General features: G+C 43.8%; 1 protein-coding gene across 5 annotated transcripts; it reads left to right on the forward strand.

The window, feature by feature from the left end:
* The first annotated feature begins 2,439 nt into the window (after window positions 1-2,439).
* On the forward strand, window positions 2,440-91,873 carry ANO5 (anoctamin 5). Of its 5 annotated transcripts, XR_010794890.1 has the most exons (23): window positions 2,440-2,587; window positions 21,245-21,315; window positions 35,948-35,992; window positions 38,517-38,630; window positions 50,401-50,469; window positions 52,645-52,929; window positions 54,340-54,453; window positions 56,707-56,822; window positions 58,396-58,530; window positions 58,886-58,991; window positions 59,086-59,146; window positions 60,166-60,317; window positions 63,990-64,067; window positions 64,584-64,658; window positions 66,507-66,726; window positions 67,793-67,962; window positions 70,086-70,183; window positions 71,576-71,706; window positions 75,293-75,498; window positions 78,230-78,411; window positions 79,566-79,671; window positions 82,578-87,497; window positions 87,565-90,759. XR_010794890.1 is itself a non-coding variant. In XM_066637132.1 (22 exons), exons 1-22 carry the CDS (start codon window positions 2,527-2,529, stop codon window positions 91,752-91,754), a joined length of 2,613 nt encoding a protein of 870 aa, XP_066493229.1. In that variant the 5' UTR covers window positions 2,440-2,526; the 3' UTR covers window positions 91,755-91,873. The 5 variants fall into 5 exon arrangements, 4 of the variants coding, with proteins under 4 accessions (XP_066493229.1, XP_066493198.1, XP_066493220.1 ...); XM_066637132.1 differs by lacking the exons at window positions 82,578-87,497; window positions 87,565-90,759 and adding an exon at window positions 91,737-91,873; XM_066637101.1 differs by having other exon boundaries at window positions 82,578-90,759.
* The last annotated feature ends 29,907 nt before the right edge of the window (window positions 91,874-121,780 follow it).

Raw genomic sequence — 121,780 nt, forward strand, 5'->3', positions numbered from 1 at the left:
ATCTCCCCTGTTCTTTTCTTGAACTTGTGGTTTGTTCTCTAGTTCTGTTCATGTACTCGGTTAGGATCAGTAGAGAGGAAAAGGGTTACACAGCTCCACCACAGCTGATAGTTACGAGTGCAAAGTTATAAATTATATCTTTGGGTTTTGTATGACACTTATAAAGACCGTTTTATTATCTCACTTGATAAATAACATTTTGCTAGAACAGTCATATAATTCAACGGAAGGTGAAACCCATGTGGTGGTGTGTGACTTTGCATTTGTTCCAAGCAGTTATGTTTGATATGTTGATTTAGGAAATGTAAACAAGATCTTGCTTACCACAATGCCTGGCTGACCTATTTAGAAAAGAGCCTCCTAATTGACCTTAATGCTAGATTTATTCTTAACGTTTCTTGCCAAGGGAGTACCAGGTAGACTACTACCTCATATGAGTAGCAATATATCTGTCTAGTGACAGGGCTTTTGTTTGTTTTTCTTTTGTTCCTCATTATCTGAAGAGGGACCCAAGATAATGTAGGCTTAATCTTAAATGTGCTCCAAGTGCTTAACTTGTTTGTTGTTCCTCAGGGAAAACTTGTTTCATGGGCACAATTATTTCAAATCCCAGGATGGCAGTAGCATAAGCTGCTATTATTTCAGTTGTAGAGTCAATTCAGATGTGAACAGTTTTGAAATGTCAATTGCCTTTGTAACAGTGAAAAAACCACAAGCAGGTGCATTCCTATTACATTAAACAGACCCATCACGAAATTTCATTTTTTATTTCTATTTTTTTTAAAAAACATTGATACATAAGCAAAATTTATATTATTGAGCATGAATGTTATACACCAATCTGTATGCCATATGTGACAAATCTACATGAATGTAACTTGTAGTTGTTCTGTGCATACATGTGCTGAGCGGTCAGTATTGGCTGTGGGCTCTTGGTGCATATATGGTACTACTTGTTGGTTTCTTGAGTAGCAACTTATCTCTCAGCCAAAGTTCATCACATATAACAGCCTGTAAATATCAAACACACTATAGCAGTGGTTCCCAAACTGTGTGATCCAATTTTGGGTGGGTTGTGAAAGTATCAAGCTAACAGGTGACAAAGAAAATGTATTGAGCCCTATGGAAACTGAACAGAGGCGCATGTGCATGTTTTCTCATGAGTAGGTAAACGTGCCTAGATCCACTTTGAAGGGCAGTTCTAGGGGAATGCAACACCACCAGAATGGTCTCGATTCAATGGACACAGGCCCCAAGAAACTCTTGAGAAGGAAGATTCCCCCCACAAGTTCACAAGGAAAATGTACTGAGGCCTATGGAAAGTGAAACTGAGTCACACATGTGCATTTACTCATGAGTAGGTGACCATGGCTTGGATCTTACTGAAGGTCAGGCAAAGGGGAATACGCCATTGCTTTGTTTTGGTGGACTAGCTAGCCATTTCTGTCACAAAATAAAGTATCTTCAAAATGTGAGCCAAAGTGGATGGGAAAATCGGTTAAGCTTTTCTTGAGGTTGACCATGGTGGCCTCTACCCACTGTGTCCAAAATCCACTTCTACCTTCCTGGATTCAAAAAAGAATGGAAGAGTGTAGCTGTACAGGAAAGGAGACACTCTAGCCTACCACTCTCCTTGCCCCAGCACTTTTTCCACTCCATCCCCTTCTTTCTTTCCAATCCAGAAAGTCCGAAGATTGGCTGGTCTGGCACCAAGTGAGGAGAGTGACATTTGGTGGTGCACAGCCTCAAGCACCAGAAGGTCTTGGCCTGGCCTGAATAGAAAAAACCTGATCTCAGTTGTGAGAAGTCCCCAGACTGGCAAGGGTGTGTTCAATAGGTTTCATGCATTAAGAATTGGTCACTTGTGTTTAATACAGTGGCCCAAGTTAAAGCCAAGTGCAGTCTGGTGTCATCTTTGAGGGGTGCGAGGGTGAGTAGAATGCCAGATGCAGGGGAGTGGTAACGAGATGCAAGTCTCTTGTGGTCTTGTGTGCTCCCTGAGGCATCTGGTGGGCCTCTATGAAGTACAGGAAACTTGGGACTAGGCCCTTGGCTCTTCTTATGTTCTTATGATGTGATAGTGCTCAAATTATGGGGTGTGTGGGGCCTGGGCTGCTGCAGCACGTGGGCGTGAGCCAGACCAGGCAGACGCAGCCAGCCAGGCTGGAAGCAGCAGCAGCAGCAGCAGCGGCCTGCGCGGGCCCTGACATCAGCACCAGGCTGCGCTCCACAGGAAAAGGGAGGGCGCACCGCCCTCGCCCGCCCAAGCCGCGACGTCAGCCGCCCAGAAACCCGATCCCAGGGCTGGCAGCGCGCGCAGACCCTGACTCACCCCCTCGGGCCCCCTCCTGGGCCGAGCGCGAAGGAGGAGCCGCTCCGCAGCCCCCCCGCCCGCGCGCTCTCGGGCTGCGCGCAAAAGCCCTTCGCCTGGAGGGGGAGACAGAGGCGGAGGCGGCGCAGCTTCTCCCGAGCGTGGCTCTCGCCCGCTGCCTGCCCAGGCTCCCCGCCCGCCTCTCCGCGGAGACCATGACCCGGGTGGGGAGGAGAGACGATGAGACCCTCATCGAGATGGGTCCCGCCGCGGAGGGTGAGTGGGGAGCGGGTCAGGAGGGCGCGGTCCTCCAAGAGGCGAGGCGCTGCGCCCTGCTCGGGCATGGCTGCTCTTACGCGCGCCCGGGGACCCCGGGGTGGCCCCTGCTCCGCTCGCCAGCCCTCTCCCGGTGCTGAAGGCTGCCCGGCGGTGACCCACAGCCCCCCCCCCGCCCCGGCACGGACATAACGGTGCCGCCGGGGGGTGGGCAGGGCGCGGCTGCGAGGCGTCGCAGGCCAGGCTACTGGGCTCACTTTTTCCAAGGGAGAAGGAAGGGTGGTCGGCGAGGCTCGCCAAGCCGGCAGGTAATGCCCAGCCTGCGAGGGAAGGAAGGCGGGTAGGCCTCCAGTATGGCTGGCACATAGCTGGCCAAGCCATTCCGCTTCAGCACGAGGGAGGCCCATTCACACGTTACGGGTAGGAAGGCGCAAATGCGTGTGAGAGCTGTTCAGGGAGAATCCTGCGTGCGTGGAAATCACTTCTGTGTAGTTAATGTGCGTGGGCACAATCCTGTCCACATTTTTCTGGAGGTAAGCCCCATTGTCTACAATGGGACTTACTTCTGAGTAGACTTGTATAGGATTGTGCCCTGTGGCATACATTCACTTCTAAACAAAAGCGCTTTCCTCTCCAGCAGGGACGTGTGGTGGGTGTGGAGGGAGCCCGGCTGCCTCACTTTCCCCTCTGGTGCAATCAGTTGCAACTCCACGTCGTCTCATCCTTCATGGCTGAGGCCTGTGGTTTGAAAGAATTTCTAGAATTAAGGTGCTTCAAATCAAGCCCTGGTTGTAAAGTACTTCGTTATAGCCCCCAAATGGGTATGAATTCGGGGTATTTCAAAAAGTAGCGCCGCTGCTGTGTGAGGTGTGCAAGCACTCACAACCCTTGCGCTTCTGCACATGGGTTGTGAATGCTTGTGTGCCTCACACGACAGCGGCCCTGCTGCTTTTTGAAGGATTCTGGTGGGGAGGCTCTGCCTCACCTGCCTCCCCACCCACTGCACATCCCTATTGTACAGTGAAACAGCCCTAAAAATTGTCATGGCCATGTCATTGGCCATGACAGTGCACTGGAGTGTGGTCACAGTGTTAGGAAGCATAGTTCACATTAAGGAAGGATGGATCCCACTCAGGAGTGCCCAAAATTCATGCCCATTTGGGAGCTATAGTGAAGTACTTTATAACCAGGGCTTGGTTTGAAGCACCTTAGTCTAGAAGAGCCATTTTCAACCACTGTGCCATGGCACACTGGTGTGCTGCGAATGGTCTGCAGGTGTGCCGCAGGAGGTTGGGGAAGGGTCTTTAATTAGTAGGGCCATTAAGGGATGTGAGCCCCCTACCAACAGCATGATGGCCCTTGACAATTTTAGTACCTTGTCAGTGAGATGGAAAAGGTTGAAAATCGCTGGTCTAGAAACTCTTTCAAAGCATAGGCCTTAGCCATGAATGATGAGACAGTGTGGAGTTGTAGCTGGTTGTGCCAGAGGGAAAAGTGAGGCAACCAGGCTCCCTTCCATCTATCTGGCTGGGTCTGCCTTGGGGCTCCTCACCTTGTAGAACTGCCTCCATCAGCACCTGGCTGCATCAGAGGGAGAGGTGAGAGAGTGAGGCCTTCTCCCTTGGTTCAGTGGGAACTAATTGCCACTTAGCTCTTCTGCTCCCAGAACTATCTCATGCTGTCCGTATTCCATCTACATTACATAACCATGTTGTAATCTTATGTGAGGATGGGCACCTGATCGGGCTACTGTTGTTTTTTCTCCTCATCCCTTTTGTATTATGCCTGCCAGATTGTAAGTCATTATTTTACTTTATTAACCACCTTGAGTGTGCTGACTAAAAGGCGGTATATAAATGAAGCAAATAAAAAAACAAAGCCTAGCCATTAGATATGTATAAATTCTTGCTAGTGAGGAACTATAGCCAGCCCTCAGACATACTCATATGGGAGTAAAATAAAGAGAAAGTAACATCCTGGAGGGCATGAGCCCTGCTACCTTTTTTTTTTGAATATTTTCCCCAAAAGTTTTCAACACTTATCTTTTAAGCACTATCATATCAGTAAAGTTGTCCATATCTGGTCCAGTATGCTCCCATGTTGGCTGGTATTTTGTTGGCTCTTGATTTTAGAGGCAGGCTGCCTCTGATTGCCAGATGCAGGGGAGGGCACCAGGACACACGTTGCGCATGTTGTCTTGTGTGCTCCCTGGGGCATTTGGTGGGCCACTGTGAGATATAGGAAGCTGGACTAGATGGGCCTTTGGCCTGATCCAGCGGGGCTTATGTTCATTCTTCTCCAGAATTTCAGGCAAAGATGATTTGTAGCTTAGCTGCCTGAGATCCTAGTTTACAGAGATATATCAGTGATTCAATCTGGAGCCTTTTCCATGCAAAGCACAAAGGTATCTACACTGTGCCTTCATCTGTTCCTGATCCATTGACAAGGAATTCATGCCTCAATGTGACCTCGCTTAACTCTCAAATTTTCTCATATTAAGCATTTTTTTTTTTTTTGAGAAATCAAAACCTCTGATGCTTCCTTCCTTTCTAGCACTTCCTTATTTGGGGCACTCTACTACAGTATCAGGGGTGACATCAATGTAATATCTGAAATTCATTGAAACATTTTTAAGAGGATCTCATCAGTGTATGCATGTGGGAGATGTTATGTTGGGTTATCCAGGTAGTATTTCTCGTTCAGTAGTGTAAGGATTCATTTTTCCTGACTTGAGAAGTGCTTAAAGTGAATATGGGAACAGATATCTTTTGAGAAACTAACAATTAGTTTCTTAGTTTTTACACAAAATAAACTCAGCTGAGCCACATAGGCTGTTGATGTGGGCTGGATAAGACATTCCAATTAATATGGCCTACATTGTGTAAAGAAGTGTCACAGTATTATGCAATTTTTTTTGCTTAATCCTAATAGAGCAGCCAGGAACCATGTAGAAACTTTCCAGATAGTTGCAACTGATGCCCTATATTTGCTCATTTATTTTCTGACATCCAAGTATCTTCTCTGAAGGAAGTACTTCTGTTTCAGGAAGAGTACATTTTCCCAGTGTACTAACTGTCATTTATATTTGCTAGGAAAATACAACCCTAGATTGTGGGTTCCTTGTGATTTGCTCTGCAGAAACAGATGGGTATCTGTGCTACGTGAATAAGAATAAGAGTTTCATGAATGAATACTGTTTATTCAATAGTTGTTCATGAGTGAATTGATGAAATAAAGAAAGATGTTTGCCCCAGTAGTCACACCATGTAGTGACGCTACCATAGTGCTTGGCTTACGAAGAGTGGACTTGCTCAAGAGATGAAGTCTCAAGATAAAGTGCATTTTCACACATGAGACTAGAAACACTTTTAAGCCTCTCGGTCACATGTTAACATTGGTTAAAAAGCAAAAGACAGCTAATGTGAGTTTTGTATTTATATTATAGCTGTAGGAAATGGAAAGGGAAAAAGCTGCGTCATGTGTGAAAGACTTTGCTTGAATTTAAGTAGGCCGCACACTTTTATTCATTTATTTCATTATTTGTATACCACCTTTCTCAAAGACCTGTAGACTTGACTCAGGCAGAATCAAGGCAGTTTACATAGGCAGGCATTTTTTTAAAAATGAAGTTTTTGCATTATTCTGTGAGAGAAACTCCCAGCATCTTCCTTTTCTCTAGATCAGTGATTTTCAGTTGTTGTTTTTTTCATCTCATGGCACACTGCCAAATTGTCAAGGCACACCATCAGTTTTTTGACAAGGCATACCATGCTGTTGGTGGGGAGCCAATGGCCCTAGTAATAGAGCCTCCCCCAATCTCCTGCGGTACACCTACAGACCATTTGCTGCACACCAGTGTGGCATAGCACAGTGGTTAAAAATGGCTGCCCTAGATGTTTGCCATCATGGTCTTCATCCTGGCTAACTTTGCATTGAGACTAGTCAGATTCATCTCTGTATTTCTCAGTCTAGTAGACTGTATATCAACCACCCTTCTTGGAAGAAGGAGGAAGATGGCGGGAAATAGCAGCATAGCTGGTTTTGCCTTCCACTTACTGCTAGTTTATTTCTTTTGCAATTCTTACTCTACATTATGTATAGAGATTAGTGACTAAAATGCAATTGGTAATGTTTATTGACTCCTCAGGGTAAGCTAGTAGTAAGCAGTGACTAAGGGATAGAGAAAGCCAGAATGATTAGAGTAGGTGCTTCTGAGTGGCAACTGGAGAAGGTATGCATGATGTAAATACTATAACACAAAAGTCCTATTCAGGGCTTATGTTGTCCACCAAGAGTCATAGCATGAGTGGGAAAATGGAAGTATGCCATCTAGCCATGCCCCTTGTATCAACATGTTTGCTAGCCATGCCCCCAACCCTTGCATGGAAAAACCTTGTCCTCACTCAATGTGGCACTCTTCATGCTGAGTGTATGAAGAAATCTGGGATAGCTAGTGCTCTTTCATTTCCCTTGTTATTCATTGGCTTTTTAACAAAGAACATAATTCTTGAATGGAACTAATGAGGGACCTGAGAAATGTGCAACTTGTGGTTGACTAATGGCCCAATCTTATCTGTTGCTGGATTGAATGTGTCCACTGCATCCAATGAGCCAGCTGGGGAGGTAAGTCTTTTAGGCATAAATCTGTTAGGGAGAAGGGGGTGTTTCAGGCTTGGAATGAGGGCATAGGATCCAGCAGATGTCACTGTCGCTGAGATCCATCCCTGACCCACCCCTGGTGCAGCCTGATCACCATCCCAGTCTGCTCCTGATATTCTCTCACCCCCCAATCTACCTGTACAAACAGCCAGTCTGCAGCCCGCTACTGTGGTGGTGGGGCTTACCAGGTGGTGGTGGGGGCTTGCCATTGGCGTGGTTGCAGCAGTGGCAGCCCACTTGGTACAATGGCAGACTGTGAGATCCGCCTTCATGTCATGTAGATAGGATTGGGCTATAAGACTGCAATCCTGTAGCACTTATCTGAGATTAAGCCCCATTTAATATAATGGAACTTCTGAGTAGATATGAATTGGATTATTCTATAAATCAGTGATTTAGGGCCCAATTGTGTCTAAATGTCCCCCATCAATGCAGGCATGCCAGAGGAGTACAAGCTGCATCTTGTGGTGGTGGGACCACCATTGCAGACTGATTCTAATAGTAAGAAGCTTTCAGTCCCTTACCCTGGGCAAACCTCCTCTGCCCAAATGGTTTTTGGATCTGTGCCAATTTTTTTGCTGGTGCAGAATTGAGGAGAGTAAAAGGGAATGAAGAGGAGAGGGAATTGTATAGGATCTTGGTGCACATCTGTGCCAACAGGATGCACCCCTTCCTCCCCATTCCATCTCTTTCCTGGCCCCCTCCTCACCCAGACACTTCCATGATACTCTCCCTCCTCTCCCTGTTAGTTCTATTGCCTGCTCCCTACCTACATTCCCATGGGTAGAATGCAGTAGCAGAGGGTCTTGTTTACAACAGTGGAGAATCTGCCCAGTCTAAATGTTCGGGTTACATTCTGGCCTGCTTTGACCTGCCCAAGGCTCTCTCTAACTGTGATCCCAGCGCTATCTGCATAAGCCCACCAAATACAACAATAACAACAGAACTTTGAATTCCATGGTGAATTCATGTATTGAGACAAATGCAAAACACTTCTTAGTGAATGCACATGCATGGGGGAAAGTGAGGCTACCCACTTCAGGGGGTAAGAAAACGATCAATGAATGAAGCCAAGTATTGTTATTGTTTGAAGATAGCTATGGAGGGAGGTGACAGTATATACAAATAGGGGTTTTAAGTCTGCATTTCTGTTTTTGGTATGTGCCAAAATTGGTAGAAAAGCCTAACAGCCCAATCCTGGGCTGCCCGGGGTGCCCCCACTTGGCGGCACCACGAGGGCTGCCGCCGAATCCACGAGGGCTACCGCGGGAGGCACCCCCCGGGTAAGGGAGACAGCCCCGCAATGGGGCTACTCTCTTTAGTGGTGCCCAAAGGGCACCGCTAAAGTAAAGGCGCTCGTGTAAGGCACGCAGCCTCCACGAACGCCTAGGATCCTGCAGAGCAGAGCTCCACGGATCTTCCTCCCGCCCGCCCCCAGGCATGCCTCTGGAATGCCCCCCTCCCTGCCTCACGCCGGCCTCCCTGCCCCTCCCCCTCCCCGGAACATCCCCGTCCCCACCCTATTTGCTGTTCTGCAGCCCGCCGAGCGGGCGCCCGCCAGGCGGTGGCTCAGCACCGGTTGGAGTTGAGCCACCTCTGATAGGAGCCCGGTGGTAAGCCCCACAAATGCGCCTTACGGCACGTTTGCAACTGTGGTCCGCACCGTGGAGGTGCGGCGCAGACCACAGGATTGGGCACTAAGGTGAAAGAAGCTCCCCATCGCTTATTACAAATCCTTTGCTGTTAGACTCTTGTATAAGCTGATTCAGTAGAGCCTGAAAATCAGAGTGTTTTGTTATCATATACATGGAAAACATGAGTGGACCATTTCACTTTTTAAAATACTGACGACACTGACTTACTAAGTTTCTTCATAACATCTTCCTTTTAAGAATTTTTTTTTTTCCTGTAGGAGTCTGAGATGGAATTATTCCTATGTCTAGAGGAAAGGCTAATATTTACATAGGGCATAGCTGATACCATTTCCAAAGCAGTTACGAAGCCACTGCTGTAAAAAAAACAAAAACATAATCTATTGATTTGTTTTTGTCTTGCATCACCTATCTATTTTTCTGTAGTGCAAACAAGAACTGCAGTAATAATCACTGATCCCTCCCTTCCACTGCACAAATCCTTATACCCTTGATTGTGCAGATCCTTATACCCTGAGAGATTGTTCTCAGACTTTTGTAGCATTCCATAACATCACCATTTCTCATCCAGTCATTGGGTGGTACCATATTTGAATAAAGTGAAGTCAGAGTTCTGGCAGCTCTGATCTCTTGGCTTCTGATATTTTGGAGTCAATACATTTTAGGCACTTTAGACACATTAACTGAGGATGATGGCCTAGGAACCATATTTCATCATGGTCTGTGTGCTGTGTCTCAAATGCACACATGTTCTCTTACTGCCCAATCCTATTCTCCCTATTTGTACTGATGCGGTTGCACTGATGGAGTGTGCGCTGCATCCTGTGGTGGGGTGATCGGACAGCCAGCAGAGACAAGTAAAATATTACCACCACCACCCCCCCGGTAGACTGCCGGATCGCTTATGGGACTCCTTGGACCTGTGACAGCCATTTTGCTGGTGTACATCGGAGGAGAGAAAAAGAGCAAGGCAGCATGAGAAAGAAGAGATAAGATCTGGTGCACGCAGGTACTGCTGAGATCCTACCTCCTCTTCCCCACTCCCGTCCTTCACTGATCTGCTTCAAAACATCCCCTGCCAGCATCCCCTGTTCCACATTTAATGTCTTCTGGATTACTCACCTGTTACTTCTTCCCTGGCCTGGAAAGGGCTCTGGAATGTTGTTGTTCCTGCTCTTCCTATCTGTAATTATGATAGCATTTTTCCTGGCCATAAATTTCCTGGCCTTTTGCAACTTGTAAAAGTGTAAGGGCCCAATCCTATCCAGATTTCCAGCACTGGTGTAGCCACAATGCATTCCTGAGGTAAGCATATCTTGAGGAGACCTCTGTGACTGCCCCACCACCACAGGATGCAGCACATGCCTCATTGGCACAGCTACACCAGCACTGGAAAATCAAATAGGATTGGGCCCTAAAGCTACAATCCTATGCATACTTGCCTGGGAGTAAGCCCCATAGACTATAAGGATTTCTGAGTAGACGTGCATAGGATTGGGCTCTAAGAAAGCCAACTACTGCAGCATGCTGGCACTCTTACAGCCCAATCAACCGTAACTCTCTGTGCAGTGATGCAGTGGTGCTAATGTGATCAAGTCTTGGAAGGGGGCTTGAGTTCAGTAGACACCAAAGCCACTGAACCTGCCCCCTTCCAGGTCTCAGTCTGCCTTCCTCTCTGCTTTGTTGCTGCTCTGTTCCATCCACCCTCTGCCACTTTCTTCTCACCCCTGCCCTGCCTTCCTCCCACCCCCTACACGTTCTTACTTGTGGGTACCCGAAATCTGCTGCAGCATGGGGCCAGCTATTTGCTGCTTCTGGCAGTGGCTAGCCTTTGCTCTCCAGCACGTTGCGCTTAGGAACTGCTGGAAAGTGCCTAGTGAGGCCAGAACGCTCACTCTGGTCGCACTAGCCGTGATTAGGAATGGGCCATTCATGACACATCCCAGGTGTGCCTTCCATTCCTTCAAGGTTGGTAAATATAATTTGCCAAGTTCTAAAGAAATCATAGTCCATGTCAGAGCACCATGAATGACACTCCCCTCCCTGCCAGGATAAGCACACAGTCAGAAAAGGAACCTTTGTGGTCTTTTGGGCCTGTTGAATGGGCACCTTGCTGTTGTCAAGGCTGACTGTGCTACCTCTTTGGGGCAGGAAAAGTATTGTAGATAGCTCTGATAGCACCACATTGATCTGAACTAAAAATGTCATTTTAGTAATCTGAAGGTAATGCTACCCTTCATCTATGCACCCTGAGGCAATTGCTCTTCACAGGTGAGCTGACACAAAAGGCTAATTGCAGGTCTCCTGTTAAGCAAGTGGCAAAGATGCAGATTGGTGGAAGACCTCCCAGTCTTCTAGGTATGCTTCTTCCCTGCCCCCTAGGGTGCTGGAATGGGGCAGGAATGCACACGTTGTACACGTTAAGTCTGAGTATACAAAATACAATTAGAAACTACAGTACCTGCTTGATAAAAAATTATGCTAACTTTGTGATGGGAGACTAGAAGCAGATATTGTTCTCATTGCTCTTCACTATAGTTTTACGGCCATTTCGTCTTTGCCAAATTATTGTTTTTCCTTATATTACATTATTGGAAACATCACAAGTACAGGACTGCCAAATGTGTCTTTCACGGAATAACATACATATTCATTCTCTTTGCATAGGGAAATTAATATGGAGAGATATACCAGCTGTCTATAATGCTCTTGCATGAAATGCAAATTAAACAAACACACACACACAAATTTCTTTCTATTTTCATCAGGTGTTTTCTTTTTTACTGCTCTTTGTATGCTGCAGAACTCCCTGATAAAAATGTATCTCATCAATTATTGTTTCACTGGAGCACAGTTGTAAATGGACCTCATAATAAAGGAGGGGTCTCATTTCTGAAACTGGCTTAATTTGCACATTATAGTTTGTTGGGAGGCACAAGCCAGCATCACGTTTGTGTTAGGCCAGGTAGGCAAATTATAAAAGCTTCATTACTTTTGTGACACGTGTAGGTATTTTCATCCATTAGTCTTCAACAAATCAGAGGACTTCCTTTAATAATGAGCATCCCTATATGTTAATCCAGAGGTATTGGATAGCCGAGCTGGCTTGCAAGTCACGTGCTTTATGGCACGTTTGTGACACTGAGCTGGTGCGGGGACAGTTGCACGGCTCAAGCGTAAGTTAGGATTGTACTGCTTGTTACAGATTTATTAAAACTTAAGTTGTTGTATGCAAAATGTATTTGACTGTAGTAAATTTTTGAGTTTTAGAGATTCATTGAAGGCAGAGACAAAAGTATGATATTCTATCAGAAAATATGTTGGGAACCATATGTGCATCAGTCAAGTAGAAACAACTTTGTGGCATTGGCTGTTACGTATTTTGAACTTTATCTTGCTGGGTGTGAGTGCGAACACTTAACAATTAGAGTCCATGAAGTCAAAGACTGTGCTAAAGTAAAATCATTTGCTCTGTATCTACTAGACACAAACCAGAAGCAACTTCCTACAGGGAAAGGGGAGGGAGACCATTTATGGCGAATTCTGACCAAATATAGCCTTGTGTGGAGCTGAGTCATGCCAAGAAGTGCAGTACTCTCATTCAGTTATAATAAAAAGTAACCTGCATCCTTTAAAAATGAATTTAGAGAGCAAAACTTTTTTTTTGTCTTGATTTTCAGCTGCTATGAATTAGAATTTGTTAGGGACGTCTCCACAACTGGATGTCTTGAACTGGTACGGTACTGTGTATGTGTATGGTGATACTGTAGGAACCTTGAATCAGTGCAGATAATATCGCTCTTTGCTCTTGAAATATTTGCGTTTGTGTGTGTAAGACTTGCACAAGGAGAATGGGTTCACCCCTGCCCCAGGGTGTCATCAAGAGTTGGCCAGATTAGGCACTGATCAAGGGTCTATGCCAGCGGTTCTCAAACACTCCAAGAGTTTGAGCCCCACTGTAAGTTCTTGTAGGGGGAGGGGGGAATGGAGCAAAGTGTTTGCCTGGATCACGGCGCTTTTGGGGGGTGCAGGGGCTTTCCTGCACTCACCAGAGGCTGCAGCAGGCTCTAAGGAGTCCAGGGAGCCCTGCACAAGCCTCTGTCGAGTCACACGAAGCACGTAAACAGTCAAATTAATGATCGCGACCCACTTTTGGTTTTGCAGTGTTTTGCAGTGCATTATTTTGAGTGTCTGCGCATGTGGGGGGGCCCTGTGAAGGCTTGCACGGGGCTCCCCACACCCCTGGGAGCCTGCTACAGCCTCTGGTGAGTGTAGGAAAGCCCTTGCTACCCTCAAAAGCAGTGCAATCCAGGCAATTGCTTTGCTCCCTTCCCCCTCCTCACCCCTTAAGGTGGCATAGGCCAGGGCCCTCAAGCTGGTCTATGCCCTTTAGAACCACTGGTCTATGCCCTTTAGAGAGTCCACTTGGATGACCTGACCTTTGAAGCCTCAGTATTAGTGAACCCCAGACATCTGGTACCGGCACTGCCTTCTCCCTCTTGGCATGATCTCATTCTGGCTTGGAGTCCCTATGGCTGCTTTTTGTTAGAGAAGAGGTGTTTTCTGGCTTTAAGCGAACCTAGTGATTTTTTCCATAACATGTAGTTTGGCTCTCAAACAGGGCCTGATTAGGCTAAGAGAGATGGCAGGAGTGTTAGCATGTAGCATGTCGTTAGCTGCCCAGCAATCCTGCTAATAACACTAAGAGATAGGTTAGGATGCTATTCCCTGGCTGGTGCTTAGGAAAATGTATTTTAAGTTTGCTGAACATCTTTCCTGGAATAGTGAGCCTTCTCTTGGGATGGTGACTAAGCAAAGATAACTTTGTTTTCTCATACATTATGAAGTCTCGAGCTCACAGCAGCAAGCTCTACGAGTACACACTGCGGATGAGTGTGAGAGGTACTGTTTCCCTTAAACATGACTCAGTAAATGGAATGATGTGATATCCATCTCATTAGCCATTGCATACTGTATTTTTCTTTGTAACGATGTCACATTATGTAAAGAAGAAATGGATAGGCAGTCCCCTTTTGTGGTAATTAATACAAGATTGGATGAGGCATGAAGGATATTTCAGGATTTTGAAAATACTAGGGTGGTTTGTGGGTTTTTTGGCTGTTCCACTTGTTGTGATGTGCAGCTTTTTTAACAGTTTCTCTACAACGTGTAACAGCTGATTAAACATGTGTGACAAGCATTGTTAAAATATGTTTGGCAGTGTTTATATGGGCGGGTGCATATCCATGGATCCCGTATCTGTGGAATCACATATCCACGGATCAGGTATGCGGGGCTCCCCACACCACCTGCGCACCCCCTCTAGAGGTGCACCTCCGTAGGGTCTTTTGAGCCCAACAGAGGCCGCACACGTCTATCCGTGACCCCTGCATGGCTCAAACTGACTCTTAGAGTCAAAAACACATGACTTCTGGGGTTTTTTCCCCCCGAAAAACCAGAAGTGATGTTTTTAATGCCTTGTAAGGTATTAATGCCTTATGAGGCATTTGAAAAGTCACTTCTGGTTTAAAAAAACAAACAAACCCGGAAGTCACATGTTTTTGACTCTAAGAATCAGTCTGAACCTGGCAGAGGCTGCGGACGGATGTGTGCGGCCTCTGCTGGGCTCAGAAGACCCTATGGAGGTGAGGGGAGCAGGGCTCCCTTTGACTCTGGAGTGTGGGAGGGCATTCACCTGCATCCACGGTTTCACTTAACCGCAAGGGATTCCAGAACGGAACCCCCGTAAATACGGGGGGTACCCTGTACTAGGAAAATTTACCTTTTATGACTGTAGATGTCAGCAACAGACATATGAAGGATTGTACAATCAATGCTTATTCTAGATAGTGTTGCTTAGGATAGAGCCATGTATGTTAAATACATGGCTCTATCCCAAGCAACACTATCTAGAATAAGCATTGATTGTACAATCCTTCAGAGTCATCAAAGCATTTTACACCCATTATCTCAGTAACCTTTACAACATCTTTGTCAGGTAGGTCAGTATTATTCCCCCATTTGAGATGGAGGAATGAGGCTGAGAGAGAGTGGCATAGTAAAGGCTACCTAGTCAGTTCATAGCAGAGAGGAGATTTGAACTGTTCACAGCCCAGCTTCTTAGCCACAATGCTAGGAGGCGTGGGCAGTGATTATTCTAGTTTGGTTCCATATTTTCGCAATAATTTACAGCACTTTTGTGATAGTGCACAGCGGCAGAACGTGTGGTTAGGATTGGGCCATAATTTAGTAGCTAAAAACACCAACAGCTGAAGGAACTGATTCCCAAGAATATAATAGTTGTCATGTTTGTTGCTAAAAGAGGTAAGGGTGAATTTGAAAACAGACATTTAAAGGAACAGTTTCAAACCAAAACCATGTTTTCAGATGTTCTGTTAGGGCCAGTGTTTTCTCCTTGGTATCTGTTGCTGATAAAAGAATTCCAGAGAGCACACTCTTAAGAAGCAAGCCGTCATATCTTTAGGTGTGGTACAGTTTTATAATAGTGGCCTTCCAAGTGGCCTTTCTCAACAGGGTTATTTTGATAGCTGGGCAATTTGAGAAATATCAGGAATGTGGCAAGTTGGCAGGAGACTCTGAGCCATGAAAGTTGTTGGCGGGACACATGCAGGCAGGGAACTAAATTTAACTTTTTTCAGACCTTTAATCTTCCTATAGTTGGCCTTTGAAATTACGCAGGGGCCTGTGGTTTGTTGTTCAAAGAGGGTCTCCTAACTAGAAATTAGAAGATCCAAAAGACTGGAGTTAGCAAATACGGAACAAGTCTGACATGTGTTGTCAACTATAAGATGGACAAACAGCTACTTAGGGAAGGAAGATCTTTTGTAGGGCCTTAGGGGAAATCAGTCACCAGAGCTTACTTTGGTGCGGGTGCAACCCACAACTATTATGGTCATCCCATGGGAGTTTTAACATTGGCTTCAGGGGGCATGCTGAAGGATTTAGGAAAACTTTTCCCTTTCTCCTCCAAAGCGTCCTGATAGGCCCCTCCAGTGTCGAATGCAACACAGCCTGTTTTGGCTTGGCTGCATACTATGGTGGGGGAAACTATAGGTTTGGGCTGTTAACTTCTGAGTTAACATGCATCAGGTTACTTTGCTTGTGGATTTTACAAAGAGAGTATGTTAGAGGTATGCTCTGAAACAGGCAGCTGAAAATTCCATAAGGAAGCGGAACAAAGTTCAGCCTGCAGAGCTGCAGATCCCCAAAGGACAGCCCAGTCCTAACTAACTCCCTCATACGGTGATGCAGTTGCTGCTTGAGGGGTCTTTGAGGACTATGAGGATAAACAGTCTGGCTTCCTTAGACCATCTAATGTTCTGCAGCAATGCAGGGCTTCTGATTTAAAAGCTTTTACTGTACTCTGTATTTGGAAGAAAGAATTTGTTCTCTCATGTCTTCCTTGGCAGAGGAAAATGCAATGCCGAGTACAGATGCGACTGTCATTTACTGCTGGTCGAACAATGAAGACAATGTCTGTGTAAGAATGCAATGAAGGCAACAAATGCAGGATGTTTGTAAGAGACATCCTTATAAAAGCATGTGGTTTGGTGAAATCTTTGTCTTGTATTTTTATACTTTGCTTGTGGGTTTTTTTTGGTGTAGTTTTGTCTGTGACTGTGTTTGAAAACTCTTTAAAAAGTGGATGTTTCTTTGAAGCTTTGGTCTAAAAACTAGTTCTGTTTTCTTCTCTCTTCAAGGTGATTGTTAGCCGGGATGGTGTAGTGGTTCGGGAGTTGGATTTAAACCTGGAAGATCTAGGTTAAAATCCCCACCCAGCCATGAAGCTTCCTGGGTGAGCTTGGGCCAGTTACGCTCTCTCTCTCTCTCTCTCTCTCTCTCTCTCTCTCTCTCTCTCTCTCTCAGCCTCACCCACCTCATTGGTCTGTTGTGAGGACAGAAGTTGGTGAGGTATGACACCACCCTGAGCCCCTTGAAGGAACGGTGGTATAAAAATGTGAAAAAAATAATATACTCATCAACTTAAAGACTTCATCAGGAATTGTAACTGAGCAGAAATGTTCTCTCTCTCTCTCTCTCTCTCTCTCGTGTGTGTATGTGTGTGTGTGTGTGTGTGTGTGAAACTAAAAAGTGTGTTACCACTTTTTAGTTTATCATCCTGTTGAGGTTTGTTGGAAGGCTGGATTTTGTTCATAACTAAGTTAGATTGTAGGATTGTGAGAGACGTGGTAAAAGGTATATAGGTTCCTGTACCTTGACTGGAAGAAATGTGAACTGAGATCCAAAGGGTTGTGTATAATTCCTTTTATTAGTTCGGCTCAGGGACCAGAAAACTTCGACTTACTGTAGTGTTGCTTATAAAGACAAATTTCCACCCATAAGATATAATGGAATACGAGAGAGATAGTAGCTCTGTCCAACTGCATGCTGTTCTAAGAGAGAACAGCATGCTATTTTGTCCACATATAGACCAGTACGCCCCCCACAGGGCAGCCCATCTATTAAGTGTTGAAATATTGTAACAAGTGGTGATTTGGGGGAAGTAGCTGGTAGATGGGCTTACCCTGTGTCCTTCTGTCACCTCCCCCAGTCTGCTGTCTTCATGGAATTGAGACCTGCTCTATCTTCTTCTTGTGTGAGAGAATGATGAGAGCGCTTACTATCTCTCAGTGTCCATTGCCACTTTCACAACTTTCTCCTCCTCTTCCTCCCTCCCTTCTCCACTAATGCTAAGAGCCCCGCATTCCCTCTGGCCATTAGAAGAAGGGGTAGAAATTGTATCACTGGATATCACTGGAAATTGTATCACTTGGTATCACTGGATACCAAGGGACAGAGATGTGAAACAGGCAGGAATCTGGGTTCTTTATCTCTGTCCTTCTAATTAATGGCAACAACAATGCCAGAATTGACAGTACTATAATAAATGATGGTTTCCCTTTAAGAGCTCACAGAATGGGGGAAGAGAACGAAGAGCATTCCATTGAGGCAGGGGTGCCCAAACCCCGGGTCAAGGACTCCCAATGCGGCCCTCAGGGAGCCCCCAGTCTCCAATGAGCCTCTGGAGATTTGTTGGAGCCTGCACTGGCCCGACACAACTGCTTTCAGTGTGAGGGCAACTGTTTGACCTCTCACCTGAGCTGTGGGATGAGGGCTCCCTCCACTGCTTGCTGTTTCACGTCTGTGATGCGGTAGCGGCAGTGAAGGAAAGGCCGGCCTTGCTTTGTACAAGGCCTTTTATAGGCCTTGAGCTATTGCAAGACCTTCATTCATTCATATAAGTTCATCTTTAATATATTCATTTATGTAAACTTATGTAAATGTATTCAAATTTTAAATGTAAATTAATTCTTTTTTCCCCCTGGCCCCCGATACAGTGTCAGAGAGATGATGTGGCCCTCCTGCCAAAAACTTTGGACACCCCTGCGTTGAGGGACAGCAAAATCTAAATATCAAAGATTTCCCTTTAAGAACTCAAGGGAAGAAAAAAGAGTATGCAGGCACAGATATGGTTGTAGAAGACTTAAAGTTTGTCAAAAAGTTGAGGACATAAATGCAGGGAAGATACAAGGGAAGACTTTTATTTAAGCAATAGGAAATGTTTGTATCTGACAGTACAAATTGTTCAGCATTGGAACAGTCTGCCTTGGAAGGTGTTAGGCCCTACAGAGTTGAAGGTCTTTAAGCAGAGGCTTGATAGCCATTTGTTGGGAATGTTATAATTGTGGACAACTTGCATTGGTAAGGGACTGGATTTTATACTCCTGTAAGTACTGGTTGGGCATCCTTATCCATAGTTCTTGGGACCAGAAGCATTTTGTTTATAGGATTTTTCCATATTTTGGAATACTTTCATAATGCCTTTAAGAAGGGATTGGACAAATTTCTGGAGGAAAAGTTCATTACAGGTTACAAGTCATAGTGGGTATGTGCAAGCTCTTGGTTTTAGAGACAGGCTGCCTCTGGTTGCCAGATGCAGGGGAGGGCACCGGGATGCAGGTTGTGTCTGTTGTCTTGTGTGCTCCCTGGGGCATTTGGTGGGCCACTGTGAGATACAGGAAGCTGGACTAGATGGGCCATCTTCTTATGTTCTTATGAGAGATCTTGGGGATGAGACCCAAGTCTAAGCAAAAAATTCATGCAGGTTTCATATATCCTTATACACATAGCCTGAAGGTAATTTTATACATTTTAAAAATAATTTTATGTGTGAAACAAAGTTTGTGCATGTTAACACAATTTGTGATTTTATTTCTTTAGGCAAAGAAGTTTTTTAAAAAGTCATGTGACACTCAAAAATTTCCATATTTTTTAATATTCTGTATTTCAAAATTCTGGATAAGAGGTACTCAACCTGTTTAAACTCTTTCACCTCTGTGATTTTGTGACGTACCAGGGAAACCCCTTGTACATTTATTGCTGCATTTACACTAGGATATTTTCAGCTCTTTTACTGCAGCAGTTTACCCTTTAAACCCTCCCCATAGCCAACCTTCTAGAGCCATGTGTGATACAGAGGCAGGTTGCAGCTATTTTTTTTTTAAACCCACTGGGATGTTTCTGGAAATATGTTCAGCTCACACATGGCCTTATTTTGATCCCAACTGTAGAATTCCTTGATTGGAACATTATCCTGTTGAAATGCTGAGTACTAATGAGGATAGGTGATAATTAGATATGTGGACTAATCCAGAGTTGTCAACTCTGACTGCAATATTCCTGGAGATCCCTTCATCAAAGCACCCATGACGACCAAGTTAGTGAATTTTCAATATGTTTCAGAAGTACTAACATTTAGGCAAACTTCTGTGAGTTGCTTTGAGCCCACAAAATTGAAGTGGAATATCTAATAAAATGAACTTGGGGAATTTTGGGGAGCTTAATGGTAGAATACATCTTAGCATGTAGAATGTTCCTGGTTCAGTACCTGGCTTCTCCAGGGAGGTTTGGGAAAAACCTGTCTCCCTGGAGACACATTGCTACCTGGTACAGACAATATTGAGCTAGATTGACCAGTGATTTGATTCATGGAAGGCAACTTCCTATATTCCTATGAGGGTACTACCAGCCATAGCACCTCTGATATGGTTGTTTCTTTGTTGTTGGCTGACAATTAAGATGAAAAGGCACTAGGTGTGTAAAAAATTCTTATGACTATGCCTTGCACAGGAAATATATTCATCATTTGATATTAGCACCATCAAAGTCAGTGTGTCATTGTATTTTAGCAAATCATTAGCCTGTATCAAGTTAAGGGGATCTGTGAAAAGGGAAGAGGGAAGTTTCTGTATTAAATTTCCAGTTATTCCAGTGTATGTTCATTTGTGGCTTTCTTCAAATACTGTATTAATACATATGTGTTGTTCAGATACTTGCTGAGCACCATAATTTTGAGGTTCAGAACTGCAAACAATGCCACAAATATCAGAACGATCGGACTGTGGAGCGCATTTTTGATTGAAGGATGGTACATCTTACAATAAGTAATAAGAAATTACCCATTGCACAAGAAAAATTATAATAGGACATCTGCAATTATATGAGACCAGTTGCATTTTCAAAGCAACTGGAGCAAAAAGGACAATAGATTTCCAAAGTCCTTGTCCTCTTGTATCTGGTGAACACTATTTTTCCCCTTCTGCACTTCTGTCTCTTTTAAATACTGCCTTTGGGATTTTCTTGGTCCTTCGGGGTGCTAAAATGGGAAATTCTCCTCCCTAAAGTACAGCAGAATTAGTATGCTGGATAAATTTATAAGAAATCATGTATGCTGCACCAATAATTTATCCTAATGTGTAGTTCCTGATGAGATGGCCCTATCAGAACTTGTGTAGAAGAATGAAGGGTGTAGAAGAATTGAGAAACACAATTTCTAAAGGATTCAGCTGTAACAACAGAATCTGTTTCATGGTCTTTCAGGCTAGAACCAGCAAGTGGAACTAATGCCAAAAAGTGCATTATAGCCCAATTCTGTGCATGTCTACTTGGAAGTGAGTCTCACAATGGGACTTACTCCCAGGTAAGTATGCATAGGATTGCAGCCTTATTTAGTGATAATGCTTTGAAAATGTGTGGTACTTTTTTTTCCCAAGGTGCTGGATTAGAATTGCACTAATTATCCATCCACTCTTCTGATGCTAATTACCTTGAACTTTTCCAAACAAAGTTGCATGATGACAATTCACTCTAGTGGGGGGGGGCAGGACATTGGTCAAGAACTAATATAATGTGTACCTGGATATAAAGGACTACAGGTAACCATGTTTGAAAACTAGATTCAAACATATTTACTTTCAAACACGAAGACCTTTAAAAGGGAGGCATACATTGGAGGTAACAAGCATTTTTTTTCTAACTTCTTTAGGAGAAGAAAGCAATGGACCATTATTTGAAAATTTATCCAGTGCAGACTCAGAATTTCCAGGAAACTCTGAGGTAAGAGCCAACTGTATCTACAACTTGCTTAATAAAAAATCTGATTTTAAGATTGAAGAAAAAGGAAGTAATGCTGTGGCAAGCCAAAACCACTTAAGAAATCTATTCATCTCTTAGGGAAGCCATAACCTTTAAAATCTGAACTGTACTTGAAGTGCTTATCTTCATTTAACCCAACATTTGTTGTATTTAATTTCTGAACTCGTGTGATTAAGAAGAAATATTTTCAGAATATCAGCTTCTGAGTAATGTAGTTGTGTTTCCTTTGCTGCTCTTTTATTAAACTCTGAGCACAATCCTGTCCTCCCCATCCCCCAAAAAGGACATGCTGTATTCCAGTGATTTTCAATCTTTTTCACCTCATGACACATTGGGAAGGAACTAAAATGGTCAAGGCACACCATCAAATTTTTGATAATTGACAACGCACACCACAATGCTGGTGGGAGGCTCACACCTCCCAATGACCTTACTAATAAATAACCCTCTCCCAAATTCCCATGGCACACCTGGAGTCCATTCACGGCACAGTGGTTGAAAATGGCTGCTATATTCAGCGGTGAGGGTGGAATCTGGCCTCATAGTCTAAAGGGGATTTAAAACCCCTTACACCTCTGTATGCCTTCTGACCCGCAGTGGTACCAGTGATAGCTAGCTAGACAGAGGTTCTCTTGATCTGAAAGGCCGCAATGTTGGTTTTAGATCTACAGCTTGCTCTAGATGGGATAGCACTTGCTCTGAAAGAGCAGGTTTGCTGCCTAGGTGTCCTGGACTCACAGCTATCCTTGGATGTTCATGGTGGCTTCTGTGACCAGGCAGTTCTTTGCCCAACTTTGTCTGAGATCTCAGCTGATTTTGGTCATGGTGTCTGGATCCTAGTGACATCTCATTCAGACTACTGTAACTCACTGCATGTGAGACCACCCTTGAAAATGGTTTGGAAGTTGCAACTAGTGCAGAATGGAGCAGCCCCATTGGTTGCTGGGGTACACCAGGCTGAATATGCCTTGTTGTTGCTTCAGTAGCTACACTGGCTGCCCATTTCATCTTGAGTCCAATTTAATGTGTTGGTGATATTCTTTAAAGACCTTCACGGCAGTAGCAAAGCTAGGGGGCAAAATGGTAAGTACTGCAGGTGCTGCAATGCACTGTGTAAGTGGCCCCTCCCACTTGCCGCTGGAATCATTCAGTGCAGCAATGGTAACATGCAGGAGACACTGTTTGGTTTGGTGAGTACCTGTGCATTACCATCCCTATGGCAAGGGGCCACTTATGTAGCACATTGTGGCACTTGTAGTACTTAACCATTTTGCTTCCCTCTAGCTACACCACTGCTTTACGGTATAAGACCAGGATACCTCAGCTTCCCCTTAAAATCCTGTGCTTCCCCTGCAATCATCAGATAAGACCCTGCTTAGGACACCGCCACCAACTGAAGCCAAGGAGATGGTGGCAAGCTGCAGGGCCTTTTCTTTTGTGGTTCTCTGGAATCAACTACTGGAACATCTGATGACAGCCCCCTCTTTATATGGTTTCTGGCAGGGTCTAAAACTTGTTAATTTCACTGGGCATTCGAGGAAGGAGGAGGCACCCTTTATATCTTCTGCTGCCTTTATGTTGTTGCTGTTTTTTTAATATTTCAATCAGCTGCTGTACTCATTTTAGGTGTTTTTAATGATTTCTAATGGTTTCAGTCTTATATCTTTATCAGTTGTATTTCTATTCTTATGTTGTGTACCACTTTGAGCATATGAAAGGTGATACATACATCTTTTAAATTAAGAAATAAATGTAAAGCAATTCTGCATGAGGTCAAGTTGCATTTTTCTTAGCAGAAAATTTGCTTGTAAGTGGTGAAACAAGAGTACTTAGTTCTTTGATACCTTACCTAAAATAACTATGTTAAATTTGGTGGCAGTATAAAGTTTGTGTCTATATATGATTAAAGTGGTAAGTTAATAATTGAAAAGGCAGACATTTACAACTTTAATTCCATCTTCCAAGATTTGTAATTGCAGTTTATTGATGACAGGATGCATTAATGTAATGCACATATACAAGATGAACTATGGAAAAACCATTATCAAAATGCTATGACTACATATTCAAGTAAATATTTATTGTGATGTAAGTAGTCCTCACTATCCATAACTGGTTCTGCTAGTCTTCCATACTTTCACAGGGTAATACATCCACTTTGCTTATGTACTCATTCAGTCGAACATCCTTACCATGACAAAAGTTATTAGCTAATCAGGATTTGAAGACATTGACAATTTTTGCTGCTTGTGTTAGATGCTCAATCATGAACCAGTAAGCTGGAATCCATTGCAACTAATCTGTCAATCATGGTCTGGTATCATGACCCTTACTCAATAATCTAAATGCCTCTGCTAACATCAATGTAGCCAAAATTACTTGCGTGCGCTCTGTCCATATTATAAACTAATACAGGAATGTCAAACATTTGTACATATATCTTCCTGGTCTGAGTTTGCATCTCTCCCTGTGGCACCATTATTCATGCTCTAGAATGTCAGCATATCGTCACATTCTTGTGTGTTGCACTACCATAGCTTCTGATACACATCATCCTGTACACCTGTTTGCTGAAACATTAAACGTTGGATCATTGTTCATAACTAATTCACTGTCGTCTGAAGGCATCCACAGATTTCTGATTTACATGGTATTCCAAAAGATTTTTAAAAGTCATTGGCTGCAATCCTAACCACACTTTCCTGAGAGTAAGCCCCATTGAACAAAATAGGACTTACTTCTGAGTAGACCTGGTTAGGATTGTGCCCATTGGAAGCTCTTGGTGGCTTAGATGAAATAACTTACAAAAATGTTTGGGAAAGTTGCCTTTCCCATCACTTTGAGAAATGCCATAAACCTGATCATCAATCCAAAGTATGTATTAATTTACTTATTGCTATTTTTTAATAACAAAATACCCAAAAATTAATGGATTGCATGTTTTAAAAAATTGTATTCCTTATTTTTTGGAAAGGCACAGATGATAACCATGTAAAACACAAATTATCGTGATGCCATCAGTTCTTGTTCTTGTTCAAGAAAAAAAAAAGGTGGCAAATGTCTTAACTGAGCAATTGCTTCCTTGAGAATTAGTATGGAAATTACCCACTCGAACTTTTGAATATGAAAAAACTCAAAAAGCATCATGGTTCTTGCTGATTTTTTTTAAGCATCTTACTCCTTTTGCATCCAAACTAACAACATTATATCTTTCCCGTGATGCCACTGGCAGGGCCTAAGTACCACTGAGACTACATTACTCATCTCTGACCTTCAAGGGGTAAGCAGCAAACAGTGGTAGTGGTTATGCATCCCTGCATGAATGGTGTTCTCTACTTATTATGTGCCAAAATGCTGCAAAAAGGAAAAAAAAAATTTCCAGTTTTCATAAGATCTCTTCCGTAGCTAGATTTCAAAGCTAAGGGATATCAAGAATATAATGTGGGCTTCTGTGGTTTTAGGAGGACAACATCTTAAAATAATTTGCACCCAAAATGGAATATTGCTTTTTTCAAACTTTCATGTCCTAGTATGTTCAATTAGTTACTTTTCCATTGGAGGGTTGTATCAGGGACAGAGTTGTATCGAGTTGAAACCTGGAAAGTTTTTTTTTTTTAAAAATTGGTGGATTTGTTGTGGAAAAAGTTCATATTGTGCCTGTTCTACTATTCTTAACATAACTGCTGGCTTATTTCATACTACCATGATTGTCTCTCATTTGGTGGGGTTCTGCATGCTTCAGAAAGGAATTTGTAATGTAACAGTATCTGAGTATTGCAGTGTTGCAAGCCTGTTTGATGGCATTTGTTTCTAACATGTTTTTCCTTCCTTTCCTCCCAAGGAGGAAAGGTACATGGTGTGCCCAATTTTTGCTCACAGTAACCCTATGAGGTAGGTTAGGCTGAAACATAGTAACTGACTCATGGCCACGCAGTGGCCTTCATGACAGAGTGAGGAACTGAACACAATCCTCCCTGGTATAAATCTGACATTTCACCTGTTGTGCTACATTGGCTTTCCAGTGATTGACAAGGGAAGTCTCTTGGGCCGGCCTGGTTCGGATTGTGCCCTTAGTCTCATATTGTACTGTAACTAGTTGCTGGGGATCATGAAGCAAAGCCCTGCACTGGCCTGTCCTATAACATGTTGCGCCCTCCCCCCCACCATCGTAAGTATTGAGTGGCAGCTCCTCCCATTCCTCTCATTGGCAAATGGGTGAAATCTTGGTGGCTATAACTCCTCTCTGTCCTACCCTTAGATTTTAGGAAAAAAACTATCTGCCATCATGTCCTGCCCCTTGTAAAGGACTTTGGGAACAAAACTATTGGTCAGTGGAGAACAGTGATGATATGGGTCTCTTGGTTGATAAATTTGTATGGCAGTTTCTCCTTCTTTAACTCTCCCCACCAGCCAATGGGGACATCCCCTAGAGCAGTGGTTCTCACACATTTAGCACCGGGACCCACTTTATAGAATGAGAATCTGTCAGGACCCTCCACAAGTGATGTCATGACCGGAAGTAACATCATCAAGCAGGAAAATTTTTAATGATCCTAGGGTGCATTGACTATCATTGTTTAAAGATTATACATAATGCCTAATAAAGATGTCTGAATCTGAATATACATAGTAGCTTGTTGAAAGTACAGGTCTGTAACATTTCCCCAAAGGCAGTCACGTACCATGGTAGCATCAAATCTAATATATTAAAAATAAAATATTGAAATGAATGGGGACCCACCTGAAATGGGCTCACAACCCACCTAGTGGGTCCCAACCCACCGTTTGCGAAACACTGCCCTAGAGGCCTCACAATGATGCTGGGTCCTTTAGGAGACATTGCCATTTAGAGATGGGAGCAAGGCACAGTGGTGGCATGTTCCTAGCTGACTTGTGCCGTTTTGGGACAAGCGGGGCCTGTACAAGAGGGACGGGCTTCACTTGAACCAGAATGGAACCAGACTGCTGGCGCATAACATTGAAAAGGTGGGGGAAGGCCCACAGGAGCCGAGGGGCATCCCTATGGGACATCCCTATGGGGCATCTGAGGGGCATCCCTATGGGACAAGGACGGGTAGGTTAGAGAACAACAAGGCAAAGGCAGTGTAGGAGAAGAAATTGGGAATGGTAGCACGATTGGTACCCTGCACATGCCCAATCTTGTCTGATCTTGGAAGCTAAGCAGGGTCAGGCCTGGTTAGTACTTGGATGGGAGACCGTCTGGGAATACTGGGTGCTGTAGGCTTATATACCATAGTCTTTCGAGACTGAAGGTTGCCAACCAGCACGATGAGATGTAATAGACGGTTTGGTACAATGAGAGGATGCAGGGATAAAGGAGCTAATAAGCAGCCCATCCTGGGGTATTCCATGTACAAATGGAACAGGGACAGGGAGGGGCGTGTTGGAGGTGGGGTGGCCATTTATGTTAAGGAAGGGATAGAATCCAGCAAAGTAGAGATTGAAGGTGGGTCCAACTCCACCATAGAATGTCTGTGGGTTAAATTACCAGGCCTGAGGAGTGATGCAATACTGGGGGCGTACTATCGTCCTCCAGACCAGAAACCGGAAGGGGACCTTGAAATGAGGAAACAAATCAGGGAGGTGACAAGGAGGGAAAGGGTTGTAATCTTGGGGAACTTCAATTATTCTCCTACAGACTGGGTCAATTTGTGTTCTGGATACCTGATTCCTTGACATGTTAAATGACTGTGGCTTAGAGCAGCTAGTCATGGAGTCCACCAGAGGACAGGTGACTCTGGATTTAATATTGTGCAGTACTCAGGACCTGGTTAGAGATGTCAGTGTTACGGAGCCATTGGGGAACAGTGATCATGCTGTGATCCGTTTTGACATGCATGTCAGGGGAAGAGCACCATGCAAATCTCTCACAAAAACTCTTGACTTCCGACGGACGGACTTCCCTCAAATGAGGAGGCTGGTTAGAAGGAGGTTGAAGGGAAGGTAAAAAGAGTCCAATCTCTTCGGAGTGCATGGAGGCTGCTTAAAACAACAGTAACAGAGGCCCAGCGGAAGTGTATACTGCAAAGGAAGAAGGGCTCGACTAAGTTCAGGAGGGTGCCCGCCTAACTAACCAGCCAAGTTAGAGAGGCTGTAAAGGGCAAGGAAGCTTCCTTCCGTAAATGGAAGTCTTGCCCTAATGAGGAGAATAAAGAACATAAACTGTGGCAAAAGAAATGTAAGACAATGATACGGGAGGCCAAGAGAGACTATGAGGAACACATGGCCAGCAACATTAAGGGGAATAATAAAAGCTTCAAATATGTTAGAAGCAGGAAACCCGCCAGAGAAGCGGTTGGCCCTCTGGATGGTGAGGGAGGGAAAGGGGAGATAAAAGGAGACTTAGAGATGGCAGAGAAATTAAATGAGTTCTTCGTATTTATCTTCACGGCAAAAGATCTTGGGCAGATACCGCTGCCTGAACGGCCCCTCCTGACCAAGGAATTAAGTCAGATAGAGGTTAAAAGAGATGTTTCAGACCTCATTGATAAGTTAAAGATCAATAAGTCACCGGGTGCTGATGGTATCCACCCTAGAGTTATTAAGGAATTGAAGAATGAAGTTGCTGATCTCTTGACGAAAATATGCAACTTGTCCCTCTAAACGGCCACTGTGCCAGAGGATTGGAGGGTAGCAAATGTTACACCGATCTTTAAAAAGGGAATTAAGGGGGACCCAGGAAACTATAGGCTGGTCAGCCTAACATCTATACCAGGTAAGATGGTGCAATGCTTGAACAAAGAATCTCAAAACACATAGACGAACAAGCCTTGCTAAGGGAGAATCAGCATGGCTTCTGTAAGGGTAAGTCCTGCCTCACGAACCTTATAGAATTCTTTGAAAAGGTCAACAGGCATGTGGATGCGGGAGAACCCGTGGACATTATATATATGGACTTTCAGAAGGCGTTCGACATGGTCCCTCACCAAAGGCTACTGAGAAAACTCCACAGTCAAGGAATTAGAGGACAGATCCTCTCATGAATTGAGAACTGGTTGAAGACCAGAAAACAGAGAGTGGGTGTCAATGGGCAATTTTCACAATGGAGGGAGGTGAAAAGCAGTGTGCCCCAAGGATCTGTCCTGGGACCGGTGCTTTTCAGCCTCTTCATAAATGACCTGGAGACAGGGTTGAGCAGTGAGGTGGCTAAGTTTGCAGACGACATCAAATTTTTCCGCGTGGTGAAGAGCAGAAGTGATTATGAAGGAGCTCCAGAAGGATCTCTCCAAACTGGCAGAATGGGCAGCAAAATGGCAGGTGCGTTTCAATGTAAGTAAGTGTAAAGTCATGCACATTGGGGCAAAAAATCAAAACTTTACATATAGGCTGATGGGTTCTGAGCTGTCTATGACAGATCAGGAGAAAGATCTTGGCGTGGTGGTGGACAGCTCGATGAAAGTGTCAGCCCAATGTGTGACTGCAGTGAAGAAAGCCAGTTCTATGCTTGGGATCATTAGAAAAGGTATTGAGAACAAAACAGCTAATGTTATAATGCTGTTGTACAAATCGATGGTAAGGCCACACCTTGAGTATTGTGTCCAGTTCTGGTCACCACATCTCAAAAAGGATATAGTGGAAATGGAGAAGGTGCAAAAGAGAGCGACTAAGATGATTACTGGGCTGGGGCACCTTCCTTATGAGGAAAGGCTATGGCGTTTGGGCCTCTTCAGCCTAGAAAAGAGACATCTGATTGAGACATACAAAATTATGCGTGGGAAGGATAAAGTGGATAGAAAGATGCTCTTTACACTCTCACATAACACCAGAACCAGGAGACATCCACTAAAATTGGGAGAGTTAGGACAGACAAAAGAAACTATTTCTTTACTCAGTGTATGGTCAGTCTGTGGAACTCCTTGCCGCAGGATGTGGTGATGGCATCTGACCTGGACGCCTTTAAAAGGGGATTGGAGAGGTTTCTGGAGGATAAACCCATTACGGGTTACAAGCCATGATGCGTATGCGCAACCTCCTGATTTTAGAAATGGGCTGTGTCAGATGCAGGGGAGGGCACCAGGATGCAGGTCTCTTGTTATCTGGTGTGCTCCCTGGGGCATTTGGTGGGCCGCTGTGAGATACAGGAAGCAGGTCTAGATGAGCCTATGGCCTGATCCAGCTGGTCTGTTCTTATGTTCTTATGAAAAATATGACTAAATTGCAGGAAAATGGTAAATCCTAAAAAACCTGCAAACGTAATATAACATTTGCCTTGCAGTTTTGTACTGTCTGCATGGAACAATTTGTGAAACGTTGATATGCATGTTATTACAATTGCAAGTATCCAGTGGCAAAATAGTTAGAAATCATAATACTCCTTCTGTTTTAAACACTATGATGGACGCTTTATGTTGTTGCAATCTGTACTACAAAAATGCCGTTGAAGGAAACGAGGAGGGAGTTAACAGGCATGGATAACTCCCCTGAGCATTTGGAGGGCGCAGATAATTTACTTGCAACACATACTGACAATTTTAACAGGACTTTACTGTGAAAACCACTTTTATTTAACAGTAGCAAAACATTATTTACTTCTTTAAAAATATATTTCTGATGCAAAAACCCAGCCACCAACAAATATTACAGATTAAAGTCACAAAGGAAAAGACTTCTGGGACCCTTGCGGAGGCACTGGGCTCCCATGGGGTACTTCTCAGTGGAGATTGTGGGTTACTGGTGTTTGGGAAGGGGCATGGAGGGAGATTGTATCCCTCCATATGTCCCCATATGCTGTATTCTACGTACTTTTCTCCTAAAAGTGAATGAGAATAAGTAAAGGGATGTTCCCAGGAATAGTATCCCTACTCCCAGATAACCCTAATTCCTTGGGGAAATATTTATCCCAAATAGTTCTGCTGATTGCAGCCTTTTTATCGCAAATTATTGGCGGCCCTGATAACAGACACCATCCCTCCCTGCATAACACAACGCTGTGCTTCATTTCTTGTTATGCTAAAGCAGTGTTTCCTAAGGCATTGGTACCCGGAATACAAGCGCTTCTTGATTAAAACTGGAGCCGTCCTTCATTTGTGCACTGAAAACAAAGAAGCACAAAACCTCCATTACCTCTGTGTGAATTTTTTATTTTGTTTAGAAGGAGTACGTAAATATTCTGTATTGTGCACCAGTTATTGTTGCCTTCCGATACCATATAATTTGGCCTACACAGTTCAGGCTCATGGAACCATACATAATGCAGGATTTATCTAGGACTCCCCAGTACCTTTCCACAGTCACATGGGGTTGTGTCAGAGAATCATGCTACTTGCTCCCTCCAGATAATGTCAGTGTCCTTATATTAGCTTTGGACTTCCACCTCTAAATACCGTAGAGGAGTGGGAGACATTCAGCATGGTGACTTAATTTTTTAAATGCACCCTTCAGCCTCTTGTGAAGCACACCAGTGTACTGCAGTGTGATAGCATTGATAGATAGGAGAACCAAGAGGTGAAATCCAGTTGCTATATTCTATAAATGAAATTTCTATTGTTTTTCTGTCCTTTTTTGGTGTAGTAAATGTTTAGTTAATTCTGGTCAAAAGCTTTTCCTTGGTATGCGAATGCCAGTTGCAGCAAATTGCATGATCCATCCCATGTTAAGTGTTTCTTAAATCTTCTGTTGAAATCCATAGGCCTGAGAAGTGCTTTTTGTTTGCTGAATCATGTGCCTTTTTTTTTTTTTTTTTGGAACGATGTAGTTTTAACTAAGGCTTAATGATCTTGTCGGGGTGGTGGTGGTGATGATTAGTATTGGGTATCAAGAGAACCTGTGCTAAGAAAGGTGGGATTCTACAGCCCAGATACATTGTGCAAATTCAGGATATTCACTTATTTTGCTTTATTATTTTGTTACTGCTAGTTACAGGAGAGGCAACGAAATCGCCCAAGGTACTGAGATCCCAGACCCTTATCATTCCCTCTCTGGCTCCTGAGAGGTCCACAAATGCGCTTTTACATAAAAAATAATGATTCACAGTCCAATCCTATCTTCACGATATGCTGATGCTTCTCATAGTCTGCTTTTGTATCGCATGGGCTGCCCTCTCTTCAGTCACTTTGATGTTCTGTGGCCTGCTGCCAGTAGGTGCAGCAGACTGGCCATCAGGTTGGCAGCAGGGGTAGATTGGGGCAGAGATCAGGCATGGCCAGGGTGGATCTCAGTGGCAGCAGCATCCTCAGGATCTAGTCCCCATGCTGGACCCGAACACTCCCCCTTTGCCCTAACTCCCTATACCTGCAGAAGTGTTGCCATAGATCTAAATAGGTCCATAGTTAACGAGGGAGCAGCAGAGGAGGTTAATTTAGAAAAAAATTACTTTTCCTGGCTGGTCTGATCCCTAGCTGACCCCTGGGATGTTGCTGAGGCTGCATCAGCATCCCTGCACTGCATGTGCCAGCCCTGGATACGATTGGGCCATAAGGTGCTAAGAACCTCAGGATGCAAGATTTAGCATTCGTCATATTATGTACTTTGAAAATGGTGGATGCAGAACCCTGACAATAAATGTAGGACCTTACAGTAACGGGCAGCCTAATCCTAAACTGCCTAGGGTGCGCGGCTGCGACGGCACCCAAAATGGCTACCGCTGCATCCTATGTGCTTTGGGCAGCAGCTGGTGGCTCCTTCGGAGAAGGGGACTTTCATCCCCTTCCCCTGGGTAAAGAGAGCAGCCCCGCAATGGGGCTACTTGATTCACCGCCAGCTGAAAGGTCGGCGGTGAATCAAGAGCCTCTGTGTAATGCGGCAAGCCCAACCTGGAGCTCTGGATGTGGTGGAGTGTTGCTCCACCGGTCCCGCCTCTCTCCCCACGCCTTCCACCTGGTATGCCTCCCCCACCCTCTCCCAACCTCCTGCCTCCCCGTAACGCCTCCTCCCCGGCCTCCACCTGCCTCCCCCATCCCTGGAATGCCTCCCCCCATACCCCTTCTTACCTCTCTGCTGCTCAGTGGTCCGCGCAACCGCCAAGTAGTGGAGGTTGGGTGCCTGCCCGTTAGTAGCTCGGCGCCAGCCTTATGGCACGTTTGCGACAGTGCACACTAGCGCTGAGCCAGCATTCTGAGCCCAAGATTGGGCCCTCAGTGTATTTAAATAAAGTAGTACTTTGTTATATTTTCTAATGCAGTCCCTTCCTTGAACATTTTTGTCTTGGAGAGCACTAATTGAGTATTAAGGTACTTTTAGTATGATCTCAATTTGTATATGCTATTATATTTTTCACAGTTAAGGGTCAAAAATCGATATGACATTGGAGATACATGAGCGCATCTACCCCATCTTTTCTTTAGTGCTAATGCAGCTTTGGTGTATTTATTTGAATAGAGCCTGTTGTTGGGGAGGGGAGTATTTAAGGGCCCAATCCTGAACAGTGCTTATCGTAGGCGCATACTGTTGCAAACATGCACGTTTGCCGGCCCTAGCACTGGGTGGCCACCAGAGTTCCACTGCTCGGTGGTCTCACAAACTGCAGAGCAGCGGAGAGGTAAGTGGAGACATGGGGGGGAGGCGGGGAGGAAGTGTTCCAGGGAGGGGGGGAGGCGGGCAGACGGTGGGAAGGAGGCATTCCGGAGTGGGGGGAGGTAGGGAGAGTGTGGGGATAAGGCATGCTGGGGGGAGGGAGTGGGGAGGGAGGGAAGCGGGACTGGTGGAGCTCACCGCCCAAAACGGACGTTCGTGATTCACCATCAACCTTTGGGTTGGCAGTGCATCAAGTAGCCCCATTGCAGAGCTATTCTCTGTACCCAGGGGAAGGGGACGAAAGTCCCCTTCTCCCGAGGAGCCACCGGCGGCAGCTATTTTTGGCACCGCTACATCTCTGTGTGTTGGGCAGCTCAGGATTGCGTTGTCTTTCCCATCTACCATGGCAGACTCCTCCTTATAGCACTTATTCACCGCAGAGAGAAAAACTTGCATTGTGGTGTCTTCCTGTTTTTCCTTCTCTAGTGAATAGTGATAATTCTAGAATGTCAGTTTGGAAACTGTAGTCCATGGGGGGGGGGGGGAGATTAGACCCTCCTGTGCTGTAGCTCCTCCTGGTTCAACTGCTTCCCATCCACACCCTCCCCAGCTGCCTAACAAAAATGAAAGATGTCTAAGATTAATTCATCCATTTCCAATATAATATCTAGTTAGGCTGTTAAAAGAAGTCAGTCATGGCAAACTCTTTGGAACCTCCAACACAATGTTTTGTGAATTTGAAAACTTGAAAACATGTGTCACAGGGTTGGGCAAGGGGTCTTTTCCTTTAAGTGTGAGATTTTAAGCTGGTTGCTAAGTAGAAGAAGACTGAGGCTATTCAGGTGTGGTTAATTTGGAGTATAAAACCTGGGTGTGGGTTTAAGAGAGAGAGGAGAGAATGCTTGTGTTAGCATTTTCTATGCTGGAGCATGTTAGAAGGTAGTTTATGGTGTATTGGGCTGCTGACTGTCCTGCAATGTTGGTAATTCAATAACCTTACTATCCTATAGATAGCTAACTTTTCTTGTTTTGAGTGCTACTGTGAATGCATGATACTAATGTTTATGGAGCAACAAGGTCTCCCTTAAGAGCTAACCTTTTCTTGTTCTTCCATTTTGAAGATTAAATGCAATACGTTTTATTGACCAAGGGAATGTATTTCAAAAGAATCTGGCCACTTATGGTAGTTAAGTGCACCACATTATCCTCAAGGACTCAGTGGATTAGGCTGGTGAAAGAGGATGTAGGTTGCATCCTGCCACGGTTTGGAATTTCCCCTAACTTGCCTCTGACTCTTTGGGTGGTGATTGTCAGTGTGTGGCTGTGAAGTCGCCACTCTTTACTGTTATGCACTATCTGTTGCACTTTCCTAGTGCTCTTGATCATTCTCTCATCCATATCCCAGGATGATGTCAGTGGGCTTCAGTAAGTTTTACACCCCAGTCCTAACTCAATCCCTGTGTGGTGGATGCAGCACCATCAGTGTAGTTTCTGCTGTATCCCATGGGGGATTTTTGGTCAGTGGAGGCCTCCTTGGGGTAAGGAAACATCCCTTGCCCCAGGGTAACCTTCAGCAGCCACCATGGATCAACTTGGGCCTGGTCAGCTCAATGGCTGGCCCATGTTCTTGTTGATCCAGGAAGGCAGATCAGTCCTGGGAAGAGGGTCAGCATTTGGCTGCCACTGCTGAATTCACTCCCTCCCAGTCCTGATCCACCCTTCTCCCTACCCCATTCTACCCCCTGCATGGTATTGCCTGTTCCAGTGGGTCTTCAGCCATCCATCATGAGAAACCAAATTGTTTTTATTTCTTTTAAAAGTGCCTCCGTTTAACTAATTTTCAGTGGTGAAAGCCATAGCCAGAATTTGCACTTCTCTCTTATAGGTTGTGGCTGGCTTCCTATTTGTTTTGGATTTAGGGGATCAACCAGCTCCCTTCAGGGAGTAAAGTGCTAAAAATGTGTACACAACCTTCTCTGCTGTTAAGAGGCAGATGGCTTGGCTTTTGCTTTGCATATATGATGAAGGAAGTTCCTAAACTTTAGTTAACCACATTCTGGTGAACCAATAGTGTAGCAATAAAATACGAGGTTTCACAGCTGCTTTTAGCTCTGTGGAGGGAACATCCACCCACCCAGTTGTAGCTCTTTGTAGCTCTCAACTGGAAACAGGGAAGGTTACCCTGGCAAACAGAATTCATATCTTTTTCCTTGGATTATTTCAGTGCTGACAGCAGGAACTTTGTCCCACAGACTGCACTGCTCTGAAAGTTCCTAGTTGTCATTTGGACAGATTAGCCCTTCATCTGGGCTGCAGTCAAGTCCATTCATTCAGAAACCATTTCAAGTGATACCCCTCTATTGTATATAAGGGACTGAGGAACCTAAGTTACATGGTATGCCTACAGATACAGTTGTTGCTTCCTGACAACAATGTCCATGTGTGCAGCAGCACTTTTTTCACTTGCTTCAGTCTTGGGATTTGACTCCAAACTGCTATCACTATCTCAATGAATGTCTCTCAGTTCATATTACTTTGCAAAGATGGAGACAGTCAAGGCACACCTTGTAGGGAAGACTTTGAACATCTGAATTGTACCTGAGAGGCTCTGATACAGGGGTGCTCACACTTTTTTGGCTCGAGAGCTACTTTGAAACCCAGCAAGACCCGGAGATCTACCGGGGGGAAGGAAGCGTCTGACAGACACCCCCTTTAATGTATGGAGCCCCTGCTGGAGTCTAATCAGTTTCGTCAGTTTTGTTGCTGCATGCGGGAAGAGCAGCTAAAGTGTCAGTTTAGTGTCAGCTAAATATGTCAGTTTCGTCTAGTTGCTAGACGAAACTGACATATTAACAGTTTGGAGAGATAGGGCTCCGCGATCTACTCATTTTGCCTCGTGATCTACCGGTAGATCACGATCCACGTGTTGAGCACCCCTGCTCTGATATGTACATCCAATTTCTGAAAAAAATGTTCTTTGTTCTGATGTATTTAAAATTGCCAATCATGATCCTTGGTTCCAGAAAATAAAGCTTCCTATCCCTAGGGAATTTTGAGCCATTTCAGACTTAGGCTTTTTGGATGGTGTGCTCATATGCTAACTCCCTGTTGGTTGTTCCAGCGGACTGGAAGGAGATTCAATCTGTTCCTGAAGCGACGTCTCAGGGTAAACTTATTATGCTGTTAATGGCTTGGATGGCTGCAGTGATAACAAGCTTCACTATGTGATGTCTCTTGTCAGTTGGGAACAGGGCTTATAATCGGATAAATGCTCTCACTATTTTTTATTTATACTGTACCTCTGTGATAGTTTACACTAGTATAAACAAGGGCAGAATTTAAACCAGAAAAAAAGCATGATGATTTGTTCATTTTATCCAAGCTCCATCTAAATATCCGCAGATCTTACCTAACTAGAAGACACTTGAGCTGAATTATGTTACTACTTGGTTTCTGACAGATCTAGTTTTTGAACTAGGCTATATATACTATCGAGATACCAAGTTGCAAGACTTTGATTCAAGTTCCAAAGGAGCTGGTGATCTAGCTCAGTGGTAGAGCCCCCCTCCCCTTTTTCATGCAGAAAATGAGATGAGGATGAGAGAATCTCTGCCTGGAACCCTGGAGTTCTGCTGCTATGCGTCATAGCCATAGACAGTACTATGATTAGTTTGCCCAATGGTTTGACTCAGTATAAGGCAGCTACATATGTCACCAACCAGTTTGTATATTTAGAAAGGGAGTGCATCTGCAGGTCCTGGCCCACTGACTATCCAGTCTCCATATGTTAGTCAAAGATGTATGGAGTGGCCTATGCACACAGGTTCAATTCCACAATACGTATATTCCATTTTTCCAGTTTATAGATCACACAGTTAGAGCCTGTGCAGACAGACACCCTAAGCAATATTTGACTACCAGATCTGTCCTTTCTCAAATTTACCATTGCAATGTGGGTATGGATGGCACTGGTAAGTATTCATGGAAGCATCTTATGGTATCCACTGTTCCTAAAGCCTGGGACTGGAAGGGAGGGAGCCTGTAATACAATTATGCTGAGCCAAGAGGAACTGAAAGCAACCTCCATTGTTGCTGAGAGGTCTGGAACTTTAGTATGGGACTTCCTTATTGGATTACTTGCCAGTGTTTTCCTTGCTATTCCATTGCATGGTAAGTTGGGAAGAGGAGAAAACTTCCCAACTTAGTGATGGCGGAGGAGCACCGGTGGAGAGCTCAGAAAGACTAAACCAAATATGAAATAAACTGGGAGGAGCTTGGCCATTACTACTACTACATTTTTATTAAACACATTGAAAATTTTAAAAAGCAGTCTGGGACATCCTTTTTGAAAGGAAGTGCAAAATGGCTTCATTTGTTCCCACATAATGTGCAGTTAGCTAGCCGTTTGCAGGCCATTTGTTGTTTTCCTATATGAAAGAGGAAATAGATTTTTGTTAATTTCAGAGCTGCTGCTGTGCTGTGCTTCCTGCTTTCACATATTCCAACAGTCTCAATTTTACATCAGTAATAAATGCTTTTATTTTACACTATAAATTTATGCTGGGACTATCTTGCTTATTCAATGTTTGCAATTGCTACTAAAAGCAGGTATATAGGCGAATACTAAAACACTTTTAAAGATAGTCTCTCGTCGTTGTACTAATGTATGTTGTGTGTAACAACCTGTTTGATGTATGGTTTCTGTGTATGTGCAACACATGCAATCGGCGATCTTCTCATGTTGTCGCTTCATGAATCTTGTTGCAACAATATGATATTTAGAGGTGAGTGATTTGAGCGTGTGCAGAGAGAGTGAGCGGAAGGCGAGTTGGTGGGCATTCGTGAATGTGTGCTTCTACTTGTTCATTCATGAAGAGGAGTCAGTGGGGTGAGTGCATCTCTGGGAGACTAGTGGCGGGTGAATGCAAATGAGAGAAGAAGTGCTATGTAAAAATTTGTATTACAAAAAGCCCCCAAGTATGCCCATGGACTATAGGGAGCTTCAGCTGTGACTTCATATATCTCATACAAGAAAAAGAAATTGAAATTCAGACTTTATTATGGCCATATACTTCTTATGGAACAAACAGCCCAATCCTACTTAAATTCTCCATTGGTGGAACATGCATTCCAGCAGCAGGAGCCAGGAGGAAGTGCCTGAACTACTTGACAGAAATTACTTGGTGTGGCATGCTCCAGCACTGCCAGCCAGCCAGCACAGTGAGGCTGCCAGCCTGCTGGCAGAAAGGTAGTGGTGTTGGGGGCAAGCAGTAGGCGGAACAGAGAAGGGAGGGAGAGGTCCGTTTCTGGGCAGGGAGGGGGAAAGGTCAGGATCAGCAGCACAAGCCTGTGAGCAAATTCTCTCCCTCTCCCTTTCCGCCACTTTTACATGCCTTGGTCCTATGCCAACAAAATAGCTGGCGCAGGACTGCGGAGTCCCATAGGGACTATGGGAGCTTTTCCTGTGGCAAGTAAACAAGAGCTCACTTACCCCAAGCAGACCTCTCCAGCTGCCCCTCTCACCATAGGATGCAGCACATGCCTCCTTGGCACCCCGCCTCGGCAGAAGGGAGGGATTTAGGTTGGATTGGGCTGTAGGCGTCTGAATGCTTAAAACAAACTGAAGGGTGGTTTGTTCCATACTTTTAAGCAGCTATGGATGTTAATAGTGTGCATTGTATTCTCTCTAGATTGATAAGCGACATCAAAGCAAAGATTCTATTTTCTTCAGAGATGGTATCCGGCAAATAGACTTTGTACTTGCTTATGTGGATGATCCAGTTAAAGAAGGGGAAAAGAAAGCGGTAAGTTTATTTAAATGACAGCTTCTAAAGTGGCAAAAAGCATCTAGATGCTCACTGTGTTATATATCCTCTTATATGACACCAGAACGAGAGAGTTTGTCTAGAAAACCCAAAGTTGACAAAGGTTTGGGGAAGGCTGCATTTATCCCTGGTATTTTGTTCTAGGTTGGTACCTACTTCTGCAGAGACGTTTTTCATACTGTCATTCTAAATGTTGCGTCTTTCATTGAAGGTGATCATATTAAATGCTTTCCACATTTAATATTATTTGTCTGAAGTTCTGCTGTTTCTGAAAAAATGTTCTGAGTAATCACAACATAACTGCAACAGTCAAGATGCATTGATATTAGCCACTTGAACTGAAACAAGAATGTGCTATGTGATAAATCAGGAAACATCAGCAGGTTTCTGTATCTTCTGATGATATTGCTATTTTGGTTGCAGGCCTGAGTGCTATTCTGTGTTATTTGGTTGTGCATTGAGTTTAGTTTCCACTTGAACACAGAGGGCTGTATCTGAGTAAAGTTAAAGCCCATTCCTATGGCCCCACTATGCCACTGGAATTCAGGTTCTGGTGGTGCAGCATGGTTTACGGTGGTCACGAAATATGACCGACCATTCCACGCAGCCTGGCCACAGTTCACATTCCAGCGGCCTCCTGAAAAGCCCCAACACCCATAAGTTGGTGTGGGTGGTGGACAGAAGGTGGGAGGGATGAAGGGTGAATCGTGGCTGAAATGGGTGCAGTTATGTGGCTCTGCCAATATCCTGTCCCCCTTGCCGACCTTGATCCACCTACCCTGGTCTACTTGAACTTGTGCCAGCAAAATAGCTGGTGCAGGTCCAAGTAGACCTGGTGGGGTAGTGAAGGTTTATACCCGGGGCAGTGTTCCCTTACTTTGAGGAGGCCTCATAATTTGAACCTCCCCTGCAGGATGCAGTGTGCACCCTGTTAGTGCAGCTGCCTTGGTGGGGGGTGGGGTTTTGCACTGGGCTGGGTTTGTACCGGATTGGGTTGTCCATCAGTTGTCTAAGTGAAATTAATGAGAGTTAAATTACTCTTGTTCAGAAGTTAGCTCCCACACCTTTTTGTATCAGTGAGGACTTGCTGGTAGTGTACCTGACTTAACCCTTATTCACTTGATGGTGCACTAAGCCCCAGTTCTCCTCACAATCAGTGTTTGCCTGTGGCAACAAAAGCTGAACATGGAGAGAGAGCAGCTGTATGAGTTTTCCCCTGGGAAGTTTCAGGGTGACACACTCAGGGGGGATCTCCATCAGTTCAGCATTTGTCATTGGACGCATGATCATAGGAAAGCAGGGCTTCAGGTAGCGTTTCACCAACAAGGCAGGTCTAAGCCATGGGCACTGCCAGGAAGTGTCCACATGTATAAGAATGAACGGCAGCTAACTTCTGAACACGGGTGTTGTCTCATTGATTTCGGTGCTGCTTAGTCATGAATAATTTGAATGTAACCCAGAAAATACAACATCAATAGACAGTGCAAATATGTCAAAATTAAGGTGTTATTGCTAAAAATTTGCAATGGGTTTATGACTTCTCAGTTTCTGCAGATTGAATTCAAGTATGTCTCAAAAGTCCTTTAAGATTTTATTTAAATTGTCACAAGAGCTTTAAGACCCTCCATTTTCATGATATGTCTGCATTTGCAGGTTTTCTCTGAAATAATAATATATTGCTTTTTGATACATCATGTGAAAACTGAAGAATTCTCCGATGTTATTGCTGGGCAGTAGCACAGCTTTCCTAATGAACTGGGGCGTTGGGGATCTAACAGACATATCCATGCTTCACCAAAGTTTCCAAGTTTCGTTGGGCAGAAGTCATGGCGGTTGATGAAGTTTAAAACCAATTTAAGTCTGTGGTATTGACATCAGTGTGTCATGCAGGCACATAAAAGCTCTGAACACTGATGTTTTATATGAGAAATAAACAATATTTGTCTGCTGCAGCAAAGACAGCAGGGTCTGGTTTACCTTAAAAATTATAGTGGCATAAGTTTTCGTGAACTGCAGATCATTTTTATCACATTCTTTTGACAAAAGAGCTTTTTTTAAAAGTAAAAGCATGCTGTGAAAGAAGACAACTCTTACTGAACTTTACTGAACCTATCCTATGTGAACTTTGACTGTGAATTACCCTCAATATAACTAGTTTATCAAAAATGATGATCGCTCATTTTTGTTATCAGCGATTAGCACATCAAAATCACATGCACATGAGCTTGTGTTACAGTGGAAGAACTGTCCAAGTGCCAGAAACCAGGGAAAAAGAGAGCTGTTACCTCCATCTCCCTCTTGGTTTCCCACACCTAGTCAGTGCTGTTGGAAACAGAATGCTTTCTTGGTTGCATGCTTTGGTCTAATCCAGGGAGGCTCTTCTTATATTAAGAATAACTTATTGGCAGTCTTATTCCCAATTCATTCTGTTGCTCCCATTTTTTCCCTCTCCTCATTTCTAGCCTTGCATTCACCTCTATTACTTTCCCCATTCTCTCTCTATTCCACAAACGCACATGCACTCATTGGTCATACCTCTATTCCTCCTCCTATCTCCTTCCTTTCTCTCTTGATGCTGCACTAATGGCCCAATCCTATCCTCATTTGTTCCCCCTCCCTTGGACCTAACAGATTTACATCAGCAAAATTGCTGGCATAGATCTTAGGCCCCTTGGAGTTCAGGGATCAGCGGAGGTGGTAAAAATGGCCTTTACTTGCCTGTCCCCACTGGCCTGGTTCCCAGCCAGCCTACAGGATGCAGGGAATGCAGTGGTGCTGCATTGTACAGGCCAGCCAAGGATAGGATTGGGTTGCCCATCAACTAAACTCAGAATGACTGGCTACCACTATGAACCTTTTCCCCACTGTGGTGGAGGAGACTCACTGTAAGGCACAGATCTGCAGCACTGTACTATGTGCTGTTTCACAAAAGACTACTTGATCAGCAAACTCAGTATAGCATGTTCATGAATAAAGGAGGGGCCTGAAACCCCATTAGAAAAGCCCACTAGAACTTCACCCAATGTGTGACTTGTAAGGGGAATCTTGGCAATTGTACTTCATAGATTTGCCAGACAGGATATCTTGTTTTGCTCATCCTTTCAGTCCATTCATACCCTGCAGTCTGGTGTGATGCTTAACTGTATTTCAAGTCAGTGTGAATACTAGGCTTAAGAGGGCTTATGAAAAGAGAACAAAGAAGCTTTTCTAGCTGCTTAATTTTAATAGGAAGGTAGTCACATGTTTCACTGTTTAAAGCAGGAAAGGGCTGGGATCTCCTTAAAGATTGCTAGATGATTTCAGATGGATCAGCAGTAGTTGCTCTGTCACCCAGTTGTTGGACAATAGCTGCAGAAAACAGATGCATTTTCCCCCTCTCCAAATTAGACTGCTGAGAGGATGAAAGCTTAGGAGAAAACTTGAATTGGATCTTTATTGTGAAAGGTGGAGCCTTTTATCCACAGGGATTCTGTTCCCAGACCCCACGTGGATACCAGAAACCATGGATAATGAAATCCATGGTTTTTGGAGCCCACTTTTGCTCCAAACACAGCCGGAGCCTTGCTGACACTGCATCCTGTAGCCTTGTTCCAGTCACGTCCAGAGCCATTCTGAGCCTTGGAGAAGTAGCATGCAGCCTCTCCGTAGCTCAGAATATCACCTGGAGTGTTGTTTTTTATAACTTGTGGTTTTCAATGAAAACCAGAAGTCATCAAAAACTGCTCCAGGTGGGTTTTTGAGCCTCTCAGACATGACCAGAACAAGGTTTGCAGTGGGGCAATCTTCGGGTTCTGCATCCGCAGTGGAACAAATCCATAGGTGCCAAATCTGCAGATAAGTGGCGCCACCTGTAGTTGAGTTCTGGAACTGAAAACAAATACTTTGTGTCTTGATCTAAGTGTAAGATTGTCTCCCTGACTACCTGCCCCAGTTTTGCACCTGACCCTAGTGGTGGAACTCATAGTTCTAGTAAAAAGTAAACTAGTTCCTGCAAGCCTGAAGCTTGTAGGAACTCCTAATTTAAAATATTCCATAGTGGGGATAGCGGCATCAAGTGCCGGTCAGGTTGGGCGCTGGCTCATGCCCATGAATGAGCTCTTCCAGCCAGACCAGCTCTTGAATCCTAAAGTGGCATTGGTAGCACCCAGTAATGCTATAAGGGAGTAGATGGGAGCACAGTGGGGAGACCAGTGCAGGATATTGCTTCAGGGATCCCAGCAACCTAGCACCAGCACTGCTGCAGAATGAATAGCCAATATCCCAGTGTGAAAAGGGGTGTGAAACTTTGGAAACTCCTTGGCAATGTGTTTGTATGGCATATTCTTTCATGTTGGAAAAACACACATTGAAGCTTTGGACTTAACAAAATTCACCTTGAAAAACAATGGATTAGCAGACATGCTTGATGTGTGCAATGAATAGGGGTGTATAGAATCCTTTATTGGTATATAAAACAAACGAATCTTCAACTATATACAATTACTATATAATCTTCAGCAGCATTGTCGTGAGAATGGATGATGGCCGGATCCCAAAGGATCTCCTCTATAGAGAACTCGTGCAAGGAAAGCGCCCTACAGGTAGACCACAGCTGCGATACAAGGACATCTGCAAGAGGGATCTGAAGGCCTTAGGGATGGACCTCAACAAGTGGGAAACCCTGGCCTCTGAGCGGCCCGCTTGGAGGCAGGCTGTGCAGCATGGCCTTTCCCAGTTTGAAGAGACACTTTGCCAACAGTCTGAGGCTAAGAGGCAAAGAAGGAAGGCCCATAGCCAGGGAGACAGACCAGGGACAGACTGCACTTGCTCCCGGTGTGGAAGGGATTGTCACTCCCGGATTGGCCTTTTCAGCCACACTAGACGCTGTGCCAGAACCACCTTTCAGAGCGCGATACCATAGTCTTTCGAGACTGAAGGTTGCCAATACAATAATCTTCAACTATATACAATAGCCAGGTAGCAAATCGACTGCTGTGTGCAGTGTTAATTGACCATAATTGAATGAACCGCCTTTTCTGTATGACATAATCTTGATCTAAAAACAGGCTTAGGAAGGTAATGGAGCCATCAGCCACTTGGCCTTGAGTAAAGAGGTAATGCGCATTCAACAAACTGCATGACCAGGGCTCATTTCTCTTTGTGTGACATGCCCCTTGGTGCTTTCCTCACAACAACTGAGGATTATGTCTGGCTTCTGGACTGTCAGTACACTTTGCATTGCAAAGCTTATGTCTCTAGTCTCAGTGCTAGTGCTGTATATTATGAGGCAGCATGAAAATATTCAGTGCTTGTGACTAACTCTTCTGACTCATTTGGTAGTTTCCTGTTGCCTGGTACTGTTGTAATAGGAAGCACTGCCCAAAGAATACTTAGCTCTGTAGGTTGCCTTCGTTACATTATGTTTACACTTTCTGTTCTGCAGTTCATAATCTGTAATGATAGAGTTGCTGGCTTGTGGGTGAGCAATTTAGTTGCTTTTATCCATACAAAGAATGCCATAGAATGCTACCATGATCAGTATTGTTCTGTATTCTGATACTAATTGTTCTTCATTTTCAGGCTGGTTGAGAATTTTTAAGCACTTCATATCTGGTACTTTACCGTTGTGTGGTCCAAATTGCAAAGCCAGGATGGATAGATAAATGGATAGATAAAGCAAGGATAGATAAAACATTATCACCAGTTAATGTTGTGAATTGTGACCTCGCTTATCTGATACACTTTTAAGCTTTACATATGTACTTTGTATATACTACAGTAAGTCTGTTGATCTTGAAACTTAAGTACATTGACCACAGCAGTAAACCCTCCTTGGGTAACCCTTGAAAGAGAGTTTATATTGGATGCTTATCTCTAACAGGGATAGTTGATAAAATGAAGGCCATGGACCCAACAGAACTTTCAGGTTCACAGTTAATCTTGAAATTGCACCTCATTCAGCAGAATTGAACTTTTTCCCAACACACTTCTGTGTTTCACTGTCTCTTCTTCTGAAAACTGCTGTTTTTAGTTTAGTTTTTGGTTGAGACCACTATGAAATCTTTTCTGAAGAGTACTGAACTTAGTGCAACATTAACAGTCCAATCCTGTCCTCCACCACTCCACAGCATGCAGCCACGCCAAGAGTGAGCACGCTGCATACTGTGAGAGGCAGACTAACAGATGGCCATTCAGAGGTAAGTAAAAAATTTTATGTATCTCCCAGTAGGCCACTTGATTGCCTATGGATCTCCTCAGATCCATGGCAACTGTTTTACTGGCCTAAGGGCCCAATCCTATGGGCCACACTGCTGGCCTCTTGCAAAAAGATACTTTTTGCACCAGAGATACTGGCACGCCACTGGTGCTGGGCCCAGTGCAGTTGGTGCAGTGCTGGAGGATGAATGGCAAGGGCTCCCAACAGTAAGTTCTACCACTGACAGGAGACAGACCTTTTCAGGGCAGGAGGAAGGGTGGAGAGAGGGGAGGAGAGAGCCCGGGAGGGGGCAGAGATGGCAGCAGAGCCATATCTCTGGGAAACCCGACAGGGGTCTCCTTGATCCTGCGCCCGCTCAATAGCGGGCACAGATCCAAGGAGACCCATTGGGCAGCCTGGCCACTACACAGGGTAAGGGAATGTTTGTTCCCTTATCCCTAGGAAACCTGGCCATTGGATGCAGTGGTTGCCATTACAGCACCACTACAGCCCTAGGAAAGCATAGGATTGGGCTGTAAGCAAGCAAAGGAGTGGAAGGGGGAGAGTCAGGCTGGAACATCAGGGATAGGATTCCAGTATCTTCTTTTGCCACTGACTCACCTCCTCCATCCTCTGAAATGCCTTTGCCCTCCATCCTCCACACCCCAAACCTCTTCTGATCTGCCTTCAGCCCACTCCTGCCACCTCTTTACTGCCTCTGGCACAGGCCAAGTCCTTCAGTGTCAGGTATAGAGCGGCTGGATATTTATGTTGGCAACTCCAACACACTCGACAAGGGTGTTTCATTTGTTGTATCACTTTGACTTTTGTGATGGTGAAACATGAGTTTTTTCATTGTAAAGGTCCCCTAGGATTGGGCTATTGGTCTATCACTTAGTAGGGCTGGTCCTGATGGGAAACATTATGGAGATACCGGTCTCCAGTTCCGATTTGTGCAACCATGACCACCTAATTTTCATATACCAGATTCCACAAGAAGATTTTGTGAATCTGAGTCATGCTTTTTACTGCCTCTATCACTTGACATTTGCAGCATCTGGGTGGGCTATAAGGTAGAAGCTGCACCTACTATGCAGAGTTGGGACTTCAAGATTGAAGATGTTTGGGTTATTAGACAATTCTAAGTGTAATTTAGCAGCACCTTCCATTTGTCTTATGGCCATGTCTGTGGATTAATTTAGTTATATATATTTTGCTGACCTACAGGCTGGGCTTGATATTTTGTTTACAAGGAGTGAGAAAATGCCCATAGAGCAGTGGCTCTCAAACTGGAGCATTGTGACACTTCAGCCAGAGAGCCCTGGCCTCTGCCCCCTTAAGGGGCAGGGAGGGGGGAAGACAGTGACATGATCTGCTGGATCATGCTCTAAGGGGGGGCAGGGGCTTGTTGCCACTAACCAGAGCCTCCCAGGAGTGTGGGGAGTCCCCGTGCCAGCCTCCGCAGGGCTCTTCATGCTGCAGAGTCAGTAAAAATCATGATCGCAACCACTTCCAGTTTCGTGGACACAAAACCAGAAGTGGTCACGATCGAGATTTTGAGGGTCTCCACAATGTGGGGAGCCCTGTAGAGGCTGGTGGAAGGGCTCCCCGCACCCCTGGGAAGCTGCTGCAGACTCTGGTAAGTGGCAGCAAACCCCTGTGCCCCACCAAAGGGGCTGCCTTTCCCCTGTCCCCACACACACTTACTGCAACTCAAACTCTCCCTGAGAGTTTGAGAACAACTGCCATAGAGTGTAGTATTGTACATTAACCACTGGGAGTCCTCCTGCATTCCTCTTTCTATAGCAGAGCCACTTGGCAGAGTTCTGTGGGCTAAGAATAGATGCATTCGTGGGAAAGCATCAGAGGGCTACACATTCTGGAAGTCTCTGTGCTTGTTTTGTTTTGCATACATATTATGCTGATGGAACACTTCAACATTCATATGAAGTAACTCCAGCTAATATGTCCCTCTTCTGTCTTGAACACAAAGTGAAAGGAATCTGAAGAACTGCAGTGCTGTTTGATTTCAGAGCAAAGCAACATACTGAAATTATGAAAATGGCCTTGGTTTCTAAATACTTCAAAACTTCGTTCAGAGGAAGGAAGCTTACATTCTATTCCTAAACTTATTTACTTAGATTTCAGCTGTATTTGGCATTGTGCTCACAATGATAGTACCACCCTTAGATTCATATGGGCAGTAATTTATACAAAATTATAGAAAAGCTCACATCATTGAAAAGTGTGGTAAGTACCATGATTTTTCCAAAGGAACAGTTTCAGAAAGATACCTCCTCTTTCTTCATTGGGGCCAGCCACGTCGGGTACTAGGCAAGGCCCCAGACTGTCAAGAGGCCCACAGCTGTCTAGGACCCAAATTGGTTGAGAACCTGGGTGTTTATAGCAAGCTAGAGCAGTGGTTCCCAAACTTTTAGCACCGGGACCCACTTTTTAGAATGAGAATATGTCAGGACCCACCAGAAATGATGTCATTCCTGAAAGTGGCTTCATCAAGCAGGAACATTTTTAACAGTCCTTGGCTGCAGTCCTACCCACACTTACCCAGGAGTAAGTCCCACTTACTATCATTGGTAAAAGCGTATACGTAGTAGCCTCTTAAAAGTACAGATATCCCCAAATGCATGACATACCATGGTAACAGCAAGTCTAATAGATTTTTTTAAAAAATTGAATGGGGACCCACCTGGAATTGGCTCACGACCCACCTAGTGAGTCCCAACCAACAGTTTGAGAAACACTAGGCTAGAGCTTTTCATGATGGCATTCTGCTGTAATAATCTAAATCAGCGATTTTCAGTCTTTTTCATCTCATGGCACACTGACAAGGCACTACAATTGACAAGGCTTTGTTGGTTTTTTGAAAATTTTGTTTTTTGTCATTTTTTCGACAATTGACATCACATTGACAGCAGGGGTTCACATCCCCCAGCGGCCCCACTAACAAATGATCCTCCCCCAAAATCACATGGCACACCTCCAGACCATCCATGGCACACCAGTGTGCCACAGCACAGGGGTTGAAAATGGCTGATTTAAATAATGTAGTATACCTGTTCATTACTTCATGATTATAACACAGTGATGGGGTGGATACTGTTAAAGATGAGGGTGTTTAGGGCAGCCATCCCTAAAATGTTCTGTACTGCTGTCTCTATGCCACCCAGCCACTGGGTCTTCCCTGCTGCCTGGGGCCCAGAGCAGAACTCTGTCCCCTCCCACAACCTGTGCTGATCCTGGTTATGTTTAACACAGAGAAAAAAGCATTTGGTACCTTAAAGCATAAGAGAGTTGCTTTACCAGATTCATGAAGTGTGCATCCTGTATTGGACATTCATATGCATATACTGTACTAAGGCACAGAAGAAAAATGGTGAACTGTGGGGCAAAAGGTGGAGTCAGTTACATTTCCATTTAAAGCTCTAATGCCTACAACATAAACCCAGTGACAGGCAATAAGAAGATCTTCCTAGCATGGCTCAGCTAATTTAAAACCCTGAATTAGCTTTGTTGCTTTCTGTGGCATTTGTCACATAATCAAAGCTAATTAGCTATATGACATCACTTGTTCCCAGAAAAAGAAAAAATAGAATGAAAAAAAAAATGGCACCAAAGAAGTAGCCCATTATTGTATCAAAGATTCTTCAAGGTGATGCAAAAGTTATGGTCATTTTTGGTCATGGGGTGTCAGGGAACAAAGCCCATGCCAAAATTGCCCACAGGTTTCAGCTCCGAGCTAGTTGTAAACTGTATTATGTTTGCTATTGAGTAATTTATATGATTATTTGTCTTATGTTCACATCTTAGAAGTGGTGAATGCCTGGGCTGTGGTTAACTAGCATATCAGTACAGGGAGTTGTTAGACAGGGTAATTCTGATGCCTCTCTTCTTTAGGGCACAGGGATTGTTTAAATACAGAGAGGTAAGTTATGAGGAGGGCTATGGAGATGTAGGAATCTGATCTGTTGTGGTGCCCTTTAGAAGCTAAAAGCCCCAGCTGCTCCTGAGAACAAGGAGCAATTCCTGCATTTCTGCTGTGTACTTTCTTGGCTTATAATAACAGCAAGGTTTGCAGCAAATCAGAAACAGACAAATATCCTGAACTTTCCTAGCACTTGGATGATGCGTACCTTTCTGGTGTTACTTGTCTGATGTTTGTACTGCAAAACCCAAATGGCAATCAGCATTCCATCCAAATTGAATGGAATATGTGGAATACCTTGATATTGAGGTATATTTGCTTTGCTGCATCAACATTCAGGAAAGTGGAATAACTGTACAATAATCAAAGTTGCAAAAAGCCCTTCATAACTAAGAACCCAATGCTTCCCCCCCCTTGCACCAGTGCTGTGCTCACAGCACTGGTGCTGGGTGTCACAAAAGTGCTATAAGACACTTCATCCCTGGGGTGGGGTGGGGGGGTAGAAGCTGTGCTGGCAGAGATGCCAGCACCAGTTGGTGCTGGGCCTTAGCATTGGAAGGACACTGAAGAAAAACTCCCAGTGACAAATATCTCAACTGATCAGTGGGGAGGCTTTTTGAAGCAGATGGAGGGTGGGGGTGGGTGAGAGGGGGCACAATTGGGTGAACAGAGGGTGGATCAGATTAGGCAGGCAGATCAGAGTGGGGTGCAGATGGTGGCAGAGGCTGCTGCAAAATCGTGTAACCCCCCCCCCCCCCGAGCCACGGAGCCTTGCATGGTCCTCTTCATTTCTCAGGAGCTGGCACAGATTCAAAGAGACCCATTGGGACCAGCAGAGTTCTACATGGAGTTAGGGAACCAATATTCCCTTACCCCAAGGAAACTCCAGCAGCTGCTCTGGCCCTGTTGGATACAGCAGAGACCATTTCAGTGCCACTGTATCATGTGGTGCTGGCAGCCCATAGGATTGGGCTGCCTGAGTGTCTGAGAGAGGAATGTTTCAAAAGGGGTAAAGCAAAATAAGAGCATTATATCAGATTCATGTCTTAGAGTGAACATGCTATATACAGTTTTCTCTTACATTCTGCTCCTTTATTTACTGAGTGTTACAATATTTTGTTCAAAAGCAAATTTATGTTCACATTAGCAGTTTATCTTTATTATGTAAATAATATGTATCATATTAAACTTTGATCAGAAGAATTTACTACTGAACTTTGAGCCTGGTTTTTTTTTTTTTTTTAAATTTGTTTGTATTTGATTTTTATCTTCATAAGCTCTGCCAGGGAATTGAGGTCTGCTTTCTGCTATTATCTTGAGAGTTTTAAAGGTGACATGCTAAACAGTGCAGGCCATAAGTATCTATTTGCTAATAAACATTTCTCTACAATTTTCATCATATTTTTGCATCTCCTTTGTGTGTTTCCTATGAACTTTTTTCCTTGCAGTAAGATGATTGATAAACTTGAATAATAATTAAAAACTACCCTCACTTTTATCATCTGAGCCATCCTTACAGAAAATGTTAAATAAAAACAAAAAGAGCCATTCTGTAATTGTAGAATTGCATTTCAGCATGTGGAATTAACATTCTTTTAAAATAAATTAAGGAACCTTTTTTTTTCCTTCAGGAGAGAAGACGCGAATTTGAGATCAACCTAGCAAAAGCAGGTCTAGAACTAGAAACTGAGGACAAAAAGGTAAAAGAATTGCAAGTTGTTACTTTCTAACATTTATAATTTATAAAACAAGATTGAAGAACTTGCTTTTAAATAGTTTGATATAATAGAAAGTATATTTGACAGCAGTCTGATTTTAACTTCCCTATTAGTTTTAAGGCAAAAGGCAACAGCGTGTTAAATTCCTATCAGAAAATAATACTGATGCAGTTCTTTCTAGAATATTTGCATTTTATAGGCCCAATCCACATTTCAGCTGTCCTTTGTCACACTGTGAAGTGTGACGTTGACGTCCCTTACTCACAGTCCTGACAAGCTCCTATGTATACCTGCATCCGGAGGAGTGTTCAGCCCAATTGCTGTGCACCAGCCAGCAGTGTTGCTATGATTTGTAAATACAAAAGCTTCACAGCTCTCCTGTTTACTCAGAACCAAGTCCCACTAGTTTCAGTGGGATTTACTCTCAGGCAAGTGCATTTAGGATTGCAGCCTTGGTGAGCAACATCACTCCTGAAGAGTTTCACTTTCTGCCTAAGAGATGTTGTAGTCGCTCCCACCAGTTCACAGCTATACCATATCTTGATCCCAGGTGTTTCTAGCTCAACTTTCTTAGCTGGTGCATGTGCAAGGTGGTGGTGGAACACGGAGAGGAGAAACTTCAGTGCAGCAGATCTATCAATTGTGGATCTCCTCTATAAGCTGCAGTCCTGTTCTACTATCATTGATGAATTTTGCTAAATTCTCATGCTAAAGGAAGAACTGGAAGAGGTGTCAGTTAGTACGTGCAGATAAAAACATGAAAGCTAAAGATAAAGAGTCCAGAATCCTGAGTTTCAAAACTTCATCATTTATAAAACTCTGCATTTCATTTTTTTTTTCTGTTTCACATACTTAAATGCTGGCTAAAATAAACTGTTACAAAGACCATTGTTCTTGATAATTATCATAGCAAGTAGAAGGAGCTGTTTTGCTGTAAGGGGAAGTGACTGCAATTTGTTCACCAGTGATAAGGAAAGGGTCCCAAAATGACTGAGCATAAATTTAGATGAAATCAAAAGGGAACAGTTTTGGGTCCATGTTTTCACTATTCTTTATGAAGGAATTCAGATGCCACTCATACACAGGCCCTACCCTAAGGAAGTTAATCATGCCTAGCTCCATTGGAATGAATGGGACAGCTAATCACAACTAATTTAAGGGTTCAATCCTATCCAACTTTCTAGCCCTGATGCATCTGCGCCAGTGGGGCATGTGCTGCATTCTGCGATGGGGAGGGCAGTACTGGGGAGGCTTCCTGAAGGAAATATTTGTTCCCTTATCTTGAGGCTGCTTTATGACTGCATCGATGCCAGAAAGTCAGATGGGATTGGGCCCTGAGTCTCAGTAGGATTTAATTGTTAATAACTTCCTCTGGATAAGGATTTCAGTGTAGTACAGTAAATGTTGCACATTACAAGAGAAGTGGCAATGCACCGTCAAATTTTCCAGTTAACTTTGTACACTGATTTTAAAAAAGAGGTACCTGCAAATTAATACAGGGGTGCCCCTGTATTTGCGGGGGTTCCGTCACGGAACCCTTCATGGTTATGTGAAACTGTGGATATGGGTGAATGCATCCCCCTCCAGGGCTTCCCTGGGCCTCCTAATACCTTAAGGCATTCAAAATGTCACGTCCAGTTTCACAGAGAAACTGGAAAGGGCAACTATTGGGCTCAGTCTGAGCGCGGAAGAGGCCACAGATTTCCATGGTCTTGGCTGGGGCTTAATCAGGAGGCCAGGGGAGCAGAGCTCCACTTGCTTCCAGAGGGGGTGGGCATGGGGGTACACATAGGGGGCCCATGGATCTGATCTACAGCTAAATGAATCTGCAGATATGGGATCTGTGGATACGGGGGTCTCCCTGTATGTCCAAAGAAAAATTTGGGAAGCAAACTTGTGTCTTCTTGTGTTTAGCAGGCACCCCATGTGCACTGAGTGTATTCCCATTCTGCCTCATTATGGTTTTTGTCCATAAATGTCTACACTATGCGCACATGTGCGGGAAACCTGTAGGTGCCTCAACTGTCCAGTGCATCTGCTCATGTGATATATGTAGTGAAAAAACAAGTGTGCCATTTTGTCAAAAACCCACTGGAAACACATGAAAATATTGCTTAATTTAACATCAAACCTTATTGGTTCTTTTTTCATTTGTAGGAATCTGACAATGGCAAAACTTACTTTGTGAAGATCCACGCACCATGGGAGGTCCTGGCTACATATGCCGAAGTGCTGAGCATCAAAATGCCCATCAAGGAAAATGATATTCCTTGTCCTGTTGAGAACCCCCTGGAATTCTTGTTTAAGCCATTTAGACTGCCAGAAATTGTGATGCATCCAGAACCAGATTACTTCACAGCCCCGTTTAGTAAAGAAAGGCAGGAACTCTACCTCATTGAAGACAAGAATACGTTTTTCACCCCATCTGTCAGAAACAGAATTGTGAGTACATTTGATCGTCAGTTCTTACACAAATAACTTATGTCCTTTAACAATGGCTGAAAGTATGTGAAAAGCAGGATGCTCTTACTGCATTTCTGCAGCTACTCAAGGTTGAGCAAATCATCACTGGTTTGTGTGGAGAAGAAAATAAATAGTGTCAGGCAGTTGAACTCACCCCACAGTATTCCTTAGATTCCTCAGAGACTATCTTTACACAAATCATCACTGCTACTAGTCAGTTTGTGCTGCTTGAATGACACATGGTTTTTTTGTGCATTCTTCTGAACCACAAGTAAAATTTGGGTAAATTGTTCTTGTTTTGGATAGGGCTGCAAGTTTTATTCAAGTGGCTACTGGCTACGTTGGGGCCAGAAGCAGGGTGTCTGTTTTGTATGTGGAATATCCCAAGCTCAATCCCTGGTACCTCTAGTTAGGGAAAGACCTGTCTGAAATCCTAGATTGGGGCTGCCTATTGGTTTAGACTGGAGGTTCCCAACCTTCAGGAGCCCACAGACCACTAAGCCAAAAATCTGAATCACTGTGGCCCACATGCAACACCCAATCTTGCAGTCTGTTGGAGCGCTCACTCGACAAGATGCTGGAAGTGCCGGCTGTGACTTGTCCATTCTCCATCCTCTCTAGTGGTCCATGGGGAAGCGTCTCCCTCGTGAGCACTCCCCCATGGACTACCAGAAAATTGACTGCCCACTGTTGTTTCAGTGCTGGTTTCAGCTGCAGGCTGTCCATTCTCCACTCTCTAGTGGTTTGTGGAGAGTGCTAGCTTGAGAACACACTTGAAACGATTAAAGGCATTTGGTTTTTTCTTTTTCTGTGACCTTGCAGACTACTTCTCAGGGTCTCACGGGCCATGGGTTGGGAAGCAATGGTTTAGACAATACTGTATTAAACCAGATGAACACATCATCTGACTCAGTATAAGGAAGTTGCATACAGTCAAGTAATTGGTAGGATTAAGCAACTAGAACATGGACTGAGGTGCATGTTACATCAGCTCTATCAAGGTGATGGCCTAAACACACAGTTTTTCTGCTCTGAAAAGCATGTTAGTTTATTACCTTTGAACAACTTTTACCTTTGCATTTACATCTAATAATACTAAGTGCTTTTTCAAAATAAAACAAAAATGAAAAACAGTGAACTGACCTCATAAAGCCGCATTTGAAAACACAATGAAAGTTTTTCAGCATTCCAGTGGACTCATTAATTGGTTTAAATTTAATACACTTTAAAAAGTCGCCTTTCATAGACTGACAAGTCTATTTTTAGAGTGGAGACAAGAAAAAAATGTATTTATATTCATTTGCTGCAGTCAGATACTCTTCAGTTAGTGTTTTATAGTAACAGCATAAGTATAAATTTGAACTGTAACTTCTCCTCCTCTCCTTTTAGGTATATTACATTTTAACAAGATGTCCGTATGGGTCAGAAGAAGGAAAAAAGAAGTTTGGGATCAAAAGACTGTTAAATAATGGCACCTATGCTGCTGCGTACCCTCTTCATGATGTAGGTATTTCAATCATTCATTCTTTTGTGCCTTTCCTAGTTCATTTTACAAAAGAAAACCCAGGTCCTCTGCTTCTTACTTGACCTTTCGATCTGCTCTGCCTTCTAGTAGACTTATCAAGAACATCTGTCATTCTCTGTAATTAAGAACATAAGAACAGCCCCACTGGATCAGGCCATAGGCCCATCTAGTTCAGCTTCCTGTATCTCACAGTGACCCACCAAATGCCCCAAGGAGCACACCAGATAACAAGAGACCTGCATCCCAGTGCCCTCCCTTGCATCTGGCATTCTGACATAACCCATTTCTAAAATCAGGAGGTTGCGCATACACATCATGGCTTGTACCCCGTAATGGATTTTTCCTCCAGAAACTTTTCCAATCCCCTTTTAAAGGCGTCCAGGCCAGTCGCCATCACCACATCCTGTTCCACAGACCAACCACATACTGAGTAAAGAAATATTTTCTTTTGTCTGTTCTAACTCTCCCAACACTCAATTTTAGTGGATGCCCCCTGGTTCTGGTGTTATGTGAGAGTGTAAAGAGCATCTCCCTACCCACTCTGTCCATCCCCTGCATAATTTTGTATGTCTCAATCATGTCCCCCCTCAGGCGTCTCTTTTCTAGGCTGAAGAGGCCCAAACGCCGTAGCCTTTCCTCATAAGGAAGGTGCCCCAGCCCCATAATCATGTTAGTCGCTCTCTTTTGCACCGTTTCCATTTCCACTATGTCTTTTTTGAGATGTGGCGACCAGAACTGGACTCAATACTCCAGGTGTGGCCTTACCATCGATTTGTACAACGGCATTATAATATTAGCCGTTTTGTTCTCAATACCTTTCCTAATGATCCCAAGCATAGAATTGGCCTTCTTCACTGCCTCCGCACATTGGGTCGACACTTTCATCGATCTGTCCACCACCACCCCAAGATCTCTCTTCTGATCTGTCACAGACAGCTCAGAACCCATCAGCCTATATCTAAAGTTTTCATTTTTTGCCCCAATGTGCATGACTTTACACTTACTGACATTGAAGTGCATCTGCCATTTTGTTGCCCATTCTGCCAGTCTGGAGAGATTGTGCCTATTACTGTGAAAATTGTTTGACATGTACATGTGAAGGCATTTAGGGGAACTAAGGCAACACCTATTGAAGCCTCAGGGTAAGGGGGAGGAACGGAAAGAATAGGGAAGGTTAATTATGGCTATGCAAGACAATGGGAATGTCATTGTAAAGCTAGAATTTAATGTCACAGTGCCCTCTGGTGGCAGATAGTGTTTCACTGGAACACATTTTAGATATGTTTCTTCGTAGTGTAAAAAGGATGTGGTTGCCTAATTCTCCATAATTCTCATGTTAAAAAAACACAGGCAGTTGGGATATTAGTGCTAATATACTGCATTTGGCTGATAATTCAACTTTGTCCTTATTTGTGAAATTAAAAGGAATTAGTACCTTGATTCTTGTATAGCATTCATCTGTATAGTTTATACAGATTCTTGTATAAAGTTCATAGTCAACTTTATACTGTACCAGAAAGTCACACCTTGCTGTGCCTTGATAGCAAAGTCCAGTGAGTCCTGAGTAGGTAAAAAAGGGAGGTCAGAGGCAGGAGGAGCAGTTGGACGATGGGGCAGAGTTAGGAACTGGGTTGTAGTCAGTCAGAGGGCCATAGGCAGAATTTGCAGGCAGGGCTGGGGTCAAGTACCAAAAGGAGAAGTTTGGGCAAAGGCAAGGACAGGATAAAGACAAGTCTGCTTTGCTGCTCTTATGCCCTGCTCAGATTGACAGGCTGGCCTGCAGGCCTAGGTTATACAGAGCCAAGGGGTTAGCTGACCACAACCAGGATCATGTGTGCTGTTAGTGCTTAACTTGCTTGCTCCCCAGAGGATGCTTCTGGTCCATTACATTCTATTCCTTCTGACTTATTGATGGGCCAGGTCACAGGTGGTGTACGACATAAAAGACACAAGCTGCAGGGAGATCCAGTTTGACTCACACAGACCTCAACGCCTTATACAGGAGTGCCATTTAGGTAGGCAGTGAAACCTTCCCCAAGCTTCGGATCAGATGTACCTACATCAGTAGTCTATCTATGCTATGAAGTGCTGGATGTTGACTTTTGTCACACACATGGGAAACACTGAAATCTGAAGTGGCTTCCATTTGGGAAAATGTTTCTGTTGCAGAACATGTGTTACCATTTACTGATCTGCTTTGTAATTACTTTTCATTTATCCACACCACACAGTGCCAGTACTGGAGGAGGGCATGTGATCTAAAGTGTGACAGTGAAAGATACACACTTTACCGGGAATGGGCCAGGTTTCCTCGGTTTTACAAAGAACAGCCTTTGGATCTGATCAGGTGAGTAATTGATGATATGAGGTTTCCAGGGTCTTTGCATTGCATGGTATGCCTTCATCCACCTGTAGATTATTCCATGATGAAAGGAAACCTTATGTACTATAAAAAGGCCTTTATAACATAGGGCTATATAACTTGGAGACCTGGGTGTATTCCAAGTCTTATTTCAACCATTTCAATCCAGACTCGGCCATGAGAGTTTCCAAAGCAGAGGAATTGTCTCAAAAATACTTTGCATGAGAGCTTGGGCTAGCTCAGTACAAATATCTGTTCTAAACTTCACATTTAGGAGTCATTTGCTTCATTAGTAATTTACGATGCTGTTTTTGCTGTGGAAAAATATCCAGCTATAAAATGGCCCATAAAATCTCTTATCTGATCCTCAACTTAAATGTTTCATTGGTTGTTGGACAAGTTTAATGCTCAATGCTGTTAGTTTGTCTCCCTAGTACAAAGGTGCTCTTGAATTGGAGGTAGCCACACTTCTGTGCCGTCACTTCTGTGGCTTTATGCTGGTTGACTGAATAAGGTTTACACCAAAAAGTGATGGAAGAGGCACTTTGGGGGTGTGTGTGGAAATCACATGGTTTCTTGACAGCCATGTGATCAAAGACTAGTTGATACCTTAATACCCGATCCTTCCCTTCCCCGCCAGCGGTTCAGCCATGCCAAAAAGGCATGAGCCAGCAGAATCACTGGCATGGGTTTGAGAAGACCTGTGGGGGATTAGGAGACTCTGGAAGGGAAAGGGGTTTTAAATCCCTTTACACATCCATAAGCCTCCCGCTTCACAGTGGATCTTCTTGGACCTGCTACTAGTGATTTTACTGGTTCAAGCTGAGGATAGGTGGTGGTGGTGGTGGTAACGTTATTGTCATTGTGCTACAGCACGACGAAATTTATGCACCTTTGAGATACAAGCATAAATATATACAACAATTCCAACAATCACACTCTGCACACTCACCCATACATTCTCATTCATTCATTGAATGAAAGGGAACAAAGAGGCTGCTGTTGGAGGAGATAGGATCCAGTGTGTGCCATTGCCACCAGATCCACCCCTCCTGCAGCCTCCTGACCCCCTTTTTCTCTCCCCCACCCTGTTTTGCCCCCTCCCTGCTCCTGCCCTCCTCCCGCCCCTCCCAACCCCCCCAATGGCTTACCACTCTGGTGGGTGGCCAGGGACCTGGCGATACACATAGGAAGGTTCTGGCCTTTCCACCACTGCTCCAGCAGTGCAGTATTCTATGCGCTGCCAGAGTGTGCTTTTTGACCATTGAACCTGTGAAATTTTCATAAGTTCTCCATGATTTTGTTTAGAATTTTGGCTTGTGTAGCATTTATTTGTATTTGTAAATTGCATTTACAAAGGATTTTGTTTTACACAACTTTTATGTGCATTTGTAAATTGCATTTCTATGCATTTTTTTCTGATAGCATTACATCCCATTTTGGCCATATACCTTTATTTGCTATTTAACTTGTGGAGTTCTGCTGGTTTTATTTTCTTTTTTTTTAAGGTTCTGATGTCTTTTCTTGTGACTTAACTCACTGCATTATGTTCCTGCAGGAAATATTATGGAGAAAGAATTGGGATCTATTTTGCCTGGCTGGGTTTCTACACTGAGATGCTGTTCTTTGCAGCCATTGTTGGCTTAATCTGCTTTCTATACGGGTTGTTCACAATGAATGAAAATATGAGTAGGTATGTGCATCTGACAAGACAGTTTTGGCTAAAGTAAATTTATGGTCAATTGACCATGTATAGTGTTCCTATCCATTTTTACTGTTTGCTTGCTCTTTGGGATCTGTTTTCAGTGTTTAAATTTGTTTTCCTTCTGCACCCTTGTTACAATGTACAATTGTAGATTGATCCTTCTACTGAGCAAACACAGTAGTTCAAACATGCTTACAGAACTGTACCAGATAGCATAAGTATGGGTGCAACACTGCCAGTATTTATGTATTAGAAAATCAAATGCCAATAATTGCACAAAAGCAATATTTCTCTTGTGATTCTACTGAGTTAATATTAAAAAAAACAACTTATTTGTCCTCAGCAAAGAAATCTGTGATCCAAATATTGGGGGAGAAATTATCATGTGCCCACTATGTGACAAAAAATGTGATTACTGGAAGCTGAGCTCTACTTGTGAACCTTCGCAGGTCTGTAGACCCTACTACAGTTTTTTCAGGAATCAGTTTGTATTCATTTTCCAGTGTCGTTTAACTCAAATGTTTGCTTCTGTTTTCATTACAGTATTCCCATTTGTTTGATAATGTGGCAACACTCTTTTTTGCAATCTTTATGGGCATCTGGGGTGAGTATATTTAGCTGTCCTAGGTAATCCCAATAGGTTGGCTTTATCTTTTGTTTCATACCACTCCAACCATGCAGCATCATGTTTTATGACAAGACCTATGATAGATATACCTGTGAACATTACAAAACCCTTACTCCATCTCAGTCCTGTATAAATGTTCATAAAGATTCAGTGGGTTGTATCCTAATGTTTTTTTCCTCCTATTGAAGGAGTCCACAAGAAGAAAGCCTTACTCCTGTAAAAGAAATATCCTTATGCAGGAGAAATGAAACCTTAAGATACGATCATTGGATCTGATGATGAAAGCTCCACAATGTGCAAAATATACCCACATATCCTCTCCCATATATTTTTCTCTTGTCCAGTTCATTCTGCTATGCGCTTTAATTATCTAGAATCTAATCTAGCGAAGAAGAACAGGCTCTCAGAGCAGTTGAAACTTGTATACTTGAAAGATGACGGTCCAGAAGATGTGTTGCAGGGCACTGCTAACTTTTTCTTGTCAGTCGTAGCAAAGTCCGGAAAGAGACTAGTGTAATGTTTATTTGTATGATTTGTTTGTATTTTACCTTAAAATCTGTGTGACCTTTATTTTATTTTATTTTTAACTCTATTTCTTTTTATTTTACATTTTATTTTACTTCAATGACTCATTTGTTGGAACATGAGCTAATGCCAATAAAGGTTTCTAAATCTAAAATCTACCCACATAGCTAGCTGTCTTATCCCAAGCCAGACAATGGCCCGTCTAGTCCAGTATTGCCAACATTGTCTGGTAGTGGCTTTCCAGGGTTTCAAAATGGTGTTTTTCAGCTCTGCCTTGGGTTGTGTGGGGTCTGAACTTGGCACCTTCTGCATGCAGAGCAACGGAATTCAGTGTAACGAAAGTATTTTATATGGAATTGATGCTTTACTTAAACTTCTAATCAACTTGTATTTGGAGTGCATGCACTTGAATGTCAATAGCATTTCTCATGTTGTTTAGTCCTTGAGCATGTAATATTTTGTCATTGCAGTTACACTTTTCTTGGAGTTCTGGAAGCGGCGGCAAGCTCGACTTGAATATGAGTGGGATTTAGTTGATTTTGAGGAAGAGCAACAACTGCTCCAGCTGAGGCCGGAGTATGAAGCAAAATGTACAAAAAAGAGAAAGAATCCGGTAACTCAGGTAATTTGAATAAAATGGTTACCTGAGTTTGGAAGTCAAAAATCATTCAGACATAGGCAAATTCAGCTGTCTGTTCTGTGTGGAACTCCAGCGCAGGAGTTCCACACAGGTTAGTTCTATAACTCTTGTATGCCGTGTCTTGCATGCTTGGTAGAACTATGTCAGAGCCAGAGGTTATTCCACCATGAGGTTAGATGAGGTTATGCCTCCACATGAGGAAAGATGAGGTCCTGCTAATATTTAAAGTCACTGTGCAGTTCAAAGAAGAGTTTTACACCTGCAATTTTAAGACTAACACTGCAGATGTTAAAATAATTAGATTTTCTCCAAATGCAACCCTGCATCATTCCTGCAGGAAAACTAGTAGCACTAGAGAATCAGTTGGTCTGATTAGTACTTCTCTAAGAAGTAGTTAGAAGTAGAAGTAGCTAGTTCAGTCATTCTGAAAGAATGGTCCTTTCTAAGTTTTTGTTGCTTCAGAATGGAGAATGGATATCTTAATCCTTCCCTGCACCAAAAAAATCCTTGCATATAAAAAGAGAGCACTTCAGGGAAAAAGCTATTTCCTTGCCTTTTCACTGGCCTACTAGTGAAATAGCCTTTTCACTGGCCTACTTTTCCAAGCTCAGGATTTTTAAAAATGTGTTTGATTATTCAAACATGGTTTTTCCACTATGTATTGGACTGGCATAGTCCCAGCTAGACTGTGTCATGTTCTGTTCTGAACACTTGGAGTGGCCTCACTGCTTTTGCACACCTGAGCTGTGAAAGCAGAAAATTAGTGAACCAAGTTACTGTAATTCTGTTTTGGATGGTAGAGAGGTATTTCCAGCAAAGCTACTGACATGCAGCTTAATCCCAGTTTAACCGAGCTCTCCACACTAAGTTGTAATGCTACAAAGTATTTCTCCTGTAGCTCAAAAGCTGTGTAATGAAGCTGACTTTCAGTTGGTACCACAATCAGTACATGTCATCCCAAGTATTTATTAGTTGATTCAGAAAACTTTAGAATCAAGCCATAGTCCCTGATTGCCCAATATGCTATTGCAGATGGGGAAGGGGCTGCATTTAATTTTTTCAAAAGAGAAGTACTGGGACTAAGGCTTGGATCCTTAGTACCTTAATTCTGAGTGTATGGATAAGATGCAGTTGTTAAGTGATGAGGGAAATTACACCTGCACAAGCTCATTGGCAATTCCACTGATTCCAGGATACAGCTCCAGTACTGAAAGCAGGTTCCAGAACCAAGCGTGAGCGAACCTGGCATATATCAACTCCTAAGACTTTATTCCTTTAATCCACTCAAAGGAAGATTTTATTTTAAAAAGGATCATAGCACAAGTGTGTGTCGAAAGCAACAGTTCCCACATTTCCATTCTATTTCTCAGTTCTGTTTGGAGGCCCAACCAGACACACGTCACTCTCACTCTTTGCTTCCTTCACAACAGCCATCGTTCCACTGTTCCAACAGCCTTTGTTATGCTACCTTCACAACAGCCATCCTAACCAACTTTCCAGCACTGACCTAGCCACAATGCAACCCCAAGAAAAGGTAACAAGCATACCCTTACCTTGAGGAGGCCCCCTTGACTACCTTCTCACTGCAGGACGCAGTGCATGCTGCATTGGCACAGCTATGTCAGAGCTGGAATGTTGGTTAGGATTGCGCCCTTAGTTGTTCTGGGGCTTAGAGGAAGATCTCATAAATTCCTGTCCACCCTACTCTAGGTAGTTGCTTGCTCACCACTTCATTTCTTACCCTTTCCTCCCTCACAAATGGGTTGGGACCTGAATGGAATATGTAGCTTGAAAGAGAGAAGACTTTTTGCCATGTGATCAGTGAGAAAATGGGGCCAAAAGAAAAACCTCATACACAACCTGGGGACCAGGCAAATTCTTTTTTTGCATTAATGGAGTAACATGGACAGAGGGAAAGATTATTGGAAACTATTGACCAAAGAAATAGGGAAGAGTCTGTGAAGTATGAATTGTGTATATTGATTTCTATTGACAAGTCAGCATTTTGTTTGCAGGATGTTACAAATCCTAATACCAAAATCTCCACATGAGAACATAGCAACAGCAATCACAAATGCTGTAATGGTTAGGAATACCCTGATTTCACAAGTGGGAGACAAGATTCCAGCCATTGGAAACACGTGGAGCTTCTTTATGAAGAGTATTCATCTTGAGCCTTCTAAATTAGAAGGATATCCTGCTGTCAATGGAAAAGGTGTTAACAGCAGTCAGTGTCCAATCCTGAGCTCTTTAGTGTCAGTAGTACGAGTGTACCGCCAGTGTTGGGCGTAGCAAACATTCTGTAAAGAATGCCCACGACACCCTGTACTGAGTCAGCGGGGGGGGAGACGTTCCGGAACAGGGTAAGGGTGGGGCAGAAGAGAAACCGGTGCGGGAGGGGGGTGGGACTGGCAGAGCTTTTTTTTTTTTTCCTTTGGCAGCTTTTTTTGTGTGTGAGCTGCCCTGTGGGAAAGGGGAGATGGGAAATGTCCACCCGGAGGAGAACCCCTTTAAAAAGCACTGGAAGAACCCAGTTGAGAACCTCCCCTACATTTCTGAGGCTGCGCCCTCTTGCAAGCAGGCAGCAGATACATTTTTGATGGCAGCTTCCAACACTTTTTCTTTTTTGAATACTCCCTGGAAAAAAGAGTGTGAGGCAAAGAAAGGTATTGTGGAGGAACCATCTGGGTCACTGGGTTCCTTCACTTCTGTTTTTCCCAGGGGAAACCCTTCTCTAATTCAGCCATTATGTTAAATAAGGGAAGTTGATGAAACCACTCATTTGTACACAGCTTTTCATCCAAGTCAGAAAAGATCTTGGAGTGGGAAAATGGCAGAAGTTTGCTTCAACATCTCTTAAGTGTATCTCTGTTTCATTGCTTTAGAACTGTGGTTCCCAAACTCTGGAATTCAGTTAGTCTTTGTGGGGGAGAGGGAAATGCAGCGATGTGATCTCTAGGATCGTGCCTCTGCCAGGGGTACAAGGAACTTTTTGTACTTACTGGAAAGAACAGCAGCCTCCCAGAGGTACAAAGAGCCCCACAGAAGCCTCCACAGGGTTCCCCAAGCCACGGAGAATCTAAAAATAATAACCATGACCCACTTCTGGTTTGCAATTGTGAAACAGGAAGAGGGTCATGATCATTATTTTTAGTTTCCGTGGCTTGAGGATCCCCGTGGAGGTTTCAGTGGGGCTCCCTGCCCCCCCCCCCGGTCTGGGAGGCTGCTGCTCCTTCCAGTAAATACAGGAAAGTCCCTTGTGCCCCTGGCAGCCTCCAGTCCTAGAGATTGTGTCACTGAATTCCCCCCTCCCCACTCTTTAAAGGGGCACAAGCAGAGGTCTTTAGGGTGAGGCATTGTGACGCCCCTGTTTGAGAACATCTGCTTTCGAGTGTATTAAGTAATTACTACAAGGATTTTTCACCTTGTGGTGACATATCTATGTAAAAAATGATACATGAACTTACTTTTATCCTGATTGATTTCAAGTATGTATAGGGTCATTGCTTAAATCGTATCATCCGGGACTTCTGATTTAATCTGAATTTGGATCTGGCTGTAAGACACTATGAAGTAGAATTAATAAGAGGTTCAGTGGAATCTTTTTCCTTTCTTAAAGTACTCATTTATCAACTCTCTGGTCTGATGTTCTAGGAAGTAGAATTGTTAAAGAGGAACACCCTAAATGACTATGGAAAACTGAGCTTGTTGTACTTGGGAGTATTATTTTGGGTAAGACCGGGCTGCACATGGTCTGCAGTTTAGAGTGACGACTAATGGAACACGCCATTTTTTCAAGTGGGAAAGTAAAAAGACTTGAGAACATGGAGGACAATGCCAGATGGGAGCAATTGGTCTAATCCATACATTTTTGCTGTCAAACAGTTTGGGATGGAGAATACTGGGAGCTGAAACAGGAACTGTGTTCGACCATGGGACCTCCTTTCTGTTTATGAGATCCTAACCCAGTCACTTTTGTGGGTAACAAAATGGACCATCTCATCAGTGGGCAAAGACCTGAGTTCCTGATTATTGACTTTCCAATCTATAAATATATTGTTTTTTGGCTCCTCCATTCTTGTCTTTCTCCCATAAGAAGAAGTGTGCCATGTGCATTTTGGGAAGTATAAAGATGGTTTTTGTGGAGTGTTTGCTTTGTCACAGCGGTTGAGGTTGCTTTTTGCAGTGCTCCTTATAAAACTATGATGGCGGGTGGTGAAATGTGCTATGCTTGCTTGACTATTTCAGGAGATGGAGCCTTATTTGCCTTTAACTAGCCAGGCTGTACGGTTCTTCATCTCGGGAACTACAGTGTTATTCTGGGTGAGCATCCTTTAGAATCATCACTTTAACATGTTCTGTTTAACAAGAAACTGATTGCCTCTTAAGCTTGAATTTTAACACATATTGAAGCTTTTGCTTTGGGTCTTGTTCTGCTAGTACTGTTTGCTAAGAGACTGCTTAACTAACATGTTCTTGTATGTTTTCCTGCTATCATGCAAAGTACACACTGAATCATAATATGCATTGACAACCCGCATGTGAGATCAATCCCTTTGATTTTAATCAAAATTCTTTTGAATAAATGCATTAGTGAAGATAACAGCATTGTTCTTTGGTGGTCTACTCAGAAGTAAATCCCACTGAGTTCAGTGGGATTTATCCTAGGCCACAGGATTGCAATCTTAGACATGTGTCTGCCGTTGACTAGTGGTTTATCTGTGGAAGAAGTTGATCTCTCATGGAAACCACAGCATTGTTGGGTCAGTGGTTTGACATTAGAAAAGAGTGCTCCGCATCCAAAACTGAGACCATATATTTGCAGGTCCTCTGTTCTGGGTGATTCTTAGTGCTTTAGAAATTTGGCCTTAGTATTGCCAAAGATTTTGACTTGCTAAGCAGCAGTTATTGTTACTGTATTGAGCACTTGGGTAGAACAGCAGTCTATAATATATAAATAAAATATATATGTATTTTTTTTTTAACCTCTAGTTCTTAATTTGAAAATAGTGTCATTGATATTAATGCTCTGGAGAAATCGGGTTGTGAATAGTAGTATCCTCTATTTTGAGCCAATTTGACTTTCAGGGAGCACACCGTGTAGTGACACACACCATGTGTTCTATATTTCACAATTGGGAAATGAGAGTATGTCTTGCAAAAGAGAAGCAAAATGCATCTGTATCTGTATCAAATTGGCTCAAGTTTGCAACTCTTGTGTTTGAAAACATTTTTGGTGAATTTTATAAAAAGCATCCCACTGATGTGCTTTGCATGAATTTACACAGCCTACTAAATCTAAATGTTCATAACAATGCAACGTTTTAGCTCTTTGGAGACTTACTACTTCAGGTTAAAGGTGGTGGAGTAGCATATTTAAGACCTTGAATGTAAAAAAGCCCCACCTGTAAAAAAAACAAGGTGTAGGTCCTGGGATCAAAGCTTACCTGTTGCACCATCCAAGCCCTTCAGCAGGCCCCTCATATTAAACCTACATGAATCAAGGGCACCCTCAAGATTACAATGCTGAACTGAGCACTGTTCACTGATCCTGTATCCCAATAGTACTGCATCAGGCCTATAACACCTCTACTTCTATATCAGCCCAGCAGGATGATTGCTTGAATAGAAACATAGATGTCCTTGCTTCTCTTTACTACTTCTGGTACTTGCCCATCACCCAGGTCTTAGCCTTTTATCTCTGGTCCTCTGCATCACCTGGTACCTGATCCTGTTCTGTCTTTGACCACATCTCTTGCTTCTGGCCCTCTGTTCCTCATTCATGTGATCTGCTACCCAACCTTGGCCTCTTCTTGATTATAGTTCCTGTCTTCAACCCCTCTGCTCCTTGCCTGTATCCAAACAGTCACCCCTCCATAGCCTATCTCAGTGTTTGGTCAAGGACACCACTAGGACATCAAGGTAGCGCTCTTCTTGATGTGTTAGATAATTGAGTGAGGATATGAATACTGAGTCATCAAATACACAGCCCCCATCCCCACACTTGCAGCCTGAAGTGGTAAAGTCCTTTCCTTATTGCATAAATATTCACAATGTGCAGATTCATTCTTTGAGTCCTATTTAATAAAATGCACAGAAGTTTCTTCTTACAAACAACCAGTGGTAGATGACAAAATGTCAGTGGCCTTAAATCTCTGTGGTTTCCCTCAGATTTCTTTGATCATTGCAAGTATGATAGCTGTGATAGTTTACCGCCTTGCAGTCTATGCTGCTTTTGCTAGTATCATGGAAACAAAATCCCTGGAGCCTATTCAAAACTTACTGACGCCACAGCTGGCAACATCACTCACCGCATCGTGCCTGAATTTTGTCATCATCATGATCCTGAATTTTTTATATGAGAGGATAGCCATCTGGATCACAGATATGGGTAGGTATTTTGCACTAGATCAGAATGAATGAAGATGCATTTCTGCATTGCGATAGTTGTGCCATATTCACAAGTATTTTCAAGCAGAACATGGAGGCAGTTTTCCATTTGGCCAGGTTGGCTAGCATCCCTGGGAAAGTGTTTTTTTGGGCCGGCCTTTATATCACGTGATTTGGCTCCTAGATGATTCTTAGGTATATTCCAGCTCTATAATCTTATGAATGAAAATCGGTATAGACATTATTGCAAATGGTTTACTCATGCTATATGCTTATGTGAATGATCTCCTTGTATGACTAGTGTCACATCAGAAAAGAACACATAAAAAATCAATTCTCCTTTTTCATGGTGTGTGTGATGTTGTGTGTGTGTTTTTGTGTTAATCACAGAGGAGGAGGGATCTTCCAGGAATCTCTTCCCAAATGTTACGTGTCACACAAGTAGACCACCTGCATAGGCTTTTGCTACATTAATCCTCAAAAATTACATTTGTACCAACACTGAGACTGTGAAGTCCTTCTGTATTATTAACTATCTCACCAGCGTGATTTTTATGTCCCAGTTTCATCATTTATCAGCAAATAAATGGGATAGTAAAATCAGTTAGAATCCCTAAAATAAGTACTTTCTGAACAGAGAAAATAATCCCAATTAAAGAAAGCAAACAGACAGCAAACCAAAATGTTTTCATTTCTATTGACATCTTCTATTCATTTTATCCAGCTGGATAAATGCAAGAAGAACAATTATACTGTGCGCTTTTACATCAATCTCAAGAAGTAATTCCATGGTGCCAAATAATACTAACCTACAGAAATCATGCTGTGGTGATTATGTCATTCAGATTAGGGAATGTGGATTTGCCTTGTTGCTCTATAGCTTCTGCCCTTTGGTGGTAAAAATGTAATTCACGTTCCTGAAGTCCTCTTTCAGAAATTCTGCTCTCTTAGTTCTGGAGTCCTGAAGTATAATTCTGGCCGTTGATAACTATGGGAGGGTGGGTAAATTTGCATACTCTGCATGGTGTGAAGGGAATTAAATCATGCTTACTTCATTGCTCTTGCAGAAATCCCAAGAACGCATCTTGAGTACGAGAACAGACTCACCATGAAGATGTTTTTGTTTCAGTTTGTCAATTACTACTCTTCCTGTTTCTATGTGGCATTCTTCAAAGGGAAATTTGTGGGATATCCAAGTTCTTACACGTACATGTTTAATCGATGGAGAAATGAAGAGGTATGGAGTCATCATCGAATTGGGGAGGCAGGGTTGCCAAATGTCCAGGTGTTTGTCAGGGCAAATCAGAAAGCCAGCATTCAGGGCAATCCTAACAGTGCCCTAAGCCTGCACAAGTCACTTGTACTGGCTCCCTAGTGTCACAAACGTGCCGTAAAGCAGATTTGTGGCTACTCAGGAGCAGGCTGGCCCAGTGGAACCGGAGTGATGCTGGGACAGGGTGAATTTGTGCCAACCAGCGCAGACCAGCACGGAGTTGGAGAGTGCAGAAGGAGGAAGGAGGCAGGCAGGGGCCATTTCAGGGCTGGAGGAGGGAGGCCTGGGGGTGAATCTGGCCCAAGAGGGGAATGAAGCAAGCTGAAACAGTGCAAGCTGGATCCCAGCCCCCATCCCCAGCCCAAGTGGCATTACCTAGGCCACTCAGATTTGTGCCCACTAATTGCCAAGTCAGTCTGCTGGTCTGTCTAGTTCAGTATTGTCTGTAACTGGCATAGCTCTCCAAGCCTTCAGGTAGGGCGTTGTCTTTAGCTTGCCCGGAGATGAAGAAGACTGACCTAGATTGAATGACATGCTGCATGACTTCTGCATGTAAGTTGCATACTCTACCACTCAGCTACAACCCATCAGCAAGTGCTAAGAGAATTCTAGTTGCCAAAATTCTGCCCTGGATGATGAGGTTCTGCCTCTACCTTCATGCCCAAATAGTAAATTTTTAATTTATATGGTAACACACTAACTAGGATTTGCATTTGTGGTAATTAAGTTTTGAGCAGTAATGGACTAAGGCTGTGGTCCTATACACACTTACCCAGGAGTAAGACCTACTGAACACAGTGGGGCTTACTTATGAACAAACTTTCAGAAGACTGCACTATAAGCTGCCTTACAGCCCAATCCTAACTAAGCCCCCCTGCTGAAGCAGTTGCACCAATGGAGTGTGTTCTGCATCTTTCGGGAGACTGGCTTGGAGGTCCCCTCGAGGTTAGGGAACATTTGTTCTCTTATCCTGAGATAAGCATCCTCTGTTCCAATGGGTATCCTCAAATACATTCTTGCCACTTTGCTGGCACGGAACCGAGGAGAGAGAGAGGGAAAGAGAAGAGGGCAAAAAACGGAGATAGGATTCTGGTGCACGATGGTGCCTGCAGAATCCACTCCCTCCCTCCCCCGTTCTGCCACCTGCCCCATCCCTCTCAGGCACTCTTCCTTATCTACCACCTTTTCTCCCACCACCCGCACCTGCTATCAACTTAACAGAACTGGTGGGTGTCTCATCCATTTGCACATGCATGGCCACAAGTCATGTGCACTGATGGCTTTATTGCGCAGACTGTCACAGCTGCCTTTATATCGGTAGAACCTGCCTTCCTGCCAATGGATTCATGGTTAGGATTGGGCCTTTAGTGTCACCGAAAAGCAGCTGTTGGATTCTAATCCTAACAGTCCCTGGCTGCCATTAGTTGAATTGCTCAGATCTCAGAAAGAAATAGGGTTGTCCGAAAGTGCTAGGAGATTAGGAGCAAAAGAAACATGCACCTAAGAAAACAAGGCAGGCAGTTGATGGGGCAGCCCACCTACAGGAAGCAGGTTGACTTGGGGGCTGGGACTTGGAAGAGTGAGTCACCAAGAAGAATGAGTGCAAGAGAGGAGTGCTTGAAAGAAGAGCCTGAGAAAAAATAGGCACAGAGCTATATGTAGCCAGGAATCAGAAATGAGGGATCAGCTTTGAAACAGACTGCCACATTTTTGGTTGTAGTCTTTCAATAGCATTTAAAACTGAGATCAGCACTGTGCCTATGTTACTGATCCTATTATTCACCATTCTTCCCTGTCCTGATGACTGCAAACTGTCAACTCAGTGGTGAGGCTTGGAGCATACAGTGAATATACTTGGTGAACTGCATCTCATCAGCATGCATTATGAGGAACTGTCACTCTGCAGTCAAGCAGGATGAAGCCCATATGGCAGTGTTTTTGTACACCCCCTTGGGGAGTGGGGTAGAGCTGACAAGAACAACAGCCTTTTCTAAGCATTTCTTTTTAAACAATTCCTATTTCTTTGTGTTAGCGTTGCATGTGTTTCAGGTGACACACCAGTTGTGATTTGCTTTTTCTTTCATCAGTGTGATCCTGCAGGATGCTTGATAGAACTGACAACACAGCTTACCATTATCATGGCTGGCAAACAGATCTGGGGCAATATCCAAGAGGCTATTGTGCCGTAAGTGCTCTATTAGTTTTTTTTTTTTCTGTTTCTTTGCTGCTTTTCTCTTCCATTGGGAGGATTCAAGGAGATGTGCAAATTAAAAAAAAAAAAATCAATACATCTAATTAACAGTGCCTAACTAAAATAAATAAAACCAGAGGTGTTCCAAGACTGTTTCAGCATACTTAAGTCATGTATAATGCCTGGTGAAGTGCCTGGCAGAACAGGAATATTGCCATGTTCCTACAAAAACTAACTGCATATTAAAGGATGGCCAAAAGTAATTGAATATTTGAGCAGAAACATCTCCTTCACTAAGTTCAGATAAACCCTGTAGGCATGATAAGAATGGTTGAGCTACTTGTTTCAGCCATTTCAGTGTTCCTTTGCTGGTAGTTCCACTCTTAGTAAGTGGTGATGCTGGCATACTACATTAATATTTGCTGTGGTGGCCTCAGATTCTGCAGCTCAGGTTTCCAGGGTACTGATCCGTCTGGAGATTCTTCCACTGCCATCAGTCTCTACCTTGCCAGAACCCCCCTCACCACAAGTCATAGGGATACTCTCTTCCACTCTACCAGACCTTACAGCACAAGAAACAGCACAGCTCCTCAAACAAACCTGCATTTTTTACAGAGGACCCTTAGAGGGATCTTTCTCACAAATCATTTAGCAGTGTGATTCAGCAGTGATGTCGCTCAATGATTTTAGATCTGTGTTTCATCTCAGCATCCACTCCCATTCCAGGTGCCCACACTGAACTGCAAGAGCCTTCCTCCACACACACTCCAGGACTGCCCAGCTCCTCATCCTCTCAGTTGGTCTTTTGGGAGAGAATTTTAAACCATGTTGCCCCTTCCAATACTTCCTTCACTTAAATGGTTTTGGAAACAGTCTGAATTCTACCTGACTTCACACAAACGAAAAAGAGAAGAGTTTTTAACCATTGTTCACGATAGTTGGCCTTCAGGATATGACTTCTTTCCAGATAATTTCTGCTTGATAAACCATCAGAGTGTTAAAGGGGTTTTGGAAGTTTGTCTGTCATGCACTATAATGGAGATCATAGTCACAGTGTAAAAAAAGTCAGTTCTAACTATAGAAACTGTTTACTATAGGAGTACAGGACCAGGGTAGTTCACATTCCTTGATTTTAAATGTAACATTGGAAGAGGATTGGAAAAAAGATAAATTCCAGATTTATCTAGAACCAGTTTTCTAGGCTACTCAGCAACCCTGTCACCTTTTTCCAGCTCTGTATGTCTTATGAATTGTTTCTTTTGATGGGAGCCGTGCTTTGGAAATGCATCTGGTGTGATTCTGTGTGAGACACAATTCTCTCCTTCTAATGTTGTATCTCTTTGGCTACCTGCCCTCTTCTATGTTTTCTATTTTCCCAATCCACAGCTGGATCTGGAATTGGTGGGGCCGTCGGAAAGCCAGGAACAACCCAGAGAACGTCTACAGTAGATGGGAGCAAGATCATGACCTCCAGAACTTTGGAGCTTTGGGCCTATTCTATGAATACTTAGAAATGGGTAAGCACAAAGCTTGGTTTTGAAATGGAAAAACAACTTTTTTGAAGAGCTCTCTGCTTGCGTGTTACTAAACTGATGTGTTTCCTATTTTTCCTCTGTACATGGTTCACATTTCCTATTTTTCCTCTGTGGTATGGCTCACATTCATCCATCCTTTGGCTCACATGGGGAAAATATACAGTCACACAGGAAAAATACTGTATGAAGTATAGATGTACTCCACATACATCTGTACTTGTAATATTAGCAATTCCAATGATTGTGCTTTTTGCAGTAAGTCCAAAATGAAGTATGGAAGAAGAGATTGCCACTAAAACTGAAGTCCTGTGCACACTTATAAGGGTGTAATTCCCATTGAACTCAGTGATACTCACTTCTGAATAGTCAGGCACACAGTGGAGATAAAACACAGGATGGCTTTCCAGAATCTGCACAAAAACCCAAACACTTTCTACAGTTTCAGTGCACTGTAAAATTATCAGTGTTTTCTTATTTCATGTTCCGGGGCAGGAATACAGTTAATAAACATTCATTGTAAACAGCCCACTCCATGTGTCAGTCTATCGTATGGGCAGCCCAATGCAGCATAAATTCCTATGAGGTAATACAGCAGTACTAGCACAAGCTACCCTGCATCCCACAGGGGAATTTTGGTTCCTGTAGGTCTTTTTGAGGTGAGGGGACATTTGTTCTCTTGCACTGGTGTAAACCCCAGCAACCACAATATGTGAACTTGGACCTGTGCCTGGTACCCGTCTGCTTTGATCTGTGTTGGTGGATCAGGCCTGGGAATGCTAAAGCACATGCTGGCACTGCTGGTATCTCCAAGCATTATCTCCCTTCCCCCACCCCCTTCCTGTCCTCCCCTCATCCCTGCTCCAGACTTATCTGCTCTGGTGGGCATCCACGCAGCAGTCCGTGTTTCCAGGAAGGCTCTGGCCTTCCCACTGGTGTAGCAGGTCTTTGTGCTCTTGCAAAGCACTTTATGGTGTTTGTGTTACAGCATGTGCCAGTGGAACTAGCATTCTGCTGGCATAAGTAGTGGTTTGGATTGGGCCATTAGATTACCTTGAGCACAGCTGAACACAGCAGAAACTGCAATTTCCCTCATGCTGCATACTTAACTTTTCTGATGCCACTGTATGCACAAGATGTGAAGCCAACAGCTGTTTCATGGTGATTTCACAGAGCAGCCAGCAGATGGCGCATGGTGGCTAACAACCACTGTACAATTTATAGACCAATGCTGACATGGCCATTGCATAGCCCTTTGTCTGCACAGCAGGATAAAAAAGGTTTTAGAAATTTGCAAACCTAATGTTACTTTTAGTGAAGATGTGGGTTTAAGAAAAAATTAGCACTGCTGAACTGGTTGCCATTTTGCACATAACTACTGGTCTTCACCATGGTAGTTAATCAATAATTGTAAGAGTTTTTCCCTGTTTATTTGAAAGCACTACTCATCTGTGAAACTTGCTACCACAGTATGTAGTGATGGCCACTAACTTAGTTAATATTAGACAGTGAGTAGATAGACTGGTCCTCCGTGAATCTATCACTGTCTACCTGTTACACGAAGGGGAGCAATGGGAGAAAAGGGGTGTGCCTTCCCGGCTTGTGGGCTTCCTGCAGACAGCTGCTTGGGCTACTATAATGGGAAAGAAAATGCACTAAATTGTCTTTGACCTGATCCAGTGAGGCTCATCTTTTGTTCCCATGACCACTCTAGAGTAAAATTTTATAAATATTCATGTTATTTAATTATTACTGAATTATGCCTCATAAAATTAATAATCTGGACTGCAGTCCTATACTGACAGCCCAATCCTATCTTTCCACCCTGCTGGTGCAGCCATTCCAAAAAGGTATGTGCTGTATCAAACCAGGAAGTTTAAATACCCTTTCCCCTCCGCCAGTCTCACCCTACAATGGGTCTTCTTGGACCGGCACCAGAAATTTTGCTGAGGTAAGGAGGGGATAGGATCCAGCACATGCCAATGGTGCAGCCGGCAGTCTGGCAGCATGCTACTTAGTGCACTGCTGGAGTGCGCTTTGTAGTTACTTTTCTGCAGCCAGCACTAGTGGAACACACATTCCATCACTGGGCTAGACCAGTTGGATTGGTCTGACAGTGACCTAGGAGTAAACCCAATTGCAAAAGCAAAGCTTACTTCCAAGTAAATTTATACAGAAAAATGTAATAAAAATACAAGGCGTGTTCAACCCTGTAAGCCTGTCGTTCCCAAACTGTGTGTTGCAATGCCCTGGGGCATCACAAGGCACTCCCTGGGGAGCCATGGACCACTAGCCAGCTGGCAACGAGGATGATACAAAGGCCTTTAAGAAGGCTCCAGTCTTCCTTCTGAGGTGTGGGGAGATCTCTCTGTATTTCAGAAGGCCAACCAGGGCCTTCTCAAAGGCTTTTTTAGTGTCCCGCCAGTCTCCAAACCTGGAAGTGACTGGTGATTACGTAATTGCCAGTCACTCCCAGGAGCCATGCACTGTATTTGCAATGCACATAGGCATTGTGGGATGCCAAGATTTGGAAACTGCTGCTCTAAGCTCAGCTTAAAATCGTTAGATTTTCTCAACCCAGAAGTTCCCAAACTCTCTGGGAGTTCAGGAGCTGCTGTCTTTGGGGGGGGGGGGGGAATGCAGCAACTTGATTGGGATGATCACGCTGCTGCCAGGGCTTTCAGGTGCATTTTTACGCTTACCTGAGCTTATGCCGGCGTCTGTGGGGTGTGGGGAGCCCCGAGGACACCCCTGTAGGGCTCCCTAAGCCTTGTAAAATCTGAAAATGATAATCACAACCCACTTCCAGTTTTTGATCATGAAACCGGAAGAGGATTGCAATATTTATTTTTAGAGTTTATGAGGCTTGGGAAGCCCTGCAGGTGTGTCTGCAGGGCTCCCCGCATCTCCCAGAGTGCTCAGGTAAGTGTAAAAAATGTCCCTGAAAGCCCTGGCAGTGGTGCAGTCAACCCAATAGCATTGCTGAGTTCCCCCTTTCTCCGCCTCTTAAAGGGGCACAGGCAGAGCTTCTCTGGCTGAGGTGTCATGACACCCCAGTTTGAGAACCTCTGTCTTACCCATATCTGCATCCTTTTTCCATTTAAGAAGTGCTTCCTTCTCCCCCAGTTGTGCCCACTTTGACAGGCCCTCAATGATATCACAAGATTGCATTGTCCCTGTGAAAACCTTTTGTTTAGGAATGGGACTGGGACAGCTACAATCAGGGTTTGGTAGTAGTAGGATTCCTCTGCATACAGCCTTTTTTTAGCAAACAGATTTTTAGCCTGTTAAAATTAAATCTGATCTATTTATCTTGAACATTCAGTCTGTGTTAATTTCTCTTTTCTGTACTACTTAAAATAGAAATTCAAGTGACAAAGACACATATGTGCTTTTCTGCAAGAATACTTGCATGCCCTATTTTAATTAGAGCATATTCTTGCATACTCTATTTTAATTACTCCTTATGCCCCAAATTGGTTAACTGTTAGTAGGTGTTCTGATATGCCAGTAGCTACAATCAGCTCAAATATAATTGCTCTTGACTTTTGTTTTTCTTCTTTTTACATAGTTATTCAGTTTGGATTTATTACCCTGTTTGTGGCCTCTTTTCCTTTGGCTCCCCTGCTTGCCTTGATGAACAATATCTTGGAGATTCGTGTTGATTCTTGGAAACTTACAACCCAGTTTAGAAGGCCAGTGGCAGCCAAAGCCCATAGCATTGGAATTTGGCAAGAGATTCTAAATGGATTGGCCATCTTGTCTGTCGTCACAAATGTAAGTAGAAAAGGTACAAATATTCTTTATTTTGAAAAGCAGATTGAAAGACACTGTCCTCCTACACTGCAAACAAATAGTTTAACATTCATATGACTTCAGTTCGGGTTGAGCTGTAAGTCCTGATAACTCCAGTGGAACAATTTATTCACATCATGTCCCATTGCTTTCAGTTTTTAATCAACTTGTAAATCATAAACATGAAAGCAATCCATTATTAATAACATGACAATAAGAATGATTTCTTTAGTAAGCTTCATACGTGGAATAAATCCCTCTCCCCCTCTTTATTTAAAAATGGAATTTTCCCTCCATCTTTTATGGCATGAGTTGAGTCAGAATTTTACAGCCTGGAGCTGTATTGTCAAACTGAAATGATAAACAGTGGGATCATTTTAATTTCCATTAGAAATGTGTTTGAATAGAAAGTACTATCACGAGAAAGAAGGAAGTGTTTTTGCATTTGAGGATTTGGTCTTTCCAAGCCCACTTCATATGCTACAGGCAAAATCAAAGAAGGGAAATTGCCTCTCACCCTCTTGCCATTCTGCCACACATTGTTACACCCATGTTTATGACTTAACAGAATGCTTTATCCCATGTATACCCTTCAGTTCCCTCCAAACTGTGGGGGGAATGCTACTCCAAGTCCCATTTAAGAGGACCCTCCATCCTAACTAAATCCCTTGCCACCTTCACGGCCTTGCCACAGGAGCATGTGCTGTATCCTTCGAGGGACAGTCATGAAGGTCTCCTTGTGACAGCCTCCTTGTGAAGGTCTCCTCCACCACTAGCAGCAGACTTAAAATGGCTGCTGGCTGTGTGCTGCATATGCCACCGTATGGCCCTTTACGACATACAACTGTGTTCTGATGTTGTAAAGGGCAGCCCATGGGGGTCCTAGTTAGGATTGGGTTGTGAGGTAGGCATTATAAATCTTTGGAGTCTGTCGAGGAGGGAGTATCTCCTTATCAGGCAGAGTAGCAGAATGCAGCTTCAAGGACGGAGCTTGCAACCCAGCAGAGAATACACAGACACTGCAGATTTCCACCACCAATTAAGTCTGTATTTACAAATATTTGCTGCAGCAGCATAGACAAAGCAGCATGGCAAACTTGTAGGATAGCATACCACAAATAACACACCACACACGACTTTCCACGACCGCCAGCGACCCACAAATGAGGGCTGTCACAGCCTTGCTTATAAGGATCTGTGAGCCAATCAGGATGGGTGTTGTATCATCCTCTTGCCACACCCTGTCTTGTGATGCATGATCTTATCCCTGCGATTGCATCAGCCACATACATTTACACTGCATTTACACATACATTTACACACATTTGCACTGCAGTGAGTTGTGGACCCTTTGTCATGATGACTCAGCACTTTACAAATACATTATGTTTATATACATACATTCAGGCCTGCAAATTCTTTCTGGGTTATGCTCCAACCCTGACAGAGCCATACCTTTTCTATGATGCTTCCACAATGCAGAATACTCTCCCTAGGGCAGAAGTTACCAAACTAGGGTGTTGTGATGCTCTGACCAGGGAAGCCCTGTCTCTGCCTGTCTCTTAAGGGGAGAGCAATCACATTGCTGCCATGGACAAAAGGATTTTTTTTACTTACTCCTAGCAGCACCGACCCTCTGGAGTGTGTGAGACACCACTGCGTGGCTCCCTAAGCCACAGAACAGATTAAAAAAGGCGATTGTGACCCACTTTTGGATTTGCAGTCACAAACGGGATGTGGGGTCACGATCACTTTTTTAACTGTTCTGAGGCTTGGGGAGGCCTGCAGAGAGGGGTCTGTGAGCTCCCTACACCCTCTAGAGCAGTGATTTTCAACCTTTTTCTAACCCCTGCTAACTGGTTAAGAGGCACTTTTTCAAGTGGGTGCTCCTCTTTTTTTTTTAGCAGGGGGAGAGTAACTGGCCCACCTCACCCCAGCAGTGTCTTTTCTAGTGGCTGTCTGCTGGTGTTGCATCTTTTTAGATTGTGAGCCCTTTTGGGACAGGGAGCCATTAGATATTTGATATTTGATTTTCTCTGTAAACCGCTTTGAGAACTTTTTGTTGAAAAGCGGTATATAAATACTGTTGTTGTTGTTGTTGTTGTTGTTTTTCATCTCACGGCACACTGACAAGGCACTAAAATGTTCAAAGCACACCAACAACTGACAAGGCACACCATGCTGTCAATGGGTGCTCACATTCCCCATTGGCCCTACTAATAAATGACCCTCTCCCAAATTCCCACTGCACACCTGGGGACCATTCATGGCACACCATTGTGCCACGGCACAATGGTTGAATATGGCTGCTCTAGAGGGCCAGTGCTGCCAAGGGTAAGCTTTTAAGAATATCCTTTTGCCCCGGCAGTGGCGCAATTGTGATGATCACATTGCTGCCTTCGCCTCTCCCCCACAAGCACTTACAGTGACCCAAACTCTCTCAGAGAGTTGGGAACTGCTGCCCTAAGGGAACCCAGATAGTTTCTTCTGTTCTGGCCTTTCATCACCAAGTTAGGATACTTTCATGGATGGAAATGCATTTGTTGTTTCAGAAAACATTTATTGATTGTAACTGGAGCTCATATTTCATTTTGTCAACCATTTTGTCCTTTCATTTTATACCTCCTACCTCATCCAAAGGTAACTGGATACTTCATTAAGAAAACATTAAGAAAGGATTAATATAACCTATAGCACAATTTCTTTTCTACAGGCATTCATTGTGGCTTTCACATCTGATATGATCCCTCGATTAGTTTATTTTTATGCCTATTATACGGATTCTAATTCACCCATGTCTGGATACATTAGTGACAGCCTCTCTATATTCAACGTCTCAGATTTTCCTCCACTTTACAAACCTGATTTTAATCTAGAGAACGTGACCACTTGCAGGTTAGTTGCAATTAATCCCTTTTATATTTTCTATGTAGATTTCTATCATTAATCCTTGTATAGTGCTTTTAGTCCTGAAATTCAGGCCACTTTAGCTATCAGAATACAGACTTGTGTTTACTCCAGGAGTTTAGCTAATGTGAATATTAGAAATTACAGGGGCAGGGAGCGGGCAGTAGTGAGGGTAGGGTCTCAGGGGAAGCAGGATCAACGATGGATCCCCAGTCACGTCTGTCTGTCTGTCTGTCTGTCTGTCTGTCTGTCTGTCTGTCTGTCTGTCTGTCTGTCTGTCTGTCTGTCGGGGTTGTGGCATGAAAAAGGTTAAAGACCTGTACTAGAACATGGAAACAATGCGTTTTTAGTTTTTGTAGTTAAAGCTGCCACAGCACCCAAACGTATATGGCCTGTTGCCATTTATTCCAAGGTTCTTATTTTCACCAGTTGGGCTTTATCCCATTTTTGCCCAACCGGCAGGTATACAAATTTGGTCCCTGTTGTGTATCTGCAATGGGTTAATGGTGCTTTTTGATCAAATACTCTACATCATATTATGATTGCTGTAATTATTATCACTACTACTATTATTATATACCATTTTTCAACAACAACAAAAGTTCACAAAGTGGTTTACATCTAAATAAATGGTTCCCTGTCTCAGAAGGCTAACAGTTTAAATCAAAATGCAGAAGAAATTACAGCAAACAGACACTAGAAAAGATACTCTGCTGGGGCTGAAGGAGACAGTTGCTTTTCCCACGCTGATATGACCACAACTTTAAAAAGTGTCCCTTTGCCCAGAAACCAGGAGTTGTACTGACACCTTATGGTTCATTTCTGTTCCCTGATTTATGCTACATCATGATCAACCATCCTGTGCAGAGTTATCCAAACAATACGTAATGACAAGTTTAAGCTGTGTGTACACTGCTGTGCCAGCATGTCCTCCTTTATCTTTTGCTGTAAACGAGCAAAGAGACACAAACCTGTTACAACAGTTCTGTCTTTTTTTAAAAAAGGAAAACAAATCAAAGCATGAAGATCAAGTTCACAAGGCTTCTTAAATGACAGCTGTATTTGAATGTAAATGCCACAGAGCTTGTAATCTGTCTGCATTTGAACATGGCCCTTCACCTTTACATATTTATATTCAACAGGTACAGGGACTATCGATATCCACCAGACCATGAGAAGAAATATGCACATACAATGCAGTTCTGGCACATTCTGGCTGCCAAAATGGCTTTTATAATTATTATGGAGGTAAGTCCTCTCCTTGTGTTCTGAAATCAATAAACTGGAGCATCAGTATGCAGTTTTAAGAAGGGCGGTGAAGTCTAGTACAAAATCTTGATGTTACAAAAAAATTTTTAGCATGTGGTACAAGTAGTTTTTTTGAAAGAAAAAAAAACCAGCAACAAAGGGGAAAGGAGTTGCTTGCGTGGAGTTAACGAAAGCACTCACCGGACAGAAGTTGATTAGATATTTTGGGGTTTGGTAAGTTTTCTACAAATATTAAGTTAGTAAAAGCAACTACAAAGACATGGAAGATAGAAATATATAAACAACCCAAACCCATGGAAATCCCCTTCCTGCTGAAGCAGCTGTACCAATGAGTTGCATGCTGCATCCATGGGAGGCGGGGGGGGGGAGCCGAAATGGTCTCCTCCAGTTAAATGAAATTTTGTTCACGTTCCCCAGAGAAAACCTCCACTTCTACCATGTGACGCCTCGGATCTATGCCTGCTGTTTTGCAGGTGTATGTCTGAGGCACGTAAAGGCAGCAGAAAGGGAGATGGAAGGGGTTAGGATATGGGCGAACATGAGTACAACCAATCCTGCCCTAGTTCCCCCTCCCTCCCAATCCACCATAACTCCAGAGAACTCCCCTGCCCACCCCTCCCTGCCCCATTCTTCCTTCTCTGCCATTTGACGTCCTTTCCCAGTCCAGTGGTGGGCCTTCTGTGCTGCCACCAGTTGCAGCAGCATGTGCGTAATGTCTGTGCATGCTGCTGGAAACCATTTTTATGAGTTCCACTGTCGTAAAATCCTCGGGTGCCAGCCCAATCCTTGGCTGTAGGATTCTTGGCTGTAGAATCCTTGAATAGGATTCGGCCGGTGGATGCAGGTACCATTAACAGAAACTACATTGGGGTAAAATCCCATATTATTTAGAGTGCATATTATAATTACAGCACAGACCATGCATGTCTACTCAGAATAAGTCCCCTTGTATCTAATGGAACTTACTCCCAAGAAAACATTAATAAGGTTGCAGCCTCAAAAGGTTAACCCGTTAGACCAGGGGTGCCCAAACCCTGGCCCTGGGGCCACTTGCGGCCCTCGAGGACTCCCAATGCGGCCCTCAGGGACTCCCCAGTCTCCAGTGAGCCTCTGGCCCTCTGGAGACTTGCTGGAGCCCTCACCGGCCCAATGCAGCTGCTCTCAGCATGAGGGCGATTGTTTGACCTCTCGTGTGAGTTGTGGGATGAGGGCTTCCTCCACTGTTCGCTGTTTCACATCTGTGATGCAGTAGTGGCAGCAAAGGAAAGGCCAGCATTGCTTTGTGCAAGGCCTTTTATAGGCCTTGAGCTATTGCAAGACCTTAATTTATTTATATAAGTTCATCTTTAGTATATTCATTTACATAAACTTATGTAAATTTATTCAAATTTTAAATGTAAATAGTTTTTTCCCCAGCCCCTGACACAGTGTCGGAGAGATGATGTGGCCCTGTTGCCAAAAACTTTGGACACCCCTGTGTTAGACTATCACATACAGTCAGTTCTTGTTGTCTTCTAGGGATAGGTTCCTGGAAAACCTAGTGGATACCAAATTAGCGGATACCAAATCACTAAGCTTATGGGAAAAATGGGTTAAGTTCCAGGGGACCCTCTTCACCATACATTCTATGAACTTTATGAACCTGAATCTTATCTTGAAGTCTATGGGGCTGGGTGATAGTGAGGGCTCATCAACTTCTGATGCTTGTCCTCTGTGCTGATTATCCCTCAACTCGTTGAAGGTTGCTGACCCAACAATGAGGCCTCAGAGTTCAGCAGTGGGAAGGAGGTTACTTCACCTGTCTTCCTCTATCTGTCTCTTGGCTCCTTCTCTTGGCTTCCCTCAGGTAGCCTTCCAGAGACTTCTTGTCACTGGCCTCTTATTGTCACCAGGGTTGTGAAGTTCAGCTTGAATCCCCAAGATGGTGGGGCAAGTCTGGAAGCAGGCACAAGTGTGTCCGACAGTTCTCTCCATGCCAATCCCAATGCCTGTTCAATGTGGAAGATTGACCCAATCCAGACAACGTTCTATAAAACTTTCTTAGAAAATGAATGGATCCAATTACTGCAACCCCTCCCTTGTCAGCCATATACTGTCTCTTCCTCTCTCCCCTGCATGGCACTGGTTCTGCCTTCTGCACACAAGGAGGCCACTGCTTCTTCTCCTCCCACAACCTCTCTCGCCCCCCTGCCTGCCTTCTTATAGGTGTTCTAAGCCCCACACAGAATTCACAGATAGTGAGAACAGAGTCGTGGATAATGTGAGGTGGCAATTCTGCCCCCAGATTTGCATATAGAGAACTGAATGTATATGCAAATACTTTCCTTTCACATTTAGAGAAAGAAGTGAAGTATCCTTTATGCATATTTGGATTATAAAGGAGCTATAAAATTTCATATGGATGTCTGCAAAATTCATTGTTTGATCCCAGACTTGTGTGTGGCATTTGTGTGAATGCAACCCACACTGACAAAATAAGTGTGAATAGTATACTATTACTCATTCCCTTGCTCTCTGGCTAAAACATGTTCAGAGAGGAAGTATCTGTAGGGGGATAAATTCCCTTCCTCTTAAAAACAATGCTTTGGAGCCCAGGAGAAGTACAAAGTGGGAGGGGGAGAGACAGAGAGATGGTTACATATTTGCAGAGTTCTGCATAACCAAGGATTGAAATTGCTTGAAAGTGGTACACAACAAGGAAGTTCTGTTAGCAATAAGTCATGATTGGTACAAGTGCTGCTTTAAACTGGTCTGATGCAACATCAGATCTTTATTAGGTACACACTGGCAACTTTTAAGACAGGGAAGAATGAGCATTGGATGATTACACTTTAAGTGCTCTGTATATACATCCTCCTGTTTTTTTGTCGTCCCCTGTCATGCAGCATGTTGTCTTCATTGTCAAATTCTTTGTGGCCTGGTTGATCCCTGATGTTCCAGCAGAGGTGAAAGCCAAAATAAAACGTGAGAAGTACTTGACACAAAAAATCCTACATGAGTATGAACTCAATAAACTTAAGCAGAAGCTATGTGAAGGCAGGGCCAATGGCAATGTGGAAAAGGAAGTCATCGCCACTCAAGGGAGAGTGGAGTTAGCAGAAGTCATGTGACCAGAAGAGAGGCTGCCTGCCTGGAATCCTCACCTGTGAAGGTCGATGGCTTCTTATCCTGAGCTGCCCAGCATGCCTGCATTTTTCCAGTTTCCTTCAGTCCTAAACAGATGGAGAGAGAGACAACAACTATGTGGGTAGGCTGTTGGGCAGTCGCAAGCCTTTTCAGTTCCATGGCCTCACTGCTGTGTAACCTTGAAAAACAACCTTTGGCTTGTGGCATTGCAATGTGTCTTCCACTGGCTTGCCTTCCTAAGGCTGTAAGCTCTTTGGAAACAGGATTGTCTTATGTATTTTTTACAGTGGAGTAGCCCTAAAAGCTTCACAGTTGCAGCTGTGGCTCAATGCTAAAAAAAACTTGGACAGTTGCAAAGGTGGTGCATACTCTCCTCCTTCACCCAGCCTAGATTTTATTTGTGTGTATGTCTGTGTGTTGAGAAAGCCAAGAGGCTACATGAGGTGTGCACTCTTCCACTTGCTGCATCATCAGTTGATGGTGCATCAGCCCAAAGGGAGCTTTAATCATTTATCTTTGTCTGCCTGTTCCCAGTGTTGAAAACACTGGAAACCGAGCTGCCAATCTACTGGATATAGTTCACCATGGAGTAGTGAAAGGTTTTTCTACAGCAAATATAGGAAAGGGTTGAGAAGCTTTTACTTAAAGGCATTGCTAGCAGATGGACAATGATGGCCACTAGACTACTAGAAAAGCAGCTGCCTTTCTTGGTGTTAATGAAGTACTAGTCTGTAATTCTCTGCTTGCTGGCAGTAGCCACTAGAGAGCACACAGTTTTCTAGCATTGATCTAGATAATGGATCTGGGCATATGATATTTGGAACATTACTTGGAAAACCCAACACATATCATGTGAGCTTTTTGTGCCACAAAAATCTGCACCTTGAAATGCCATTTCAGGCATTTTGCTTGTTTTCTGTCATTTTACTGTATGATATGCTAGTGCAATATTTCATTATTACACAGCCTCACCAAAAACAAAACCCCACAGATTGCTTTCTCATAATTTATTTCTATGTTTAGTGACTTTTCACAGGCAAGCTTTTTACAAAGTAAGTGTTAAATGGTGGGGGAGGGAAGATTTGAAATGATCTTATTTCAGTATTCTGGGGCTATTGGATGTTTTACCTCAAAAGACATAATTTAGAGAAAAATGTTTTTCATTCCTGCTTCTGCATTATATTAGTAGTAGTAGGAGAGAGAATATAGCTCTTAAAATTAGTATTATATTAGGAAAAAATTTGGCAAAGACCTGAATCATGGAAGTCAACTAGCTTTTGGCCATTGACTGCATTGACCCTGTGCTATTGGTTAGCATTGGGATTCCTGAATGGTTAATGCAGTTTTGCACTGTCAGAATCCCCGAAGAAGTCATCAACAGGCTGATAAATTATAAACAAATCTATTTGTTGTGAATTTGCCTTAATAGTGGATCTGTTTGCATTTATACGTGAAAGTGTCTTATGCAGAAATGAGTATGTGTTCTTAATATTTAATTCACGAATGGCTATATACAAGCCAACTGCTAAGAAATATTGATTGTTTTTGAAGTTGTCAACAAGAAACATTTCTTTTTTTTTCTTTTGAGACAATTTTACAGATTTATAAAATCTACTCTGCGTTGACTCTGCATGAGACCCTAGGTATAAGTCATTTGCAGGGAGTATCCTTATCTTTTGTATAATTTAAGTGTTTTTGAATTTTTGCTACGGTTTTATAATGTAATCTACCATACACTGCTTAGTGCCTTGTTTATATTCACTTGAAAAAACGAAAAGATGTGAAAATGATGTACTGTGTAATTTCTGTAGCATAAGGTACCTTGCAAGTGAATTCACAGGCTTCACGAAAGTATCAGCTTTCACTCTTGGCATCGGGTAACAGCTGCAAGGCAGGAGCAAGTTTTGCAGACTTCCAAGATGGGTCAGTTCTATGTAAATCAAACCAGATTAATGCTAACAGAGAGAAGCAAGGCGCTTACTGAATTATGTCACTCAAGCATGCTGGACATAATATGTGATTGTTGAATGCTGCTCTGTTGTCAGGTATTGAAACAAAAATCTTGGTCTGTGTTTTGCATGTGGGCTGAAGAATGTGCTGTGTTTGTATCCTTTTGGCTCCATTTCTCATGGCATATGGGCAAAATTTTCACTTTGGAACTCTGTTAGGAAAATACCCTAATTCAGTGCTATTCAAACTGGGGCGTCGAGATGCCCCAGCCTGAGGGCCCTGGTCTCTGCCCCCTTAAGGGGCGGGGGCAGCCTAGAGGCAGGGGGAAGGCAGTGGCATGATCCCCAGAATTGCGTCGCTCAGGGGGCTGCAGGGGCTTGGATGCACTTACCCAAGCCTCCTGCAGCCTCCCCAGGGTGCGGGGAGCCCGGCGCGACTTCTGGCAGGGCTTCCCGCAGCAGGGAAAGTGGATGCAGAGCGATTGCGCTCCACTTCCGCTTTAGCAGGGCGCAATCGCTCCTCATCCACTTTCCCTGCTGCGGTATCCTGGGGATTGCGTCACTGCCTTCCCCCCGTCCACGCTGCCTCCTCCCCCCGCCCCTGCAAAGACTTACTGGCTCTCAGACTCTCCCAGAGAGTTTGAGAACCACTGCCCTAATTAATGAGACTGTTCCTTAGAAAGAACAGTTCTCGTTGGTGGCGAAACTGTCAAAATCCTAAATCCATGAGCAAAGCACTCCTTTTAGAGTGACAGAGTCTGTCTCCAATGGAACATCTATTGTTATAGCAGCCAAAGAGGTTAACTGATACTACATTGTAAGGAACTATTCTAGCAAGGAGATCCACAGTATCTCCAGGCACTAGGGATGCTGAGTATGTAGTATGATTTAAGTTGCTCAGCTTTCCATGAAGTGAACATAATTGCATTGTTTTCCATGCTTTAGGGCATGCATATTAGCAGCAGAGAGAAGGTTTTCTGTACCAGAAAAACAGATTCTTACTTAGGCGACAGAAGTGCTGTGGTATCTGCTTACAGCTCCCTTTCATATCCAGCATTGTAGTTGGCAAACAAACAAGACCCATATGTAGAGGTGGGTTTGGAAACTTTCACAAGCTGTCCCTTTTTAGGATTGTATAACAGCCTGCTGTTTCATCCCCTTTACAGCACCATCCTATGCACGTCTACTCAGAAGTATCATTGTATTCAGTGGGGCCTATGCCCAGGAAAGTGTGTATAGAATTGCAGCCTTCATAGCTGGGTTGCACCATCCCTTCCCTTCTTTGTTGGAATGTGTGTAGATCATATGGATGTACATATCATGCATGCATAATGTACATGGGGCTATGCATGATGTTTGTGAAGCAGAATGACAAATACTCTCCTCTGCACAGTACTGGGGACTAAATTCAGCATCCTTTTCCTGCATTTATAAGAATGCTTCTGGACTGACTTATCAGACTTATTTTCCTTATTTGTGATTACCCTGGTCATATTATTAAAGAAATGCATCGTGTATCACTAAAATAAAATGTCATATAGTGTAACATTGCATGCCAAAGATGCATTGCAATTACCAAAAATATATGTGAACAAAAGAAAATCCCTCCTCATATTGAGCACTGAGTGCTCTGCTGCTTCTTTTCAAGTGCTCTTATAAGTGCGCTAAACGGGGAATGTGTGATATTTGCATTATTTTCATATTTATAGCGTTTTTCTGTAGCAGACTGCAGTGTTCGCAAAACAGTTCGGCAAACAGACTGACAACATCACAGTTCTGTCTAAGATGTTTAGTGGTTTTGCTTGACAGAAAAATGCCCTCTGTGTCATTTCAAGTGTGTTACCACAGATCTGGTAAAAACAAAACTTCAGCTTGCTATATTAGTAATTTAAGATGTAAAGAATGCAAATGGGCTATGTCAGAATGCCAGGTGCAAAGGAGGGCACCAGAATGCAGGTCTCATTATCTGGTGTGCTCCCTGGGGCATTTGGTGGGCTGCTGTGAGATACAGGAAGCTGGACTAGATGGGTCTATGGCCTGTTATGTTCTTATGAATCAGGTTCTTGTTTTTTTTAAGGGAGGGCAACCAATGGCAGAATGAAAGAATTTACACAGGTGCACAAATGAAATCAGTGTTTTAATCCAAGCACTGTAAGTAGTGCTTGCCTTACCCACCATCTTGCAGCTCCCAGCACCCCACCCACCCCAAAAGACTGATCCTGAGGACTGGGGAGTAACATGCTATTCCTTGTTGGAAAATACAAGTTTCCAATAAGTTGTTAGACATTGCCTTTGTGGAATAAACAAAAATCCTGTTCTGCTTGCACAAACCCTGTGGTTCTCAAACTGGGGCATTGTGACGCCCCACCCTGGGAGCCTCAGGCTCTGGCCCCTTAAGGGGTGGGGGAAGACAACGACACGATCCCCAGGATTGCACCACTGTAAAGGAAGGGGGACTTTTTAAAACTTACCTGCTGCCGGGGTCCAGGAGGTGCAGGAAGCCCCACTGAGCCCTCTGCAGGAATCCCCACAGCTTGCAGAATGTAAACAAAACAATTACAACCCACTTCCGAGTTGCAATTGTAAAGCCTGAAGTGAATCGCAGTTTCTTTTTTACATTCTACAAGCTGCAGGGAGCCCTGCAGAGGGCTCTGCGGGGCTCCCCACACCCCCTAGACATGTCTTCTTGGCACTGAGGCCCAACACTGACTGGTGCTGGCCTCAGCACAGGTGCTTCAGCCTTACTGCTGGCTCCAGACTGCCTTACAGCAGTTTTTACAACACCCGGAGCCAGCAGTAAGGCTAGAGTGTGGGTAGTAAGTCTGATAGGATCGGGCTGCCCATGACAGAAAAGCTTTGTTGCTATGGTCCCTAAGATTGCCTCACTCGAGTCAGAGTAGCAAAGTGTTTGGAAGTTGAGAAGTGGTACCGTTACTTGAATGCTAGGAACTGCTTGGCAGAGCTATGAGGTAAGCTCTGAGTGTGCAGAGATATATGATACCAAACCTGTGCTACTTTTGTCAATCACTCCCTACCCCCAGCCCTGAACTAACCATTGTGCAAAATAAGCATGTGCTTAGGGCATCTAGGGAAGGGGAGCACCACAGAGTTTTTTTTCCAAGTGCCATATTTACCATGCAGATGGTGCACAAAAAAAGTTAACCAAGTCTAGAAAAAGAAGGGAGAATCACTGAACCCAAAATATATTAATTCAGAATTTATTTTATTGGAATTATTTTAGTTTTTTTTTTACTACATTCTGTTTTAAAGCACCAAATGGATTAAGAAAACACAAGAATTTAAATGTCATTCAGTCTTTACAGGTGCAATAGCATTTACTGGAAATAAATCCTACTGTAAGTTTTGTTTCATTTTGAAAGATAAAATTTTATTTTACAGTTCAGTATCATTTTGATTTTGAATTACATACATATATGGGGGCACCATAAGCTTTTCAGTGCTTAGTACCTCTAGCGGTTTTAATCCTGCCCTGCCTACCCTGTAGCCTACCAGCCATGTATTTGCCCCATAATCTCCCCATGTTTGCAGTTCCAAACAGGAGGCCAAAGTGTTTTTTAGTCTTTAGTGTTCATGGTTGATGAGCCACAATTGGTTTGGCGGGTTCGAAGTTGGGTGGAGATGATTGGCTGCAATCTTTGCCTCCTCATTTCTGTGCAATTCTCTGTTGAGCAATTGTTTAATTCTGTAGGATTGTTAGGTTCTGTTACCAGTCTGCTCTGTTTTCTTCATCTGTCCTATCATGTATAGACCAAATCAAAATGTGTACATAAATCTTCTTGGGTCACTTTATTTATAGTCCAATCTATTTGCATTTACTTATAAGCAAGTCCCAGAGAGCTCAATGAGACTTCCAAATACATTCTAATCATATTGAACTGGGGTCCCACTAAAATCAATGGAAAAACCAGGCACCTGTGGCTGTGTCCTGGATTGCACTATTTTTTTTTTTGCTTTCTATCAATCTTATAAATATTTTATACTAGCCCACTAAAAGGAGCAAGCCACTGAATAAAACAATACTGTTTTACTCTTAGTGATTTTGATAGAGCCTGGTGCTATCCAGCAACTCCCTCTTAACAGATGACAAGATTTGCCAAGAAATAGGATGGTAAATAAATGCTTACCCATATCCACCTGTTTCTGAGTTTTATAATTTCAGAGGCCAGTAGGCACTTAACCCATCCCCACCTTTCCTCTTGCTCTGTGCATGTCATGCTCTCCACATCTGTTTTTCCACTTTGCAGCACAAGCCCATACATGCTTACTCAGAAGTAAATCCCACTGTGCTTAATGGGGCTCGCTGCCAGGTATGTCTGTAAAGATTTGCAGCATTAATCATTCTTTGTCATTTCTCAATCGTCCTTTTGTCAGTTCTCATCTGCACAATTTGCCCTTCTCATTTCTGGGAGGTCTAACCAGCCATTGTCCTACTCAAAGCTCAAATAACATTCTGCTGTTAAGGACCTTGGAGCCTGGAGCAAAAGGGTCTAGTGCTGTTGTCTTATGCTTACAACTAAAATGTTGCTTTATAGAAAGTGTAGTCATGTTTTAGAAGGGCTTTTAAAATATCTTAAGGGCTAAAAAGTTTTGGATTTTTTTTTAATGAGAGCTGTGATTTTAAAAATTATTTCAAGTTTTCTTGTAGCTCCAAACTTTTTGAAGTTTCTTTCTTACCCCAAGGCATTTAAAGGATGCAATTCATCCTGCTCATGCAAAGCAGCAGGCTGCATGTATGTTCCAGCAACATAAGAGCATCTGCCTGAATGAGTCCCCTGAATGTGTAAGTATGCTTTAAGAGGAGACTAGAAAGGTGGAGGGACTGAGTTCAGTCTTCCCATATACCCCGATAGGTGAGTGGAGCTTGACATTGTGTGCAGTTGCCATCTAGCAGCTGGTTGCAGAAATCAAGCAACAGGAACTCTCTCTTCATAGAGACAGCTTCCACTTCATGGAACATACATGAAGAGAGGGAGAAGATCCAGATTTCAATTATGCTACAATACAAATAAAACTCTTGTGGCCTTCATTCTACCTACCTTTAACGTAGAAGTTTACTTCCATTTTCTCACCCATCAGGCCACTCCTAGGGCCCAATCCTATCCAACTTTCCAGTGCCAATGCAGCCCTGAAGTTAAGGGCACAAATGTTCCCTTACCTTGAGGAGGCCTCCGTGACTGCCCCCCACACTGCAAGATGCATTGCATGCCCTGTTGACATGGCTGCATCGGCACTGGAAAGTTGCTTAGGATTGGGCCCTAGTGTAATAAACAGATTTTAATATAAAAACACTGGATTATAACAAAATATTCCTGGAATCCAGTAAAATAACATGCACCATGTTTTCACTCTTATTATGGAGTGTATCTCTTTTCCAATACAACTAGAATACACGATGAGACAGCTTTCAATGTTGAATGTGCATGCGTGATCAGAAATGTTTCAGTTGTTAAAGAGAATTGAAGCTCAATCCTGTGCGTGTCTGTGCAGAAGTGACTCCCACTGGGTTTAATTAACTGAAGCCCAGGAAAGTGTGTATAAGATTGTAGCCTTAATCTGGTATAAGTTAAATAGATGTGAAGTAGAAGTACTTTTTTCTAGTTATTTTTATACTGTGCTCATGCTGCTTATTTCAAACTAAAGGAAAAAATATTGAAGGGGAAAAGGCAAAATACATTTGTGTATTCTCTTCCTTTAAAACAAGCCTGTTCAACTCCTGTATATAAAATTATGTGTCAGACTGTTAAGCATCATGGCGATGTATGCAATACACTAATACGGAGATTTTTCTTTAAAAAAAAATTAAGTTCAGCTAATTGATCTGTTTGTATAATCGTTTTCAAAATGTGTCAGCCAATAAATTGGTGTTTATTTTTAAAATACATGGTTAACTACAGTACATGGTTATACTACATGTATTCTGCTGGTTCTGTGAATTGTTGACTGTCTTGTCGATTAAAGAAATGTGTTGACATCCCCCGTTTCTTGCACTGCAGCCAATGGCTGTATTTCTTACTGGGTCTCTTGTTTGAGAATGTTTCTTATTTGATTGAGATTAACCTGTTGTAGCCTGTGGCTGATATTAACTTTAGGCTTCTCTAAAGAATCAACCAAGTTTTGTCCTGAAGGTGTTTCCAGTAGTAGCCCCTAAAAGTAGCAGATAGTCTAGTACAGGGGTGTCCAAAGTTTTTGGCAGGAGGGCCACATCAGCTCTCTGATACTGTCTCGGGGGCCGGGGAAAAAAGAATTAATTTATATTTAAAGTTTGAATAAGTTTACATAAGTTTACATGAATATATTAAAGACGAACTTATATGAATGAATGAAGGTCTTGCAATAGCTCAAGGACTATAAAAGGCCTTGCACAAAGCAAGGCTGGCCTTTCCTTTGCTGCCGCTACCGCATCATAGACGTGAAACAGCAAGAAGTGGAGGGAGTCCTCATCCCACAGCTCATGTGAGAGGTCAAACAGTCTCCCTCATGCTGTGAGCAGTTGTGTTGGGCCAGTGCGGGCTCCAACAAATCTCTGGAGGGCCAGAGGCTCATTGGAGACTGGGGGCTTCCTGAAGGCCGCATTGAGAGGCCTCGAGGGCCGCATGTGGCCCCAGGGCCGGGGTGTGGGTACCCCGGTCTAGTATGAGTAGAACTGAATTACTGCAGTAGTCTTCCCGCCCCTACTCCATTTTTTTTAAGGCTGGAGAGAAATGAGGGAGCCTTTTAGAAAATAAAAGAGAGTCCTACAGAAACAGAGGCTGATAAGTAGGTCTTCCATCGTCTGCAAGTCCATGCATTTGTTTCTTAATGAGGCCATGTGGAAATAAGTCTCCCAACAGCTGTAGGATCCCCTTGTCCCAACCCCTTCTCCCCAGCAGAAGCACTCAGAGCATCCTCTTCTAGCTTCATATTCTGGACCACAAATGATCAGTTATTGTCCTCACACTTTCTTGGCAGCCCAGGGTCACACCATGACTGTGCCGGAGTAAAGCCCTGCAGTGGCTGTTCTTCCTGGCATCTGCTTCAGTTGAACATGGAAAACGGCCAATGGCACAGAGAAGAAGAAAGGAAAACAGCCAGAGCATAGATTTCTTATGGAGGTGAAATATTTATGCCCTGCACCACAAACCGCAGTTCTTTACGATATATTTGAAATTCAATAAGAACTGTCCATCGGGATGCTAGAGTTCTCCCACAGGGCAATTCTTCCTCACTGAAGCTACCTGGCTCCTGGGGCTAGATGCCAAACGCATGAGAGGGAGTGGTGAAGGTGTTTGCAAGTCTTCCCCGCCATCAAACGTTCCTACTGCCGCTCTGATACTGAATCTCTGGGCCAGAGCAAGTTACCAAGGAAATAATGTGAGCCTGGAAATGGCTTCAGAAGCAGCCAGATATCAGGCGACCTCATGCTACTTAAATTCTCTAGCTCCTGGCAGGTTGCCTTTGTTCCATTTTGGAAAACTCAGGACCAGTCTACAGATTGTGTTAAGCACAATACCCCAGCTGAAGGGTTTGGGTTTGTTTGTTTTCTGAAACAGGAATTCAATTCAGAACCGTAGCATGGGGAGGGCTTTAACCCTTTGCCCCCACTACAGTCCTAATCCAGATAGGCCATTTGCACATTTCTTTACCAAGCGTGTAGTTAATCTGTAGGACTCTGCCACCTGATGTGGTGATGGCACCTGACCAAAATGCCTTTGAAAGGAGATTGAACAGATTTCTAGAAGAAAAGTCCATCGCAGGTTACAAGCCATCATGTGTATGTGCAACCTCCTGGTTTTTAGAAGTAGGCTACCTCAGAGTGCCAGATGCAAGGGAGTAGCAACAGGATGTAGGTATCTTCTTGCCTGAGGAATCTGGTGGGCCACTGAGATACAGGAAACTGGACTAGATGGGCCCTTGGCCTGACCCAGCGGGGCTCTTATGTTCTTATGAAGAAAAGCTCTCATTGGTGTCAGTGGAGGTGAATGTGTGGTAGCAATTCTCTTTCCTACATTAAATCCTGCAAATCTGTGAAGCAAATACTGTTGGACTCAGTATTTGTTTATTGTTGCATTTTAGTTTATTGTTGCATTTTAGTTTATTGTTGCATTTTAGTTTATTTTCTCATCTAGCTATTTGCACAAGATAACAAAACATAAAGTCCAATTCAAAGCATTATCCATGATTTCAGATAAATAAGAAATGATTGCATTGAATTGCATAATATGGAAGTGATTTTAAACTTACGTTGATGAAATTCCATCGATGACTCATCCAGGACCTGTAGGTGAAGCTGATGCACTTACAAAGATTTTGAATCAATATTGAGCAAATTAAAGTAATGATTCCACAATTAGAGAAGGAGATTAACTGCACTGCTTAATGAGAACTGCAGATCAAATTAGCAGCAAAACACTGATGTTTCATGTAGTGCAGAAACTGATTCCGGTCATATTTCTTCCTAGATAAGCTAGTCCTGGACCAGACTCACAGCCCAATCCTATTGGCATTCATTTTGGGAGCACTGCCGCAAAAGGCAACGCACTACCCTTCAGTTGCTGGGCCCTATTGTAGCCATTGCAGTGGTGGGCCAGGGTGGTGAAATCAGAGCGAAGAGGATGAGGAGGGGGTGAAACTGGGTAGAGGGGGATAAATGGAGCCAGGGAGGCTGTGGGGGGGGGTGGATCTGTCAGCAATGGTGCACACAGAATCCTATCCCCTCCTTCAATCGCCTCCCCACCTCCTTTCCTTGCATTTGTGCCAGCTAAACAACAGGTACAGGTCCAAGGATTCTCATTGTGAAATGGGAGGCTTTAATGTGAAATTTTAAATGTCCGTGGTCAGGATTGTCCCATTTGTCCTGGTCCCATTTTGATCCCAAACCTTGTTAATTTATACTGGTAAATTACTCCATTCCACAAAACTTGCTTCATGATATTAAGATATATATATATATATATATATATATATATATATATATATATATATATATCCACTATATATATATATATATATATATATATATATATATATATATATATATATATATATATATATATATATATATATCCACTCCTCTCTCCTTGCTACATCTTCCATCGCATTCCTTGCATCACCAACAATCATACAAGACAGTTTTTACCCTGGGTCACTTTATTGAAAACAATTACAGCAGCCAGAAAGATCCGAAACTCTTCCCCCTGAATAACTGAGGAAAAGGGAAATAGGAAAGGACTGCCCAAATGGCACACAGAACCACCTCAACCTCTTGACAGTCTGGGGTAGGCAAAAAAGCTCTCTGCCAAGGTCAATCAGGTGGACAGCAGAAACTCCCAACCCAGCTCAGAAAGGCCATCAGTTAACCCCAGACTGCAAAGAGAAGGGGAGACGGGTAAAAATCGGGATGCAGACTGCCTAGCAGTCCACAATTCCAATACTCAGTTGACCAGGCTTTGCCCCCAAGACCTCAGGCACCAATCAATTGCCTGAAGACTTGTAAGCTGGGGGAAGGAGGGCAAGATCTCCCTGTGCTCAGTTGATGATGCACAACCTGAGATACTTTATTTTTAGTCTTAGCAGCCAATCCGCCAAAGCTTCTCTTGGATTCTTAGAGTCCAATCCTGAACTCTCTCAGTGCTGGAGCTCCAGTGACAGCAGTGGGTGTCACAAATGTGCACTGGGTGTTGCATGTCTGCAGCACCTGGAGAGGAGGAGCTGGCCAGCGCTGAGGGAATGGCCGGCGCTCCAGCAGCACCAGCTAGCGGTAAGTAGTTTCAAGGCGAGGGGAAGCGGGTAGTGAGAAGAACTGGATGGGGGGAGGAACTGGTGGGAGGGGCGGTGGGACTGGTGGAGCTTTGCTTTGCCGTATCCTGAACTTAATGTTGGGCCAGAAGGCCTAACATGGAGTCTCTCAAGTCCGTGCCAGCAAAATAACCAGCACAGACTTGAGAAGTTCTATTGCAGGGCTTGGGGCTTTCCCTGGGGGAAGTGTACAAAGTCCCCTTCCCCTGAGGGGACCTCCAGTGGCCTTGGTTGCGTCGCTGGATACAGTGGTAGCCATATTGGTGCCGCTGCACCCAGCGGATCCTCTGGCTTTAGGATTGGGCTGCTCTTCGGCTTCATCCACCATGAATGATGGTGGCCTCCCCTTTAAGGAGTAGAAGCTCTTGCCCTTCAAGCCGAAGCAGCGAGCATCTCCGTTCTTCAGTGGCATTTGAATTGCTTTGCCAACAGAAAGAAGTTGGAGGGAGATGATAAATCTTTTCACACCTTGTGCAGCAAAGTCCCTAAACACCAGGCATTTTCATTTGTCAAGGTTAGAGGCTGTCTAAAACATTTTTTTTTTTTCCGGGAATGTCAGTGTTATCCAAAAATAAAAATTGGTGAAAGTGGTGTGATGTGTTTTTATTCCTAATTAACATTTTAATCCATTTTAAAGCATTTTTTCAGGTATAATCACTGTCATGTAGGTGGTATATATTAGTTTTACTTTGTTTTCACATTTTAGACTGCCTCTAGTCATGGTATTACTGCTGGTGCTACTGGGGGAAATTAGCAAGCGCATATAGGGAAGGAGGATTGGGTGGCTACATGCTCTCCAGTCTTAACTTTCCCTGGGAGAGCAACCAGTGAAACAAGTCATCTTTAGGCTGGTGCAAAGAACCAACCCAAAACAAATGAGGGGTCACCTTGAACATACACAGAGGTGTGTTAATATTCAGAAGCACAAATCATTGCAGTGATGGAAATCCAATAAAGAACCATCTAGAATTCTCAACTAAAATGTGTGAGTCTTCCTAGCTTGTGGTATGAATGTGTAACGAGCATGTAATTGGGGCAGTGGAGAAATAGAAAAGGGATTGGTTTTCAGGGAGAAAGGTTTAAGGAAATTCTAGATTTGCAGCATACCAGTGTGCTACAGCACAGTGGTTGAAAATGGCTGCCCTAAACTAAGAAAGGAAAAGGAGGAGTGAGATAGAGGGAACTTGCAATGGGAAAGGGGGTTTCAAAGTGTGTTTGTAGCTATGTGCATCAAACATGGTTGGGGAACACTGCTGGGGTTTGGATATTTCTGAGCAGCTTTGAAAAGTGACCTGATGGGTTGCTGCATCAGGTAGAGTGACAAGTTGCTAGTCAAAACCCTGTATTTAAAATATAAGGGATTTTGGATTTGCTGCTTATGTGCAACTCTGGAGAGAGACAGTTTACAATGCCTCAGTCTAATTACCAGGGGTCTGAAAGGGTAATTCGATTCTACGTTTCTGTGCAAATATTTAATCTGGTGGGTAAATGGAATCCAAGTGGGCAATGATGTGCCTATTCCTGGCACACAATCAAGGGAAACACCTTGAATCGAAATGCAGATGTGCAAAGCACATGACACAATGAGTGCATTCAAAATACAGATACAGTCAGATGTGGCAACAGAAGGCAAAGATTGCCGTAGATACTCACATATAGTACGTGAAATTTCTGCCAAGTAATCCAGCTCCAATTCTCACTTCGTCTTATGTGCGGGTCAATCAGAGGGCAGAGCCTTTCAACTCTGAACAGTTTTGTTTCCTTTCTCTGCTCAGGCAGGCTCATTTGTTTCTATAGCAGTGGGTTTTCCATGGCATCGGTTTTCACCCGCTGCGGGGCCAGAGGAAGCAGGCAGCAGCCACTCCAAGGGAGAAGGCTGCTTTGACACTCCTGCTGTGAGCAAGAGGAAGGCTGCAACCCAATCCTCCTTTACCTGGGAGTAAGCCCTGTTGACTATTATGAGGCTTACTTCTGAGTAGACACGCCTAGGATTGGGTATCAAGTTCCTTGTCTGCCCTGCCTGCTGACTGGGCAACCAGAAAAGCCTGGAGGAGGTCTGGGCAGAATGAGAAGGAGGGAGCTGGGGCAGGCAAGCAGGTACAAAGCCAGGGAGTCTGCTGAGGCTACCAGCCTAAGAATGGGCTGGCTGAAGTCCCTTTTTCATGCCACAGTTGCCAGCAGCTCTCCAAAGCTCCCTGCCTCGCCTTTGCCTTTCAGAGCAGGGGTGTTGGGCCACAATCCTATCCACACTTTCCTGGGAGTAAGCCCCATTGACTATAATGGGACTTACTTCTGAGTAGACAGGCCTAGGATTGGGCTTTTTTCTGAAATACAGGAGCAGGCAATTGGGGGGGGGGGAGAATGTGAGGCAAGTGATTCTGGATCTTTGGAAGGTGCAGAGGAGTGAGGGGAGGGACAGTAGGAGAGGTGCTAACTGCAATTATGAGATGAGGGGGATGTGCCTGTGGGGTGGGGTGGGGTGGGGTGGGGGAGAGGAAAGGAGAGGAGGAGAGAGAAGTGCCAGTTGCCAGCTCCTGTATTTGAGAAAAAAGAGTGCAACCAAAAGCCCAATCCTAGGCATGTCTACTCAGAAGTAAGTCCCACAGGCACATCCCCCCCCCAGTCTTTGGCTGCAGTCCTAACCACACTTCCCTGAGAGTAGGCCCCATTGAACAAAATAGGACTTACTTCTGAGTAGATCTGGTTAGGGTTGTGCCCTTTGTCATGTAATGATTTAATTGTATTATTTATATTAATTAAAAATTAATTGTAATATAGTAATTTAATGTAAGTAAGAAACTGGGAGTGCGCCTTGACAATTTTAGTGCCTTGACAGTGTGCCGTGAGCTGAAAAAGATTGAAAATGGCTGTTCAACAGTAACTTTCCTGGGAAATTCCAGCCAAAGTTAACCTTTTATTCTCCTTCATTCTCTTTTGCTGCTGCAACCTGGTTCCTTTTTGCAAATGCATTTGACAGAAGTCTTTTTTTTTTTTCAACACCAGGATGGGATCCTCCTTTCCATCAGAAATTCAATTCAGGCTGCAGTCCAATTCAGGCTACAATTCAATGCACCCTTACTTAAGAATAACACCCATGGAAAGCAGAGGGTCTACTTCTGAGTAAAAAGGATTGCAAATATATGCAGCTGCATCTCTCTGCTGTGAATTGAATTGCACACTCCCAGTTATGTGTTATGGGTTGTATGTTATATGTAGAGCTTCTGGCTTAACACACCTGACATCTTAAAGGTGGATTTGATTCATGGTTCTCCTGCAGTGGTTCCCAAACTTTTCAACTTGCATATCCCTTGGCAGCCCATTTCCATAAATTGTACCCTTCATATTAGCAAAATGTTTGTAATTAATAATACAAGCCCTCATCTCCTCTCTATGAAAGCCCAGACTTCATGTATTCATCACATATTTTCTCTTTTCATCTGTTTGAAGAACAGAAGACTCTGCCTTTGCACTGTTTTGCCCCAGAAGTGTGCTGAGAAATTCTGGGTGATTGATCACTTTCCATATTGTTTCAGCTTTTTTTACTGTGCTGGTTTTCAATCACTGGTTCATACATGATGACCAAAAACTAGCAATTGGTGGGGTTTCACAGCCAACTAGCTACCTGCCTTCCTGGTCCTTGCAAGGCATTCTGGAGCACAACCTGCCTTTTTCTGCCATTATTCCGTTCTTTTTCAAGTACCCCTAAAAGTCCTGTTGAGTGTCCCTAGAGTACATGAATACCAGGTTGGGAACCACTGTTCTACTGGTATGTTGTTTACAGTGCACTTACTCTGATAGTGTTTACAAAAAGGTGGTGAAGACCAGAATTGAAAAAGAATAAAAATGTATCTTATGATCTTTTACTATGTTTTTAATAAATTAGAGACTACCGTTCTTAGGTAACAATTAGTAGTAGGTTATTTTTCAGGATCTGGCCACGGGTAAAATCAGACAAAACTATAGTCAGACACCCCCCTAAGTTTAACCCCCGACTTATCTGAGGGTCATAGAAAATTCCATGATTTTGGCTTAAAACCTGCCCTTGACATCTGTGGAGTCGACTTATAGGCAAGTGTCTGCGGTGCATGCCGCGTTGGAATGGGAAGGATTACATCATTGAAACAGCAGCATTCATTGGAAACATGCAAAATGCAGATTCCAGCAGGAGGTTACTTAGTGACACTTACTCAATGGGAACAGCTCCAATACAGATGTAGCTTCACTGTGAAGATGCACTAGACACATTACTCAATGGGTGCAGGCAGGATGTGTTGATTACATTGAAAGGCTGTGTCACAAGGCTGCAGGTATTAACACAGGATACTCTGAAAGGTTTCATTGACTGGGAACAATACAGATACAGAATAGGAGGGATACTAAAAGGTTACACTGGAAGCAGGAGGTTGCATAAATGGGATTATTTCCTCTTTCCACAATTTGTGGCCTGAGATGTCAGACAGCATTCAAGATGGGATTTTAACCTGAGTTTTAAGAACAGCAGTGTCCAGAGTTCATATTGGTCATTTGGGTCGTGTGGATTCACAGTACAATAGTTCATGATGCAAGACAAGATTGGACAATGATTGGCGTGGGCATGCAGGCTTGACTTAAGTGGTGCTTCCTGGAATCAAGACATATGTGGCCTCTAAATGTATAGGCAGACATAGTACCAGTGAAAGAAAATAATTCAGGAACAATCACCACAGGTAATAAATCTGCTGGGTGCTTCTAGGACATTGTTTCTCAAACTGTGAGTTGCGAGCCAATTGCAAGTGGGTCCCCATTCATTTCAATATTTTATTTTAAATATATTGGTGCTACCATGGCATGTGACTGCATTTGGGGAAATGTTACAGATCTGTACTTTGAGCAAGCTACTCTGTATATGCTTTTAGCAATGATAGTAAATGGAACTTGCTCCTGGGTAAGTGTGGATAGGATTGCAGCCTAAGATGGTTTAAAATGTTCCTGCTTGATGATGTCACTTCCGGTCATGACATCACTTCCAGTGGGTCCTGACAGATTCTCGTTCTAAAAGCAGTCCAAGAGCTAAAAGTCTAAGAACCTATGCTCTAGGAGTTTATTTCTATGCATTACAGGTTTGCTAGATGTAGGAATTTTTGAAGTGGTTCTTACTACTTCTCTCTCTCTCTCTCTCTCTCTGCGTGTGCGCGTGCGCGCGCGTGCGCACCTGCACATGAAAAGGAGAGAATAAGTCCTTGCATCCTAAGAAACTCTGACAAGATAACAGAACAAGGACAGAAAAGATCTTCTGTCACTGCTGGCACATGTGTGGCACATGTGTGTAATTGCACAACTTGTTCCAATTGGGGCTTAGATTTATTTATGAATAGTAAGTAGAGGGGGCAGAGAAGCCACGCTTAGTAGTTTTCCCCCAGCTATAATTTTGATTCCAGTCGTGGCCCACCCTCATGTGGCATTTTGAATGAAAAAAAAGACTTCCATTGAAAGTCAGTGAGTAGAATTCCAGGAAGTGGCTCCTGATCCATAATTTATAATAAAGGGTTTACATCTGAACATGTGTGTGGTGTCAGGGGTCAGTCAGATTAGAGGTTAGGCCATACCCAACTAGCCAACCCCTCAATCCTCAGCACCAGTGGCAGTGATAGCAACCAAGGTACCAGCAGAGAGAGGGTGATGGGCACCAAGGAGGACCCAGTGCAAGGCTTTGTCCCAGGGCCCCCCAGCAACCTGGCACTGGCACTGCTGAGCAGGCACAGAATTATTTTGGGGATCTGCTTCTTTTCACCAACTGTTTGTGCTACACAGAATTTGGTTTCCTACAACTCATCTTCCATCTGCCTGCCTCATGTGGCAGTGCCTGCCAGAAAAGTGGCTTGGGAAGGGAGGATGATTTGGACTCTGGTGCAAAATCCAGTGTGCGCAGTGGATAAAGTATGCATTTCCCATTCTGTTATGAAGCTCAGGCTGCAATCCTAACCACACTTTCCTAAGAGTGGGAAAATAGGACTTACTTCTGAGCAAGTCGTTCAGAAGCTCACTGAAGTACGTAGTTCACAAATCCTGGTTAGGATTGTGCTCTCACTCTGTGATCTTGGGCCACTCTCTTGTTCTCAGTCAACCCAGCATTGTGAGAACAAAAGAAGAACAAAAGAAGAACAAAATCCCAAATACACTGCCCTGAGCATCTTGGAGGAAGGGCTGGATACAAATGATAAACTATGTACATAACCTAAAGGATGGTCTCGCCTGCATGACGGCTTGGAGAATAATAAGCATGCTTGCAATCTCACTGAATGCACCTTGCAAAATGACACCAGCCAACTTCACAGCTGTATTTAAGGATTCAAGCCACATGGGACATAACAGAACAGTATGCGTGCAATTCTATTTACAACACCCACTTTTCATAACATGCCTTTTTGAGCACTACTTTGGAAACTGTACTTGCCCTTCACATACAATACCTTTGTAGAAGGCTGGACAGATTCCAGACAGATCTGGACTGATCTGCTGTGCTCTTTATTGGAACTCTGAGGCCCACCAACTACAGCCAGGTACAAAATAGCCCAGGCCCACCTACTGCATCACACAAGCCATCCACTGGGATGATCTACAAGTACAAATCTACATCTGAGTATAGACCAAAGATTCCAATACAGGGCTCCAGAACTGGCAAGCAAAGCTGCAGGACAGACCCAATCAAAAGCAACCAATTAATACTAACAGTTACAAGTGAGGAAACAATTTGGAGTTGGAAACCCTTGCCAATGTGTCTAAAATCACCCAGGGAGCTGCCAGTATACCCCAATCTACTTTCTGCCTGCATATCCAAACAGTCTCACAGCTTATACATACCCAGTAACAGCAATGAGAGCTTAGTCGACTTTGCACCTTGGCCGCCTAGTCTGACTTTTCACCTTCCAGTTCTGCCTAATTGCCAAAAAGTAACATTCTGGGACTGGTCTATAAAATGTCAGTGCCTGGTGACTCTAGAGGTTGCTCCCATTATGATTTTGCTCAATGGCTACGGTCCAACCAAATATCCTTACTACTAGTAAAATAAGGAAATCTTTAGTTTAAAAAATGCTCAACATCAGATCTTTTATTTTCTTTTTTCCACTAGATCCCTTTGTGTTGGCCTATGTTAATAATCACCCTGCTAAGACTATAAAAACATAAGGATATTTTAATCCAGTTTAGCTGGACATGAATTAAAATTACCTCCCATTAGGGAAGCTGTAAAAAGACAGCTGTAAGACAAGGAGATAGCCCTGCATTCTGTTTCCACAGTTTTATGCTTTTATCAGGGTCTCTTGAATAAACATTTTATTTGATATTAGGCCATTAACGAAAGATCAATAAACACCATCGTGCTGCACCTAGCCAGAGCCGGTTTCAAGCGCTGTTATCCGCATTGCAGATTCTCAATGGATAACATAACTAAGAAGACCCAAAAAGAGGACAACACACAGGCAGCCTGGTATTTCTGCAACAACCAAATCTGTCAGCAAGATAAAAATAGGTAGGTGTTTGTTTACAGTGGGAAGGAAAGGTGGAATACAGCTTTGCACTTCTAATCATTCTGCATACTTAAAACGCCAATATTTCATTCCGTTCATCTGCTACTCAGGCAGATGGAGATACATCCCCAGGACACTGGTTTGTTCATTACAGCTGTGAGCCTGATGGCCTCCTCACCCCCACCCTGCACAAATCCTCCTGTTTCATTTCCAACTGCTGCTCATGACGGGAATGATACATGATTTTGTAGGATGAGCCTGCAAGGAGCAAATGAAGGAGGCGTTTTCAGGTGTGAAAGATAAAACCTGAGTAAGCTACATGCCACTAATATCAGGCATAATTTAGCACCCACTGTCGGGCCCAGGAAATGGTGCTGGCTGCCCGAGACAGAAGTTATGCTCATCAGTCGCTTCATGCAATGTCTCTGTAGCTGGGCTGTGTCATTTCAGACTGTAGGTCAGTCCAAGCTTGAAATAGTAGTCTGTAGTGTAAAAAAATTTTCTGACACATTCCAAATTAGTCCTATGCTGAATTTGCACCTCTTTCTGTTTTTGCACTGAAAAATTGAGCTTTTGTGATGGCTGAAAAATCCCATCACTCTGAGAATGTTCACCTCGGAGCCTGTCTGCTGATTTTCCTAGCCAGATCCTGCTCCAGCAGTAATTATATTCTTCAGAGTTCTTCTTGCTAGTGTCATCACAGCCAATTGAGTTTCCTGTCATGAATCCATTGACATCACAGTGCTATGCAGCCAACCAGATCTGATGATGTAACAATATCGCTGAGGGCAAGGGAACTACTAGTCTCACTCTACATCAGGGGTGCCCAAACCCCGGCCCTGGGGACACTTGCGGCCCTCGAGGCCTCTCAATGCGGCCCTCAGGGAGCCCCCAGTCTCCAATGAACCTCTGGCCCTCCAGAGATTTGTTGGAGCCCACACTGGACCAACACAACTGCTCTCAGCGTGAGGGTGACTGTTTGACCTCTTGCATGAGCTGTGGGATGAAGACTCCCTCCAATGCTTGTTGTTTCATCTCTGTGATGCAGTAGTGGCAGCAAAGGCCAGCCTTGAGCTATTGCAAGACTTCATTCATTCATATAAGTTCATCTTTAATATATCCATTTATGTAAACTTATGTAAATTTATTCAAATTTTAAATGTAAATTAATTCTTTTTTCCCCCGGCCCCCGACACAGTGTCAGAGAGATGATGTGGCCCTCCTGCCAAAAAACTTTGGACACCCCTGCTCTACATGAACAAAGCTGTCAAAACCCATTCTGTCATTTTAATGTGTCTCTGCTCCATTCTCTCCCAAATGACCAAATGCAGAGCAATTTTCAACACTGGTAATGATATTTGGAGAATGTATCCTCCTTTCAGTGAAGCTCTATTCAGAACTGGCATATTAGGGAGAAGGTCAGATGAAGGTCATCTTCCATAAATGCTAAGTTTATACCTTCAAGCTGTTACATCCTCAAGTTGTTTTTAATGTGAGATAGTTCTCAACCCTGTTTCAGCTTGATGTAGTACAGTCCAGCAACAAATTTCACAACATTGTATCATTTGGTTTTCTGCCCACATGTTTGCCCTTCCCTTAAAAAATGCCACACTAAGAGCATACCCAACCCAGATCCTCTCATAGAAGAGCTAGGAAGAAGATAAGAAGTCAAGAAAGCAAAGGCTAGGACACCTGGATGTTGTTCTAAACTAGACTGAAGTAGATTTACTGTCCAATCCTATTCGTGCGGTATGCTGGTGGATCCCAAGGTCCACCAGCAGGCCACGCAGTACACCAGAACAACAGCCTCTCCCCTGGTCTGTGGAGTGCTGTCACAAGTGCAAGGCCCAAAGGCTCCATGCCACAAGTGGTGTCCTGCAAATTGACCACTGGCAGGTTTCTGCTGGTGGTTGGGGGATGTTAAATCAGGGTGTGGGTAAGGCTGAAATGGGGTGAATCAGGACAGGACGGATCTCAGCAGCAGTGGCAGCCACCATATCCCAAGCCCCTGTCCCAGGCCTGACATCCTCCTGTGGTGGTTCAGATCTATGCCACCAAAAGAGCTGGCATGGATCTGAGAAGTCCTGTAAGCCAACTGTCTAACAACTGAGACAAAGGTTAGTGTTTTTCTTGACAGTACTTACTTTTCTGAAAGGTCTCATTCAAGCTGGCATGCCAGATGCAGCAGATGCTGTGTTGGCAGTCTTGTGCACCAGCCTGGGGTAGGATTGGGAAGTTAGGGGCAGCCTTGTTGACTACACTATACTGCCCCCCCCAGACAGTGTCAGGGAGGGGAGCTGCATCCAGTCAGACCAAAAAGATTCAGGTGATGTGGAGAGACAATATGGCTCCTTCTTGCCTTCTTACACTTGGAAAATGCTGGGCTGGGTTCTCCAGCCAGTGCAACTCGTCTGTGGGAGCTGCTGAACAAACAAGCAGCCATGGCAGCTTCCCAAGTGCATGTGCATCTCCTCCCACTAGAGTTTTTCTAACAGAAAGAACAAAAGAGGAAAGGGAAACTAAGAAAGAGAGATAAAGATGCCTGGCCAAAAATGGGAGAGTACGAGAAGGCTTGGATAAAAGTTCTGCAGACGAACTAGGACGATTGAAAGGACGTAGCATTCATCTTTATTTTCATTTTCTTTTTTGTCGTCCTTTTCTTTTTAAGAACTAAGCCTATTTCCTTATGAAACTCCATGGGGCCAGTGGCGTAGCTAGAGGGGGTGCAAAATGCTAAGTTTTTCAGGGAGCATCATCAGGGTGTGCAAGGACCCCTCCCCCTCCCCTTCAGAGGCATATACCTCCATTTTGCTCCCACCACCTGAAATGACTCTGAAGGGGAGGGGCCCCTTGCATGCTGTGGTGAAGCACCCTGCAAAACTTTGTGCTTTGCACCCCCTCTAGCTATGCCTCTGCCCCATGGCACACTTGCATTTCACACTGCAGTAAATGTGTTAAGTTGTATCTTAGGAAAAAAAAAATCCTGCTGTAAATGCCACAGTTTATTATTATTTTTTTTAACCAGCTTGTTATTACACTTTTCAATGGAAGAAGGGAACAGTCTGGTACTGTGTACTTTCTGTCACTGTGCGATATTTCATCTTAGTGGCACATTTTTGTTGCTCTCCATTCATGAGTGAAACAGCAGATCATTATCCTAAGTGGACAATCAAGTCTGCTGACACCACATCTTAATTAAAGGCTGTCACTCCTTCCAAACCAACCAACCAACCAACCCTGGTGTTGCCTGGGTGTTCCACCTTGTGCAGGTTTCCCCATCTGCAGAAATCAGTAGTGGGTGGATTGATTATGCGCTAATGGCGCACTGCAGTGAAGTATGTTTGTGGTGCAATATTGAAAGGGACGAACAGAAGGGAAAGGGGAGAAAACATACGTAATCAATCATTACACAAACAGCTTTTATCCCACCTGTGAACATTCACTTGGTGAAGAAGAGACGGGATAATAATTCATTACATATATACATACTGTGGTAAATAAGCCGGGTGCCACCTTCCAGTATGGTGAAAGATGAGAGACAAGCAGACCCAATCCATATGACCATTGGGCTCATCCACCTTCTTCTCCCTTGTAGCTCCCCCCTGTATCACCCCTACAACCCCCACCTCATTCCCAAATGCCTCTTCTTGGGCTGATTGACCAGTTTTTCTTCCTTCACTGTTGAAGGTTTTGTGGTGTGTCAGCCAGTTCTTTACCTTGTAAAGTGTCTCAGCGCTGGAAGGAGTTTTGCTGCCAGGTCCGCTGGTTCAAATCCACAGATGTCTTACAAATGGATCTCAATAAACGATGCACATTTCAACTCCTGTGAATCCCTGTCAGGGAAATAGAGCAGGCTATTCCCCTAGACCAGGGGTGCTCAATAGGTGGATCGCGATCTACCAGTAGATCGCGAGGCAAAATGAGTAGATCGCGGAGTGCCGACCCCCCCTTCAGGTGCCTCTGGGAGGAAATGCCGGGAGTAAGGCCCATTGTACTCAATGGGCTTACTCCCAGGTAAGTGTGGCTATGATTGCAGCCTCACAGCCTAATCCTAGGCATGTCTACTCAGGAGTAAGTCCTGTTATACTCAGTGGGGCTCAAGGTACACCAACATACATTGTACACATAAATGTTATATGTTATGATGGCGCGAACATTGTAAAAAAAACTCTGGTAGATCTCCGGGCCTTGCTGGGTTTCAAAGTAGCTCTCGAGCCAAAAAAGTGTGAGCACCCCTGCCCTAGACTAAGCTTCCTCCCAATTACAGTGGAAAAGTAAAGGTGTGCACTAAGGGACACCACTAGAGCCAGAGCAAAGACTGATTCTGCTCCTCAGTATCATCAGTGGCTATGATGGACAAAAGTTGCCTCTTCCTAATTGTGTTTCATATTTCAATCAATTTGTTTTGTTCCATAGTACTCAATGAGGCCTACTGGTTCTCAGTAAGTGAGAACCAAACTTGAGAGACCGCCTTCTTCTTTATAACCTGATCCGTTCTCTTAGGTCAATAGAGGGGGCTGTGTTGGTTGGCCATCAAGAGAGGTTATAGGGATGGTGGCCAGAGACAGGGCCTTCTCGGTGGTGGCACCTGTGTTATGGAGCTCCCTTAGCTTTGAGCTGAGGACACTGTCCTCTTTGTTAACCTTCCAGAGAGGCCTGAAGACATTTTTATTTAGGAAAGGCTTTGAGGCTCTATGATTGCTACTCTTATGAATCTATTTTAATATTTGCTAATGGCATTTTTATTGCTGGTTGCTCTGATTTATACTGTTTGTTTTTATAGTCTACTCTGTTTTTATTCTCTGATAGTTTTGCTTGTATTTCAGTGTTTTTTTGTAATTTTGATCTATTGATTGTTAGCCGCCTTGGGTGCCCTTTAGGAAGAAAGGCAGACTGTAAATCTAATAAGTAAGTAAGTAAATAAATAAATAAGCAAGCTTCCACCAACTATAGATTTCTATTTCCTTAACTGCAAAACCTTCCCCTCCCCTGCCCCAATCTTTTTGTTCCCCCTGCCTCATTTTGTATCCATCAAGCAACTGCAAGAATCAACCAAACCTTAGGATGATTTCCTTCTTGGGAAACTCAAACAGCTTCAGATTTCCACGCAGCCTAATCAAACACTCCCCCTGCCTCTCTCTCTCTTACATGCTCCAACCCAGGCACAATGTCATAATAGCTACTACGTTACTCACACATCTGTCATATCAGGAAGTTGGCCAATCATTCTGGGGTAAATGATAAATAACGTTCCAAACAACTTTGATGAAATCAGCACACTACATTTAGGGGACATGGGATACACATCTGATCAGGTAAGATTATTTTCTTTCAGTTGCTTTTGTCCTTTGGATGAAATCAGGGCGATGATTATAGACCCCCCCCCCCCAAAAAAAAAACTTAACTGCAGTTCTAATGATAAATATTTCTGAGACTAACATTAGCGATAATAGTATCAGCAGTATGTTTGATTACAACACCTGGCAATAAGAAATACTACTGCTGAAGGGAAATGGACAGATATGGTCATGTTTTGTATTCTCTTCCATGACATAAATTTACACTATTTTATTTCAAAATCTAGATCCTCTGTCCTCCAACTTCCTGTTTACTTTTTCATTACAGTTTATTACATTAGGATTGGCGAGTTCAAGCATATGTCTTTCTTTCTTTCTTTCTTTCTTTCTTTCTTTCTTTCTTTCTTTCTTTCTTTCTTTCTTTCTTTCTACCCTACACCTGATGACTGCCTGCTGAATGAGCAAACAAACTCTGTTTAAAAATATACTGAATATATGTTGTTGGTTGATTGGGAAGCTTGATTGGAGGTGGCTCATCCTCAGAAGTAGTTCACCGCTTGAGGCTGTAGTCAACAAGTGGTGACCATGAATGTGTGAATAAACCCTTACTCACATGAGACAGTCCCCAGATAAGTGTATTAGGGCTGTAGCAATTCTTTTCTATGATGCTGGGTGATTCTACTGAGCACCAACAGAGCTCCTTTCTCATTTTTATCTTGGACAGACAGCAGAGACAGACTTCTGTGGAAGTCCGGACTCTCTCCTGGATAATATCCAAAGGACCCTCATCCCAGGGACATTTCTTTTCATTCTGGTTGTGGGGCTGTTGCTGAACTTCCCCATCATTTGGATCCTCGCTTTCCGTATGAAACGCTGGAACAGGGGCACGGTTTTCCTCTGCAACTTGGTGTTTGCCGATATCATGTGGATCTTAACCCTTCCCTTCCTGATCCACTACCACCTCAATCAACTACGCTGGATCTTTGGGAGGAACGTGTGCAAGATCATACGGACAGCCTACCACATGTGCTATTACTGCAGCATCGGCTTTGTCACTTCCCTGAGCATCAATCGCTACTTGGCCATTGTGCACCCACTGAAGTCCCTGTGGATACTCAACAAACAACACTCCCTGTGGATTTGCAGTTGCATTTGGATCGTCACCGGATTGGTTAGCCTGCCTGTGACTTACGTTGCAAGCACACAGATATGCCCAAACAACAAAACTATTTGCTCCCTCTATGTATTTTCCAACTTGACCTACATAACCCTCCCTTTGTCTGTGGCCTGCACAGTGGCAGGATGCTTGCTGCCTTTCACCGCCCTTTGTTACTGCTACTGCAGCAGTGTCCGAAAACTCCAAGAGACCGGGCTCCATCGCTCTCAGAAAAGGGAGAAACTCACCAAGCTCATGTACTCGGCCCTGATCACTTTTGCTCTTCTCTACATCCCTTACCACATCTCCAGAAACACTTGCATCTTCATGAGGACTCTGTGGCTGGGCCCAACTCAGGCCATTCAGCAGGCTGACACTTTGTATCTTGTGGAGGTTGCAATTTGTAGCCTGAATACCTGCATCAATCCTCTTTTCTGTTTCTTGGCTGGGGCAGATTTTCGAGAAGAGATTTGCAAATTAGCATCCTCTCTTTGTGCAGTCAAACGCTGGCGCAATCGCAGACAGTTGGCATGTGTGTATCCTATATAATGTTGTCTCCAAAATTAGGGCTTCCCGAATTGAAATGATCAGTTGCTCTAGTGTAGATCCACTGAAGATAACGAGACTGTAACACAATGATTAATTGAATCATGATGTGTATAGTAATAAACAGTCCTCAAAATCTAGACCATCTCTTATTAATTGAAAACACAATCCATTCCAAATCCATCCATTCTCTTGTTTTTATCTCAGTGCAGATGCCATGAAGTATTTATGACTCCAAACTGGTGTGGATTTTTTTTTAATGTACTTCAGAAGCTCCACAAACATTTGTATGTATGTCCATTCATGTGCCTCTGTGCATAGGTGTATAAAATTTCCAGGTGTGAGAAGCCAGACCTCTTGAAGCTTGAATGGTGGGAAATGGAAACATAGAGGCTGAGGACAGATCAGTTAACCCATATCTGGAACTCCAGCATCACAAACCTACCTGAAAAAATATGAATGGGTCAGGCTGGCAGCAGGCAAGTGGCACAGGAAACCCTTGGCCACAGACATTGGCCACAGAATATCCTGCAGGGTACTGACAATATTAAAATGTACTAAATGTCAAAGAGATGTTTTCATATTTCTATTTCAATTGCCATTATAGCATGTACAATGCCTAACAGCACAATCCAATCTGCGTCGTAGGCTGGCGCAAGTCCCTTGCGCTGGCCTCTGGGTGTTGCAAAAGTGCCATAAGACATTTCTGTGCCATTGTGGGAGGAGGTAGGCTGATATACAGACACACACCAGCCTCTGGATGCTGAATCGCGCCGTGCTGCACTGACAGACAAGTAAGTATGCCCTGGCCTGCCTCAGCTGGTGCGGGAGGTTCAGAGAGGGTGGAATAGGGGTGTCCCTGGGCAGGGGAATGGTGGATAACAGGAAGACCTGTGGGCAGGCCTAACATGAGAGGGGAGTGGTGCCAGGATCTGTCACCTAAGCCAGATTCTAACCCCCCTCCTGGGCAGCCCAGCCTAGCACAAGGCTGCTCAGATCTGCACCACCTCTTTAGGTGGCGTATATACAAGTAACCCCATTTGGGCCACTGCCATGTGACCTAGGGTAAGGGAAAGTGATACCCCTTGCCCTGGGTTGTGTGGCCGACAATCCCAATAGGATTAGTCTGTAAGTGATGTACAGATTTTTTTGTTTAAAAGAACACAATGAGTGCCTGTAGGCTTACAATATAAGGATACAAGACACATTCTTGAGGAAGGGAAAGTCAAGTAAAAGGGGTCAATTGGGGCAAACCAGGGTGATCAGTTGTATTTTAAGGACATGTGTGAATAATAATAATAAAAAAACAGAGCAAGAAAGCTAGGTGTCAGGTGGGTTGGCATTCTAATGAAAGGGAGCTGCATTGGAAAAAGGAAGGAGGCAGAAAAGAACATTATAAGCTGTACAGGAATATTGCTATCCATAGAGCAAGCGTACGAAAGACATAAAGAGAAAGAAGAGATGACAGATACAGAGCATCAGGAGCAATGACATGATGTTTGAAAGTCAGTGCTAGAAGCTTGAAACAAAGATACAATGTTAGGAAAAGTCAGAGAAGAGCCTGACACGAAAGGATTATATGTAAAAATAATGAACAAAATGAACGTCACGAAGGACAGTGTGATAAGCAATGACAGAAATAATACATGAACTAAAATGAAGGAAGAGCTAGAAAAAGAAGAGATCCTCTAGCTGGTGCTAAAATGAAATTTTATTATGAGATGTGATATGTGACCAACACATTTAATCATTAGGTGCCAGAGTAAGACTTTTTGGCTTCCCTGGTTTTTAAAGTAATGTTTTTTATGGAACAGTGATTGGTGAGCTTTGATACTGATTTCTTAAAATCTAGTGCTATCTTTCCCATTTTAGCAGCTTTTCCCTGCTACTTTTCATGTATTATGATTTTATGAATTGGGGGGGCGGAGTAAGGAGGATTTTGCTTGGAATGTGATCTTGCTGTGTACCCACTTTGGGAACATTTGTTAAACTGAACAATGGGCTATAAATACTCTATAAATACAACCTTCCTTGAACTCTTGCACCTACTTATATAGGAGTGGTATATAAATACTGTTGTTAATAATAATAATAATAATAATAATAATAATAATAATAAGAAGAAGAAGAAGAAGAAGAAGAAGAAGAAGAAGAAGAAGAAGAAGAGGTAGTAGTTGTTGGCAACCTTCAGTCTCGAAAGACTATGGTATCGCGCTCTGAATGGTGGTTCTGGCACAGCGTCTAGTGTGGCTGAAAAGGCCAATTCGGGAGTGACAATCCCTTCCACACCGGGAGCAAGTGCAGTCTGTCCCTGGTCTGTCTCCCTGGCTATGGGCCTTCCTTCTTTGCCTCTTAGCCTCAGACTGTTGGCAAAGTGTCTCTTCAAACTGGGAAAGGCCATGCTGCACAGCCTGCCTCCAAGCGGGCCGCTCAGAGGCCAGGGTTTCCCACCTGTTGAGGTCCACTCCTAAGGCCTTCAGATCCCTCTTGCAGATGTCCTTGTATCGCAGCTGTGGTCTACCTGTAGGGCGCTTTCCTTGCACAAGTTCTCCATAGAGGAGATCCTTTGGGATCCGGCCATCATCCATTCTCACAACATGACCGAGCCAACGCAGGCGAATAATAATAATAATAATAATAATAATAATAATAATAATAATAATACTTCAGTCAGATAAACTACAGAAATTCACAGAACAGGATTTTCCTAAAAATATATTCACAGTTAACTTCTGTACTTGGAAGAAGTGATGCCCCAATGAACTTCTATATTGGAAGAAGACCATGCAAGTGTCTGGGAAAGACTGTATGCTGGAGTGTGTTGGGTAAATCACATATAGTAAAATTCCACTTTTTGTTAGCATCCATTTGAGACTTGCCCATTTTCATATTTTTGTCCTTCACTTTTTGATACAATGCCTCTTTTCTTTCTGCTTCCTGAGTCTCTGAGTGGGGAAAAAGGAGGCTACCTCATGCTCTGCTCCCACCCATGACTGGAAACATGTTTTCTGATCCTAGGGGCTATTGATTCTGTGTTTTCAAGCTTTTAATCTTCATGAAACTTAAATTTTTGAACTGATGATTAAAATTGTCTAACACTGTTGCTGAAAGTAACAATAAGTACTTGTAGAGTGCTTTTTGAGTGTGCAGAGTGCATCACAGGTGTCATCCCGATGTAATCCTTACAACAATCTTTACAATCCTTACTTGTAAGGTAAGTATATTATCCCCATATTGCTGATGGAAGGACTGAGAGGGAATGGCTTGCTTAAGACTACAGTGAGGTCATGGCAGAGAGAAGATCTGAACGAGGAAAGTGCCGATTCACAGACCCTACACCAGCTTATCAACAACCAGTCACTCTGGGTTGCAGAGGAATGATCTGCACTGGAGCTGACCAATGACTTCAGTCTGGTGGGTAAACTATCCATAGCCAAACTGCTCAAGGATTGGAGTTCTCAGACAGTACATAACTAGATATAGCATGTAGGTGGGTAATTGGCTATCCCAAGTCTGCACAATAGTCTTGGCCCAATAATTGCTTTCAGCAAAACAAGTTCCAGTGCAAAACATGGAATTCCCTCACCTGTAAGGGCTTTGCCGTTTCCTTGGAAGTGAATAGGAGAAGACATATTTCTATATGAGTATAGAAACTGTTAGGTTTTTGGCATCCCAGGCTTGAGATTGTTATTAGCCAGGATGTGGCAGGAGGTCCTGATATCTGGGCCTGGTGTGAAGCAACCAGCAAGGCAGCACAGCTGATGCAATCAGCCGCACCTGTTGCAGGTGGGAGTCACGTGACTCTGGGAAGATGTGTGCAGTCACATAGGCTATGGTGGAGTGATGCAATGCGCCACTGGACAGCCAATCAGAGTGGGTCACCAGACTGTCTTGTGACTATAAGATCGCCCTACTCTGATTGGCTGGCCCCAGTATATATGGGGCAAGCACAGACACCAAGGTGTGGGTTTTTGTGGTGTAGTTTCTGTGTGCCGTGCTGCTGGTTTGTGTACTGATTTTGGACTGTCTTCTCATGACTGTGACCTGCTGTATCCCTGACTTCTGAACCATTTGACTACTCTTCTGCCTGCTCCTTTTATCAATACATGCTTCTGCAACAAACAAGCCTGTGTCTGCTTCTTTGGCTCTGTTTGAGATTGCCTGCTTCTTTTGCTATCTCCCTACGCTCCTGAGCCATTCTACTATCAGGAAAGCAAGGGCTATCCTCCCCGGCTGACCTGACAGCAGTAACAAAAATAATCAAGAAAAAATTACAAACAATTGAAAACAATTGGGGGGCAGCTATCCTGACCAGAGCAGGCAGCAAAACCAAACAGACCCTGGATCATGCAACCCTTTCACTATGCTGACCCGGTTGGAAGGCATAGCATATTGGTGAGAAGACCCTGCTGCGTGATCATTGTTTCTGTGAATGATACTGTGATCTTTATAAAGCCATCTTACTTGAGAGTTGGAAGGCAACCTGTGCTCTGCTTGGTGATTTGTTTTCTAAAGCTGCAGGAGGAGTTGAAAGGGATGAAGGGAAACCTTTTATGCATTGGTGACAAAAAAAAGCCGCTCCTCTGCTAGATAGAGCATCCTGTAGTGTTTCTTTTAAACAAGCAAGAATGAAACTCACCTCAGCAGGTTCTGTGACCTCCCCTCACCCACCAGTCTTGTTCTTTTCAGGTTTTCAGAAGGGCTGTTAAAATCTGTGTGCTCTGCAAGGCATTTGCGGTGATTGGTCGAGTTATTTTCAGCTCTCCGACCTGCTGCATTGAAAGACTTTGTTTTTATATGTTTTATCCTTACTGCTTTTAAAATATGTGTTGCTCTGTTTTTACAGTTTGTGTTTTCATACAACTCTGCCGCAAACCAGTTTTCAAGACCAGCCCAGTGCTAAAAAGCAGATCACACATTTAAAATAAAATAAGTAACTTTCGTAGAAATGTAACACTTATTGCAGAGGTAGCTTGGATGTGTGGCCTTTAACAACTATTTTTATTTTGTATTCCTATGACCTGTTAGGACAAATTCATGGAGAACATATAAGAACATAAGAACAGCCCCGCTGGATCAGGCCATAGGCCCATCTAGTCCAGCTTCCTGTATCTCACAGCGGCCCACCAAATGCCCCAGGGAGCACACCAGATAACAAGAGACCTCATTCTGGTGCCCTCCCTTGCATCTGAGAGAATGTATCTCATTCTCATGCATCTCTTGCATCCATTGGAGAATGGATTTGTCCATAGCTATTAAGCATGGTAGGTATATGAAACATGCAGGCAGGACTGCAGAGATGTTAGGCAGGCCCTGGAAAAATCTTTGCTACCTCATGCCTGATCCTATTCCATCCTCCCTGTTCTCAGATGAAGTGTCCTGGTAACCTCAGCAACCAGGACATACTTCCGAGAATTTGGGAGCCACGTGGTTTTTTCCCCACTTGGTTCACATAGAGCAGTGGCTCCCAACCTGGGGGTTGTGTGCCCCTGGTGGGTCACAAGTCAATTTTCAGGAGGTGGCAGAGAGTTGGACACTACCATCTTGTAAAGCTCAGTGCCGCCATCTTGAAAGTTTCTCTTGAACAATGACGAGGCAGTGTGCTTCTCAGCATGGAAGCACACACCCATAAAAGGGGGATGGAAACTGGGCTCCAGGAAGTGGCATGTGCCTTGCTTTTTACTGGTGCGTGCTTCCATGTTGAGAAGCAAGCTCTTGGGATGTAAACTTCCTGCTTAATGTCATCACTTCCTGCTTAATGACATCACTTCTGGCTCTCTGTTTTAGGGGATAGGTCTCTGTTTTATGATAGGTTGTCATACTTAAAAAGTGGGTCCCAATGTTAAACAGGTTGGGAACCACTGTCACAGAGTAAATCCAACCCCAGACATTGTTGAACGTTGGGTGGTACCTCCACATTTAATGTCAGGGCCCTAGGCAATTATCCCTGGCAACTCCATGGCTTTGCTTCAGGTTCAGAGTCACTATGCCAATGACAATCCATTACCAGGGAGCAAGAGTGGGACAGACTATCCCTAATTGTGGGCTTCTGGTTGACCACTGTGAGTATAAGTACACTGGACTAGATCAGTATTTCTCAATGAGTGGTATGGATGCCACCAGTGGTACTTGAGGTGGTGTCTGGTGGTACTAGCAGGACCCCTGAACCCTTGCCACCCAACAGCAAGAGCAGGAATGCAATGCAACAAACAGCAGTAGGAGACTCAGCTTGGTGGGCAGAGCTCCAAAGCATGCTTTCCATGCTCAAGAAAGCCCTCCCATCTACCCTGAGCTTCTTACTGGTGTTTGTTGTGTCGCAGCTGGCCTCCCATTCCAGAAGTAACTGGTGATGATGTCCTCGGCAGTTATTTCTTGTGGTACTTCAAATAGGTGGATTGTGTGATTGGTTCAGTGAAGGGCACTGGACTAGAAGGATCTGCAGTCGGATCCAGCCAGGCTCTAATGTTCAGTAGTAACTTCATCTGAGCTACAGAGAGAGGCTGCAAACAATTTACTGCAAGGACAGTTTTAGCCTATACTTCAGCCATTTGCTTCTCAAGTAAACAGTAAATGGTAGTAAACATTCCAACTCATGGAAACAGAACTTCTAATGATCTAGTTCTAGAAAAATACTCTAGTTCTAAGAAAAAGACCCCAGCAGCAGCAAATCTGTTTTTTTATTCCCACCATGAATACTGTTCATTCAGGTGGAGCCTATTTCTCTGTGGATTTTATCTGCACAAAGCTGGCTCAACACAGGTCCCTGGGATCTGCCCTGAGCCAGACTTGACCCAGCTGTGCTCTGGTTGCTTCCAGAGGGCTTTCTGAAGCCCACAAAGGCTGCACACATCCACCTGTGGCCTCTGTGGGCTTCAGAATGGCCAAAAAGCCTAGAAAAATACTACTTCTGGTCTCTGGAGGTAAACTAGAAGTGATGGAAATGATGGAAAATAGTGAAAAAACACAACTTACAGTATTCAATCAAAAACTGAAAGTAGCATTTTTTTGTTATTTTCTCCTCATTTTGAGGAGTGCACTGACTGTGGGCAGTTGCACACGGCCTCTACAGGCCCCAGAAGACCCTCTGGATGTGAGGGAGCCCAATTTCCCTCACCTCTGGAGGGTGGGGAGATCTTGGGTTATCCATGGTTTCTCTTAACTGTAGGGGATTCTGGAATGGAACCCCCATGGATATCGCAGCATGTCTGTATACATAAAAGACAGAGAGTGTTTCAAAAATCTTTATTGTGTGCACAATCACCAGCATGTGTAATGGCTACACATGAACATTCCAAAATTACTATGCAACAAAGATCCTTCAAGCATTACTGTCCCCCCATATGCCCCCATTCAGGCATGCGGATTTCCAAAACCTGCATGGGGGAGGGTCTGGTAGGAACCTGCAATGAGGCTCCCAATAGCTGGGACGCTCCCAAGCCTGGAGGCAAGCCAAGAAGGCACCTGACTGTCTGGGCTTGCCTCAGTCAGCACAATTGAGTACCAAGGGAAAACATGTGGGAGAGCAGGGAGGAAGCAGGAAATGGAGGGGGGAGCCAACTGGGGGAGAACTACAAAAGAGCCTGCTTTTTGTAGGCAATCTTGGGGGAAGGAGCTGAGGAGGCCTGACATGGTGGACACCAGCCCCAACTTCCTGGGAGGCGCCTTGATTCCCCTGGGTGAAGAACATAAGAACAGCCCCACTGGCTCAGGCCATAGGCCCATCTAGTCCAGCTTCCTGTATCTCACAGCAGCCCACCAAATGCCCCAGGGAGCACACCAGATAACAAGAGACCTCATCCTGGTGCCCTCCCCTACATCTGGCATTCTGACATAGCCCACTTCTAAAATCAGGAGGTTGCACGTACATATCATGGCTTGTAACCCGTAATGGATTTTTCCTCCAGAAACTTGTCCAATCCCCTTTTAAAGGCATCTAGGCCAGGCGCCATCACCACATCCTGTGGCAAGGAGTTCCACAGACCAACCACACACTGAGTAAAGAAATATTTTCTTTTGTCTGTTCTAACTCTCCCAACACTCAATTTTAGAAGGAGCTTGGGTGTCTCAACCCCTTTCCCACCACAGCTCTGAGACAGCATTGATGGCTCTGACCACCACCCCTATGGCTTCCTACCCCTGCAGTTGCCCGTTCCTGAAGGGAGCACCCTCCCTCAGTTGCATGGACCTCTCACTGTTGTACTTTGGGGCTGCTCTATTCCCTTGAATGGCTGTACAGCAGAGGCCTCTTTAAAATATTCAAAAATATACCTCCAAAAACTGAGAGAAAGAAATGATCTTCCAGTAACAGGTGGTTGATATATGGGAAGGGGAAGGACCAGCTAAACAAAAGTAACCTGTCCAGAAAAGGTGAGTCGTAGTGTTAAATCCCTGAAGAATCATGCTTGGCACTTGATGTGAAGCTCATCATTTATGCTTCATGACATGCATTGGTAATGTCTGCAGCCTAGTACAGAAGTCAATTAATATACTTGTCATAAGTATGGCATAAGCATAGGCTACATTGCTATGAACATTTGTTTGTCAATGCAGAAAAAAAAAAGATTGAATCGGCTGAGTGAGTCGACATAATGCAAAGGTCTGCCCTTGGAAACTGTTTTTCTCTTAACATCAATTGCCTTCCTTTCAACACCCCTAATATTCCATATTGAAGATCAAGAGAAAGAGGAGGAAATTGTCCACTTATCTTGATACTAATCTCATAGTACGTGGTTCAGATGACACATTCATGCTGTGCTTTGTGAAAACCTCTCCCAATCTTTCCCCAATTTCAGATAGAAACAAAAGGCAGAGTCTTATGAAAAGTGGTCCTGTGAACTAGCCATCGAAACAAGCCTGCAGCATCCCGTCCCCGTCCCCCCGTTGTAATAAGCAAGGAGACACAAAGTTCTTTTCCCCACCACGTAAAGAGAGCAGGCAGTTCTGAAAAAAAAAATACAAACGATATAGATCATGCTGCAGTGCAGTATGAAAAAAAATCAGATGCAATAGATTCCTAACTTGGGTTGCATATTCCTCCTGGTGGGAAAAGCAGCGTGTCCTTGAGAGAATGTCAAAGGATTCCATGTATAACAGGTTCGCCCTCAATCACAGCTATTTCAAAGGCGGTGGAAAGCAGGACAGTGCTGTATGTTAGCCAATGGCTAGCAAATATTGGTTCGCTGAACTTCTGTTCTCTTCTATAGACGTGGCAACTGATGTGCTCATTAATGATAAGGCAGTGACTGTCCTGCTGCCACTTTTAACTATGTGTTGCTCAAACGTTTCCCAGAGGGAGACAAGTGCTCTTGGATCCTAAGATAATAAAGTATACAACAAAGTAACAAGAAATAGCCTTTCTGTTGTTCATCAGCAATTATTCCTCCATATCTTTTGATAACAACAAACAGGAGCTCACTCCTGTTCCTTCAAAATTATGAATTCCTTATTAAACAAAAATATACAGTGGCATGGACCCACTTAAGTGTTCACAAAGAAAGAAATAGAAGGAGAGGAGGAATCTTTCTAACCTATGTGGATTAAAATGCTTCTGTTATAATCTAACATCAAGATTAGGGAAAAATAAAAGACGCTAGCAATGGTTTTAAAAGCTATAATATTTCCTTGTAATTGAATGTAGTTTTTCATATAAATTCTAAAGCTCAAAGTTGTTTTAAAATTAGGTATGTTTGAAAGATCTGTCTGAGGTTTGGAAAGTGGTAATCCACAATAGGCCTGGTTTGGGGCACTGTCGTGAGCGGAGGTTAAAAACAGCTTCCTTTTCCATTTGTATGAAGGTGGTTAGAATTCAAGCCACAAGCTCCAAAACAATTGAAGAAGAAGAAGAAGAAGAAGAAGAAGAAGAAGAAGAAGAAGAAGAAGAAGAAGAAGAAGAAGAAGAAGAAGAAGAAGAAGAAGAGCAGCAGCAGCAGCAGCAGCAGCAGCAGCAGCAGCAGCTTGCTAGAAAGGAAGTTTGGTGTGAAATGTCAACTGAAGGGGAGAGAACCTAAGCAGTTCCAAAGGGTATATAAGGGATGCTGAGGCAGATGGCTACCTGAGGCAGATGGCCTGCCTGTCCAACCAAGGGTGAAGCTTCAGAATCAATGGCAGGGAGGAGGACAGCATCACCCTTCCTCCTCCTCCATCCAGGTGGAAGCCCTGTAGTGTCTGGGTGAGGGGATGGGGAAGATGGTATAAACTGGATTGTAGATTATTTTTGATTCCCCTTCTCAGATATTTTATCATTATCCCAACAATTACCTATTATTGCATCTTTAATTTTGCCTTTCTCCTCATTTTGTGCCATTTCATTGCGCAGGAGTCACTACACTTGGCTTCTCCCACGTGCACATGTTTCACAAGTCTCCAAAGCCTGCCTGGTAATACTATCCAGCTCCTACAGCATTGCAGAAATTAAAAGAAGTGCAAAAATGATGGTCTCATTAGAGATGGCATGTATTAAGTTTGGCCAAACTGGGTCTTGGTATATTGAATCAGTCCACTGAGGCATCAGGTTGAATACTGTTTGGGCTGCCGCTGACTCCCCAGGGTTTCATACAGAAATCTTTCCCAGCCCTTGCAGGAGATGCCAGCTAGATGACCTGTATGTATGTAAAATAGGTACTCCACGTTTGAGCTATGTCTTCCTACTGCAACCCATTGCCACGTACTGCTCAACAGAGCTGGAGATCAGTGAGTTGATTAATTGTAAGAATATTTATGGAGCAACCCTATGCCTAAATAGTGCCAGCATCACTGCTACACTGATGGCATATTTGAGAACTTCCAATGTATCCTACTCCTGTTAAGCCTATAGGGGAAAGGGGAAACAAGCCCAAATAAGGGTGCACTGTCCCTGGGAACTTCATCAGGATCCATGGAAGCCCTAACACTACCCACCAATCATGGAATGATGGCCTACTAACAATGTGGCAATTCTAAACCATGGTCGCTAGTCAATCTAATGTAGAAGACCAACACTTTTCAGTTCTAGATCTAGTAAAAAGCTAGACTACATGCTTTCGAGCATTTACTCTTAATGTGGTATAAATACCCCCATTCAGAAGGAACAAAAAGCAAACAGTTCATGGAATGAATAGAATATAAACACAGTTTCTGCTATCTGATTGCAGAGGGCATCCCTCTTCCTGCTAGGAATGGAAATCTTGCCTCATGAATCCTACAGCCAGAATCTTTCATAGGGTGATCAGCTGGAAAGTCTTGGTACCCATAAGACAGGCTGCAGCGGTTGGCAGCCTTGTGTCATCCTGCAGTAATTCTTGTGGCTTCCTTAGGAATAGCATTCTTGTTGGTTGCTTTCAAGGCAGATTTGTTTGCTTCCAACCAATGCCTGAAAACTATTGCATCGATATCAGAATTAGTAGCTACTGCATAGTGATCTGATTCAAAGCTCTAGCTGCAGTAAAGAAATTAAGGTGTTTCTTTTCCAATTTGATGGGGAAAATGCACCATACTATATACAAGCACAACCACCTTATTATAATGTCATAATTGAAAACATTATAGTATCAGCAGACTATAGAAGGTTTTTTTGTACTAAATTTTTTTAACTAAAAAACAAAGACCCACAGGTGAGAATACCTCTTCTAAGATATTTCCAGTTGTAATGTACATATTCCTGAATATTAATAGGTTAATATATTAAACAAAATTTGTTTAATAATCCTAAAATGTAGATAAAAGCTATGGCTACATTTAACAGAATTATTGGCCCAATCCTCATGAGGACCTATGCTAGCAGAATCAATTTTCCACTGGTATATGCTGTAGCAAAAACTTCCGCAAAGCACTTTGCAACAGCGCAAGGCTCAGGCTCTCCAGCAGGAAGACTGGATGGTGGGGAGAGGGTTGAATGGGTCAAGGGGAGGGCAAAACAGGGCAGCAACAGGGTGAGAGGGTGGGAGGATTGAGCTTGGGAGGGGACAGGATTGGCAGTACTGGTGCTCACTGTATCAAAACCCCCTCCCCAGGCATGATCCATTTGCATAGGTCTATGTGCCAGCAATGTTGCTGGCATACATCAAGCTGGCCCATTGTTCTGTTGAGGCTTATCCCAAGAGGACTGCCTGCAGTCAAAAACCCCCATGGGATGCAATGTACTCTGTGCCAGTGACACTGTATCATGACACAGGGATTTACATTGGTCGAGCATCTCTCTGGACACCGCCAGTACGAGGCTCCACCCTGCCCCCCAAACTTGAGGATGGGGGACCGCAGCCGGCCTGCTCCCCTAACCCCAGAGAGGAGAGGCCACCGGGCGCTCAGACTGCCGGCCTGCCCCTCTGACCCAGTGGGGGGAGGCCATCGTGGCTCGCCTTCCAGACCCAGTGGAGGGGAGCCACCCACAGCTGGCCCTCCAGACCCAGTGGAGGGGAGCCACCCACAGCTGGCCCTCCAGACCCAGTGGAGGGGAGCCACCCATAGCTGGCCCTCCAGACCCGGTGGAGGGGAGCCACTCACGGCTGGCCCTCCAGACCCAGTGGAGGGGAGCCACCCATGGCTGGCCCTCCTGGCACAGTGGAGGAGAGCCACCCAACCTGCCAGCCTCCCATCAGCTCTGGGAGCGCTGGAGGCAACCTGCATTGCAGGTGGACCCCCCCGAAAGCCCCTGAGCCAACCGAGAGACTGTTTGGCTTGGGGGCGCCTGGGGGGACATGCCACCTGCCCCGTGCAGTGAGGAGATGGGCCTTGCCCGCC

The sequence above is a fragment of the Tiliqua scincoides genome, chromosome 1 (assembly GCF_035046505.1).
Source record: "Tiliqua scincoides isolate rTilSci1 chromosome 1, rTilSci1.hap2, whole genome shotgun sequence".
Classification (NCBI taxonomy): Eukaryota; Metazoa; Chordata; class Lepidosauria; order Squamata; family Scincidae; genus Tiliqua; species Tiliqua scincoides.

Coding starts and splice junctions, on each gene's coding strand:
- ANO5 (XM_066637101.1), top strand. CDS start 2,527: ATGACCCGGGTGGGGAGGAGAGACGATGAGACCCTCATCGAGATGGGT. Junction 54,454..56,706: donor CTGCGTACCCTCTTCATGAT/GTAGGTATTTCA, acceptor CACACCACACAG/TGCCAGTACTGGAGGAGGGC. Junction 64,068..64,583: donor ACTTGGGAGTATTATTTTGG/GTAAGACCGGGC, acceptor TGACTATTTCAG/GAGATGGAGCCTTATTTGCC.